This window comes from Miniopterus natalensis, chromosome 14 (genome assembly GCF_054644295.1).
Source record: "Miniopterus natalensis isolate mMinNat1 chromosome 14, mMinNat1.hap1, whole genome shotgun sequence".
NCBI lineage: Eukaryota > Metazoa > Chordata > Mammalia > Chiroptera > Miniopteridae > Miniopterus > Miniopterus natalensis.
In genome coordinates, this window is record NC_142094.1 from 58,667,471 (window position 1) to 58,804,970 (window position 137,500).

Below are 137,500 nucleotides of genomic sequence, written 5' to 3' on the forward strand. Positions count from 1 at the left end.
GACAGGCTTCTAGGCAGCCAATTCCTGCGGCCGGAGGTCTGGTTCCCATTTTTGAGGCAGAGCTCGCCCCCTAGCGGAAAGGGCTGGCCCTCCTGGGTTACAGTGGAAGGTTCACCCATGGGAGGGCGCCTCAGGAAGGCCATCTCCTATTCCAGGAAATTGGTCTCAAAAATAAAATCAGCCAAAGGGGTGAGAAAGATTCACAGATTTTTTGTTGGATTCCCCCCCCGGGTAAGGAAGACAATCCAGTCTGTGGGGTGCTGTGGGGAACCCCGCTATGGAAATGACATTTTCATACTGGAATCCTTTCTGGGTGCGATCACGGACCTCCTGCCTCAGATTCCTGGGGTATCCCAGACTGCAAACCAGCCTCGAGAAGACAGGGCCCCGGGGTCTGCTTTGCACCAGCTCCCCCGTGATCCCGATGGGCACAGTCCCAGAGCCTGGGGCAAGAGACAAGCCTGCTCTCAGCTGCTCGAACTTCACCTGTGTACCAGTTCCCACCAGCTGTCCACCTGCAAGGACACGGCCCATCCTCCATGGCCTGTGTATGTGCACACGCTCAGCGAGCCCACCCTCACCCCCTCCCAACAGATTCCAATGTGATTTCACCCGGGACAGCCCTGGCCTAGTATGACCCGGGCACCCCAGGTGCTCAGCGCACAGTTCTGTCAGGCGCGTGGTAGGTATTCAACACACTCGAATTAAGCACTTAAACAAGCACTTAAGCAATTAAACATTCCTTCTCTGTTCGGTGGGCCCAGCTCTGCCACTTTGAGGAGCCTTACTTTCTGGGGCTCAGGATACTGCACTTTCCTCCTGGGACATGTCAAGTGCCCAAGGGGTCAGAGGTGCTCAGTAAGCATCTTCGGACCAGAACCGCCACTTCACCTCGCTGGGCCTCAGTTTCCCCAACCCCCCTCTACAAGGAGGTGGAAACGATGTTAAAGGGCCCTTCTCCCGGACACCCCAAGTCCTCCTGCCCCATGTGCCTCCCACTGCTGGGCCCTCCCCAGACGTCATGCTGACTCAGCCGGGGCCTTGATCTTGGGCTTCCAGACTCCAGAACCGTAAATAACACATTTCTGTTGCTTATAAGCCACCCAGTTGCTTAGCCCCAAATCCACGAAAACAGGCAAAAGTTCTACTGAGGCCATTGCTCACGGGGAGAGTCAGCTTAACATTGGGTGTCATTTTATTTTCTTTCATGCAGAGTGGTGGAAGAGAAAGATTCCATAGATTCTTCTGGAAATTGTCAAGATGCTGGGAAGGTGAAGAGAAAACTTACATAGATGGGGTTGCCCACAGTTTGGATTTGCAAGACCTGAAAGACGAAACAGCAAAGCCAGTTGGGCTTTTATAGTGAACATGAGGGAGACAAGGCCGTTCGTTCTCAGCTCTCACCGCAAATTCTAATCACATAGATGAGGTCTTTAAAATACACTTAAAACATTTACGTGTAACTTAGATACAGTAAAGTGCACAGATCTTAAGGGGACCGCTTGACGAATCTTCGCAGGGAAGTGCTCCTGTGTGACTACCACGTGCTCATGACCAAGAGCATTTCAGGGCTCTCAGAGTCCCTTCCAGAAATCCCAGTGTCCCGGCCGTCCCTGTCCCCGCCTCCGCAAAAGAAACTGCCATTCTGATTTCTAACATCACAGAGAATAACTTGGGAAGCTTTAAAAGGTACTGATCCCTGGGCCCCACCACAAAGTACCTGGTCTCACCTGGACGGCACACAGGCCGGGGGCGGGGGGGGGGAGGCTCTGCAAAGGGCCAGGTGATTCTGATGAGCAGCCAGGACCGAGAATTACTCTCTGGGTGAAGGCCAAGTCCCGCTCCCCATAGGGCAGCGCAGGAGGCCCTGGCCTCCCAGGATTCATCCAGAGCTCCTCCAAGGACCACAGACAAAGTCTTGGGGCACTTCTGGGGTGCAGCCCTCAGGAGCCAGGCCAGGTACCGAATCCGCCTGGGCGCTGGGCTGGCCCGTGGAGGCAGGTGGGCTGGGCCGGGGAGCTCAGCAGCCATGACAGGTGAGGTCCAGCCAAGAGCGAAGAAGGTGGCGCAAACACACCCCACCTCCCCTCTCCTCCCCCCGGAAAGACCCTTTGACATGTACAAAGTGATCAGGCGTGTACAGTGTGATCTCAGCTACATTTTCCCACACCCCCAGCTTTCTGGGCCGGGAGGGTTCTCTTTAGCGTTGTCTGGAGCTGTGACAACCCCTAAGAAACTGAGCGAGCTTATCCCAGGAGATGGGAAGCCAGTGACCCCCCAAAAGGGGTGCAGGAAAGAAAGAGCAAAAAATAAATAAAGGAGAAGAGGAAAGAGAGCCACTCGCCTGGCTTTTGCAGGATGGCCTGATGAACCGAAACTTCTGCATGGTCGGCTTCGTCCCGAACTCCTCCCAGCTGCCGTCCACCAGCGTCTGGGCGCTGATCCTGTACTTGACCAGGCGCTCGGCCCTCAGGCTCACGAGGCCGTGCTCGCAGACGGAGGAGGGGAACCCCACGTCTCTGGGCCTCAGTCTCTGCAGAGAGGGTGACCCCCTGAAGTGGAGCTCACACGGGGAGACCCAGCGTGTCCCAGGATCCCGCTTCCTGAGCGCCGCAGCTGCCGAGTCGGCGGCGATTTGAGCCCTGACCACGCGCAAACCACCGGCCGGCGGACTGGGCTTGGCCGGTCATTAGGTCAAGCTCATTGAATTGGAAGGTCTTCATAGCGTTTTGCCAGAATTTAAAAACCAACGTAACCTGGCCAGTGGGGCTCAGTGATTGAGCATTGACCCAGGAACCAGGAGGTCACGGGTTTGATTCCCGGTGAGGGCACAGGCCCGGGTTTCGGGCTCGATCCCCAGTCGGGGGCCTGCAGGAGGCAGCCAATCGATGACTCTCATCATTGATGTTTCTATCTCTCCCTCTCCCTTCTTCTCTAAAATCAATAAAAACATATTTTAAAAGGACCAACATAGTATTCATCTGAGCATTTAGACTGGTGTCGATACATAACTCATCTCTTCCATCCAGTCACATCCCTTATGTAGGGAAATGCCCGAGTCCCTGAAGACCAAGGACTGATCCAAGGAACAGACGTGACTTGCTGAAGGGGACACAATGAGGGAGCGGCGAAGCCCGGACTAAAATTCAGGCCTCTTCACTCAGCATTTATTCATTTATCCATTCAGGATACGAACACGCCTACCCTCGGACCCAGGTGCTGTGATTGGTGGGGACGGTAAAAAGATTGATAAGATGCGGTTTCTTGAGGAGCCTGCGGCCTTAGGGACTTAAGAAGCAGACCCTAAGTGGAACACAGTGGCCTCCTCATAGCTGTCACTGTCACTGTAGGGTGCTCTATGGGTCAGGCCGTGTTCTAAGCCCTTTGCGCAAATTAACACAAGAATACTCCCGAGAGCCCAGTGAGCATGGTCCTGAACACGAGGAGGGGAGTTCACGGGCTTGACGAGGTCACACCAGGCGTTGGGCTCTCAGCTCCGGAGCGCAGCACCCTCCCGCCTGCCCCGAAAGCCCAGCAGGAGCCTCCAGGGGAAGCCTTCCCCCCTCCTAGTCTCTGGTGTCCTGTCCTCCCTCCCTGTCCTCCCTCCGGCTCTGCTGCTCTAAACAAGGCCACTCCCTCTCGCCTGCGGGCACTTCCCGTCGCCTCCATCGGCAACCACCACCCATCCTGTAGGAACTGAAGGTGAATTAGCCCCAAATGTGTGGAGTCAGAGCCTAGAATATAACCCCGGCTTTGCCAGACAGAGGCCAGGTGACCACAAAGGCACTCAGCCTTGAGACCTGTTAAACTGCAACAGTAGCAACCAACCTCCTGAAACTGTTGCAAAACTCAAAGGACATCACATCTACGAGTGTGGTTAGCACCAGGCTCCCAACACACTCCACGTTATTTATTCAATAACAATTAATCAGTTGTTATTATTGGGTATGGATCGACTCTGACCCTCAAAGGCCGCCTCAGAGGCTCGCCTTCCCTGCGCTCTGTGCCCCTTACCTGCATGTAAAAGCTGTAGGAGGTAGCACCGTTCTTGATTCCCTTTATCTCAAAGAAGAATCCATATATAGCAATTGTTTCTGAATAAGTTGTATATTCCTAAATTGGGAAAGAGACGACAAAGCGACAGGGAAAAAGGCGTCTGCATTCAAAGGCAAGCGGACAGAGCAACAAAGTCCAGCTACAACCAAAGTGACTAATCTGACAACTGATTTAAAACAAAAGAGCAATTTTAGTGTCGGAAACATAGGAAAAGGCAAATTGTGCTGACTTCGCAAACCCTACAGGATAGCACTTCGACCTTCGTAGTGGGGAGAAGGGTGACTTGGGCCTGATCTTAGATGACCGAGGGTCTGCAGACCTTTGAAACAAGCATTTTGCTTCAATGAGGGGCCTAAGGGACCCATGGTATTGCCAAGCGTCCTGGCCCCAGTGGTCTGCAGTCCAGCCAGGTGGGCAGGTCTCTGAACGCAAGGGGGCGAACCCCACCCACCCAGGCCTGACCCAGAGCAGAGTCCCTGACGATAGATTCAGGGCCCCGAGTGAGTCCGTGACGTGTGGGTTCTCTTCAGCTCACCCCCGGGGTGGCTTCAGAGGAGCTGGAGGGGAGGAGCCGCTTCTCGGTGAATTGGGCCCATCAGAGGGACCCCGGATGCAGCCTCTAGGCCTGTCGCTCCTCTGGTGACCGAGCACCCAGACGCCTTGCAGCCGAGCTCCCGACCCACTGTTACTTTGGGTCCATCAAAATAACTGCTCAGAACAGGCTCACCCTTGAAGCCGTAGACCCGGCTCGGAGTGGTTTCCCTCATGGAGCAGCGGCATCTATGTGTGAGGGACAAAGACGACCCCCACACGCCAGTCTGCCCAGGCCTTTCCTGGTTTGAGAATGAAAAGTCTTGCATCCCAGGGAAACTCCTGCATCCCTGAAAACCGCAAAAGTGGGTCACCCTCGGGGGGAAACCTCGGACACGCACATCAGGCTCCGGAATGGCCTGTCCCAGGCCCGTCGTGACAATTTTATTTCCCCAGGGCCTGTGAGTATGCAGAGGAGACACCTACAGCTCCCTCTTCTGCCCTTGCCTTCCTCCCAGAGGAAAGAAGCGACCCCACAAAGGTCCCTAACCAAGCACAGAGGGGTGGTTCTCCCCCAGCGCGGGCCCAGCGGTGGTACCTGGTGGAAGAGCAGCCCGAATCTCACCGCCTGGGAGGTGAAGTCCTTCACATGGGCCATGTCGCCCCCATTCTCCATCTGAAAGGAAACGGCTCAGGCAGCCTGGTCCCTGACGTCATAGTCGCGTCAGCTCCTTCCTCGCAGCCCCACTGCGCCCGAGAGCCCTGTCTCAGATCCTACGTGCAGCCATCCAGCCAGTCCTCAGGGTTCGCTGAAAACCCAGGTGCCGGCTGGCTGCTTTCAGAAAACACAGACAAGAGCAGGGATTCAATCCCGGTCAGGCACGTACAAGGACCTACCAATGGTGCATAAACAAGTGGAACAACAAGTAGATGTTTCTCTCCCCCTTCTCTCTAAAATCAATCCATCAATAGCTCTGTTAGAGCTCAGCTCCTTTTTTAAAATTACCCATATGTGGGGTTTTTTTTTAATGTTTTTATTGATTTTAGAGAGAGGAAGGGAGAGGGAGAGAGAGAAACACCAACCTGAGGGTAAAACATCGATCAGCTGCCACCTGCATGTTCCCTACTGGGGATCAAGCCTGCAACCCGGGCATGTGCCCTGACTGGGGATTGAACTGGTGACCTCGAGGTTCAACCACTGAGCCACACCGGCCGGGCAGAGCTCAGTTCCGAACTATGTCTCCGAGAAGCACGGCTCCACGGAGCCCTGGCCTACTGGGCAGAGGCCCTGAGCTCTGTGGTTTGCACATTACAATAGGTATTTGTTGAGCTGAATTGAATTTTAACTAGTGACTCATATGTCTTCAGAACTCAAACACTGCCCCACTTCATCCTAAGAATGCAAGACTGGGGACACACAGGAAGTACAACCTTTCACATCGACCATTCACAAGGGGGGAAACACCACGTGGAAAGATATTCACATTCACCAGCAAGAAAGGAAACGCATATTAAAAAATGAGATGCCATTGTTTGCTTCTCAATGAACAAACAGGGTCTGAAACGCACGTGCCCTATGTTGCTGGACATGCACAAAGGGAGGTGCATTCATTTATTACTGTGTATGTGGAGGGGTAATTTGGTCTCAAACTTGTTAATATGAAACAAAAACAAAGATGCACATTCCTTTGGGGGCCCATATTTTCCACCCTTGAGGACCTCCGATGAGAAAATAACTCCAGGGAGAGTAATGTACAACAGTTAACTAATAATTAGAAACGCTACAAATTTTCTGCGGTAAAGGAATTGGCAAAGCAGCATTGGCTGTAGAATATCCTCCTGGTGGAAGAGTTTGCAGCCATTAAAAATGGTGTTTGGCCCGGGCGGCGTGGCTCAGTGGTTGAGCGTCACCCAGGAACCAGGAGGTCAGTGGGTCCAAGGATATATATCTGCTATGTATTTCCTTTCTTTCAATTTCTCCGCATTCTGAGAACGTTCAGTAACAAGTGCAGTGACGTTGGTGTCTGTCAGGTGTGGCCAGTGCTCCTCCACCCCATCGGACTCTTTAGGTCAACAGGAGAGATGCCCTAAGCACCTGGGCTCCAAGCTCCTCCCTCCGCCCCTTCCGGGCTTGGCTCTCCCCACTTCCCCTGGCGCAGGACCCAGGTATCCCGACCTCAAAGGCCCAGAGATCTCAGATGCAGGACACAGCTCCAGAAAAAGCCAAGTTGGAAAGGCAGTGACTTTCGATCACTGTTCTCTGGCTGCTGGCGACTCACCGAGTAGTAGTGGTTGGCGGTGACCCGGACCAGCCAGGCCTCGGGGAGGAAGTTAATGTGCCTCAACACGTCCAGATCCTGGCCTGGAAGAAGCACAGAGGGAGCATTTTAATAGATTTTCTCACAAGGGAATCGCCAAAGTCTCGCTTACAGAGAGGAAAGGAGATAGTCAGGAGCCGGGGATCGGAGGTCCTCTCCAAGGGCCAGGAATAAGAGGGGTGCAGAACCCAAATGGGACCCTACAGAGCTCTCCCCTCAGCCCCCCCGCAACAAGGGAGGGTTGAGATCCCACAGTCAGTGTCTTCTGAGTGTCCAGGAGCAACATGGACTAAACTGCCTGGGCTCCATCACCTGGCCCTGGGTTTAGAGCTGCGCATTTTATCCAGATAACTGGAAATGGCTTTGAAAAGTTCTCAAACGTCCTTTCAGACACAAAGATCTCACTGGGTGGCCTGCTGGGCTGCCTCAAACACACTCCCCAGTATTTCCCTCCTGGGTCCAAGTCCTAGCTGCCTTCCCCTGGGCCTGGAGCCTGAGGTTGGGGGAGCTCAAGTCTGGAGCACAGCCCCAGAGTTTTCTCCCAAACCCTGAATCGGGCACCTAAAGGGGCTGCTGCTCCAGGAGGTGGGGCCCAGGGGAGATGGCAGCCACGTGGCCTTTGGCAGCTGGGTGCCTTCACCGTGGATCAGCCCCTTCTATCCATCGTCAGATTTCTTGGAAACTCTGCTTACAACCATTTCACAGACAAATAAACTGAGCCCAGGCAGTGACTTTCCCAAAGTCTCGCACAACTCGGAGGTGGCAGTGGCAGATCTCAGCCGGCACCTTAGGAAACACCTGGTGGGGCAGGTTCCTAGCAGCCGTCCACGGACACGCTCACGTGGGCTGGGCCGGGCCGGGCTTACCTTTGGTGATGCCGTGCAGACGCAGGCCGAGGAACAGAGGCATCAAGCTCTGCTCTGCATCTTGGTCCAGGAAGCAACACTTCTTGGAGAAGCTTGGCAGAGGCACAGAGAGGAACAAAAGGCCTTCAGAAAACTCCTCTCGCTCGGGCGAGCGAAAGCCACATCAAAGGGACCAGTGGCTTCACCATCCGGGCGTGGACGGTGCCCCGCTCCCCCGGGCGGGGGAGCCTACGGGGCAGGGAGTGGTGGAGAACGGGACTAGTAAGACCGGCCCCGAGCATCACGCCGATTAAATGAGGTTACAGAGGGATGTTCATCAGGATCACTGCACTTAGCAGCACAGTCCAGCCGAGCTCAGTATGATGCTGTAACTGTTACTTTTCGCTTAAATGCTGAGACATACAACCCGTAGAACAGATACATTTAGGGAGTAGAACGGATACATTTAGAGAGTAGAACGGATACATTTAGAGAGTGTAAGAAACTGATTAAGTCTATGAAAACCTTGAACATTCAAACGCTTTTTCACTTGTCCAGAACGTTCTGAATTTTATATGCTGCCTAGTGAAATGCCGACGGGAATGGCTCGGCCCGGTGTGGGCCCGCTGTGAGTGGGGCGTTTTGGGTCAGCGTAGTATGAATTCTCCCGAACAGAAGGAGTACCTTGCGCATCGCGTCTTTTATGGGGCCCAGAACAAGTTCTCGGAAGCACAAGGTTATCTCAATGTTCCAACACCTATGGGTCATTCACTTTCTCAAGGAATCCAGGGGGCCCAAGGGGCCCCATGATCTCAGGCCCCCTAGAGAGAGCTGCGTTCTACGCACTCAGAATGACGCTATGAAAGATGATATCACGGATGCTTCCCCCGATATTATGAGCAAAAAACCCCCGTGTGTGTACGTCATCAATCAGCACAAGTTAAATTACCTGCTAAAAAACGTCAGCACGGTCTCGTAGGTCGGAATCGTCTGGATTCTCAGGTTCAGTTGCAGGTAGACCCACAAAATGAGTGTTTTCAGAAGGTGAAACTCGCTAAAAGTGAACAACCTGGCCAAAGTAAGAGATGGAGAGGACATTTTAGGAACGGCCAAGACCCACAGTTTGCAAGAAAATGAAAGGTTATAAGTGAGCTCAGGGGTGAGGCGGCACCTCCGGAGTCTGCAGGTGGCCTCAGGCGAAGTGGGACCGTGCTCAGCGGGCGGCAGGGCCGTCCTGGCTCCAGGGCCCACACCTGGCCTGCAGCAGCCTGAGGCCTCGTCAGGAAACGAGTAACAGCCGGGCTGGTGCGGCTCAGCTGTTGAGCATCAACCTATGATCCAGGCAATCGAGGTTCAATTCCGGGTCAGGGCACATGCCTGGGGTGTGGGCTCCGTTCCTGGCAGGGGGCGTGCAGGACGCAGCTGCTACGCGATGTTTCTTTCTCATTGATGTTTCTATCTCTCTCCCTCTTCCTTCTACTCTCTCTAAAAATCAATAAAAACTACTTAAGAAAAAAAAAAAATATATATATATATATATATCACAGCCTTGCCCGCGGTTGGTTGGAGAGTCATCCGCACACACCGAGGTCGGGAGGTTGTGGGTCGGATGCCCCGGTCAGGGCACATGCAAGAATCAACCAACGTTGCATAAATACACGGAGCAACAAATCGATGCTTCTCTCTCTCTCCCCAAAATCAATAAATAAAAAGAAAAAAACATATTGCAACCGTCTCACCCACCACTAAAGAGGTCATGTGGGTGGAACCCAAGCTAACTTGCGAGTCCAAAAGGCAATGGAAACATCACCCGCCCACCTCTCACGCTATTTCTGGACACCGTGGAACTGTCTCTCTCCTCTTGTTTGTTTTTAGGCCACCTACAGATGCATGGGCTTCGACCCTGGCCAGACAGGACCAATGTGTCACCGTCTGGGCAATAGCGGTGAGGCAGGAGGGGAGACGTCATAGAGCCGCTCGGCGTGATGTCCCCACGGAGAGCTGTGCCAGGGCCCCACCGCCACCCGACCGGCAAGCGAGGGGACTCGAGCAGAATCCACATTTGAAACCCCCAAGCCCAGAGTTTCTTTGAGCCGCTATGGAAGGGACTCGCAGCAGCCCGGGGGGGGGGGGGGGGGGGATTGAGAGCTCTGTGAATCAGGACCCTGGTTTTATTTTTTTTTAAATGTTTTTATTGACTTTTTTAAGAAAGAGGAAGGGAGAGGGAGAAATAACAACGGTGATGAGAGAGAAACATTGTCCTTGGGCTGCCTCCTGCTCGCCCCCTGACTGGGAATCGAACCCGAGACCTCCTGGTTCATGGGTCGACGCCCAACCACCGAGCCGGCCGGGCGGCAGGATCCTGGTTTTGTTTTTATTAGGAAGGGTCATTGTTGAAACCAAGCCCCTGCCCTCTGCCTTTATGCTGAATGTCGGCGCCCTAAGGCCTGAGCTCCTGCAGGCAGCGACCATGCGGAGGACACCCAAACACGCTTCCACCCACCCAGGAGCTCTGATGGCCTAAATCAGGCCAGAACTCCCAGAGACCCCAGACGCCGGGACCACAGCCAGGGACCCGGGCCGAGGGCCGCTCCGTCCTGACCTGGGGCAGGGGTGGGATTTCCGCACAGCCAACCTGGGGCCGCTGGACTTCCCGGGACCCCCAGGCCTGGCTGAGCTGGGGGCTGGAAAGCCCGGCCTCTGTAACAGACGAGGCAATGGTACAGTGACCGGGGGGAGCCTGGACCTTGGAGCCTTGTCTGGAGCCCGGCCGTCCTTTATAGTCCCTGTTATCTGTGGACAATAATTTCACCCACGGCGAGGGGTTCTGGGGACTGAAGGGACAGTGCACAGCACACACCCAAGAGTTTGTTGTTAATCACGTGCAGTCCGTGGAGCCCAAGCCGAGGTAAATTCCTGACTCTCTCACTGGGCACTGGGTGTGGCCCGAGCCCCCTTCCTGCGCCCTCTGCGCCCTCCTTCCCCCCAACTTTGAAGCAGGTGGCCTTGGATATCAACTGGGCGAGGAGAGTTTACTTTGGAAGACGTGAGTCAGGGAGCTGCTGGCCCGGTCACTCCAGGCCCGCGGGCCCGTGTTGTGCCCGATCCACGCGGGCTCCTCCCTCCTGGTACCAGGAGTGCCCTGGGCAGTCTGGGCAGACAGTGCCTGGGGAGGGCTGCGGAGCAGGACCCAGTTTCGACATCGGTCATGTTTCCCCACACGTGTGAGTCTAGACACTGGACACACAATGTCTTGATGTTTTTTCCTGCCCAGCATGTGTTTTCTAGTCCCTGTGCCATTGCTGACATTCTGGCTGTGGTCAGACTCTTCTCCCCTTTCTCCCTTAAATGCTGCCGCGGGGGGGGGGGGGGGGGGCACAGCTCAGTCTTTCCGAGGGCGGGGCAGTTATGAGAAGTCCAAGGGTGCCCTGTTTATCTTCCCCTCGCCAGCTCCCCTGGAGGGCGGGCGAGGGCACTGTGGGGAAAGCAGGGGGGCAGGCAGAATGGCCCCGGGGAGCCCTCGGGTGCCCTGCAGCTGCTCCTGGGACCCCAGCTCCCAGCGTCTCCTTAGATACCAGGGTTTCCTTCAACACCAAAAGCTGCTCTACCCACCTCACTTCTCCATACGCTAAGTAAACATGAACCAACAGGGCAGTAAGTCTTCCCAGGTCTAATCCTGAAACTAGGATGCTTTCCACCACGTATGTAAACATTTTTTAAAAGATATTTTAAACCTGATCTTTAGAGAGAGGAAGGGAGAGAGAGAAGCGTCCATGTGAGAGGGAGACATCAATCGGTTGCCTCCCGCACGCACCTCGACTGGGGCCAGGGATCGAACCTGCCCCCAGGTACGTGCCCTTGACCAGGAATTGAGCCCAAGGCCCTTCGGTGTGCAGGACGATGCTCCTACCAACCGAGCCACACCGGCCAGCGCCGCAGAAGCAGACATTTATTTTCTCGTGCACCACGAACATTTTTAGTAGAACTTAGCTCTCACCTGTGAAACCCACCCAAAGGGAACACAGTCTTGGCGCCTGGCAGTGGTATCAAGACCCTTTTAAACAGACCCAATGAGGCGCGGCCAGAAAGGCAACGTGTGGGCCCAACGGCAGCTGCCAGAGGACCATGCCGTAAAGGACAGTACTGGTCGCGATGTTAAGGCATCGATTACGCCACTGTTAAATTTCCCGGAGTTGATAACTGCTTTGTGACTCTATTTTAAAACATTCTTTTTATTAGGAAATGAACACGGGCATCGAGGGTAAGGGAACACGGTGGAAGCTACCGGCCCTCAAAGGGCTCAGGGAAAAACGTGTGTGTGTGTGAACAGGGAGAGGTTAACAGGTGACAGGCACACAGGTGTTCTTTGTACTAGTCCTGTAATTTTTACTTGTTTGAAATTATTTTCAAATAAAATATATATTTTTTAATACCAATAAAAAGAAATAGAAATTCCTTTCAGCTGAGGAATTCCACTTCCAGGACTTTAATTGAATGTTGCCCAGGTGCTACGTATATTGCAAACCACTGGAAATCGCCTAAAAGGCTAAGCATTGGGCACCGAGCTGGGTTTTAGCCTTATCACAAGGGTGACCGTCTGGGCCCAGGGGAGTCAGGGCTGGGGATAGAAACTGATTTAGGGCCAGAGCGTTTAGTTTCCTTTTTCTGTTTTTCCCTGTCTTCCAAATTTTCCACAATGAATGTATATTAATGTTGGCGGGATTTTTTTTTTAATTACGTAGGCAATTAATTAATTACCAGGTGGGTAATGAGACAGTGGGCACGTGGCAGGTCCTGACCCCCGCCCCTGCCCTGCGCAGCCCCCAGGCCTCAGCCCCCTGGCTGTGCAGGAGGCGAGAGGCTTGGGATGGAGCAGGGGCTGCACACAGTGTGTCCAGTAGGGGTGGGGGTGCTGCCGGCTGGAGCCCCTCCCTCCCCCGCCCGGCCCTGCTCCCCACACACACTCGCACGCCCTGCAGCCGGTTCTGACCTGGGGGACTTCAGCACTTTGTGGAGCAGCTCCTTTGGGATTTTCCGGAGGTGGATCTGCTTCCCCATCTCGGGGACCAAGTTCATTTCCAGCCACTTCTCGCAGGCGGAGGTGAGCGGCTCTTCCCTGTACTGAGGCCAGAAAAGCCAGTGGGTGCAGGAAGCGCTGACCCCCGGCGCCCTCTGCTGGGCCGCGCCGAGGCGAACGCGTGCAGTCACGGGGTTGTGCCCAGACCAGCTCAGACCTTGTCTTCAAAACAGATAAACTGCGGGGGGTAACGTTTTCTGAGTGTTTGCCGAGCTCAGGCACTGCACGGGGTCGATGTAAATCTACAGCCCCGTGAGGTCAGTTCATTGTGATCCCTATTTTACCGACGGAGAAACCAAGGCTCCAAGATTCCCACTCTTGCCTGGGGTCACACCCCAGAGCCGGGTGCAAACCCCAGGGGTCCCACCACAGGGCTTACACGCTGAAATCTCCGGACTAAGTCAGTGACTGGTGACCGAGGTCCCGCGGGGTCCCCCCAGTGTGGAGTTCTAGGGCCAGTCGTGAGCACATGCCCTAAAGGGAAAGTGCAGGGACCGTGGCTAAGGTCTTGGGGACCAGGGACCCTGGCAGGCTCTTAGTGCACCTTGCACTTCCTCAGGGCCACGGTGCTGACAGAAATGCAGAGATGCCACCCCCCGAGGGACTTCTAATGACCGATGGAGTGAGGACAGCACCTTATCTTTGACAAAACAGGCGTTTAAAGCATCCTTAGGTGCTATGGTAACAGCTTGTGACATGCTGACTGTGCCTGAACTGAATGTCACTGTCAAATGTGCCTGTTTCAGTGAGAGTGGCCTCGTGGGGGGAGGCTGGAGTCGGACCGCCTGGGGCTCGAACCCAGCACGGCCACCGAGACACTTTGTCCAGGGTGCTCCCTCCTTGGGCCTCCGTTTTCTGGAGAGTTAAGGATAACTCCCTTTCTTGCTGATGCTGACGGGGCCCAGGTGGGACAAATTTCACTCCGCACCAGCAAGAATATCCTGGAAGGCTGTTTGAAGTTTTGGGGAGAAAGGCTGGGCTGTCCCCCCTCCCGCCCACCAAGATCAAAGTTTTTCTATCTTTTAGGTGTTAAAATATCCTTTTAAAAATAAAATGGTTTTTTGCCCAGCTGGGGATGGTTTAGCGGTTGAGCATCGACCTGGGATCCAGGAGGTTGCGGTTCGTTTCCCGGTCAGGGCACAGGCCCGGGTTGCAGGCTCGATCCCCAGCAGGGGGCGTGCAGGAGGCAGCCGATCAATGACTCTCTCATCGCTGATGTTTCTCTCTCTCTCTCTCCCCCTCCCATCCTCTCTCTGAATCAATAAAGATATATTTTTTTAAAAATTGTTCACTTGGCAAAATAAAATATTGGCACCCTTGAATCGCTGCCTTAGGGTGGATATGTTTTGGAGTGGGGCCCTGTGCAAGACCCAGAATCGGGTGCTTCTGCAGGTCCCCTGGGTGCTGCATGCCCTGCCCAGGTTGCTCTCACCTTGCAGCCGGCCAGGTAGAAGTTAGTGACATTCCTGGGCGCGAGTCCCTTCACCATCATGACCACGCACCTGCAGAGACAGAACTGCTGTTCCCGAAGCCCTTGGGCTGCCTTCAGACCCTAGGCAGCCCCGGAGGGTCTCACTCGGCTCCAGGACGGCGGCAGGGCCCTCCCCGAGGAAGGGGCCTCGTTTGAGGGGTATGGACATTTGGCCAGAAGACCCCTGGGTGGGCCAGTGGGATCTGAAAGCCCAGGAGAAAGGGTGTGTCCCAAATAGGCAGTTGGACTGAGGGGCAATTTGGACTCTGATCTTTGAATTTTTCTCTTCCCGAATGAGCACATGTAACACTTGCAAAAATAATATTGTTATTGACAAGAAAACACAAGGCTCTGTCGGAAATGAGTGGAAAAACGAGCCTGACAGTGATGCGGAAAGTCAGCTTGTCTTCAAATGACCAGTTTTTGTGCCTGTGACTAAATGGAGAGACTTTTTTTAGCCAAAGAGGAACACGGGTGAAACTGACAAGCGTGGCCGAGTGCTCCTGAGGGTCGATTTGCACACCCGAGAAATCCCTCCCAGGTGCATGTCATTCCCGTGAGACAACGCCGTTAATTAAAACGAGTGTGGCCCAGCCAGTGTGGCTCAGTGGTTGGCATCAGCCATGCACCAAAAGGTCACCGGTTCGATTCCCGGTCAGGGCTCAGGCGGATTGTGGGCTCGATCCCCAGCAGGGGCAGCCGGTCGATGTTTCTCTCTCTCCCTGCCCCTCCCTCTCTCTAAAATCAATAAAAACATATTTTTAAGAATGAGTATGTTCCTGGGAAGAGAAACTCTGGGTGCCGTAGCCCAGGGAAGAGGAATGGGCCATGAGCTGGGTCCTGAGGCCCCCTGCCGCCCCTCTCCACGCCCCCTTACTTCTGAAACAGGCTGCTGAACTGGAGAGCGTGGGCCGAGGCCAGCACCCCCAGCACCTCGTCCAAGCTCATGTCCACCTGGCTGGTGTAGAGGTTCTTCAGGGCCTTGGCGAAGGCTGGGGAGGCAGCGCCCAAGAGAGCCGTCAGCGTGGGGCTCTGCACCCCCGCCGCCCACCCACGGCGCCCTCTCTGCCGGCCGCTCCCGCGTCCACCCGCTGGGCGGCCAGAGCTGCTTTCAGAGAAGATGCAGCTGCGGGGACCTGGGCAGGGAACCGCGGGTCCCAGCCTCCCAGCAGAGACTGAAGATGAAGCTGAAGAAAACAGCCTCTGCTGAAAAATGCTCGGAGTCCGCAGAGCCTGGGCCCCGGCGGTCCGTGGCCCGTGGGGGGAGGCGATGCCCAAACGTGCAGAGCGCTGTGTGCGAGTGGGTGTGGCTCTTCTCTGGGGTGACAGGTAGCTTACAGCAGGTCTTCCCTGCAGTTTGGGGCCTCAGACAGGTGACGACGGACTCCCGGGAGGAGCCGGGATAATCAGGGAGTTTAGGAGCCGAGCTCCTGACTGGGGAGCAGGGCCAGGGCCTAAGGGATGGTCTCCTGACCTTGACTGTACAGGACACGTCACATGAACAGAAGTCTGTTTCTAGTGCTGGGGGTGGGATGGGGAGGGCTGAGCCAAGGGGAGGCCTGAGGGAGGCCTCTGCTGCTGGAAGCCGGCGGAGACGGGCCTTGGAGGGTCAGGGGTGGGCCTGCGAGCGGCGTGTGCACCTGAAGGGCACTTACATTTCCCCTGCGGCTGCTGAGGAGCCCGATCCTCCCTCCTCTCCTCCCCCCCGGCTGCCCCACCTTCCTCCCCCTGCCCCACTGCTGGGCTGCAAGGAGGAGGCCCTGAGGAGGCACCGGTGCTGACTCCTGGCTCGTTTGTTGTTTGTTTGTTTGTTAGGTTTTGAAGCCCGAGTGGGCAGTTTTTTCAACGGCACCTCGGGAAATGGAGACGGGGGTACATTACCGAGTTTGGTGACTAGGGGGTCGTTGACCTTCAGGCAAATGGTCATCCTCTTTATGGGAGGTGCTTCTTTCGTTTTCCCCAGTGAAGGCTCTGGAAAAGGAAGCGGAATGAAGATGCTCGGCTGTGAACCGCTCGAGATACTGTCTCGGGTCCACCCACCGCCCTTGGCACGGCCTTCACCTTGGCCTGCACTGCACTGTAGTTTGTTCATTTTTTGTTTGCTTGTTTGTTTCGTGGGTGCATTTTTTAAAGAAACTTTATCTTTATTGATTTCAGAGAGAGGAAGGGAGAGGGAGAGAGAGAAACATCAATGATGAGAGTCACCGATCGGCTGCCTCCTGCACGCCCCCTGCTGGGGATCGAGCCCACAACCTTGCATGGGCCCCAACCGGGAATCAAACCGTGATCTCCTGGATCATAGGTGGACGCTCAGCCGCTGAGACACACCAGCCGCACTCGTGGGTGCATTTTTGAAGTGATTACTTATTTGGAAATAGCTGAAGACTCACAAGAAGCTGCAAACACAGTGCAGAGCCCTGTGTGCTCCTCGGCCAGCTTCCCCAGGGAGCACCACCGGGAAATAAATGCTCGAGCTGCATTTTAAATATGTACTACTAGCCCCTCCCCCTTTTCTCTCCCCCTCCTCCCCGTATCTCTCCTTAGGCCGAGAGCGGCTGGAGGACAGGTGTGGGGCTGCCGAGTCCACCCAGGGGCTCCTGAAACTTCACCCCACAGGTCTCCAGACAGAGGACCCGTCACCAGAAGCTCCCAGGAGGGGAAAGGACAGTGCAATTCACTGCCAGCCGCCCCCTCCCCTCAGGTCATTCTAAAATTTGAGTGACAACAGATTGAGGTTAAATCCCCATCTGGTGAGATTGCCCCTGGGCCTCGCTCTTACTGCCAGAGTGACCACGGTCCTAAAACAGACACCCCAACACCACGCCGGGATCTCTCAGACCAGGTGGCGTCTGGGACTCTGCGCTGGTGCCAGTGAGAAAGTACCTGGCAGGAGCTTCTCCAGTTCCTTCTTGGGGCACGTGGTGTGTCTGTCCAGGGCCATGACGTACAGCCTGGTCAAGGTCTCGGACTGAAAGAGCTGGGGCAGGTGCAGCTCCCACGTGAAGCCCAGGCATTCGAGGATCACGACTGAGGAGAGAACACAACGCGGGCAAACGATTCACCGCCGGCCCACCGGGGAGGTGTCTGCTCCACCCACTCGCTCTTCCAGTCGACCATGGCCACCCAGTAGCCGAGCAGGCAGGTGGCCTTGCTAGGCCCCTCAGGAGCGAAGGTGCACAGATAGCGGACAGTCGGGGCCTCAGGGAGCTCACTGGCCCCCGGGGGATACGACAGGCAGGCCCACCGGGAAGGGACGAAGCCACAAGCGTGAAGGGGAGCGACTGACCCGCAGCTGAAGGACGCCGGAGGTTCACGGCTGCCCTCCAGCTGGGGAACTGGAAACGGCTTCGTGGGGCAGGGACGCCGGGTGGGCCCTTTGGGGGCCTCACCTTGCCATCCCCATGACAGCGCTTCTCAGCCTCATCTCACTCTCTGTGGTGGGCTGTCCTGGGCACTGCAGGATGCTCAGCTGTAACCCCGGACTCTACCCACCGGGTGCCCGCGGTGTGACAACCGAAAACATCTCCAGAAACTGCCTCATGTCCCAGGGCGAGCAGTGCCCAGTCCCTTTCGAAAACTACAGGGCTCTCGGTGCCTAATTATTACTCACCTGAAAGGCAGTAGCCAGTGCAGGACAGTAAAAGGCCATCGCCGGGCAGCAGGCCTCTCAGGGGCCCCACTTCCCTCGAGGGCACAGGGGCCACCAGAGAGGCAGCGCACGGTGTGAGATGAGGTCACGTGTGAAGAAAGGTCTTTGCAAACGGCAAAGGGCTCTATGGGGGGGACCTCGCCGTGGCCAATCAGAACGAGTAAGAGGGGAGAGGCTGTGGGGGGCAGACGGGGGGTCCAAGGACGCCAGGCCAGGTGAGGCTCAGAAGCTGCAGGTAACAGGGCTCTGCAGGTGGACCCCTGTTAGCACAGAGCTGGGGGGCGGTGCTCAGGTGGCCCCCGAAACCCCAAATCTCGGCGGCAGATAGGATCCTGACATCTACTAGTCCTATCGACATTTCTTGACCTTGCTGTGATTTAACCGCATGACCTCGGGTACCTGTTTTTTTTATTATTATTATTATTATTTTATTTTTTTCATTGATTTTTAGAGAGAGTGGAAGGAAGTCAGGAGGAGAGAGAGAGAGAGAGAAACTTCGATGTGAGAGACACACATCGATTCGTTGCCTCCTGCATGTGCCCAGACCGGGCCTGGGAATCAAACCGGCAGCCCAGGTGCATGCCCTTGACAGGGAATCAAACTCCAGACCCTTCGGCACGAGGGCCGACGCTCTAACCGCTGAGCCACGCTGGCCGGGCCTACGCGTATCCTTATTGTGACCCCTGGCTGTGGAAATGCGCTTGCCCAGCTTGGCTTCACTCACCACACATCTGACCAATACTTACGGGCCCCTGTTCTATGTCCTACCCTGCTCAGGGGCAGGAAGGGAAACGTTCAGACAGGTGACGCAGCCTCGGGCCCGGTTTCCTTCCACGGAGACCGCAGGCGCCCGAGGTCAGCAACACGCTGACCGAGTCCCTGGCAGCAAGAAACTCACCTGCATCCCCGCTTGGGACGACCTTGTTCTTCAAGTTCTCAGAGAAATATTTCTGAATTTTGGGAATGCATAACCTCAAGGGAAAAATAGAAAGAAAAACCCGGGAGTTAATACCGATAGTTTTCTCCAGCTGTTACCTGTATCACTGCAGGGCAAGCGCCCCTCAGGCACCCACTCGCCCACCCGACCATGTCCCGCCCTGGGGGAGAGTGTCCTCAGCTCTCCCCCTCTCTGCAGATTTGATAAACCGTGAGCTCGGCCTGATGGCTCCATCAAACATGAACTCCCGTCTTTAGTTTGTGGGGGGCCTCAGCGAGGAGGTAGTCGAAGCTACACGGGGCTGCCTGAGTGACGCCTCTTTTGATGAGAGTCTAAAACAGTGTCTAGCGCATAGTAGGTGCTCAATAAACCCCTATCAGCGTGAGGAAGAGAAGGTTCGGGGCATTTCTTGGAATTTCTCTCACGAGCACTTCAGTTTAGGGGCTAACACTCCCCTAATGTGTCCAAACCTGAACCCAGAATCCCCCCAAACCCAACCCCGCGCCCTCTCAGGGTCCCCTGCCAGCAGCCCCGTCGCCCAGGCCCGCAGGCTGGGAGCTGGCACCTCTGATCACTTGCCGAGTTGTGACAACAGGACCTTTTAATTCACTCGCCTCCCTTTGCCCTCATTGCTCTGACCCGAGTCGCGGTCATTTCCCTTCCATCAGGCAGGTGTCCAGCCTCCAGCCCCTTCCTCTGCGGCACATCCCGCGCCACAGGCCCCACACCGGCCTGCAGTGCAAACCTGGTCTTGCCCTTCGGTGTCCACCCCAGTGCCCTTCCGCACGGCCGGGAGCTCTTGCTGTCCCTGTGGCCTCCACCCTCCCCACCCCGCTCCAGCCCCTCTCAGCAGCCTGACCCCCCAGCCTGGCCGCTGTCTCAGCCCGACGCCCCCTCGCTTTGTTCCCCTGCACGCTCAGCTCTCTCACCGGCCTTCCCACACGACCCGCTCCCTCTGTTCCTCCCAGAGGAGCCCAGGTGCTGCTTCCTCTGGGCGGCCGGGCTAACGGCCTCCCCGCTGCCCCCCGGGCTCCCCCTCTCGAGCCCCTTCCATGTGCCTCGGGGCCCCCGTCTCACCCACACAGCCTCTGCGCCGGGCTCTGCCCCTGCAAGACAGATTCCCGGTTCATGTACGTGCTCAGAAAACCCTGTTCAATGGTCGGATGACTCGCAGATATAAGATGATTTTCCATAAACACTGTGTTCTGCCCACCGAGCAAGGGAATGAGACAAAGTCTGAGTCACATAGTCACAGAGTGAAGACAGTCAAGCCCGGAAAGCCAGCCAAGCGTCACTGATGACCACACGGGTTGGCGTCGCCTCCGCCATGCTGGTTTCAGTTTTCTTTTTTGTGGTTGTAAATCCTCACTGGAGGACGTGTGTGTGTATATAATATATATATATATGTTTTTCCATTGATTTTTAGAGAAGGGGTAGGGAGGGGGAAGGGGGTAGAGAAAGAGAGAGAAACATCGATGTGAGGGAGACACATCGACTGGTTGCTTCCCGCACATGCCCTGACCGGGCTCGGGGATCGAACCTGCAACCCGGGTACATGTCCTTGGCCAGAAATCGAACCCGTGACCCTTCAGACCCTGGGAGCCACGCTGGCCAGGGCTGCCATGCTGTCCTCAGTGACCCCAGGAACCTCACGGCCAGGGTGCCGCAGGAGGGCTTGGGAGCGGGAACCCGCGTCCGGGACACTGTCGGACACCTGCTGCCCTTTCCACGCGGAGAGGGTGGCGCCAGGTGACTCAGCCCCAGGGAGGCAGCGAGAGCCCGAGCTGTTTACCCAACAGGAGCCGTGGGTCGGGCCCACGCCGGCCTCAGTCCCCTCACAGGCTCGGGTCACACACATCCGTCCGGGAAGAGCTGGCCAAGGTCAGGAGTTCAGACCGTGATCTCGAAACGGAGCCACGGGCTTTGGAAACTCTGGGCGATGCCCATGAGCTCAGCCGCCCTCTCAGACATCACCATCCCGTCGTCGGCCACGGGGGAGATTCCAGACGGCAGAAGTAATGACATTGCCGGGCGTCGTGGCCGTGTGCCCAGGTACCATTCATCACACAGGCCTGCAGCTTCCAGGGTTCATCTTAGGACCGACGGGAAAGCGACGGAACAGGCCGTGTCTGCGACCTGTCCTCCTGGCCCTTCGAGACTAAGTGGTCGGGTGAGGTGGGCACGGGGGACGCTGGGGGTGTGCTGTGAGGCTGGGGCTCGGTCCCCTCTGGTCATGACCCACGGTGGAGAGATGAGAGGGGAAAGACGGACATTTCTCCCTGTTTTGTCTGGACACACGGACCTCCCGCAGCAAATCACCCGGAGGGCTGCTGGCTGGACACCTGCCAAGCTCCACTGGTTCCCTGACCTTGACTTGAGCGCGGCCATGGGACTTGCCTTGGCCAGTGGGATGTGAGGGATGCGATTTGGCTGGAGGTCTGAAGGGCACTTGTGTAAGCGGTCAGGCCCTCCTGCCCACTCATCCTCTGCTGTTGCCAGGACAAGCACACGCCAGGCTGGCCCCTGTCTCAGGAGGAGGGTGGGAGGCTCGTGGCGCGAGCTGAGCCCGGATCTGCTGACCGCCAGGTCTGTGACTGAGCAGCTTGCCCCGGGCACCTCTGGGCGCAGAGCCCCCGGCATCACGGAGCAGACAGGCGGATTCGCTCTGCTGCACGCAAGGTGCTTCGATCTGGGGATGCAGCTAAGAGGCAAAGTGGTATGTGGGGCTGCTGGCTGGCAGAGCCCAGGGCTGACACACCAGGACGAAATCACCAGGGCCAGTCACTAAAACTACTGCACAGGCCAGAAGGACGATAGGTCTATTTATTGAGCACCTGCTATTTGCCAGAAACAGTGCTAAGCGTTTTCAATGTGCTGTCTAATTTAATCCTCAAGATAACTCCTCAAGGGAGATGCTGTTATCACCACTTCACAGACGTGAAACTGAGGCTCAGAGAGGTTAAGCCACTGGCTAAAGGTCACAGAGCTAGTAAACGGAGCAGAAGGAATTCTAATCCTGTCCAACAGACTGCTTTCAATAGTTGTAAAGACCAAAAAAAAAAAAAAAAAGCCCCTCCCAGCGTGGCTCAGCGGTTGAGCACTGACCTAGGGTCCAGGCGATCAGGGTTCGATTCCCGGTCAGGGCACAGGCCCGGTTGCAGGCTCGATCCCAAGCAGGGGGCGTGCAGGAGGCAGCCGATCAATGACTCTCTCACCATTGACGTTTCTATCTCTCTCCCTCTCCCTTCCTCTCTCTGAAATCAATAAAGTCATATTTTTTTTAAAAATTAGTTGTAAAGACCAGCACAACCGCCATCGTCCTCAGGTTTCTGTGTCTGGCCCCCAGGCCACCCCTCCCCGGCTTAGCTCAGGGGCTCCGCAGGCTAAGTCCTGGCGGGGTGTTCCCCCCGCGGGCTCTGACCTCCCTACCTATCCGGGTCCTTCAGGGTGTCATCCAGGTCTATGCTCATGGCCTTGCACATCTGGGACAGCGCCAGCAGGTCCGGAGAGAAGGGCTCCCTGGGGAAGCGCCACCGGTTGGTTGAGCCAACTGTCTGGCGTTCCAGCCGAGCTCTGTGCTTCTTGGGAAACAAGAAAAGGGAAAAACATTTTTTTAGCCTCACGTAAATGCCTGACCTTCTGAATAGTACAGCGGAAAGAAAGCCAAGACACATTTTAAAGGCCTGTTGCCCGGCCGGGCGTGGCTCAGTGGTTGAGCATCGACCTAGGGTCCTAGAGGTCAGGGTTCAGTTCCCGGTCAGGGCCCATGCAGGGCTTGCGGGGCGATCCCCAGGCCGGGGGCGTGTGGGAGGCGGCTGATCAATGACTCTCATCATTGATGTTTCTCTCTCTCTCCCTTCCGCTCTCTGAAATCAATAAAGATATATATATATATTTATTTTTTATTTTTTTAAAAAAAAGCTGGTTGATTTTCCATCGTGGCCGACATTTCTCATGAGCCATAGTCCCAAGGCGCATCTATTCAGTGGGCAGACGGCTTCAGGAATTTAGGGTCTAGGATGGGAGGTGCCCGAGGCAAAATGCCAGGGGAGAGGGGGTTTCTTTTCCTGTGACTTGGAAGAACCGACGAGCAGGGCGAGGGTTTCGCTTCAGGAAACTGTCTTTTAAGTCCTTCCCCTCACGTGTGATTCAGGGAGATGCCAAACGAGGAGAGAAAAGACACAAAACAGAAAATTCCCCGTTTTACCCACTTTCTGGTGTAAATCCAGCAGCAGTTAGGACATTACAATGCTGGATGGCCATCGGCACTGCCCAGTTCGGAACAGTTTCTGTTTTTATTTTTTATATTTTCAATCCTCACCTGGGGATATTTCTTCCATTGCTTCCCAGAGTGGAAGGGAGAGAGGGAGAGAGAGACATCGATTGTTGCCTCCTGCACGGGCCCTACCCAGGGCCAGGGATCGAGCCTGTAACCCAGGTACGTGCCCTGGGCCGGAATCAAACCCGGGGCCCTTCAGTCCACGGGCCGACGCTCTAACCACTGAGCCAACCGGCCAGGGCTGTCCTGGACACTTCCTACGACATGTGGGCTTCTACGTCTGGCTTCCTTCACTCGGCAGAATGTTTTCAAGTTTGCCCGCGTCCCAGCAGGCGTCGCAACGTCGCTCCTCCCCGTGGCCGAACACTGTTCCACCATGTGGATGGGCCACGTTTTCTTCAGCTGTTCCTCAGAGGTGGACACGGCTCCCTCCACCTTCCGGCCACTGCGAGTGGCGTTGCCACCGGCCTTCATGTGCAGCCGGGTCCCTGGGCCTCGGCCTTTACACCCGGGAGGGGAGAACCACGCCCCAGGACGGAGCCTGGATGCCGCGGGTGGTCGGAAACGCGGACCCTGGATCCCGATGTGGCGTGAGGCCCACGTGGTGACCGCGGCTCAGACGCCGGCACCCTGACCCCCTCCCCCAGCAGAGTCAGCTGGCGAAGCTCGAGGTCCCGGGCACAGGGCCGTGCCTGGGGGAAACTCAGAGCTACGGCTGTAACCGGCGCCTGCTCCCCGCCTGCCTCAGGGACGCTGGGCACTCACCTGATTCAACATTTTCATGAATGACAGTGGGGATCCCGCGGAGAGGGGCCAGAGGGGGGAGGCACCTGGAAGACAACACAGGTGAAGTTCATACTTTCACAAAACTTCCAAAGGGCCCCTCCCCGTTGTCATGGAGGAAACTGGCCTAAAGGAGCTACGTTTTCCCGCAAAAGTAAAAAGAGTAAAGCTATTTATCAGATCAAGAGCACGTGCGATTTTTTAAAGTGCATCAGTAGACTGACAATTCTCTGCTGTGGAGCTGGGGAAGTGGACCCGATAGAGCAAAACGGGAGACAGCCCACGATTCTCGACCCTTTCCCAAGGGACTGGAGCCAGACGAGGGCTCTCAGGAGGCTGATGACGGGATCTGCAACTTGCTGTGGCCCCCAGGCTCCCCCCTCCTGCCTCCGGCCCGGAGCCCCGAGGCCCCGCCCTGCCAGGGCCAACAGCACCAGCCGCAGGGATGGAGGTTTTCCCAAGCCATGGAGCCGACCAGCCGGACTTACTGCCCTGAGGGCCCTGCCCGCCACGGGTGCGTTTACAGGAGCCGGTCAATCAGAGGCGCTCTCATTGCATCGGCGCCCGAATCACAGGACCACTGTGGGCTGTCCACCTCCTGAGGCTCAGACCCCAGAGCGCTCATGACATCTGGGGTCACCGTTTCTTCGTATGGGCCAAGGCGCCCTGGCCGGGGAGCTGCCCTCGGTCTCGGGTTGCGTGGGCACCGCGGCAACATCGAGGAGGGTTCCGAGCAGTTCCTGTTCCGGGCCTGGTCCCCACACAGCTGGGCTGCGGGACTGGTGGCATCTCAGAGACCAACCACCCGGCGCCACGCACTTGGGGGGCACGCACTTCCTCCACAGCCTCTCTATTCCTGTCTCCTGCAGCGCTCAGGCTTCTTACAGCACTGGGGGAACTCGGAAGATTCTGGAAAACGGCCGCAGTGAGCGTCAACCCCCTATTCCTCAGGCCTCATCTGTAAAGTGAGGAGCCTGGACTAGAAGGTTCTTGGATCCCTCCCAGCTCTGGCATCTGGGTTTTCTATTTCTACCTCTAGTGTCCAGACGTGGTTTGACTAAAATATTTACATAAAATTGGAGAGTTTTACATTATTGAAATCAATACCTGCTGATTTATTTTCTTTTTTAAAAAATTTATTTATTGATATCAGAGAGAGGAAGGGAGAGGGAGAGAGAGAGAAACATCAATGATGAGTCATTGATCGGCTGCCTCCTGCACAACCCCCTGGGGATCGAGCCCACAACCGGGGCATGTGCCCTGACTGGGAATCGAACCCTGACCTCCTGGTTCATAGGTTGACGCTCAACCACTGAGCCATGCCAACTGGGCTGATTTAGTTTCTTGGTAGGTGATTTTTAAGCTGCTGTCCCCAGGAACTAAGACCTGCCTCTAAGTCGGGGACAAGGCCTGGGGACCAATGTGGAATCCTGCAGGGTCCTCAGGGACTTGGTCTGCAAAGCCCACGCCCTGGAGTAGGGGGTGGGGAGGGGGCCGCATCTGTTACACCTGGGAACCTCTGTCCATCGGAAGTTCTGGGCCCCCACCCCAGGGCTCACTGCCATCCCAGCTACAGTAACAGGAGCCTGGGGTCAGGGCAGCTTCCTCCAGGGCCTTCCCGGGCGGCCTCGCATGTGAATGATGAAGTGAGACTGGGAAGCAGCTGCTCCGCCTGTGACTGTCCTCCGGAAATGCAAATACTCGAGAGAACTGGGAGGCACCTCTGAACATGCCTCCCCCTCAGATCTGGGGTTCAACTCTCCTGACACCCACACTCTGCAGAGGTGGTTACTAGGGGGTGTTGCACAGCAGCTCCCCCACCCCGAGTCCCCACAGGGCCCAGCCACTAACCACAGCCCCAAGGAATGCTCAACGGACGTCTCAGCCTGGAGAACTGGGTGTACCGACCTCCCCACCCTGTGCTCTGCTCTGGCACAAGGATGAGCACTGTGTGTGTGTGTGAGTGTGTGAGTGTGAGTGTGTGTGAGTGTGTGTGCGTGTGTGTGAGTGTGTGTGCGAGTGTGTGTGAGTGTGTGTGCGTGTGTGTGTGTGTGTGCGAGTGTGTGTGTGCATGTGAGTGTTGAGTGTGTGTGAGTGTGTGTGTGTGTGTGTGTGTGTATGCAGGCACATGCTCACACTTGCACCTGTGTGTCTGTTTCTGTGTGGGTCCCGGTCACATCTCAGCAGATGTCTTTGCACAAATGGACAGATTCACTCCCTCCCCTCCACCCCAACTTTCCCCAGCTACCTGCCCCTAGAACGTAGGCCCCCCCTGTGAGATTTTAATGAAAGGGTTTGAAACACACTGTCCTGGACCGTTAGGTCTGTGATGGGCCAGCTGGGATCCCTCACAGCCCAGAGCAGGCCCTTTGGGCGCCGTCTAGTGGCCACTTTTGGGAAGTGCCCAGGGTGCCACACTCCCTGCTGGCCTTGGCTGGGTCCACCCCTCCCTATAGGATCTGAGCAAAGGCCTCGGCGGCTCAGGCACCAAGCCTCACAGAGCATGGCTCCCAGCTGGAACCACCTTGAAAATCTCTGGGGCCACAGTCACAGGGGGTTCCAGTGGAACATCGGGCGGCTTCTTGGATGCTCCAGGGACGAGCTCACTGCCTTACCAGGCTGCCCCAGCCGGCCCATGCCAGCCTGTCACACAGAGAGGCGGTGGGCACAGTAAAGAAACACCCGGTCTCCACTCTGGTCTTGACTGTGTGACCCTGGACCAGATCTTATGCCCCAGAGGTGTGTGTGGGGGGTGGGTTATATTTTGGTACAACCTTAAAGGAAGACTATGGGCAATGAATTCCCCACACTTTAAAAATGGAACGACCTTCGAGGAGGAAGGCGGCCAGGAGCCTGGGAGCTCGCCTGGCTCCCCTCGGCCGCTTTCCTTTGAACACAAACGAGCCACAGAGCACTGCTGTCCACCAGCCAGCCTGCGACGGGTCAGAGAACGACGGCCCCGTAATCACGTCCAAAAGCGGGCAAGACACGAACATTACCCAGGTCCCAAAAGGCCCAAGTCTCCCTCGGTCCTCACAGGTGAGCGACTGCCGCCGCTTTACCTTTCCCTGTCGAGTTCTCTCCTCCTGGGTGAGAAGCCCTGCTTCCCAGAGGCGCCCCGGGAACGCCTCTCACCGAGCTGCCCACAGCTCCCCCTGGTGGTCGCCTCTCTCACTGCAGCAGGAGTGGGAGAAGGTCCCTCTCCGAGGCTTGAGGCTGGCAAGTTCGATTTGTTAACAGCACCCTGGGAAATAAAGGCACCTTTGCACCCCCACACCCACCCACCCTTCAACCTGGCGTCTCCAGCAGGGTCAGCAGCAACTAAGGAATCTAATGGCAAGCTTGTTTACTTAGTTTACTCTCCGGAGTGGCCGAAAATGACCTCCCACCAGAAACTGATCCCCTTTCCTCGCCCTTTAGAGGGGAAAGGACACTCGGGGTTGACCTGCACACACAGAGGGGACAGACAGAGTGACGGCCTGCTGCTCCCTCCAGCCGATAGAGGGAAATAGTTTTGCCCCCTAAAGCCAGACTTTGTAAAAAGAGAACCCAAGTTAATTCCATACATTCACTGAATTATTTAATAGCAAGTCAGTATTTCTCATTAGTCTCTACTTACCAACACAGCCACAAATGTTACTTAAACCGACAAAGAAATGAGCCCAGAGAGGAGTGAGAGGCCAAATCTGATAGCACTGAACAAAGGAAAGGAAAGGCTCAACCCTCCCCAGAAAAATAAATCACAACCACTCACTCATATTGCCAAGATCCAAAGGAAAAAAAATTTATTTACAATAGAGAATTTTATTTGAAACATGCATTGTTTTTTTTAAACAAATCAGCAAACGCAGATCAAGTGTACACTCCTTAAGGCAAGAGTCCCTGTGCAAGCTGTACATGTTCGTATTAAATCCAAAAGCCGCTCCCTGGGAACTCAGGGACAAGGGCAAGGCCAAGGTCAGCGATGTGTCTTTTATTAGAGAATGAGACAGTCTCCCTGATACAGGAACTCTGAGGTCAACTTGCTACGAATCAAACTAGGAAAAACACAAACCGATAGCAAGCAGTTCTGATAGTCTCCTTAGCACTGCATACAATCAGATCAACGTTACGTGTGAGGGGAACACAGTAGTGCATACGGAAGAGAGAACAGAGCCCGTCGGGCCTGGGCGGGTGGACAGCAGTGTGCCGACGCTCATATTGCACGCAACGGTCAAGGCCAGGCGTTTGGCTCCGAGTTAGCTTTTCCCCATTTTGGCAATCAGTTCGTCGCAAATCTTGGTGAGCTCTTCTATTTCTTTATTCTGCAAGTGAAGACGAAAAACACGGCTGCTGAAATCTCTCGGGGGTCTGAACGGCCAAGCAGAACGGCCACTGGCATTTTAGGGGCATGGGGTCCTTCAGGCCTCTTGGTCCCCCTGAGAAATGACGTGGTGCCAAATAATCTACTACATCCCAGCTCTCGCTGTGTGACCTTGGGCAACTTACATGACCTCTCTGAGCCTCGGTTTCCTTCTCTCTAAAATGTGAATAACATCCGTCTCCGAGAATTCAATGAGATCAGAAATGGAAAGGTCCCCAGCACCGGGACCCGAGGGGCCCGCCAGCCCTGCCTGCCTGAAGGCCGCCGCGCCTGGCCCGTTACCTTCTGCTCCAGCGTCCTCTCCAGGGCGTCCACCCGCAGCTGCTCCTTCCGCAGGCTGGCCTGGTAGGCGGCCTGCTCCTGCTGGGCCTTGCCCCGGACCTGGGCGATCTCAGCATTGGCCCTGTGGGGACGGGGGACGTGGCGCTCAGAAATGATCACCCTCCCCGTAGGCGTCTCCCAACTCTGGGCAGGGGGACCTGTCCGGCTCCAGCTCCCACCAGCGAAGGCCCAGCACAGGCCCCCACGAGCACCCCCATCCCGAACCCCACTCCCAGGATGCCGGGGGCTCTGAGTGGGCGTCCGGAACATCGCAGCACACACCCCTCACAGCGCTCGCTGAGGGCGATCGCGTCTCGAACCACACCGAGCCGTGCTGAAGGGACGCCCGCTGGCCGGCCCGCGTCAGGGACGCCACCGCAGCTGCCACCCAGCCCGGGGCAGCCCGGCCGTTACCTGTCCAGCTTCTCCTCCGCGTGCACCTTCAGGGCCTGGTACCTCTGCTCTTCCTTCTTCACGCGGGACAGGTACTCCTGTGCGCACTTCTTCAGCACGTCTTCATTCTGACACGACAGAGAACGGGGTCGAGCCCGCAGAGGAAATGCCGAGGGCTCTGGGAACCCCAGGGACCCCCCGATGAGGGTGGAGCCTCGGACGGCCAAGCCTGACGCCCCAGCCTGTGAGGACGGCCTTCTGCAAGCCCCCGGGCCCCGCCGCCTCCCCCGACCCCACCCCGCACGTCCCCGAGCGCAAACGCACCTTCCGGAAGCCCTCCAGCACCTCCTTCATTTTCTCGTATCTCCGGAAGAGGTCGGCCAGAGACTTCTCCACGGAGTTCAGGTCGGCCAGGGCCTGTTCCTTCTCCAGGACCAGCTGCTGGACCGTCTGGTGGGAGACGGACTTCTCCCTCTGCTCGTCCTCTGGCAGGAGAGACGGGCACAGAACCATGGAGCCCACGGAGCCTGGGCCTGGGCTCGGGCAGCGAGGCCGCAGCCTAACCTGTGGGCAGCTCCGACTCTGCAGAGACCGTCCCCCGAGCCCACCCAGGCCCTAAGGAACTAGCCGCAGGGCCCCTGCATCCCAGGCCGGGACGTCTGCAGTATCAGATGGGGTGGCCGTTAGCCACCGTTCTTTGACCTGACGGGAAAAGTCTACAGTGGAGACCCCAGGTTGTTGACGGCAAACAGACCCACAGGTGAAGAAGAAAACGCCGCTACTGGATTCTGCGTTGGGCAAGAGTAACGGCCCCGCAGCCTGGGCTGTGAGGGACAGGCCCTCCTGAGCATGGTCAGGACAGGGAGATGGTCGCCGGTGAGGAAAAGGGCGTCTTCACCCTTGAAACATCCCTCGGAGCTATTTCTTTCTGCATGAGTTTCTCAGTTAGGCACCAAAGAATGAAATTCTGGCCCAGTTTAGAGCGGCTGATGCTGGCGAGAGGACCGCTCCGTTCTCGGCCCAGCGTCTCTGGGCCGTCACAAACTAACATTCGCCTGAACACCTAGAAAACCACCTGCTTCCCACTTATGGGAATGGCTTCCTGACCACGGACATAACACAGCCCCTGGCGGCAGGGTGCCCTCCCTCCTGTGTGCTGACCCAGGACTGGTCCGGGTGGGGGAGGGACCATGCTGGGACCTGTCTACTTGGGTGACAGCAGAGAGCAGGGAAGAGAGAAGCCCCCCACTTAGAGCTCCTGGGGGAGGGAGCTGTGCAGACCTGTCCCCAAGCCCAGGTCACCTGGGAGGGGCTGCCTGCTGTCAGGGGCGCCTCCAAGGGCAGCTGCCATCGGGGGGCTGGCATCTGGAAATGGTGACAGCCACAGCACAGCCCCAAACCCAAGAGACTCAACAACAGAATGACGTCCCTGGAGATTTTCTGGCTTTTTCAGGCGGAACATTATTAAACTATGGGGGGGGGGGCGCAGCTAATACACAAAAGCAAAAGTCACACAAACAGCAAAGCAAACTAACAAACAAGGGTTGCAACAGGCAAGGTGTCAAGTTAGGTGAACAGCATTTACTTACCGGGCTTGCCTGTTTGTTTTGCAAGCAAAGGGCAAGAAGCAACGGAAAACGGAAGCAAAACAGATCATCAGGGCAGTTGTTAGGAAAGCAGAAAAAAAAAAGATTGCCACGACCCGCGATGCAGAAAGCAGGGGTCCCTCTGTTCTGAGGTCTGAAAGCTCCATCTCTGAACCTAGGGCACTCTCTTGGGAACATGTGATGAGAAGGGGCAACGCTGGCAGGGCAGGGATCACGCGACGTGCAGGATTGGATGGCCACACCGAGCCCCGGAGCCAGGCCGGAGCCAGGAAGGGAAGTGCAGGCGGTGGAAACTGGCCTTAGCTTCAAGAGGCTACGGACACCACTAGACAGGCTCTCGCTCTTTTGGTTTTCAGTAGGGACTGTCTTGAATTTAAATTGCCAGCCGCCCAGCCGGGCGTGGCTCAGCGGTTGAGCATCGGCCTAGGATCCCGGCGATCAGGGTTCGATTCCCGGTCAGGGCACAGGCCCGGGCTGCGGGCTGCAGCAGATCAATGACTCTCTCATCATTGATGTTTCTGTCTCTCTCTCTCCCTCTCCTTTCCTCTCTCTGAAATCAATAAAGATATATTAAAAAACAAAAAACAAAATAAATTGCCAGCCAAGCCCTGGCCGCAGGCTCCGTGGTTAGAGCGTCAGCCGGTGCAGTCAAGGGCACGTACCTGGGCTGCAGGCTCGGTCCCCGGTAGGGGGGTGCAGGAGGCAGCCAATTGACGTTTCTCTCTCATATCAATGTTTCTCTCCCTTTCCCTCTCTCTAAAATCGATAAAACATTCTTTAAAAAAAAAATCGCCAGCCGAGCAATAAAAGGTGGCTCTGGGCGGCCTGCTCCCAGCAGCCAAGGCTCCTGGCCTTTCACCCCCATCTCAACATTGGCCTCAACGTCACCACCAGGAGCGAAAATAAAAACGTACGACTCTGGGACACAGAAGGATGTTTCCAGATGAGCCAACGTCGGGCTGAGTGGCGTTTTCACATCCCGAGACTCCCAGAGGCCAGGAGGCTGTGCTCCGCTGGCCAACCGCTGGATATTGGAACATAAATCCTTCATCCTGGAGCTTTCAGCAGCAGTTTCAGTGCCAAGAGTCCTGTCTTTTATCCCATCCATACGTATCCATGACTCCTTCTACCAGTTTAATAAAGAGGCTTCATCTGATAGAAAGCAGACACCCGGGGGCTGATGTTCAGAACCACACAAACGGGCTGCCCCCGAGCTCTGGGAGGAACGGCCTTTATCATAATCAATCAAAAGTAAAGCCCCTTTGAAGGGAAAGCGCTCCACTGTCAGCCTCTTTGTCATCCCCAAGGCCACTCTCAGTTATCCCGGGACAGCGGGAGGTGTCACGTGACACGTACCCAAACGTTTGGGAGAGGGGCTCATCGCCAGCTCAGAGTCCCGCTCGGGCACAGAGGCTGTGGTCTGCGGAGAGCTGGGGCTTTTACCCCATATGTGCTTAGGAGGAAAAGATTTTTTAAATTGTTATTATTACTATTTTGTTAGTTCACACCTGAGGATATTGATATTTTTTCCATCGATTTTGAGAGAGTGTGGAAGGGAGAGAGGGAGGGGAGAGAGAGCGAAACGTCCATGTGAGAGAGACACATCGACTGGTTGCTTTCCACACACACCCCGACCAGGGCCAGGGAATGAACCTGCAACCCAGGTACGTGCCCTGGACGGTGAATCAAACCTGTGACCCTTTGGTGCGCGGGCCCGACCCTCTTAACCACTGAGCCACACTGGCCAGCGTAGGAGGAAAAGATTTTTTAAAAACTGGTATCATGGACCTAAGCAAACAAATAAATAGATAAACAAAAAACTACCCCCCTAGGGTCATAACATCATTTTTGAAAAGTGATCATTAGGGTAAAACCTTGGGCTTGGAACTTCGGCAAGAGGTTTATCCATTAGCTGAAAAAAGGCCTAGCTGTGGAAAATGGGTAACCCGAGGTCGTTTTCTCCCAGCCGCAGCGATCTGTCAGCACCGCCTGCGGGAGGCTGTGTTGAGATGGATTCTGGGGCAGGGCCCACGCCCCGTGAGAACGCGCTGTGATCGGATGACAGTGTCCTGCCACGTCACCAGGGAAGCGGGGCGGCCACAGCTCAGCCCTCCTGCCCTAGGCAGTGCGTGAAGGCTGAGTGGCCTATTTTGTCACTTGAGCCTAAACTACGACAGGGTTTAGGGATTTGAATCCCAGCCTCTCCCATGAGCAAAATGCCCCTAAGCATCCCAGGAGCCAACCCACATCTGTTTCCCCGGTAGGTGGGCAGTCCTGGCTGGGTCAAACAACGGCCACTGCAGTGACCGCCAAGGTTCCCTACAGGCATGCGTAGCAGTGAAGGACATTCTAGCAGGAGTTTCCAGGAGGCCCCCGGACTCTGCCCCGGGGCACAGCCAGGGACCCTGAGCCCTTCCTGGAGGACCTCGCGCTCTAGGGGTGTGAGAGGAGCACACCTGAGTCTCTGTCTTCAACCGCCCCCCCCCCAGTAATGTGGAAACCTCCGGGTGGGCCTGAGCCCCTCCTGGGCAGGACACCCACCTATCATCTGAGCGATGGTCTTCTCATACTCGGCCACTATTTTCCTGTAAGAGAAGTGAAAACTGTCAGAACCATGACAACAAACGGTTTGTAATTTCACCCGGGGCCACGTGCTGGACGTTGGCAGCCTGACCAGGGTACGGTGGACGCGTCTCGTTTGTCACCGCTGGCTCACATGCCCAGGGCGGCCTCCGCCCTCGGCCTTCTCCTCGCACACCCACACGGGCTCACTTTCCTCAGGCATGACGCTGGTCACACCTCTCCCTGTGCAAAACCGTCCAGGCCTCCCCACTCCCCACGAAGAAAAAACACACGGCCAAACCTTTAGCCCGACAATCACAGCCGTCTGCAGCCTGGGCCCGGTCTCCCTCGTCGCTCTCCCCTCCTCCCTCGCCACCCCATGAACACCGTGGCTCAACGAGAACGAATGGTTTCCTGTTTGCTCTGGGCTTTCCCGCCTCCATGCCCTTGCCTGTGCTGTTCACGTCCCCTCTCTCCTTCCACCTCTCCCTGTCTGTCTGTTCCTCAAGGCCCAATGCAAATGCTTCCTCTTCCAGAAAGCCTTCCCTGATTTCTCCTTGGAACTCCATGTCATTTTATCTGAATCTTCTTCCAGCATCTCACAGTGCACGACTGGAAGCTCCTGGAGGCCCACGGCCGCTTCTAACTCACGCGTGTGGGGGGGGGGGGGAAGCAGCACTTCTTGGAGCCACGATCAACAGAAGCTACAAAGACGCACTAAGAGCCGTGCTTGGAAGATGCCGCCCTGCTGCCCCCAGTCCCAGGAGGGCAGGAGCCCCGCCCCGCAAGTCAACCTTCAGAAGGAACCTCTGGAAAAAGACGGGGTTTTACCTACACTGTCCAAAGTAGCTGCAAAAACCACAGCCCAGGGGTAAGTTCTGGCCCCAGAGATGGTTTCTTAGTCTCTAAGAAGATGAGAAATGGAGAAAGGAAAGGGAAGGTGGACTGAAGTTCATGTTCTTCTAACTAGAAGCTCCGGGACCTGGGGAAAGTCACCTTGTCTCCCTTAGCCTCCTGCTGTCCAACAGAGCTGCCCACCCCTTCTGAGGGCCGGGGGGAGACACAGAGGCCGTGGGCCTCAGGCCAAAAGCACAGCCTTGGCAGGTGGCGGGCACTATGGACACGGTATTGACATGCGTGTTAACACGATAGCTACCACATGTCCATTACAAATGCAGCCACTGAAAATAAATCATTCAAGGGAAATTCGGGAGACAGCCTACATGTCTATCCACGGAGACTCGTGAAATTACATTATAACCATATGAGGACTATTAAGCCATAAACAATGAGGTGGAGACATAGAAAAATTATCCAATAAATGCTAAGCTACAAAATTGCACTGGACATTTCCACTCTCCCCTTCTGGAGAAAAAAGGAGCCTCTCTGGCTGACGTGAACATGTGCCATCAGAAACGGGAGATTCTCAGAAGGATTCACCAGAAAGGGTGCAGAGCAGACACCCGAGGGGCGTGGAATGGGGGCCGGGAGGGAAGGAGGGTTTTCACTGTCCACGTATTTATTGCATCCTTTAACTCACGCACGTGATATTTTAACCATAGTAAACTAGTAAAAACACTTTTGTGAAAATATGAACCTCAGGAAAGACACAGATCGCTTGTATGGAAGACCCCGTTTGTGGGCCACACCAGCTGCCAGCGGTACCGAGCCACAGGTGCCGGGAGCCCGAGCGCCACACTGACCTCATTTCCATCACCTCCCGCCGGCTCTCCTCGTATTTCTCCTTCCACTCGGAGACCTCTCTCTCCTTGGTTATGATCTAGAGCCAGAGAGAAGGGTTAGCCCCCAGTGAGAGAACTCAGATCCCAGCAGCTCACAGGCCGGGACAAGAAGGTACTGAATAAACGGAGAGTTAAAATTTCCTACGTCAGAGAATTTCCCCGAGCCTGAGACAGAAGGAAGCTGGTACCTCAGCTCGGGCAACCTGCAGGGCGGAGTCCAAGTCCGGCTGCTGGAACAGGAGGCCCGAGGGCTTCTCCACCTCGGCCGTCCCGATGCGGGAGTACAGGGCTGTTTTGGAGATGGAGACATCTGCTGGGTGAGCAGCTTCTCTCTGCGGATTGGTTTTTAATTAAAAAAAAAAAGTTAACATCGATCGTATGACAGAGGAAAGCATTCGTTCTCTCGTGAATGGGTTGTGTAGTTTTGAAACAGAGAACGTCCAGAGCTTGAGAAAACGCTAAGGCGGGTGAGTGGGGGATGGCGGACACAATCTATGGAAATCGATCACGTTGCAGGGTGCTGGCAGACAAAGGGGCGAGTGGCGGAGGCCTTCCCCACTCCCGGCCTGCGGCGTGGGGCTGTCACGGCCATTCATCAGACGCCAGGGCACCTGGGTGCAGCGTGTGCACATCGGTCCTTCTCCAGCCGGCCCCACATCCAAGAAATCCAGCAGGAACGGTGCTGAGTCCCAGCCTGGTCCAGGGTCAGGGTGGATCTGAGCATGTCTGTAAGACTGTCCCCACTTCAGTCTGCGGGGGGCTTTTTTTTTTTTTTTTTTTTTTTTTTAGCTCCGTTTGCAAGGACACAATTCACACCAAGCTTAAGGTCTACTGTGGTGCTATGGCTGTGAAACCACGTCACCGGCCACAAGCTAGTTGGAGGTAAGAGTCACGTTGGAGCTTGCTGCCATCAGTCCCTTGTGTCAACGAGAAAACTGAAAACAGGATCAGTGATAGTATCCGCATTAGCTGATAGACCCTCAGCAAGTGGTGTGGTTCCCAAACCGCCACACGGACCCCGGTTTGACTGTAGATGACGGTCGCTAGCCTCCTGCGACAGAGGGAGGAGCGGTCTGGGGTTCCCCTCCCCCCCTGTGCACAAGATGCTCAGCGATTTCCAACACACGTGAAATGCGGTGTTAGGAGCACATCCAACCAGCGCAGCCAGGGTGTCAGTCTAGCTCCACTGCCCGAGGAACCCCAACCCATTGCTCTCAGGCCTGTTCATCAACCTCCTGGCGCCGCCGCGGTCGCCAGGCCGACCTCCACCCCGGTTACCAGAGTCTCATTCCCTGCAGTCTGGCAGGCACGTGGGCTGCCTCCTCCTGAGGAAATTTATGAGAAGAAACTGAGCAGTGAACAGGCCACCACGGTGTGGCGGAAAGACAGAGATCTGGGAAAGGAATGACCAGGGCTCATCCGCAAATGGCAGCGGATGGGGTCAAGGGCCAGCAGTCACCGGGAAGGGGTGCCCTTGAAGGTCCCTGAGCAGAATTTCTCTCAGTCACCAGAATGAGCTTGCTTACCCTGCCACAGTCTCCTGGAAAATGAACTTGAGAGCCGGGAAAACTCGGGCGGAGTTTAACGGATAGGACTGGAGGTCCCCGAGTGAGGGCCTGTTAGTTGTACACATGCACGAGGAACCAAACGGTTCAGGCTGTCCCAGAAGCAAGCTTCTGCTGCTTGGGTCTCACTGCCCCTGCCCGGCCTTGAGCATCTGGGACGCAAATGACAACTGCTGGTCAGAGAGGGGAGCCCACGGCCCGTCCACCAGACCCTAGAGACGCGCTCCCGTCTCAGATGGGCGCCCTGAGCTTTGCAGCCTCCGGCCCTAGAGAAGCTGACATAGGATGTCTGGCCAGAATACAAGTTAACAGCCCCCAGGAGCAGGCTGACCTCTCGGGAAAGAGCCGCCGGACACGGACAGAGCTTCCCCCAGTGGGTTAATCTCTGCTGTTTGTTCTCAAGGTTCTACTTGTTATAAGAGAAACTTCTCAGGAACCAAATGGGAAATTATACCCAGACACAGTGTCTGTGTTTATAGACACAAAAAGTTCACAAGCACAAAATTCTGAAGAGGGTTAAAACGGTTTCTGCCTGGCTGGCGTGGCTCAGGTGGTTGGGCGTCATCGGGCGCACTGAAAGGTCACTGGTTCGACTCCGGTCAGGGCACATGCCGGGGCTGCAGCTCAGTCCCCAGTAGGGGGCGTGCAGGAGGCAGCCGATCGACGACGTTTCCTATCGATGTTTCTCTCTTTCCCTCTCCCTTCCTCTAAAATAAAAATTAAAAAAAAAAATTTTTTTTAACTGTTCCTATCACTTTTTAAGTGAAAGGATGTATTCTTTGAAAAAATAAAACAATGAAATTTCAAAATGGAAAGAACATTAGAGACCATGTAACTCATCCTGGTCCTTCTAGAGATGAAAGACATTGGGGAGCTGAGCCACTTGGCAAAGGTTTCCCAGACTGGGATTCAATTCTGACCCCAAATAAACCAGCTCTCTGTGGTGCAAGAGAAAATGAATTAAAACTCACTCTATCACACTGGGCGGAAACTGAGTAAGACCATCGCAGGAATTAATGATCTGGGAGCTGTCTAAAGTCCTTTGTGAAACAAAAGAGGGAATGAAAAATGCATAAAATGAGCTTTCTAAGTAAACGCACAAGGTTTCCACATCTACAGCGACTCAGTATCACTTTTCGTCTCGGCCGCCTGGTGTTTTCAATGAAGGACAGATGAGCTCAGAATCGCACTTGGGTTACCACCAGAGTGTCTGCAGGGTAATGAAATCCAAGGCACACCCCCCACTTTCCTCTTACAACCGAGAACTGTTTGAAATTAATAGGTTTGTCTCACTGATGTTTTAAGATCCCAGTTAGAGAAAACTTTGTTTCTCTTACATAACCCTCCACTTCCTGCTTCACAGGAGCCAAAAAGCTGCTAGAATCACAAATTAAAACGTGAAATGACCACGACTCCGAGGGCCTGAGCCTGTAGAGCCGATGTCCAAACCCCTCAGTCATGCTCTCAAGTCTCAGTCCCTGGGGCCCTGTCACCTGGTCAGACCTGCAGACCTCATGCCTGGGGCCCTTTGGGCCTTGCAGCTGGGAGTTGGGGGCTGGGGGCCTGTCACTCACTGGAACTTGAGGTCCTCCTGTGGCCAATTCCCGGGCACAAAGCCTCAGGGGAAGCTGCCACTCTGGGACCAGGGCAGAAGCTCTGTCCCCAGGAGCCGGGCTGGGTGGAGCACTGGGGTGGGGACCAGGAGTCCAGATCAGGTAGGGAGACCGCATGAGCTAGGCCAAGGGTGTGGAGTGTGGACACAGGCTGGGCACTGTCCTGGCCACATGGCACCAGACTGGGTGGGAGAGTGGCCTCACCCAGTGCTGCCCATCTGAATCTGATAATGGGCAGCTGTCGAACTCTAAATGGCAAACATGAGGAAGGCGCTCCCAGAAAAGACCCCACCCTGTTGCCTGTCGTCCCCTCAATAGGATCTTTTTCATTCCAAGTGGTTTCATCTTTATGGTAGCCACAGTCTAAGGCCATCCTGCCAAAAAGACGGGCGAGGCCACCTACAGCTGAAATACTCAGGCAGAGGAAAGAGCAAACTAGACCCACGGCCACCATTCTCTTCCCACGTCAGCAGCTCCCCGTGCAGAAGGGCCACGGAGCATCCACGAACAGCAACCCCCGGGAATGTACGTGCATGAAGACAAAGGGAGCACCAGTGGGTGGGTCAGCTATAGGGAGTGGCACCTGGGCAAGGTCCCTAGATAATACACATCCTACAAAAGCGGTACCAGTTACTACGGCAGAAAAAACGTTCCTTCCCCTCCAGACATCCCACCCGTGGCTGCGTCTCTCGGCGTGTGCCTCTGAAACAGGAGGCAGCTGGGCTGCCCCGCCCACCCACAAGCACGACATTCACATGATAACACAGTCTGAGAACAGGCTGTGACGGATGGAAGTCAGCTGCTGGCTAAGGTTTGTCGGCCGCCATCTCTGATGTGGTCTCAGAGGAAGGAGGGGGATACCAGGCACCCCGAACATTTGTCGCTCAATCTGAACTACTTATTAGAACATCCCAACTCTGCCTCAAACTTTGGGATAAGAATATACCATATTTGCAGTGGGCAGACTTGAAACATTCATCCTGCCTGTAAGCCGCTACCCGAGGATATCAGGAAATAAACCTAATGGGGAAAAAATCCTTATTGCTTTCTAAAGATTGCATTGTCATGGAAACCAACCAAATTTATGGGTTGCCAGTAAGAAAAAGAACATCAGCAATCTATATTTATATCCTTGCCTCTGCCCTACATCCCAATGTGCCCAGTCTGGGACCCCTCGTGTGACCACCTTCATTCACTGAGGCGTCTCTGTGCCCCCTTACCCTAGATCCAGGGAAACCACGTGTGGGGGCTCAGGGCAGGAGCAGCAGACGAACTCCTGATCCTGTGCCAAGGATGAGGGGTGGGAGAAACCCCTGGCCCACTGGCTCCTCTGCCAGGGGAGCTGTTACTGGAGCCGGATGTGCCAGGGCTCCACCTGGAGATTCAAGCTCTAGGTCCCACCAGGCCAATGAGCCAGTCAGGCCTTGGCTGGTTCCGTGGCCCCATCTCCCCATCTGTAACATGGGGCCTGGACCCGCCTACCGACGAGATGCTGTGGGCGTCTCACAAGGTAGCAGAAGCACAGTGAAGGTTAGCTAACAGCAACATTCATTTACTACACACCTACTGTGTGCAGGCACAGTGCTCTCTCCACACGTCCTCTGCAGTCCTCACAGCAATCTGCAAACTCACTGTTGTTAGCCTCATCTCACAGGTGGAGAAACTGAGGCTCAGAGAGGCTCACCCAGTTGTTCAGGGCCACTGAGCACTCTGGGGTCCAGCCCTGGTCTCACACACCAGGTCCACGGGGCTGCCCAGCTCAGGGTGGGCTGCACCTCACAGGGCCACACACCCTTTCACGTGTCATCAGCAACTCATTCGAAGTGTTAGAAAAAAATATGCCAAACTTAGAAGCCAGGCAAAGATTCCTGCATGTCCTGCCAGTAACATGCACCACTCCAGAGCAGGGCTTGGCAAACTGCAGAGTGCGGGCCAACGGCCGGCTGCCCTTCTTTGTACAAAGGGTTTTACTGGGACACGGCCACACCCATTCATCAATGTATTTATTGTCCGTGGCTGCTTCTGAGTGAAGGTGGCAGAACTGAGCGGCACTTACAGAGACCAGATGGCCCCTACAGCCTGAAATATTTATTGTCCGCCCTTTACAGAAAAGGGTTGCTTTTCTGTGATCCTGTGACCCTGGTCCAGGGGTTACCGGGCGTCTCAGGAATGTCTCAGTTTTGCTTATTATTTTTACCATTGATTAGGGTCCAGTCTCAGCACAGATACAAACTTGTAGAAAACAGAAAAGCTGCCAATTATTTTTGTTCAGCAGAGAAGCAAATTTTAGAAACAATAAAACACCTCCAAGGCGGTGACTGGTTAGCTAGTATCAAGCGCCTGACATCTGACGCCATCGCAGCCCAGCCCTCCTGATACATTGTTTCTCCCAACTTCCTCCTCTCAGCCGGCTCCGCCCTCGCTACCGAGTCAGGCCTCAGACAGTGCTCAGTGTGGATCCACACGAGTTACGCTCTAGCCTTCTGGAAAATTATACTTTGTGGAACATCAGCAATGCCCGCCTGGCCGATGGTTAGCAAAGAAGCGTCGGGACCACACACCACTCTCAAGAGGCAGCGGCAAACCAGTACCTTGGCGTCCTGGCGGCCGCGGGAAGCCAGGGCGATCTGCCTGGCCAGCTTCAGGGCTTCTATCCGCATGACGGCAAACTCTAGCTCCTCCTGCCAGAGGGGCGGGCGTGAGCCAGGGGAGCGCACCCCACGGGGTGTAAACGTGCGCGCAACGGAGGAAGGAAAGCGCCAGGGGACGTGTCACGACAGGCACTCGGGGAAACACGCTCAGATCTCTGTCACAGTTAACACCTCAGCAGATCATGAAATAAGTGTTTAATTTCCTTTTTTTTTTAAATCGCCCTTTGGGATGTCTATCAGGAATATTATGCATTAGAATATGAAAAAACAAAATAAAAAATTCTACCTCACTGTTTCCTTTGGTTTCTTTCCTTCTGTTCGTTTAATGTAAAGTCGGCTAACAATTCCCTCAGCTGGATTTGTATCTCCCAGACGACTGTTAACAGTCTCTCTAGGTTTGCTCTGAATGGCCGGGTTCGAGAGGATATCAAATTAAGTCGTCAAATTTAAAGCACAGACGAGGTCATTGTCTCGGCTCCAGATGCAAGACCGAGTCCAGATGTTATCTCGATGGGAGTCTAAGAGCCTCGTGCATATAAATAGCCGGGTTCCACGGTGATCTAATACCCGTGGTTCTGTGAATGAATCACAGGCGCTGCTCCGGGGGCTTTCAAAACGTCTGAAAAGCAACCGGGCCCGGTTTCTAAATTGCAGTACAAATGGTCTGCTCCCTACGCAATCGCACAATCTTGACCATTTGGGCGACTTGGGTAAAGGACGCCACATACATCAGTCCCTGAGGGGCAGATGTTTTGTTTGGAACATTCTCCACAACTCTTTATTAAACCTTTCCTCACTGCGTCTGGGGTTCAGAGGTTCATTCGCTACTGAGGTTTTGACAAACTCCCCAAAGGTCACACGTGGGCTACAAACCTGCAGTTTCTGAGCAAACACTGGGGGGTTCTTTTCTGCTAAGTCGGGTTCCAGGTAGTCAAGTGCGCCACAGAGGGAGGCCGGGTGAGCCAGCCTGCTGAGCAGGGCATCGGCAGAGGCGAAGGAGCCCTCGGGAGCTGTCTGCAGGCCGGCAGAGGGGGACAGAGGAAAAACAGAGCAGAGCAGAGTGACATCGATTCCAAGCAAGGACCGCACATCCATCTGGGGACATTTCTGCCTTAAGGCTAAAGAGAGTGTCAGCCGGGGGCTGACGCTGTCCCGTTCCTCTGGACTGAGTCCCATGTGCTGACAATCGGAGTCTCGAGAGTGGCAGGCCCAGTCCCCACCCCAAAAGCAGCCTTAGGCACCCTCCCCACCCCCAAGCCACCCTCATTCCCTAGCCAGTCGGTGGGAGGGAAATTATTTATTTGAATATCTCGGTGGGTGGGAGATAAGCCATTTGATGGGTTTTCCAAACATAACATAACTCATCAAGAAAATTCTTCCCAGGATAGATATCAAAGAAAATAAGGTTTTGGCAAAGGTCATAGAAAGATGATTTCAAAGGAGAAAGCGTCTCCTGATGGATCAGAAAGACTTCACAATCAGAAGCCAGCTTTGTAGAAGGCAAACCAGGCGTCAGGATATTTTTGCGAGATTGTCTGAATCACGTCCAGACTCTCTTTTTGTTTAATCTTATTTTCCCAGTAGCCAACCGCAAGACACATAGTAGGTGCTCAGTAAGTATTCAATGCATGCGATACATGGTTTACTATTATGGAACAAAAAATAAACTAAATCAATGGCCTTAAACCCCTCTGGGGGTTGCTAGGAGGGAGATAAAAGAAATAAAAATAAAATTCACCTAGAAGGATGGTCTATTTTAAGTGTACAGGGGTTGAGGCAGGGTGTGTGTGTATGTATGTGTGTGAGGCCTTCAGCCCAGGTCCATGTGCCCTGAGGAAAGAGCTATGTCCTGGTCTATAGACAGGAGGGACTTCCCACCACCAGGAAAGCCACTGTCCCACCAAGGAGAGTGTCCCCTGAGAAGCAGGTACCCACGGATGACAATCCCAAAGCAACTGCCCAGCCCGAAGGGGCTAAAGGTGGGAAGTAAGTAACCCTGAAGGCAAATAAAGCCTGTAGGTGATTCCACAACTTCCGGTGGGGTCTCCTCAGCGGGTTTCTGTGGTTGGGGCGATGGGTGGGGCCTACACCAGGTGCCAGGTGAGTGTTGCTCTGAAGGCCTGGCCCCCTTGGTGATGGGACCCAGCTGGCAGTGACCTCAGCCCCAGTGACCTCAGGCCCCTCTGACCCCACTTACAATTTCAATCGCATCTGAGGTGGCGCCCAAGGCCATGGCCTCCAGCTCTTTCTGGGTGGATTTCTCTGGCATCTGCAAGTGTGGCTCTTGGTTGGGGGCCAGCCCTCTTGCGACCGGATGGAGGATCTTCGCCCCGGCATTCACAAGGGCTTCGGTCTCCTCAAAACTTGACCTGAGGACGCAAAGGGCACCTTTAGTCTCATTGGAAATGCCACTGAAATTGGCCTGGACGCCCTCCTCAGTCAACATTCTGAGGGATCCTGGACCTGTAGGGCTGTGTTCCCAGAGGGCGGCCACGGGGCCTGCAGGCTGGGCAGCCTCAGGAAAGGGTGGTTCAGCCCCAAGCCAGGGCCTGCTGACGCGAGAGTTGGAAGCACAGATCCACTGGCTAAGAGGCATGCTGTGGAGGTGGGCTGACCGCCAGTCGCCTGGCTGTGTACCCCAGGGGAGGTGACTGGGTCCCGTGTCTCCTGTTCTGCAAGACAGAGACAGTGTATGTCTCTGTGAAGGTCCAGGGAGGGGCCTCCTGCAGGTAAAACACCTGACACAGAGCCTGTCACCTGGCACCATCATTGCGGGAATGACATCACCATTATTACCCTTCTTTTGCTCGCAGAAGGTTCCTGAGTTTTGAGGTCAAAGCTGAGCTTTCACGCCCGCCCACTGGAAGGGGCAGGCAGGAGATGACAGGAAGGTCCCAGTCTTAGGGTGAGGCCCCACCTGCCCAATACAGCAGCACCCAGCTCAGCACACAGCCCTGACGGATGCTGACATTCGCACCGACGGGCATAATAAACGCCGGCCGGGCACTCCACGCCTGCCGGCCCGTGACAGTGCTTCTTCGGGGCATCTGTTCACTCCTCCCGAAGGCTTGGAGGACAGCACCCCACCCCCATGGCACAGCTGGGGACGCCTCCAAGACCGAGAGCCCCGTTTTATCTCCCTCAAACCCCTACAGGGTCAGTGTCATTGTCACTCTCGCGTGACACACGAGGAAACGACAGCACCGGGGGTGAAGGGACCTGCACGAGGGAACACAGCCAGAGAGGTCGGGCGCGGGACAGGAGTCCTGAGCACGCTGCCTTCCCAGGGGGCAAATTACAAAGCTGTGTGAGCACTGGGGCGACGGGGGGGCTCCCGTGCAGCTGTTACGGGCTTTCGCCTCCGCCCTGAGGGCAGCCGGTGACGAACCCCCCGCACGCGTCCGCGTGGGCACCGAGAGACGGAAACGTCAGCCGCCTGAATAGTCACAAACGAAACGGAGCCGGGACGGGGGCGCCAACCCGCGCAGGGGCCCCGTAACCCTCTGGCCTGCTCTCGTGGCGGAACTCGTACCCGGAACACGGCGTCGGGGACTCCGACATCCGGACGGGGGGAGACTTGACCGGGCTCTCCTGAGACGTGTCGAACATCAGGTACAGGGCCTGCTTCTTCGGGGCGGCGTCGTCCGGCTGTGGGAGCAAAGCCGCACGTCAGCCCGGCCGCAGACACAAGCGCACCGTCACCCGGAGGAGCCCTCCCTGTTCTCAGGCCACCAGCAGAGGAGCGGACGGGTGCCGTCAGGACAGAGGGGGGCGGGGGGGCCCAGCTGCATCGTCGGCCCGAGCGCCGGTGGGCAGCGGTGCCGGCCACTGGGGATACGCGGGGGCAGAGAGGAGCCCACTCGGGGTGCTGCCCGCAGCCAAACGGGGGGACGCGCATGAGGACCCAGCACACTGCGCAGCCCTGTCGAGACCGGCTGGCTTAAAGCCGCAGCGGAGAAGCAGCAACGCAGAGAAAGGCGGCGATGGGACTGCCCGGCGCCGGCCACTGGGCTCAGGGCCCCGCTGGACGCCAGCGCGGGGCAGAGGCCGCGCCCGGGGCCAGGTGCTCCGAGGCCACAGATGGGCAGCCACGGAGTCAGCTGCCCGTCGTAACCCCTCAACGCGTGGGGGCGACACTCTTCAGTGACGGGGCAGCTGGTCTAAAGACGACAGAAAACAGTGCCCCCGAGAAACAACAAAACCGCTCCCCCACTTTTTAAAGGAAACCTGACTAGCTCCCCCTCAGCCCGGGGAAGTCACTGGCTGGTCTGGCTCCAGGCGAGAGCATCAGCCCGTAGACTGAAGGGTCCCGGGTTCGGTTCCCGTCAAGGGCACGTACCTCGGCTGCAGGTTCGATCCCCAGGCCCAGTCGGGGCGCGTGTGGGAGGCGACCAATGGATGGGTCTCTCTCGCATCGATGTTTCTCTCTCTCTCCCCCTTCCACTCTCGCTAAAAAAGCAATGGAAAGACTATCCTCGGGCAAGAATTAAAAAAAATAAAGGCCACCTGAAGTGGATGGAATATAGGCCTCAGACCCGAGCCCGGCTCACCCTTCCCGGGCACCCAGGGCACTGTGGACACCCAGGGCCTTGATTTGAGATCCGAGTTCCCCGGATGCTTTGCTGTGTTGTCCCGACAAAGGACAGGCTGGGAAAGCAAGTGCCCTGACCGGCTGGGGGAGGGAGGAAGACTTACAGGTAAGGAGCAGCCAATTTTCTCCATATATTCAATTTCATAGGAGTGTCTGTAATCCAGCTCTGCAGAGCAAACAAAAGGAGAGGTGTCAGTGCCAGAGGAAAACACGGGAGGGGCTGGGCTGGGCTGGGTGGGAGCAAGAGTCTAAGCTTTCTGAGGTCCTCAGGCCAGAGACGCCCAAAGTAGCTGGAGACTCGGCTCGGCTGATTTCAGACAACTGGTCAACCTCTGGCTACAGGGCCCCTGCCACGTAGGAGCCTGAGAGCATCCTGGGGAATTAAACGTCACGACCACACAGGTTTGATGGGGACGGATCCGAGCACTGAGCACCCAGTTTTCCATCAGAGGGTGCACACCCTTTGGGTGCTGGTTTTCTCCGAAAGTCTCATATGCAACACGTGGGCTGTTCCCACATCCCAGTGACACTCTGGACCTGGACCCCCTGGTCGTCCCTCCCTGAGAAGTCAGCTCCAGCCAGGCCCTGGAGCAAGGGGGGGAGACAGATACTGTCCCTTCGGTGCTGCTTGTGAGAGAAGCTCTGCAAGTCACCTAGACCATCTCCCCAAGTCCTGCCGGTGCCTGCAGGGCTGGTCCAGATCAAGTGTTCAGGTCCAGAGACTTTTACAGTCCAATTTGGTAGAGAGATGACCTATTTCAAGTTGACGAGACTTCAGGCTGCAAAAACGATCAGACGGGGCACCTGCCTTCGGGAGACAGGCGGTCCGGTCAGGAGGCAGGGGAGGCGCCCGCAGCAGCATCATGGTGTTAAGTGACCCCAGGGGGCTCATGCCACACTCAGGCAGGCAGAGCAGAGGAGGTGTCCAGGGAGAAGCTGGGAGGGGGCCGGACAAGCATGGGACACAGGGAAGGGGGCCAACGGCACAGGCCACAGGCAGCTGACAGGGGTGTCCCTGGGGAAAGTATTGGGGCTCATGGCTCAGGTGTGTGTGCAGAGGAAAACCAGGACTGAAGAGAGGTGGAGTCAGCTGCCCTGCGCCCCAGTCTCTGGGGTCAGGTCGGAGCGACGTGGTCACTGTTAAGCCTCCCAAGCCCTAAGCCAGAGGGCCAATCAGGTCGCCAACCAAAAGGCCCCAGTCTGCAGGAAACACAGGGCCAAACAAGGCGAGGACACCTAACTGGATCATCCTTTCATCTGTAGAAAGGCAGTGCAGGGAGAAGACAGGCATCTCCCTGGTACCATCTGGAGACCTCACAGGCACAAAACCAACCACCGAGAGGCCTGAGCGCGGGACAGTCTCGAGGAGGCGTCCGCGTTACAGTTAAATATCACCTGCACCCCCCCGGCTCCTGGTTAGCAGCTAAGAAGCAGAGGTAAGGTTTTCGTGTTTGGTTCATCCTCCTATAGACGTCTACTCAGTTTTTTAAACTTGTTAGAATCAACGTCTAGGAAAGGGAAACCCGGAGCTACCACGACAGCTCAGGGCTGGAAGGAGGGCCCAGGACCGGCTCGCAGGCTCACACAGTAGGGGGCGGAGGACTGGGACCAGGACACCACCAAATCGGGAGACGATTAACCCCCAGGTGAAAGGCTCTAGTTGATCCCCCATCCGCTTTCCTAACAAGAAAGAAAGCGTGTCCCTTTGGTTAGAGCATCGGCTTGCAGACTGAAGCGTCTCGGGTTCTGTTTCTGGTGCAGGGCATGTACCTTGGTTGCAGGTTCGATCCCGGGTCCCAGCTGGGACATGTGGGGGAGGCAGCCAATCGATGTGTTTCTCTCATGTCACTGTCTCTCTCTCTCCATCCCTCCCTTACACTCTCTAAAAAAAAAAAAAAAAAATGGAAAAAACTTTCCTTGGGTGAGCATCATAAAAAAAGAAAGGAACTGTGGGAGCCAATATACTTTTTCAGGAAAATCAGTGTTAGTGGAAAAAGTAATTTTAAAAAAAAAAGGTTCACCCAGTCACTTTGCACTGACTTAAGATCTATGAATTTTCAAGCCAAAGAATCAGGCAGGAGGCTGAACGTGAACTCACACGGAAGCGAGAGGGAAATGAGTCAGGCGCGCAGGCGCCCGGGCCGGCTCGGAGGACCCTCCTCGGCTGGCCAGCCCGGGGGGACCTCTGGTTTGGGGTGTGGGTAGAAGGCGTGGCCACGTGGGGGGCATCCCCTGTGGCCGATGCACAGTTCCGGCACCAAGAGGGCTCGGGAAAGCTGACCTACACTGACCCTTTGCCTCGAGTGATGCTCCGCCAGGCGACATGTGACACAGCCGAGGAGGAACAAAGCCTGGGCGCGCTCAGGGTGGGGAGTTAGAGGGGAGCGTGCGGGCCCTGAGGGGGTCCTGGGTCACACACGGCCGGTTTCGGGCCTCGGGCTAGTTGAAACGCAGCCTCAGCCCGGCGTGCACTGGTCGCTGCAGCCACGGCACAGTTACCCGGCTTAGAAGGTCCTTTCCCGGCCTTCTGCTCCCTGGGGGCAGTGGTCTCCAAGGCGGGGTGGGGGTCCGGCCGGCCGCCGAGCTGCTTACCCTCTGTGGGTGAACTGAACTTGGTCTCGTTGACGAAGGTGGACAGGTCCGAGGGCTGCGGGTAGTCCTGTTTGTCTGCCTCCAGGTCCACGGTCATGCACGTCCACTTCTGGTTGGTGACCGCCAGCTTCTCCTCGTCGGTCGCGTGGACCACCGCGGAGATCACCGGCGGCGCTTCGGGGGTCGCCGCCGGAGTGGGCTCCTGCGAGGAAAAGGGGAGCAGTCTCTCCTCTGGTCCCGCCTCTGTGTCCGAAACCCCCCACCCAGGCGTCCAGGGCCCGCGCACTAGGACAGGTCCCTGTCGAAACGCCCCGTGTCCCTGGGCTCTGCTCAAAGTGGTCCCGAGGACATCAGTTCTATACTCTACGAATTTCCTTTTCTGGTGGCTCATTTCAGGGGGTGACCACGGGTTTAAAAAGAACTGGGATTTGGGGTCTTGTTTACTTAAGATGTTCTGGCTTTTTCATGTCGAGAAAGACCAGGAAGTTTTTACTTCCGGCGATTTTATCACTGCGGCCATGGTGCTGTGCCCACATGTCACTCGCTCACTAGCACCTGACAGCCTCACCCGTCATTGGGGACAGAGAAAGGGGGCTCGTCTCCATCCCCACAGGGGGCGGGCAGGGCAGGGCGGGGGCCCAGGGATGTCAGAACAGAGCTGGGATGGGACTGGGACCTGAGACCCCTGTGCTGGGACCGAGGGCCTCTCCCCGCAGCTCCCGCCCTGCCCGGGGTTGGCTGCTGGGGCTTCGCTGGCTTGGACTGGGAGTGGGAGCATGTTTGGACCTCGAGTGGCCTGGACACTCGCCACAGGATAACCTTCCTGGTCTGTGAACCCGGAGAAGACATGGTTCACATCTGGCAGGGGCTGGGACTCGCATGAGGAGAGACGGGCTCCTTTATCTCCCCACTCTGGTTACAAAGTCCGGTGCTCTTCTTACGTTCATTTTTTTCTCACTTTATATTCACTTATCTCAACAGACTTCCCCAACCTCATATTTATTCATATACATTTTCAGCAAATTAACTGGTCCGAGTGGACCGGCACGATTCCTACAGGTTCCTCTAGAAAGTCCCACCGACATTCTCCTGAACATCTTTCTACTCCCGGGACACACCCTGACCTCCCCTCAAAGTGAAGGGACCAGAACGGTGTCTCGGGAACACCGAGAAACGCTCCACGTAGGAGGCAAGGAGAGGGCGCTGGGAACATGGCCGGGTGAGCAGAAGCTCTGCTGACCGGCGGGGAATAAAAATCACCCGCCTTAACCCCCAGCGAGCAGTAGAGTCGTAAACACCAAGGCAACATCGTACCTGAGAGGGTGGATCAGAGAGGGGAGACCGTTTTGGCGACTTTTTCACCCTAAACGTGTCACTGGAAACAAAATGGGAAACGTGAGCACAAACAGGCACAGAACATTCCAGAGCACACAGAGCAGACCGAAGCCACCGCCTCTGCTGCGCATCTGCCCAGGCCACCCTGCCGGCCGCGCCCACCCGCCGGCCCCTTCTGAGCCTGTAACAGGTGTCACTGCTGCCCCGAGGAAAGATTCGTAGAGCTGGGAATCTTTACAGAGATGCCATGTTGGAGGGCTGACCCGGAACATCAAGCCAAGTTTAACCAGATGTGCTCATTTCCCTTATTTTACAAAGCAAATTTCGGCCTGGCCAGTGTGGCTCAGCGTCGGCCCAGGAACCAAGAGGTCCCAGGTTCGATTCCCGGTCAGGGCACAGGCCCGGGTTGCAGGCTCGATCCCCAGTAGGGGCCTGCAGGAGGCAGCTGCTTGATGGATGTTTATCTCTCATGGATGTTTCTCTCTCTCCCTCTCCCTTCCACTCTCTAAAATCAATAATATGTATATTTTAAAAAGCAAATCTTGAGTGAGAAGATTAATAACGTATCCTGGGATTCATCTAGGAATGTCTGAACCCACGACTGTGGAGGGAGGGATACAGGTTCCTGACACCAACGGACAGGATCAGATTCACAGCTGAGAGGTCGACACGTCACTTAATGGACGACACTGGGGCTGAAGAGACGGGGAGAAGGTCCGGGTGCTCGGGGAGACCCGGCAGACTCCTGCCTACTCCCAGGAAGTGCCCTGGGGGGGGGGGTCTGACTACAGGCAGGGCTGGAGGTGGGATCATTCTTTTAAACTTTGGTAAAAAACACACAGAACATAACATTTACCATCTTAAGTATTTTTAACTGTACAGTTCAGTAGCGTTAAGCACATTCACACTGTTGACCATCAATCCCTGGAACTCTTTTTAGGGATAAATGATTTTTTTTTAAATGACTTTTCCTAACCACAGTGAACAGACAAGATTCTGGACTTTTTTTCCTTTCTTTCTCCTTCATAAAAATAACTGGAGGCAGCGAGGGTGTGAGGCCAAGGAAACATCAGACAAAGACTCCCGAAGGGGCCAGAGGAAGGGACTTGCAGCCTAGACGGTTCCACTAAGTCCACTGGGAGGTCAGGGGCCATTTCCGTGGTCAGGATGGAGGCTTCTCCAGCTGCAGACTGGCCCCCACCCCCTGGTCTCATGGTCGCGTCCTGCTCCCAGCGAAACAAGGGTCTGGGGCGGGGGAGCCCCTTATCCTCAGTTCCCACCCCCTCCCCTGCTCCACACGTCAACTGGTGGTCGGGCAACTTGGTGACCAAGTTCCTTCCTGTGTTCTCTCAAATAAACGCTCCAGCCATGGCACTCACTCACGAAAAATACTACAAACGGTTATTTACAGCACTTGCGGCATCTGCCATACGAACAGTGCGATCGTCGAAGCATATATTTATCCATGCATATAAATATATCGGCTGTGTGTTTTTTAAGTAGCTTAATGGCTCTCAAATACTAAACTCCCTTGGGCAGAAGAGAACCTGAGAGACTCAACCCTCTGCCGGGGCTGTGGGACGCCTGGGACCAGGCCAGCTTCCCCTGGAGAACAGGGAGGCAGAGAGGGTGCTTGTCCTTGGGCCCCTGGGAGCTGCCCACAGACCCCTCCTGGCCGGGAGGCAAAGCAGCAGAGACACAGGGGTGGTCTGCTCTGTTTCCCCGATGCCCAGCAGGACCACACCCCACAGGTGGCACGCCGATGCCCAGCCTGGTCCTGGGTGACTGAGGACGCAGGCCCCGAGCTGTTGGGCGATGGCTCTCACAGCTGTGAGCCCCGCTCAGAGCCAACCCCGATTTCAGGGGCTTCCACGGGTCTCAATTTGGAAACAGCCTGAGCGTTTCTGCTTCACGTGTCAGCGAGAACAAGCCACAGCTGTCACTTGCCACCCGTGGCCGGGCAGGATGGCCATGCTCCCATGAAGCCAAGGTACTTTGAAAGCGATCGCCCGCCTAGATCAGGGGTGGGGAACGTCCGGCCCTCAGGCCGTATAAGGCCTGTGAAATGATTCTGTCTGGCCCATTTGATGAGTTAATTAAATGTTTGACCACATAGAGCAGGCTAATTTTTAAGCCGGTCATTTTGTATCGCCCTCGAAGGATGTTACAAGTATCCAAATAGCCCTGGGCAGAAAAGAGGTTCCCACCCCTGGCCTAGATCGACTTAAAATGAAAGAAATGAGAGTTTAAAAAAAAAGCATGGGTTTCAGATGAATATGTCTTATCCGATGTGCAAGGGGGAAAGTTCCATTCCCAACAAGCAGGCAGACGCTGGATGATCATGTTTTCACAGCCAAGCAGCTTCACCGACACGAATCACTATGAGACAGAAAATGACCCTGCCCCCGGGAAGCCCGCGCCCGCCATCCCCAGCCCGCCACAGGGATATGCAGGGAGCAGCCGCGGCGTGGAATGGAAAAGGGCTTGGTGGCGAAGACAAGGCAGGACAAAGCACATTCAGCGAAGGAGGCGGGTTCCGTTAAATTTACTTACAACAGAGAACACACAGACATCACATCTTCAACCATCCTGAGACAAGAAGACAAAGAGAGAGAGACAGACAGAAGGAACTGACAAAAAGATAGATCTGCAGCTGGCTGGTTATTAACCGGTCAGGACACAGCAGCCGCCCGCTACGGTCCGCTGGGGAGCGTGGACACTTTCTGGAGAGGGCCTCCTGGGAGATGCCTCCTGTGATGGTTCCAGGGATCCCATAAAGCCCCGGTGCCTACGAGCCTCGTCCCCAGCGCTGGCCGGTGTGGCTCAGTGGTTAGAGCGTCGGCCCGAGCACTGAAGGGTCTCGGGTTCAATTCCCGATCAAGGGCACGTACCTCAGGTGCGGGCTCCATCCCCGGCCGGGGCATGTGTGGGAGGCAACCTGTCAATGTTTCTCTCTTACACGGACGTTCCTCTCTCTCTGTGTCTCTCCCCTTCCCTTCCACTCTCTCTAAAAAAAAAATCCAATGGAAAAAATATCCTCGGGTTACGATTAATGAAAAAAATTAAATTCAATTCAAAAGAGCCTTGTCCCAGCGTAGGATCCCAAGCCATCTGCCCTACTAGAGGTGAGACTGCAAGGTGGGCTGGCTTCCCAGACCTCTGGCGGCTCTGAGGCTAGAACAGGGTAGCCAGGCCAGCTATGGGGGGGCGTGGGGTGCCTGAGGAGCCCAAGCAGAAGGCGGTGCCCACAAGCTGGCGCTAGTTCAAGATGAGAGAACATGACTTTGCAGTCTGAGCATTTCCAACTTCTCTCGCTTGAGGCTTAAAATAAAGCTTCTAACACAGATCTATGGAGCCTCTCACAGAAGGCTGTTTGGGTAACTGATCTAAGAAAAGTCCACATTTTTGGCCAGGAGTGCCTCCCACCTCCCACCAGACAGCTGCAGGGTCACCCAAGGCCAAAGCCCGCTTAGGGAACCTCTGTTCAGGAAGCCCCGGGCTCTTCTCAAATGTGAGATGCTCGCTCGAGAGAGCCCAGGATGGAGGTAAACAGGGCACCCGCCTCGATCGGTTAGCGCCAGGCAGGCTCAGCGGGATTCACAGGGCCAGCAGCTGTGGGCTGTTCTGCTGGTCTCTGCAGCCTTGTTAAATTATTGACAATGCTTCACACGAGAGCAAGGAGAAAGGCCCCGCTACCAAGCCACACCACGCTTGGACCAAAGTCCTGAGAATGGACCTGCAGCCACCCGAGTTAGGGCTGGGGCCCGGGACGAGTTCTGGAGGCAGGGACGTAAGGTAATCTACCTGGGGAGTGTTTGTGAACAATGGCCCAGTTATTAACGGCCTCCGGGACTGAGGGGATGGCTTTTCCCTTTCAGGCCCCACTGACCTCTTCTGGGTCTATAGGGCCTGTGGACTCATCTGCAAAAGATGCTACAGAGAGGAATGGAGACCAGCGGGTATTTCTCACGGGCTGGCTGGGGGACAGGGAGACGCCCAGGCTGCTCGGAGCCAACTGCATTTGCCTCCTGGACTCATCTCATTAATGGGCAGAAATAAATACTATACATTTAAACAACATTTTAAACAGCCTATCTCCCAAGCTGCTAGGAGGAGCTCCAAAAAAATACAATTCACAGGCTAAATGGGAAAGACCACAGGGAGGCTGAGCAGGTCTCTGCTGGACTGTTCCCTTTCTGCGGGCTCCCCAGCACTCCCCTGGGGTCGGAGGTCAGGGCTCAGTAGACCACAGACTCACTAAGGCAAAAGGTCAAGGACTCGAGACCCAAAGGGACACGTGGGTCGGGAAATGCCACGGTGGTGTCCCGCCCCAAACGTGGCGCCACCATGGCAGACGTGGGGGGGTGCGGGCGGCTCCAGTTTACCCAGGCAGGTGACCAAGCATCCAGCCGCCGCCCGGCCCCACCGGGCCCCCTGGACTTACGTCTTCAGCGGAGTCTTCTTTTTCTTGGCGGGTTTGCTCAGCCCGTCTCCGTCTACTCCGTTGGCCTCCGTGGCACTGGCCGGGATCTCGAAGGAGGCTGGGGATTTAGAGGGTGAGCTGGGGGTCTTAGAGGAGGCCTTACAGGGGCCGACGGACTCGCCACAGGCGCCCGGGTCAGAGCCATACGACGGCTGGGGCAGGGTGGGAGACTCCTGCATTTTTGAGGTGGAAGAAAAGGGGTCAAAATTGGGGTCATCCCACTTGTCAATATCAAAGGTGTAGGTACCTTTGGCAATCGGGATGTCACTGGGGTCCGCGGGGGACCTGGTGGGCGAGGCAGGAGTGCTGTCCAGTTTCTCGGGGGCTTTTTTCATCTTTGGCCTCCTTAGGGGCATTTTGGCAACTGGCTTTTTGCCTGTCTTTTTGGTAGGAGGGGGGTTTTCCTGCTGGCTGTCCCAACTACCCTTGTCCTCGGAATAGTCAAACTCCAGCCTCACCGGGAGCCCTTTGGCGGGGGAGCCCTCCTGCCCCAGGCCGTCCGCCGGGGTCACCTCCTCTGCCTCCGGGGCCGAGGCAGGAGGCACCGTTTTCCTTCCGACGGGGGGCGAGCTCTGCACTCTGCCGCCTCCGGGAGCTGGGGGGACAGCCCCTTCTGCGCCCTCCGAGTCCAGAGGGCAGGCGGCCTTGGGCACAGCAGCAGGTTCCAGGGGTGCCTCCTCGGTGAGGGCGGGTCCAGAACCTTCCGGCGGGGCCGGTTCTGTCTTTGTCTCGGGTGCGTGACTCTCCTCACTGGGGACGGGACTCTCCTCAGCTGGCTCTTGCTGGGTCTCTCTCACTGGGGGTGTCTCCGAGGGTTTCTTCGCGGCCGGTTTCTTCTTTAAGGAAGGAGGCCTCGGTTTCTTAGTTCTCTTAAGGGTGCTGGAATCGCTGCCCGGGCCTGTGCTGTTGGCCTCCGGGGCCGGGGCCTCGGTGTTGCCTGAGCAGGAAGCACCGTCAAAGTCGCTGGCCTGCAGGCTGAGAGAGCGGGACAGCGTGGACTTGGAGGGGGGGACGGAGTCCGTGGACTTCCTCCGCGTGCTTGCTTTGCATTCCTGATTCTTAGAGTCTGGGGGGCGGGGCTCCGAGGTCTGGAAATGATCCACCAGCTCGATGTTGTCAAAGTCCAGGTTGTAGGTCCCACTGCTGGCTATCGGCTTGTCTTCGTCGAAGACGGTGGAGAAGGGGTGGGCGGGGGGCCGGAAAGGACTGCCTTCCGCCGACGTGCAGCGCGGGCCATCGGGGACCGGGACCGTCTCAGCGCCGCATCCTGAGGACACCAGACAAGGCAGTCACGTAAGGACACAGGACACTCGGGAGCATTTCTCATCTCGTGCCAGACTATCACCCTCTCAGCAGAGCCCCCGGCCAACCCGGCCCATCCCGCGGGCATCAGTCCCGCCCTCACCTGTATCAGCTCCCGGCCGGGACAGGCTTACCCGCAGGCCCCTCCTCTGTAAGCAGGAGCGACAGGGCCGTTTACAGAACAGCCCAGATCATTCCGTCGTCAGAAACATTTACCAAGCGCCTGACTGGGACCAGGCACCGTTCTGGGTGCCGGGGATCCAACAATGAACAAAACCAACAAAATCCTTGTGCTCTGGGGAGCCATGTTCTTCAGGGAGAAGACAGTCAAGGAACAAATAAGCCAGGAAAACACATGGACCCTCAGACACGCGCCGTGGAGACAACGAAGCCGGGGAGGGGCCCCGCAATGTCAAAATAAGGTCGCTGGGCAGAGCCCTCCAAGGGGGAGACGTTTAAACAAAGATGGGAAACCAGGTAAAGGCATGAACCAGGGGGCACCGGGGGCATGTATCAAAGGTAACTGGTCTCCTACGCAGGGCGCACAGCGTTCACCCAAGTGCGTGAACAGTAACTACTGTAATTCGGGATGTTTATCCCTTTATCCGAGCGGGAGATGCAGCAGGAGAGACCTAGGACAGACCCAGCATGCGGCGGGTGCTAAATGGGAGCTATTATTTAATTGTGGGACATTTAATTACATCCCTCGGTGCCCAGGCTGGGCTCTAACTACACAGGGGCTGTGCAGCAGCGAAGTGCTCCATCCCCAGGACCATGGACGTCCGAGGGGGAGGACCTCAGGGGACTCGCCGGTTGCCCTCTTCATTTCACAGATAAGAAAACGGCTGGGATGAGCTGCACCCTGGCCCGGCCCCGACCAGGGCGGAGAGATGCAAGGTGAGCCCAGCGACTCCCGTCCTTGTCTGGTGAGGCACAAACGTGCCAGCAAGACCCAAGATAAGGTGATTGGTTCTGTGAAATGTAAGTTTCCAGGAGGAAAAATCGGGTCTTTATTCAGCGCCAAAGGTCTCGCCTATTGTTTCACGTGGTGTTTTCGGTCCCTTTGGCAACGTCCTGGGCACTCTGCGGAGGAGACCGAACAGCAGCCTCTCCTCCCTGGCCCTTTCTTCCCCAGGTTCTCAGAAGGACGCTGCCTCCTCCAGCCCCTGGCGAGCAGACGCCGCTCCTCACGCCCGGGCAACGCCCCACGCTGCCCGCAGAAGGACCAGCGGGCTTTTCTGCACATCACACGGGTCTTCGTACAGCCCGAGCCGGGGGCTTTAAGCAGACACAGTCCCGGCCGAAGCGTTCTCGCCAAATAACCTGCAGACATCTCGCCTCGCTGCAGTTTCCCAAGGAGAAGCGTCAGGTCCGCGGTCAGACTCCAACCGGTGTAATTAAAGTTCCAGTAAAAAGTTCCGAGCGATTAAGGGCTCCCACCCCTTCCGGGGGGCCTCTCTCGGGCCTCGGTAACGCTTACTCTTTCGGAAACTGCCATCCAAGAAAGAGGCGGGTGTCCTGCGAGTGTTTCTTTCTAAGAATGGGCATTGTTCTGCTTTGTCGAAAAGGAAGCGAGGCAGAGGGAGCGAGGACGGGCCGGAGGACGGAGCAGAGGGGCCGAGCATCCCGGGAGGCGGCCAGGGTGCGCGGCTGGAGACCCCAGCGCCCACTCGCGCTCACGGCAGTGGCCTCCCTCTGCAGGTGCCCCGGCGCTTGGGGATGGACCACACGCCACAACACACCGCCGTTTCCCTTCTTCTTCTAATTCTAATTCTTTTCTAAAGCACCCCTGCACTGCGACACCCGCCAAAGAGGACAGTTTATTCTCAATCACACATTTAACCTGGCGGTTACCATCTGTCATTCTCTGTCCACTACACTTAAGGGTGAGTTTTTAAATAATATCATAGAAAATGAATGTGCCCGGCCGGGCGTGGCTCAGTGGTTAAGCGTCAACCTAGGATCCAGGCGATCAGGGTTCGATTCCCGGTCAGGGCACATGCCCGGGTTGCAGGCTGCAGCCGATCAGTGACTCTCTCATCATTGACATTTCTCTCTCTCTCTCCCCCTCTCCTTTCCTCTCTCTGAAATTAATAAAGATATATTTAAAAAGAAAATGAATGTTTTATACACTTTAGTACATAAATGCTCTGGGAAATGTAAGCCGCCCTCCTGGTTTCTTTCCCAGAAGAATCAAATAATTCCAATAACTGCGCCCTCCGAGCTCAGCCGCGACTGGCCGTGCAGGGTCAGACGCCCTGCTAACGGGCTGTCTAAAGGGGGAGATGGGACAACTGCGCTCATCGGACGCCAGCACAGACACCTGCTCTCCCTGACAACGGTCCTCGCCCTCCTTCCCCAGCAACAAGCCCAGGCTTCTCCACCCTTTCTGCAACAACAGCCTGCTTGGACCCAGGGCAGGAAGAAAGAATTGTACCCATTTCTTTCCAGAACCAACATTAAAGTCAAAATGTTATTTTATTTTACAGAACCCCCCTGGCTCCCCAACAGGGCGGGATCACAAGCGCAGGCCCCGCCCTCAGCCCGTTCCTTCTCCCGCCCAAGCTCCATCCCTCACCTGGGGCGGCCTCGAGCACAGGTGTGTGGAGGCCGCAGGGCCCAGCCCCACCCTTGGTTATTCCTTGGCTGAGCGGTGCAAACATGGGCACAGTCAGCCCTGGGGGGATGGGCCAGGAGAAGGGAGCTGGGTGGGCCCAGGACGGGGCCGCTCCTGGGTATCACAGCATGTCCGGAAGGGGTGCAGCCCCAGACTCCTCCCACAGCGGGGGCTGTGTCCTGAGGAAGGGGGGCCCTCTACAGTGCGGGGCCCAGGCTGGCCGGGTCTAAGGATGGTACCGCCCGGGCCCTGACCCGCCTGCGGGGCCATTTCTCACAGTCCCATCTCCTTCCAGGCCAGAGGCGGGCCCGTCCCTGCTGGGCACCTGCAGGGCAAGGGCAGAGAGCACCAGCCAGGCGGGCAGGTGGCAGCCGGGAAATGAGATCCGTCCCATCCCCTCGAGACCACCCATCTCAAAGCTACTTTAGAAACGCCTGTACTTTAAGCCACACGAGGGGAGAAAGAATGTGGGAAAGGGGTAGGAAACCAGGTAACTCGAGGCTAATGAGAAATAAACGGGCCATCCCTGCGTGGATGTGGCGACCTATCCCTTTCTCTTCTCGCCTGTTTACTAAACATCTTCCTTCCCCACGTCCATGGGGCCGTGTCCTCTAATAAAACTGTAGATTCTATGGGCCGCCCAGATCAGTGTTCTCACGGGAGCAAAGGGCCAGAGAGTGGACCCCAAGGTGGCGCCAAAAATGCCCAAGGCCCACCTGCCCCACTCAGACCCAATCTGGGTGCAGGTGGAGGCATCCAGGGCTAAAGGAGCGGTCTTCCCAGAAGCCTCCCCCAAACGCCTGCAAAGTAAACACAGACCCACCTGCTGTACCAGCCCTCCCTCAGCTTCACTCCCAAAAAAACAGCTGAGAGAGGCCCCAGCGACAGCCCCGGGGGTGGGTGCCCTCCTCCAGCCCCGCCCCAGGAGCAGCAGTCGCTTTGTCTCCCCAGAGGGCACTGGCCCTTGGTTACCTGTTTTTTCCGGGGAAGGTGGCACTGGCACGCTGACCTCAGGCTCTGGAGTGACCTCCGGGGGTGGCGGGGGTGGGGCCGGTGGGGCTTTGACAGGGGTCGTCGACTCTGGGGTCTCAAATGCTTCTTCAGAGTCAGAACTCCTGATGGAGAGAGGGGGAGACACAGGTTAGGCAGAGCCAGGGCTGCGCTTGCTCCCGGGGGCCAGGGGCCACAGCTGCTGAGCTGCACTTGGCCTCCTGACCCCCAGGGGGAACCAGGCTCACTGCCCAACTACACTGTTCGAGGACAGGCCTGAGGAACGTCATTGCACAGCATGAGTCCCAAGGGCGCAAATCTCACTATCATTTGCTTTGTGCCCAAGTGAAACGTTCTCTGAATTCAGCTCTACTCGAAATACACATTTCTGGCCTTTGTGGCAAATCCAAACGCAGTGGCATCTTTCGATCCCTGTTGGCATGTGTTGCCTGGGGTCGGTCCACACTGATAAGGAGGGGTCCCAGGAACACATTCGATGCTGTGGCTCCAGAACACCCCAGGACCCCGACTCCCTGCCACTCAGCCCCCCCCCCCCCCCCCCAGTGCTTCTCAGCCTCGTTTCCTACGGACTTATTCTCTCTCATTGCATTTATGATCTTTCTTCTCCACTGAGCTGAAAGGTCAGGAGGGCAGCTGGGAATCGCAGCGTCGCCAAGACTGAACCAGGAGGCAGAGAATAAACGTGTGAGCGAGCGAGTGAACAAATGGAGCCCGCAGCCAGTCAGCTGGAGGACGAGCCCCACCGAGACCCGAGGCAGTGACCCCACCATGTGGAACGGCCCTCGCTGCTCTGCAGGAAAGTCTGCTCTCCAAGAAAATCCTTCACTTAGAAAAATGGACCAAAATTCCACCCAGAGGACGCCCCGCCTGGTGACATGGGGAGGCCATGAATCCAAACTAAAGCCTTGTCCTGGACTCAAGAAAACCTAGAGCAGGCCGCCCTTCTCCATCACCCTCCCTCTGCCGGGGACTCAATTTTAAGCCAGATGAATGCCTCCCCAATCGCCGTGCCAGGCGAGTGTCCTCCGGCTAAAGGCAGCTCCTCACTCGCCGAAGAGCCCCAGCATCCATGGTCCTGGCCCCACCTCGCTCTGAGGACGCCAGAGCATGAGAAGCACCACCTGGCTGATTCCCACCTCTCAGGATACTTTAAATAAACCAAAATGCCATTTACTCATTGGCAGCAAGGGACACAATTATCAAGAGGGCGGGCACTTAGGACTGCTGCTGGCACAGGTGGCCCGGAGGGCAATCCTGGTGAAGATGGGTAATCAGGGTGACACGTCAGGTGAGTCTGGGCATGAACTGCTCAGGCTGCCCAGCTCCTAGCAGGGTCAAAGGGCCAATGACCTGGGCCGAGGTCAGCATCTTCTAAAGACCACCTGCCAGCTGCACAGAGACTAGGAACCAGCCCAGCCATCTCCGCATCAGCCGGGCCTGAAAAAAGGGGCCATCTGGTGAGGTCGCCTTCAGAAACTCTACATCAGTGTTGTTTTTACACTTTATCGATGCCAAAGGCCCCCCCACCCCTCCCCTCCAAGGACCCTGGCTCCTCCAACTAGCCACAAACCCCTCCAGGGACCCCAAAAGATGAAGAGAAACATCACAGCTGCTTCTGATGGGATCCCAAGAGCCAAAGCCTGCGAACTATCCAATTTCACAAGCAAAGACCTGATTCATGTAAACCCCACAGGGGCCACATTGGCTTCTTACAGACGGACATGAACATGAAAGGGCTCAGCTTCCGTCTCAGGCAGAATTTAAATCCACACTCGACAACCACAGATCCAGGTGCCCAAGGTTTGCAGAGTCCACTTACAGGTATGAAAACCATGAGAAAGTTACAGAACCGAGCATCTAAGAGATCAAGCGTCCGAACCTGCCTGGAGGGCCCTGGGTGTCGCCCTGGCCCCTGGGGAGCACTGCAATCATCAGGGGAAACGCTGACAAAGTGCACAGAGTAACTTGCCTCCTTCCAGGGCTTTCTTGAAGGACCAGCAGCCGGGAGTCCCCACTGCTGGTCACCGCCATCCACACACACCGGGCCCACTCCACGGGGGGCCACAGCCTCCAGAAGGACACAGCCATCTCTGCTCCCCAAACTGCCCTCTGAATTCCCCAGCTGGGATCTCCAGGATCTAAACCTCCTCAAGATGTCACGAGAAGTCAGCTGTGAGGGTGCCGTGAGCTTCTCCGGCGTCCAGCAGAGATCCGAGGGAGACTCCCGTGCCCCTGCATCCCCGGGCCCTGGCGACGTGTGGCTTTCGAACACAAAGGGGCCCTGCTCTTTCCCAGCAGCAGACCAAGCGGCAGGGAGGGCCGGATGCTCTTGGGTTCAAGCTGCTGAATTCCAATGAGGTCCCCGGCTGCAGCCGCCCGGCCCGCGCACCTGCTTGAAGGGACCACCATTCGCCCCGCCCTGCGTGGGAGGCAGAGTGGAGGGGGGGGCGGGCACACCAGCGCCCCTGTGGCTCGTTGCCTCTTTGCTATGAACTATTTATTCTGCATCCAAACACGAGGGGCCACCGTGGACCCCTAGGGCGGCATTCGCCTCCGACACTGCCCGCGTTTTCGTATTTCCACACCCTCTCCCAGGAGCGGAGGGCAAGTTAATGAGAGGAGGCGGGTGGCAGCTTTTTTAATTAGCTCCGTTTTCCCTCCCCAGTTTCCCAGGGGGCTCAGAAACATTTCCAGGAGCAGGGATTTCTGCAGTCCACCCACAAAGAGCCGGTACATAAAAATAAAGCAGCATTTCACAGTCCCGAAGTATAAGGGCAGTTTCCAGCAGCTGCCCGATTTTTTTTCTACGACAGAAAACTAAGGTACAAGAAATTATTCTGTTACGGCTTCACACACTTTCAAAATGAAAGGAAATTAATTTGCCATGAAGATGCATCAGACAGAGAAACGTGCCACTGCAGCCTAATAAAATGTTTCTGAATTATAAGAAAATATATTTACCACCATATGCGTACACTACGTTCTCTGTGTAAGTAAATATACAAATACAATGAGATAGATGTGTAAATATATATAGGGTGTCCCAAAAAATGTATACACACACTTTGGATAACTATAAAGGCAGTGTTTATTAAAATACATTTCATTTTCAAAATTGAGCTCTCAGCTGTGAAAGTGTGCATACTTTTTTGGGGGATACCTGTATATAAATACAGTGTAAAGAGACTGCTCTTAATGGCCAGACACGAATTGAATGACTTCAATTCCCAGCTGACAAGCATTATAGTAGCTATTATGTGCTGACACTGGGTTAGGCCTATTTGTCCACTTCTCTATGAGCTTCAAACATATCCTGCCCGCCTGGCCGGCGTGGCTCAGTGGTTGAGCGGTGTCCCCTGCACCAGGAGGTCACGGTTCGATTCCCGGTCAGGGTACATGCCCAGGTTATAGGTTCGATCCCCAGTAGGGGGTGTGCAGGAGGCAGCCGATCAACGTTTCTCATCAATGTTTCTCTCTCTCTCCCTCCCTCTCCCTTCCTATCTCTCTAAAATAAAAACACACCTATTTTTAAAAAGGGTGGGGATATTTTCACGTGCGTATCTATTTCTACATCCACTCCTCAGAACTGCAGTTGGCAGCTCCCAGCGCGAGAGTGGTCTGGGGATGGAGGGTCTCGAGACCACCCACCAAGAGGGAAGACACAGCGCAGACCCTCTTGGGGGGGGGGTTCCCATGACATGAGCCCCACCCTCTGAGCTCCTCGAGGAGGAGGGTACCGCCCGAGCGAGAAGAGCAAGCGAGCTGCCGATCAGAATGGAGGCCTCCTTCCGCCTCCCTCCCCCAGGATGCAGCCAAGGGAAAGGTGAGGGTGCTGACCCAGAGCCCTGCGTCAGGCCCAAGACCACCCGCTGTCCCTGGAGAGAGAAGGAGACTGTCCAGAAAGGGAGCTGAGCTCTCAGAGAGTCACACTGTCGCGTGTGTCCCTCCAGCTCACGTGAGAAAGGGTTCGATGGGTTTGCGAGTGAGCAGATATTTTTGAAACTTGCTGTGCACTGAATTCTATTCATCAAAACAGTGCACCTCAGACAGCCCCGTCAAACAAACCTGTCCTTGCTGCCCCCGCCCCCACACACAGACATACACATACACACACACAGACATGCACATACACATGCACACACATGCACATACACATGCACAGACATGCACACACACATGCACAGACATGCACACACACATGCACATGCATGCAGACACACACGCAGACACGCACACACACAGACACATGCACACACGCACAGACATGCATGCACATGCAGACACACAGAGACACGCAGACATGCACACGCACAGACACGCACACACACAGGCACGCACACGCACAGACATGCACGCACACACAGACACGCACACACAGACACACACCTCCTGCCTAAATCAAAAACTGACCAGACAGGTAAATTTTCCGGGCTCACTGCAAAGGGTCTCGCTTTCTCTTGCCTGTCCTGCACAAAGACAAGGACTTTCCTCTGCAATATTTTTCCTCAGTATTGAGGCGAAGAGAAAGCGTGAACTCAACACCACCAAAGGCCGAGCGCCTCCCTGGACCGTCAGGCGACTGCGAAGCCCTGGGTCAGGCGCCGTCTTCCATAAACATCACGCTAGCCCTGGCAGGCTGGGCTGCTAGAATTTTCCAGGCCGACACCCTAGGGACAATCCAAGCAGATGATGTCACACTGTCACAAGGTTGCTCGCATCTGTCAGGTTTACCAGGCAGGTCCCACTTTCAGATTCAGAAGCTGTCACCTGGTGGCTACGGGGAAACGTCAGCAGGGCGCAGAGGGACCATGGCCACGGGGCCACTGGCCGCCGCTAGGTCAGGCTGCGCCCCAGTGAGAGAGGCAGGGAGGTGAAGGTGAAAGACACACCGATCGAGGTGCTAAGGACCAGGTGACAGCCAGGTGCACACTGTGACTGCAAGAAACAGGAAGGGACCCTGGGTAACTAAGCAAAAGTGGGGCTGACTGCCTCTGAAGTCCCAGAGAGCTCCAGGTCTGACCCCAGGGAAGCCGGAGCCTGCAGGGAGAGCTGCAGACTGCACGGTCCCCTGGGGCGGGCGGCCACAACAGGTTGGGTGCCTCCCCCCGCCTCTGACTCAGGGGAGGCCTGGACCGAGGACCCACTGCAGGTCACTTTTATCTTCAAATGGACTGTCCATTACGTCTCCTCAGGAGAGAGAGAATCTGCAGTCTAAGCTATTTCTTGATTTTTAGCTTACCTAATGGCACAGTCCGTCTAAAAATAAACTTTTTAGCAAATTGGAAGTTCAAGCAAGATAAAACAACGACCTGACTCACTCTGAGTAAGGACCCGAGGGAAAGGCTGAGTGCTTGTGGGATGTAAGGAAACAACACCCTCTGCGATGCCTGAGGCCCCGGCGGGTCCAGCTGTGAGATTCAGGCTCCGGCACTCACAAGGTGTTTAGGCCGCCCGATGCCCATTCAAAGCGCGGACAAGCGGCCAGTGCGGCCAAGAGCAGGCAAGGGGCGGGTGGGGCCCTAGGGGATGGATTTTACACTCGCAGCAGCGGAAGCAGATACGGGGAAGGAGCATGATTTTGGAAAGAAGGGAGGCGAGGGAAAAGGAGGAGACTTGACGACCAGGTTTCTGATCGGAGCAGCTGGCTGGATGAGGCGCCGTGTGCTGAGGTGGGAACTGACTTGATTTGTACGTATGTGGTTTTGTTTTTGAGAGGAGGGAGGCCGCTGGTTCTATTCTGGACGCGTGAAGCCCGAGCTCCCATTAGAAACCCAAGGAGAGGAAGTGAGCAGCTGAGTTAAGCGCACCGCTCGGGCGAAAGGGATGGGTCTGGCGGGGATGCTGTACACGGTGCACAACAGCGTAAAGTCCACGAGCACAGGTGAGAGGTCTCAGAGGAACAGGACAGACAGACAAAGAAGGTGGCCCAGGGCAAAGACTGAGGACCTGTGTACAGACAAACAGCCATGAGGTCATGAGGGAAGGGACACGGGTCCACACCAGCCAGCTGTAGGACCAGGGCTCAGCAGACGACAGCCCACCTCCCGTTTCTGTGAATAAAGTTTTCCGGGAACGTCGGTTTACTAACGTCTGTGGCTGCTTTCGCCCTCTGACAGCAGTTGAGTTGTTGTGACCAAGACCACACGGCCTCCAGAGTCTAAAATATTTCCTACCTAGCCCTTTACAGAAAAGTCTGATGACCTCTTGATTTAAGCCACCCAGAGGCCTCAGCTTCCATCTATAAAATGGGCGCATAAGTGCCTGCTTCACAGGGTGGATGGGGACGGTGTCTGTAATGGAAAACACCTGAGCCGACTCAGCAAGGCTGAGAGGCAGAGCTCTGCGCTCAGCAGCATCCGGCTGCTGCCAGGTTTGGGGATGCAAATCACACGCCGCTCTCCAGAAACAGCTGCCAACGTGAACGTGTAAATATAAACAGGACCAGTGTCATCCAGCTACTGCTTCCAACACGGGTGGATGTGTCTGAGCAGTTCTGGCTGACTGGGTTCTTTGTGGCCCTGCCGTCGTCCCCAGACTCCATCCGGCCCAAAACAGGAGCACCAGTCCACGAACAATCGGTTTTCCCGGAACAACTGTTTACAGTGCCCAAGTCCTCATTGTTAATCTGAGGGGGACAGGACGGAATTGTTCCACGGTTTTTGCTTACCCCGCCCGGTACACTGCCCCAGCTCAGGCAATCCGTCTGTCAAGAACAGCCCATCATATTTCAAGTTAAAGTGGTTCCTAGGCAACCAGAACGATAGCCACAGAAATAGGCCCTAGACAAAGAAACATGGGGATGGGGGCAGAAGGGTCCATGGGGGGAGACTGGCCCAGAATCCAATGACCCGGATGTCCCACTTGTCCAGTCACTCAATCAGCACCCTGTCCTAGGTGCCTGCCCCACAATCAGCAGGTGCCCCATCTCAGCGCCCAGCAGAGAGCGATGGCGGGATTCCTTGGGCCAATGACAGCCGCCTGGAGGGCCTCGGAATGTTCTCGCCATCAGATTTTATAGAAAACCTGCAGGTAAGTCCCACAGAGAAGGGGGTGCAGGGCTGGGAACCCCCACCCACGGGCACCTGGCCACGGGGGTCGTGCTGACATATCTAGGAATGAAAGCCAAGGAAAAGCACCTGCTACGAACTCAATGCTTGTGTCCCCTGAAATCTGTCTGTTGAAACTCTAACCCCCGAGTAATTAGACCATGAGGGTGGAGCCCCTATGATGGGATTAGTGCCCTAACAAGAAGAGACCCCGGAGAGTTTGCTCTCCCTCCCCTCCCCCTTCTCTGACTTGTGCAGATGCAAGAAAAGGGTCATCCGTAAGCCAGGAGGTGGCCCTCCCCAGACACTAACCGCTGACACACTGATCTAGGGTCTCCCGGCCTCCAGAACTACGAGAAATAAATGCCTGCCGTTTAAGCCACATTGAAGCTCCGGACTTTGTGTTACAGCAACTTGAACTAATACGGTCCCTGGAGGGTCCTCTGGGTCTCAGCCCCCTCCCGGTCCACAGACAGCTGTGCAGCGTATTCAGCTTTAGGGGGAAAATCCCACTAATGTTGTCCAATGATAATGTCCGGAGTGGACTCTGCCTCAGGCACAGGGCCGCTGTCCACAGACCACACTGGGACTGCTGCCATTCAAGCCAAATGACTCAGCCAGGGGTCACCTCCAGAAAGAAGCTTCGAAAGAGATCCAATGAGGCACAAAGACAGATCCTGCCAGGAGCCCCGGCGGCCACTTCTGGCCTCTCAGTGACTTAAATGCTGGCAGTTTTCCGGCCCAGAGTGTCCCCACTTTCGCTGCTGTCTGGAACTTAGGTCTTCTCAGTCTTCACAGATGTGCCACCCCACCTCTGAGAAGCCCCAGGAGGCGAGTGGAACAAGATCAGTCGCTGGAGCCTCTCTGTAGCTCCCAGGCTGAGCGATGGGGTCAGGAGCCACAGCAGGATAACAGGGACCAAATCTCTACTTTCTCGTAGGTGACCACAGATGAGTGGAGCTCCAACCTAGTGAGGTGGGACCCAAGATCTCTCCCTGGTCCTGGCTGGTCTCAGCGCCAATCCTGACTCACCTGCTTCTTGGATCCCAGCCCAAACTCATCAACTTCCCCCAGACGTGCTCCAATCCAGCTTTCTCGTCTTGGCAAACGCCACATCCTGGTCTTAGTCATCTGAGGGTAAAACCACTGTCTTTAACCTTCCTCACGTCCCTCCCTCCATCCTGGCCCTTCCATCTCGATCCTCACAGCCATGGGTTTCCTATCTGCGATGGGTTTTGCAGAGACCAGGACATAAGTGGTATCACAGTCGAAGCAGGCTGAGCTTGTCAAAAGAACAGGGGTCCAGCCAGTGTGGCTCAGTGGTTGAGCATCCTCCCATGCACCAGGAGGTCGATGGTTTGATTCCTGACCAGGGCACATGCCCGGGTTGCAGGCTCGATCCCCAGTAGGGGGCGTGCAAGAGGCAACCAACTGATGTTTCTCTCTCATCAATGTTTCTATCTCTCACTCCCTCTCCCTTTCTCTCTCTCTAAGATCAATAAAAACATATTAAAAACAAAAACAACCCCTGGTACTCTGAGGACAAGGTGTGAGAATTTGCAGAAAGCTGAGGGAGCCCCTGGAACGAGGGTCTCCAGCTCCACAAAGGACAAAGTACCCAACGCTGCTTCTCTCAGCAGAAGCTGAGCCACAAGGGGCCTCGGCGGAAGGAAGGCTCGAGCAGCGGGTATGATCGATAGGCTCGGACCACGTTCACTTGAGTACTTACTGTCCCTTTCCTGTGTCTCCTACCCGCCCAGGCCAAGCAGTGTTTCTGCAGCAGATTCTCCTCGCCCGCTGCCCCCCTTCTATGTGGAAATAAGGGGGAATGTGGCTACCAGAACGTCCCTCCCAGGCAGGAAAGAGCAGCTAGAGAAGTGGCCACAGGTTTCTCATGGACCAAGACAGAGACTTACCTAGCTCAGGGCTTCTCAAACTTTCTTGCCTATGAGTCACGTGGGCATCTTTACATATCAGCTTGTCTGGGTTGGGGCCTGAGATTCTGCATTTCTAACCAGCACCCAGGGAAAGCCGAGGACCACCCTGGGAGTTGCAAGGACTGACCAAAATGCTTGAACCTCCAAGCCCCTGCCCAACTCCCATCCCACAGCCTTCCTGCTGCTCCTCCCCAAAGGGGAGACATGGACTCCCAACTGCCCACTCTCCTTATCCTACTACGCAGGATGCGAAGCTGCCTGCCCCAAAGGTACCCCAAACCTGAAAGCCATAGAACAGAAACCCTAGAACAACAACCAAGTCCTGTAGGCATTGCCAAATCGCTGACATCTTCCTTTGGTTTCTCTCTAAGGCATGATCTGTAAGCCAATCACTTACAGGGAGCCAGCCACCCCCAAAAAAGAGAAACATTCACTCTAGATTCCACTTGTGCCTCACAGCAGGTGTGCACCCCAAGTTCGTCTCCATCCCTGCTACCCTGACAGCATCATCTTATAGTGGGAGCTTCTTCCCGGCCGCAGACCACGTGCTACGCTGCCTGGTGTATTATTCACGCGCATGGAAACACACACCATGACGGAAGGCTTGAGCCTGTGCAGAAAGGGGTCCTCTCTCAATACGTTTTAAACCTCTAGCCTGGAAATGAGCAAGTCTGTAGTAGAATAGCAAGCCCCGGTCATTCAGAGAGCAGGGGACAAAAATTTAGAGAAGAATGGTTGCTAGGAAGGGTGCCAGCCCCAAACATTTCCTTTCTCTCCATTTAAAAAACAAAAACGTTAGGGGAGAGAAGGTGGACTTTGTCAATGAGTAAATGTACTAAGTAGAGACCTGTGTTTAGAGACAAAGTAGCAGCTCTGGGGAGAGAAGCCTCAGCCTGGTGCATAAGGACCAACTCAGCCAGGCAACATTGTAACATTTGCTTAGCACCTTCTATTACAATGTAGCCAACCAACCTGCAGTTTTATTTAAACAATCAACCTGCGGTTTTATTTAAATAACACTATCCCCACGAGGCAGAACCTTAGGGGGCTTTATCCAAAAAGGCAGTGTATCTAACAGAATCTCCCCAAATTCAGACCCCACCCAACAGAATATTGGTTAGTTATTAACTCAACTGGGAAAGAGGGCAGGAAGGTTGGGGTCCGGTGAGATGAATTTCTAATGGTTGAGAAGCCTATTTTCTCAAACCAATAATCAGTTTTTCCCAAGTCTCTTATGCTCTTTGGTCTGAGCCCTGATAGCTAACTAGTGCCTAATTAACTGATTTCCAGTTTAGAGACTTTAAAAAATAGGTTGAAATTGTCCTTTTCTGCACAGGCTCAAATCCTCCATGGTAGTCCGTATTTCCATGCATCTAACAATACTACACGTGGACAAAACCAGGGCAAGGATAGGCTCACAGCACTAAAAAAAGAAAAAAGAAAAATCCTCCAACACGATCTGCCTCCATTGTAAGATGATGCTCTCTCGAGATACAGGGATGAAGACAAACGACCAGCGCACACCTGCTCCGAAGTGCGGCTCGCTGAGATCCATGAGGCCCAGCTCAGTGTGACATCACTGCGCTGAGCCAGCTCCCCACGGCAGCCCAAGCGTGGGGACCAGTGAGACAGCCCCACATGGCAGCCTGTCACTCCTACAGCCCACGGCCCCATCCCGCTATCGTTTCATCCACACAAGAGCTCTCGAGAAACAATCACTTTACCTCCCCACCCTGAACCCCCAGGAAATTCTCTTCTCTTAAGCTCATTCTTCTCTTTGGGAAGGGAGAGCCGGTAGGGCTGGAAAGCTGAGGCTCGCTGTGCACACAGGTCTGAACTGCTGAAATACGCCCGGGAAGCCAGATCGATCCATTCAAGCAGCCCCAACCTCCATGCAAGCCCGGGTAGGTAATGGAGACGACCGTATAGCAACGGCAATTCCCATAAACACCCATTCCGGATAAAGGCCACTTCACAGCACATTTGCTCTGTGGTTTGGAGAAAAGATCGGATTCCTGGACGGATCCAGTCAAACCCTGCCTCAACCTGTGGACCAATGACAAGATTGTTCGCTGGCTTTCCTAAGAATAGCAAGAGGCCTTGTCCTCGACAGTGTCCACCACAGAGAGCATGTGGACACTCAGGCTACCTGACCATATGTCCACGGAGGTGCCCCCGCCATCTGCCTGGCCATGCGGGTGGATGCCCCTAAACTGGTTTGACTTGTGGGCACCGATCGGCCACACAAGCTCCTGCTGATCCCGGCTGCTCCCCTGCAGGAAATACCACTGTGCTGGGGGTGCAGAGCTAAGATGCCGATGGCAGGAGGAGCCCCCACCGTGCGGCTGAATAACAAAAACTGAATTCCAAGGGTCACTTCTGCACCCGGGGACAGTATCCTGGAGCTGCCCAATGCTCATTCCAGAGCAGGCACCAAAACGCTAGGAGCAGCCACCGGGTAAAGCCATGCAGGGCCGCCCAGAACGGAGGGCCAGCCCCAGCTCCGGCTGCGGGGCATCCGGAGAGGCGGAGAGGCCACGGTAACAAAGCCAGGCAGCCGCTCCCGGGGGCGGGGGCTCCGGGCGGCCGGGGGAAGCACTTACATCGCCTCGGAAGCCTCCAGGTTCAGGTCGCAGGCTGGGACTGGCTGCAGGGACTGCGACCCTCCCATCCTCGCTGCGCCCGGGCGAGCAGGCTAGCGGCGAGCAGGGCCAGCGTCCTGGCGCGCGTCCTGCAGCCGGGAGCCCGGGGCGGGCCGGCCGGGGCCGGGGCTGCTGCACTGCAGAGGGGCGCGGCCGCGGGCATCCGGAGGCGGCGGGAGCGGGGCTCGGCCGGGCCGGAGCCTGGGGCGACCCCGCGGAGGGCGCGCGGGGCGGGCGCGCCGGGGTGCGCGGGGCCGGGCGCGCGGCTCTGCCCCGCGGAGCGGGTCCGGGTCCGGGGCCGGCGCGAGCGCGTGCGGTGCGGGCGGCTCTGCTCTACAGCCCCCGGCGGCCGGGCTCCCGCGTGTGACACGGTGATGTCATCAGCCCCCAGCCGCCCCGACTCCAGCATCTTCACAAAGCTCCATCGCGGGCTCCTCCGGAAACGGGGCCAGCGGAGGGCGGGGCGAAGACCCTCCCCCGGCACCTACCCCCCCACCCGGCGCCCCCATTGTGTGGCTTTGAAATGCAAACGCCGCGCAGGCCCGAGCCCGGCCCGGGCGGGGGCGTGGTGGTCAGCAGCGCTGACCACGGCGCGGCGCGGGGTGTCCGCCGACTGGCTCGTCCCTCCAGGAGCGAGGAAATGGACTCTCCCGCCGGCTGGAGGGCGGCTGGCGGGCAGGTAAACAGGCGGCCGCTGCCCCTTCCCTGCTGGGCCAGGCCGGCCGCTGAGGCCTGAACCAGACCCAGGCCAGCGCCGGGCGCCCCTCCCCGCGGGCCTCCAGGGACACCTGGGCCCACACAGTGGGGGGCGGGGGGCTGGCAAGGGGGAGAAAGGGGCACCGGGCGCCATTCAGGGTCTGCAGCCCTGCCCTGGGCACCAGGTGAGTTCACGCAGAGGGGGGGGCCCAGCGCCCAGGTCAGGACCCAGAGCCCAGGTCAGGCCCCAGAGCCCAGGTCAGTACCCAGTGCCCAGGTCAGGCCCCAGAGCCCAGGTCAGACTCCAGTGCCCAGGTCAGGCCCCAGTGCCCAGGTCAGGACCCAGAGCCCAGGTCAGACTCCAGTGCCCAGGTCAGGCCCCAGTGCCCAGGTCAGGACCCAGAGCCCAGGTCAGACTCCAGTGCCCAGGTCAGGACCCAGTGCCCAGGTCAGGACCCAGAGCCCAGGTCAGACTCCAGTGCCCAGGTCAGGACCCAGTGCCCAGGTCAGGACCCAGAGCCCAGGTCAGACTCCAGTGCCCAGGTCAGGCCCCAGTGCCCAGGTCAGGACCCAGAGCCCAGGTCAGACTCCAGTGCCCAGGTCAGGCCCCAGTGCCCAGGTCAGGACCCAGAGCCCAGGTCAGACTCCAGTGCCCAGGTCAGGCCCCAGTGCCCAGGTCAGGACCCAGAGCCCAGGTCAGACTCCAGTGCCCAGGTCAGGACCCAGTGCCCAGGTCAGGACCCAGAGCCCAGGTCAGGCCCCAGTGCCCAGGTCAGGCCCCAGTGCCCAGGTCAGGCCCCAGAGCCCAGGTCAGACTCCAGTGCCCAGGTCAGGCCCCAGTGCTAGGAGGAGAGCGCAGGGGACAGGCGGCTCCGGGACGTGCCACAGAGGGGCTGTTCGGGCCACAAGGGTCAAATGTGAAGCGATAAATATGCAACCCTGAGAATCTGGCAGAAAAAGGCAGCCGGAATTCTTTGCTCCTTCGAAACATTAACATATGGTTATCGTTAAAGTCTACGTTTCATTAAATAGAAAGCAACTCCTCTTCATAATTTTTATTTTAGAAAATATTTTTTATTGATTTCATAGAGAGAAAGGGGGGGAGAGAGAGAGAAACATCAATGATGAGAGTCACTGAGCGGCTGCCTCCCGCACGCCCCCTGCTGGGGATCGAGCGCACAACCCCAGCATGTGCCCTGACCGGGGATCCAACCGCGATCTTCTGGATCCTAGGTCGATGCTCAACCACTGAGCCACACCGGCCTGGCAATTTTCTTTCTTTTTTTTTTTTTTTTTTTAAGGTAAAGTTCCAGTTAAACATTTCCCCCACTATGGCCACAAAATTTTGATCCATTAAGTGGATTCATTTTAAATGGCCTTTCTCATGTGTAACAAATTTCTTTAGATAAGCCAGACCCTCTCCTGTAACTACCCTTATAAACTGGGTTTAAGATCATAGGTAAAAACAAACAGGGGGCCCAAGGTAGGCATGTGGCCAAATGAAACTCTGACCTCTAAAGCTGAAGCTCGTACCTAGGAATAAAGACAAGTTTCCCTCAAAACCGGGAGGAGGGAACCGACTGGCCTGCCTGGGCCAGGTGACCGCTTCTGTTTGGGCTCAAACACATACCCAATGTTATTCAGCTTTCTTCCTGGAAAACAATTTCCAAGAAGAAGAGAAAATCCCAGACACCATAAAAATGCTGCCGTCTCTGTGAAAAGCACGTAAGTATTGTATGTGGTCTGAATGGTGATGTGTTAATCTGTCGAGTTCCTCTGGAGCTAAGGCTGACTGGTTTTGGAGGCTACTTTGCAGGAGGAGTAAGAGGCCTCTCAAGGAAAACACTCAGCTGTAAACAGAGATGAGGTCTCCCAGCTGCCAAAACTGACTGGGAAGCTGGTTTCTAGAGAAACAGGTTGGGAATGTAGGACCCGCCCACCTGGAGTGGAAGAGGGTTCCCCTCGGCCCAGAGGCTGTTCAGGGTGGAACTGCGTCCAAGAAGAAAACGCTAACAAGCTCCCTCAGAAGCTCCAAACCCCTAGGTCGTTCCTGCATCGTAGGCAGAGAGAGGGGGTGCCCGGGAGCAGCAGCCTGTTCCAGGCAGGCCGGTTGTCAGCTGTCTGGAGTGAATTACTTCCCATGCTTAATTAGCAGGGACATGGAGCCTGACACCTGGCTGCCCTACTTGCGAGCAGGGCAGTGAGAACCAGGAGCAGTGAGAACTGGGAGCTGAGGACCAGACTGCTGACTCAAGGCTCCGGGACCGAACGGAAATCCGGAATGGCTGGGTCAGAAACAGCGTCCCTGAGCATCTACTGAGGGTGTAATTAGCATAAGGGGAGGGCAGAGGGAGTGAATGAGTGTGCATGTCTATGTGTAGGCATGTGTGCGTGTGTAGGCGTGTGTGTGCACCAAGCCCTAAAAATATTGCCTTTTCATGACCATCCCCAGGGCCAGTCTCTGGATTCCCTCTGCTCCTTGCCTTCTCATACTGGGTGCACTGAGCTCATAACTGTGTCTGAGGAAAAGGGACTTTTAGGAATTGATTTGTCCCATGAAGACAATCTTTCATGACAACAGACTGACTCAGTTCCTGCCTCATCCCTTTCACCCTGAGCCCGAGGTCCTGGGTGACTTGTCCCAGGAGCCCCTGCCCAGACTCATAGCCCCGCACAGAAGCAGTGAATGAGTGTGTGTGTGTGCGTGTGTATGTGTAGGCATGTGTGTGTGCATGTGTAGGTGTGTGCGGATGCACATGCATGTGTAAAATCCCCTCAGAAGAGCGTGGCCCACATCTTTGGGGGTCATCACTGTACCCCCAGAACATTTCAAGACTGCCCCAAGCCCAAGCTCAACAAACGTCATGAGCGAATGAATGCCAGCCAGAAAGACAAACTCGGATCTGTTCCATCCCCACAGCCTCTGCCCTAGTTCAGGCCGCCACCGCCTTCCACCTGGACCACAGCAACAACCTCCAATGGCCCCTGACCCTCGGCCTCCCTCTCCATCTACCCTCCCCTTGGCCACCAGAGATATTCTCCAAAACTCAGCTGAGTCCTGACTCTCCCTGCTGAAAAGGAGAGCTTGCTTTCACTGTGTGGGTGCCAGCAACTCCACAGTCTGGCTTCAGGCCCCTCCCAACCTGACCACCACCTGCCACTCTGGCTGCCAACACCACCGCTCAGCCCAAGAGTGCCCGGGTCCTCCCGCCTGGCCTCTCTCGCCTGCTATCTGCACCTGCTGGGCCCCTGCAGCCCCTCCCGGAAGTGCCTTTGCCTTCTTCAGCCTCAGCAAACACCTGCTCATGCTGGGAAACTCAGTGGAAACACTACGTCCCCCAGGCAGCCCCCCAACTTGTCTAGGCAGACTTACACGCTCTCTCCTCCTGGGTCTTCTGCTCTCAGCCCCTCTGGGAAGTCTGTGATGTCCTATTACGCTGTTTCCATTCCCCCTGCACCCCTGGGGCTGCTGGCCATTAGGGGGAGCCAGTATCAACTAAATGCTCTGCTGATCAAGTGCCTGAGCTACGTTCATCTACTTAACCCACACCTCAGTTTCCTTCAGTCACCTACCAGCCTCATTTTAAAGATGGTCAGTGAACCAGATGGCTCAGAGTGGTCAAGCAACCTGTCCAAAGTCACACAGCTTGTGAATGGGCCAGGGCATGTCTCTCCAGCTTTATGTTCCTTCCCCTGCACCACATCACACATGGGATGTGGTACAGAACTGACCCAGGACGTGTCTGCCGAGCAAACAGACAGATGGCTGAATGGATGGACGGACTGATTACACAAGCAGAAGACCTCACTGCACGACCCACTCACCTCCTGCTGCTGACAGCGTTGGGCCTGTGATTTCACCCCATGAGCTCAACAAACATCACAGAAACTGACTCACAACAACGGCATCGACCCTGGGCAGGGAGGGGCCTGAGCCAGCACTTTCTGACCTAAGGCCCCTCCCCCCACCTCCTGGGCTGCCCACAGCAGGAGGGGCTGGGACACTCACCAGAACCCCTGGGGAGCCAAGGCCACCTGCCTCCACCCCCAGGGTGCAGTTCAGGGCACATTTCGAGGGGTGAGGGGGGCTGTCCCCGGCCTCCTGCATCAGCACCATGGAACCAGCATTCTCCCGGCAGAAACTCGGCTGCATCTTCTCCGTCTCACTTTTTCCCATCTGTCCAGGCAGCCCTTGGCCCAGTTTCCAGGTTACCAGTTCCTCAGGGACACCGTCCTCAACAGGCAGAGTGGGAGGTGGGCTCCGAACAGGGACATGTCAGCTCAGGTCCACACCCTACCTGGCCCTCAGGCCACCACACCAGGCTCTTTGCCACAACGCACACCCCCCGCCCCCTTCCGCCCACCATCCAAACCCCGTGGTCAGCTATGGCTGCCTTGGCCTGAGCGAGGGCTTTGGGCTTGAGTTCCTGGAAATTCTTTCTCATCAGATCCCTTGCCTGCTTCAGCATCTGAGCCCAGTTAATCCCTGCACGATGCTTCGGCTCCGGCAGGCCAGGGAGGAGCTGGGGGCCGCAGGGATGGAGGCCTGTGGGAAGCTTGGCCGCTGTGGTGGACAGTGTCCCTCCTGGGAGAAGCTCTCTGCTCTGGGCAGGGTTGGGAAGCAGGGAAAGGAAGCTCTCCCTGCTCCCCATGGCCTCCCCCAGCCACATCTGTTCTCCCCATGGCTGATGCCTACCGATGGGCCTGGGGGAGGGGTGGGCGGGAAATCTCCAGGAGAAAAGCAATTTGCCTGGGAAACGGGGACTGTGTCGCAGTGGCCACTAGAGCAGGAGGCGGCAGGAAGTCGGCCAGCTTGTTGCAAGAGCAGAACATCTGTCCACCCTAACGGGACGCTGCCCTGGCTTCTCTATCAGGACACCCCATCCCTCTGCCCTGCTGCTTCCCTCCCAGGACAGAGGGGATGACAAGGCCCCCGATACGGGGGACTAAGCCGCATGTGCATGGCGGGCACACACGGAAGGGGCGCCAGCTCCAACGACGGACACGTGGCTGCAGGTGGGGACGGACGGAGGATGTGTCTCCAAATCCCGAGGCCAGCAGGGACCTCAGGTGCGGCCCAGGCCTGGTGACAGGAATTCCACCTCAGCAAAACGAAAGTGTCATCTGTGCCTGTTTGAAACTTGCTCTGAAAACCTCCAGGGAGACACCAGAGGGGAAAAGACAAGGCTTATTTGGATCCCTGGATCCAGGCCATGAAGAGAGTGGAGTTGGCAACACTGGGAGGTGCGGGGGGGGGTGTACTTGAGACGATGGAACCACAGCTGTCCCTGTCCCTGTCTCATCCCTGTCCTGTCCCCTGCCACCAGGCCAGGCCACAGAGCTTCAGGGCAGCCCTGGTTAGGGCTGAAACCACTCCTGCCTGCCACCGTCACGTGGAAAGCTCGCTATCAAGGGAAACTTCAGATCAGCTACAGCCCACACAGTCACAGACACGGACGGATCATGGGTCCCAACTGACCACACCTTGTGGGCGCCACCCCCAGTTCAGCTCACCCCAGGCCTGGGGGAGGCCACCACGGGCAGGGGCTGTGCCGGGAGAGCGCTCTGTACCATACCTGCTCACGCCCTGGGCCACGCCCTGGCAGGAGGCAGTGGAAGCTTCTGCTCCATCACAGGCCGAGGCGGAAGGCAGAGGCGAGGGCTCTGAGGCCGGGGGAGGGAGATCCACAGGGGCGGCAGCTGGGGGGGTGCTAGGCACACAAAGGGAGAATTATTCCCAATGAAACTCGGCTCCTTAATGGCACATTCATCAGGCTCCACACCCCACCCTCCCCACCCACGGGGATGGGCTATTTACAGACCCAAGGGCACACCCTGCAGTGCAGCAGCCCCCAGGCCCGGGGTGAATTCCTCTCTCCTGAGGCCCCGGCAGAGCCTGGGGCTTCTTGGACAGAGGCAGCTCCGTGGCTGCTCAGGACATGCTCTGTGAGTTGTCTTGTTTGATTTTTTGTTAGGGGAGGGGGCTTTTATATGATCATTTCTAATATTTCTTTTATATGTAATGAAACTTTGCATTGGGAACTAAAATACAACTGGGTAAACTCCCGGAGACTTGTCCCCAAATCCAAGGGTAAGAAAAGCAGAGGCCAAAAGGCTGATGGAACCTCCTCTCTGGTGCACCATTTCTATAGCAGAGCCCGTCCCTCGTTCAGTGGGTGAGTGCCCCCTGCTGGGCCGCCAGGGAACCGCCCCCAGTGCAGGGAGACACCCTGGGGACAGAAGGTGGAAGGACAGCCACCTGCAAACACACCCTCAGAAGCCCAAAGGCACAAGACTGAGAGCTCACAACAGGTTGATTTTCCGCTTTGGCAAAAAGCAAGGCCGGCAATACCAGCCACAGACTAACTCCTAGGAGCAATTTTCGGGGGGGGGGGGGGGGGGGGAGGGTTGGCCTCCAGCTTCTCTCCCATAGTCCAGTGTCACAGAGGAGCTGCAAGGCTGCAGTGGCCAAGCTGGAATTACATGACTCAGCACTGAGGCCTGAAGCCCAGCCTGAGGTCAGAGCCAGAGCTGGAGGCTTCACAGCCCTGGTGGTAGAGGCTCATTCCTTCCCTCCGGGCGTGAGCACCTGCAGGAGGCCCCCAACTTGCAGAACTGTAAGACCTGGGTTTCTGGGCCAACCATGTCCTGCTAATTTCCATCTCCACCTACTCGGTTGGCTGGCTTCCTGGCCTGGAGGACAGCTGCCAAGGGCACCCCACACCCAGCACACTAAAAGAATTCCCAGTCTTGCCCCAAGCCCCTGACACAGCCTAGCTTTGCAGGGCCCAGGTTCCACCGCCCCTTCCCTCCCCTGCTCTGCCCCAACTGGCTGGGCCTCCTTCAGCTTCCACACCTCAGCTTGGGCATCACTAGTCAACAGCTACAAAAACAGCAGCTCATCCTCACTGGGGGCACTGCCCTGGGTGCCCAGTCCTGTATGCCCTGTCCTGGGAGCCTTGTCCTGTATGCTGGGTGCCCAGTCCCGCACTAAGTGCTTCACAGAGGTGACCTCAGGTAACCCTCAAGACAATGCTCGGAGACAGCTGTCATCTCCTTAACAGAGGGAGCTGAGGCTCTGAGAGGTGAGGTCATGTAGCCAAGGTCATGCAGCTGGCAGGTGGTGGAGTCCAGAAATGAATCCAGGCACCAATCCTTCACCTCCAAGTCCACTTTCTAACAGGCTCCTTTGATGTACATCTGGAGGCCCCCACTCCTCCTGGTGACTCAGATCACCGAGGACTTGAAGACCACTAGGGGGGCCGGGACCGTGAGCTCCATGAGGACAGGGTTGCATCTGTTCCGTTCATCCCAGCACCCCAACATCTAGCAAATGCCCTGGGGCTCCCCTGAGCTCTGCAGCCCCTTCCAGCCTGGAGATCCTGGAGCCTGCCCCCTTCCCCTCCCTCTGCTGGCCGGACCACCAGGGCCACACCCTTCCCACTCCCATCAGCCAAAGGCACCAAACAAATGACTCAACCGCTCTTGTAAGAATGGCATCTTCCCTCCCCCCCTGGCCTCCAGCCGGCTGCTGGCCCAGGAGGTCAGGCACCAACAGGGAAACACTCAGTGACTCACCCCAAAGCTCTGACACACAGGTCCTTCCCCCCTCCCCCCGACACCTTCTAGTCCCACTGGACTCCTTCTCTGCCCTCCTGACCCTCCTCCTGCCTGGGACTCCCCAGCGTAGTTAGGGGCACCACCTGCCAGCCAGACCCTGGCACCCGAAGGCAGGATTGTCCTGACTCCGCCGGTTCTCTCGCCCTTGCGCCCCATCCTCAGCTCCTCTTCCTGCTGAGTCACCTCCCTTCCCTGGAACACTCTCTGTTCCAGCCACCTCTGCCGGTCCAGGCCTGAACCCCTCAGAGCAGGACTCCCACACACCCTGCCTCCCCTTATGTCCCCACACATCCCCCCCAGACACCAGAATGACCCAACTCGAGTTCTGATCAGGCCCTTTCCTTGCCTCCCCCCCCCCCCACGAACCTCCCAGCCTTCAGAATGCAGGTGAAACTCCCCAGCCTCCGGGCCCCACAACCCACCTCTGTCCCCTCCTGGGTTTGTCCTCTCCCTCCTCTCTGTGTTCTAACCCACCGAGCCAGCCCCCCAGTGCTCCTGGCAGTTTCTTGCCTGTATCTTTGCTCAAGCAGACCTTTCCCTGAACGGCCATCTACCTCTCTCAGACCCCCTCCTAGCCCACCCCATAATCGTCCTGAGGTGTCACCCAAACAAGGAGGCCCCCACCCAGTGCAGGTAACCATGCCCACCCTCCACGGCCAGGTGGGGCTTGGGCAGGACCTGAGCATCCCATTTTCCGCTAACGTGTCCTTTCTCCTATTGAAGCCTCCGCCATCGTGGTCCCTCCAGCCCCCAGCACAGAGCCCAGCACAGGGAAAGTGCTCAGCCCATGGCAGCCCCTCCCGCCCACCCCTGGCTTCCCAAACATGCCACCAACAGGCCGCTGACAGTGGGACAGCTGTCCTGTCCTTTTGGAATCCCAGAGTCCAACCCTCTGAGGCAGGGCCAACAACGTAACCGGGAGGCAAATCAACGCTAGTGCATTTGAGTGAAAACGCAGAGCTCCCCGCTCCGAAAGGGTTCAGGCTCAAAACAGCCACATCAGGGCACTGGACTGAGCTCAGGGTCCCGGGGTCCCACACCCAGGAAGCCAGCCCAGCCCTGGTTCGGACCCCGAGGAGGAGCTGACGCAGGTCCCTCTGAAGCCCCTGAACTGCCAGAGGGCAGTGCTGCTGGAGCAGAGATGAGACTCGGGGAGGGACAGTTCAGCTTCTCTTTGCAACACCCGTCTCCACCCAAGCCTCCCGTGAGCAGCAGGGATTCGTCTTAAAGACGTTATTTTCAGGGAGGGAGTCGGGCCCTTTCCAACACCCGGTACCACTCCCAGCCCCCCGCCCCCAGCTCCTGGCAGCTGCCAACCCCCCCAGAGGCAGGAGCAGCTCCGAGACGGGGCCTGTGCAGCCTCCCACCCTTGTGACCCCTTCAAGGCACTTCTGTTCCCTCCCTGGACCTCAGGGAAGTGGGCCAGGGTAGGGCTCCCAGAGCCCGTCTGTGCTCAGCGTGACTTTCCAGTTGTAAAAGTCCAGATCCCCTTCCCATTTAAGGAGTTAATCAGTGTTTCCCACATCTTATTGGAACAACAAAAAGCTGAATTCAAATTCACGTAGGGTACCCGTATTTTCTGGAAGATGAAGGAGATGATTTGATTTAAACCTGTTATTTTTTTACGAGTTGACGAAGAAGGCACATGAGCCACCGCACTGCGCAGACACACAGGATTCTGGATCAGGCGTTCTTTCCGGCTGGGCCCAGCTGGATGAGACCCCAGAATCCTTCTCAACACAGATCCCTGGGGGACCACTTCTAACGGGTCGTCATTGCCATCCCAATGCAGGACCTCGCCAGGTCCTCGCAAACAGCTGGTCCCGCCAACCGTTCGGGTGCAGTGTCCACCCACACAGGACCTGGGGACCTCAGGGACTGTCCCCTCGGCCAGCAGTCAGCCCGACAGCCACGTCCAGCTGCTGCTGTCAGCAACCGCTGTCTCCCGATTCCGTTCAGAGCTTCAAGTCCTTCTTGGCAGATCCCCCACTGAACTGACGGCGAATTTCATCTCAGAGATCGGCTAGAGCTGCCAAATGAAGCCCCTGTCCGAGGACAAGCACCGAAGTGACCCCGGCTGTCAGGGAAGGGTGATAATGGCCCCCGAGATGGAGGCCGAGCAGATCAGTCCTGTCGGCCAGATGGGCGACAGTCTTATCTCCCATTTCACATCACCATCTGGAAGATATTAGCGCAACGGCCTCCCCCGCAGGCCTCTTGATTTTTTCGTCTTGAATTTCCCAAGTGCACACGATCACGTAATGGGGCGAGAGCTGAGGCCAGAGACAGCTCGGGTGGAGAGTGAGATGCGGGCTACAGAAAGGAAAGGGCTTTGACATTGTTGGTTAGCGGAGCCTGGTGGATCGGAGCCCTGGACAGCCAGCCCAGCCGAGGCCCGGGGTTGGATAAAGCCGGTCTAGTGATGGCAGATAGAGCCCAAGCCGCCCGGACAGGGCCGCCGACCAGCAACAAAGCCAAAACCAGAAGGTGCCCAGAGAGGCCTGCAAATTGGCTGGAAACTCCAAGGCGGACTCATCGGGCTATTTCGAGTCGTCAGTGACATAAACCAGCCGACCTGAGAACGTGACCAGCCCCCAAACACCGCTGACCCTCAGACGGCCAGCCGGGGGCGGCCCCGCACGGTTAACCCTGCACTGGCCTGGCGGTTCCTTCCCACGCCTCTTGTCCTCTTGCCCCTCCCAGAGCCCGTCTGTGCTCAGGAGACAGGAAATACTTCGAGGCTTGGCTCCAGGGAAACGTAATCAGGAAGGAAAACAGGGACTAAAGGAAAAGTCACGAACGCCATTCCACACTGTCCGAGGTTCCGATCCGGGTCGGGCGATCCAGGTCGCTCACTCCCACCACCGGCAGCATCCCGGGTCCTCCTTCCAGGGGCAAGACTCCTTGTGCGTCCCGACGTGCCCCGATTACAGGAAATGTGGAGACGGGGAGACAGGTGAGCAAGGACACTGGTCTCAGACAGACAAGATTGAACTACAGGGTGTTCCAAAAAATGTGTACGCACTTCAGCGACCGATGACTCATTTAATCTTCACTCCTTTTCAGGTTTAAGTGATTTGAAATAATGGGTGAAGCCAGACTAAGCTCTGAACAGAGAAAATTTACCCTAAAGCGCCACTAGACTTCTTTTATGGGGACACATAAAAGATAAAGTTTAGGGTAGAAAACTTGGCAACAGCTGACGCATCAAGGGCGCACAGACGCCACACAAAATGATCCTTGATGTTGGAGGTTCCATTGCTTCGCGGCACCAGCAGCGCCTGGACCAGAACTGTCATCAGTTTGAAAACTGGCGTTGACAAAAAATTTACTCATTTCTGTAGATGGTTTTAAGTTTTGAAAATGAACTGTATGTTCATAAACACTGACTTTATAACCATTCAAAGTGTGTATATATATTTTTTGGACACCCTGTATTAACTCAGACAGTCAAAATCTACCTTCACAGATAAAGTAGTTCAAGAACCATGAAAAACAACAACGAAGTCCCGTGTCCCTGTGAACCACGTGACGTTGTCGCTGCTGGACAACTGCCAACACGGTGAGCCTTGCTCCTCAAGCCGACAGCAGGCAGCCGGGCACCGGACACGCAGGGGCTCTGAGCAAACTCGTAGGGGCTCCCGACTTGCTCAGCGCACTGGGTGCCGGGTACATAAATCCGTCTTTTAAAAGGCTCGAAGGAATTCTGTTCTTTGGAGGGGAGTTGGGGGTGACCACTTTCTAAGTTAAGGAAATAATACATCCACATTATGATGCATCTTTAACAGGCACTTGCTCAAATAAAGGCCCGGCTGACCTCTGTGAGGCAGCTGGATGTACCACAAGTACCCACAGCTGAGAGACAGAAAAATCCTCGGTGAACACACAGGAAGCCAGAAGAAACCACATGATCTGGACGACGGGGGACAGAAGCTGTGCTTTCGGCTCTGGAGCTTCCTGAAACTCTCTGGCGAGACGGTGACGCTGAGCAGGAGCCACCCGTCGGCTGGCAGAGATCAGTAACTCGGCCCCGGCTGCCGGCACAGTGTCCCCGGTCCCGAGGAGCTGTATCGGCCGGGCCGGGCCGGGCCGGCGAGGAGAAAAGCGTCGACGACTGCCTCGCCCAGCGGTTCTGACGGGGCCCCAGGCGGCGGCAGCCGTGCCACCAGGGAACTAGTTAGAGATGCAGTCTCGGTCCCTCCCCAGCAGTCCCGGAGCAGACACTGGGGACGGGGCAGCCATCTGAGCCGTAACCTGGTTATTCTGACGTTTGTTCCAGTCTGACCCCCACAGACAGGAGTCAGGCGAGTCCATGGAAGTCCCCCAGCTCTAAAGACACCCCTCGTTTGGATCCCCAACTGTGGGAGAGCCGAGGCAGCTCAGGATGTAGCCAGTGTGCCCTGTTTGGGTTTAATAAACGGCGATATAGCTGGAAGGCTTCACTTGGAAAACAATTCTGAGGCTTTAAAAAAAAAACTGAAAATATTGAACAGATGTGAGTACAAGTGCCCATGGGCGATGTGTCGTCTGTGGAATGTTCTAGAGGGTCTGGCCTGGCTTTCTGCGCCATCTGCGGATGACAAAAGCAAAACAGCAGCTCAACCACCTAACGTGAGTTCGGGTTCAGGACTCTCCGCTGAGGAGGGCAACAGCGGGAAGACCCCCGAGCAACACGGAAGGACACACGCCAAGGTGTCCAGGGAGCGAAATGACAAGTGTTTTTTCTTCTTTGTTGAATTTACCTCTATTTTCTAGTTCTATGCTGAACACATACTGTTTTATGAGCAAAATAAATAAGAAAACATATTTAAGGAAAATCTGAGTGTCAGGGACAACTTCCGTTCATAACTGAGTGAACTTTAAGAGAGGACAGCCAAGAGAAATGCCGTCTGCCCCCCACGTCTGTGTTTCGACTTTCTGCTGTGGGGACCTAGGCTCGTCGGCCTCAGAGACGTAGCCCCCCTCATTCACCAGGCACCACCGGGGACCGTGATGGTCCCAGGGAGAATTTTCTGGTGACAGCTTTCTGCCCGGATATTCCACAGGACGGCGTTTTTATTTTAACTCTTTGGGATGGAGTTATTTTTCTAAGCATATTAGACATTGCCTTGATTTTCTGAAAAGAGAATCTTTGAACATAATTAAAATGTCCTCAGTGGCATGTGGCCAGCATCCTGAGTGACTGTGACATAAGTCCCCTGTGGCCCTAAACATCAATCACATGTAAAGTCAAAAGGCCGGGGCTCCGGCGTGGGATCTGGCCGGTGACTTCCCCAGCGCTAGCTCTGCCATCTGTACAAGTGGGGGCACTGGGCTTGTGATCGTCGAGGACTCTCCAGAATCAGGCTCGTCCCTCCACGTGGGCGGCCAGCCAGCGCTTCTGCTCACCAGCCCGTCTGTCTGTGACCATGTTTCCAGTTCTCTGCTGCTAATGTGCTGCAGACTAGCAGGGCCGAGGGTGTCAGAACACGTGTAAGTCGAGAATTAATGAGCTCTGATAAAGTTTATAAACCTCCCATACAGCACAGCTACATTCACTTTGAAGTAAACACAGTATGTGTGTGTATACACAGATACATTGTATCAAACCGCATGAAATTGCTAAGAAAACAGTGTGAAATGCACACTGCACTGTCAGAGCGGGGCCTTTCCCTCTTACTTCCCAGAGATCTGGTTTTGCTCCTGGGTGAAGACGAGAGGGAGCCGACTTCTGTGACGTGGAGGGATTCACGAAACTGCTCTCCTCGGACCAACTGAAAGAGGCCGTAAATGGCTTCTAAATGCTACCAGTGGTGGTGCTGGGACAAGAGGGGCTGAAATGCTTTTCAGAGGGGAAAAAAAATCTGCCAGAGATTTTAGCCACCAGCTGCTGCCGCCAGCTGCTGGGCCGGCCCACTATAAATTTCGGCAGGCCAGCGAAGGATTGATTTTCCACTGGAATGTCAAGGTGGGAAGCTTGTATCAACAAGTGCTTCCCCAAAGGCCATGAGTCACCCCTGAGGGAGGGAGGCAGAGAGGGTTCTGTCTCTAAGAGGAAGTCATTCACACTCTAGTCTAAAAAGCCAACACCTCCAGTTCTACATAAGGGACCTGGACCATAGGAAGAGCTCCTGGCCAGCACCAGGATGAATCAAATGGGATCGAAAGTAATAACAACAACAACAATAATAATAATAATAAATGAGCAGGAGGAAACTTCGGGAGGTGATGGATGTATTACGGCCTTGATGGTGGTAATAGTTTCACAGGTATACACTTACCCTGTCATTAAGTTATAAAAATTAAATATGTACAACTTTTTATATGTCAATCATACCTCAATGAGATTTAAAAAAAAAAAGGATCTCACATTCCAGAGCTGACTGAAAGCAAGGCAACTTCAAAGTCTAAAGCGAGGAGACTGTGAAGGGTGGTAATAGAAGAACCGAAGGAAAGCGGCTTCTTTAAGGCTGGGGGGAGCTGGGAAGGCCCCAGGGGGACGGGAGCAAGCCAAGTGCTGCAGTGGACAGATGTGTGCCAGGGCCTTCCAGAAAGAAAAGCAGCCTCTCCCTCCCTCTGTCCCCAGTGGTTCGGGTGGGAAGCCTAGTAGGCTGCCTCCTCCTTCCCTCCCACATGGCAGGAAGGAGCACAGGAGAAGGGACAGGGACGCAGTGGCACCGAAGAGGCGGTGTCTTACGGAAATCATTACCTACAGGGAGATCAGCAGGAAAACCACACAGCGTGTGGAGGGGTTGCATGCAGGCTTTATTAGTGATGGTACAAGAGCAGATAACACCGCTGGGTGCTCGCCTGTGCCAGGCACCGTGGAGAGCTTTGCGTACCCTAGAGAGGGGGGAAGGGTGGTGGAATTTTAATTTAGATCCAAGAGCACGGGCTCCAGACAATCCCATGGTGTGTGTGCCCCGGGCCTGGCTCGAGCTAAGCGTGGGAAGACGGCTCCCTCAGGACCAGGGAAAGCAGCTTGTCTGAGAGATCCGCGTTGGAGAACAGAGAGATTTTCCACTCCTAGATTAAAAAGCCCACAGCTTAAAGATTTAGTCTTCAGTTAAAAAAAAAAAAAGTAGTGAGAAATATATAACTACTTATATTTGTACAATATCTTAGAGCTTTGCCAAATGCTGCCTTTTAAGGTTCTCCGTCACCCCACGTAGACAGCAGACAACCGATTCTATGAAACAGGAGACTGAGACTCGAGGAATTAAGAAACTTGGCAAAGAAACACAGCGGCAAGAACCAGACCTCAGCCACAGACCTCGTCTTCATTACAGGAGCCCACACTCCCCCTCAACCCCCTGGAACCTTTCTTTCAGCTGAAATATCCCCGGGTCAGCCCTGAGGGGCATGGAGGTAGAAGAGGCCCTGGGGTGGGGGGCAGGAAGAGACACAGGGCCAGCGGGGAACTGTGACCCCCACAAGGAGAACCCTCCACCTGTTCCCTGATACAGTCCCAGCCTGGAGTCAGCGAGGCAAACACTCACAGGGACGGATGGCCTGGAGGGGGTAAAGCCACAGGGAAGCAAGCTGCAGGCGTCAGCGAGGTGGCCAAGTTCCAACAAGGAGGTTGGCATGTCATGTTTCATAGACACTTAAAATGGAAAGTTTGTCTCTTTCAGTTATGAGCTATGCTGTTCATATTTGCAGGTGAAATTCTTTTTTAAAAAATGTTTTTTAAAATTGATTTTTAGAGAGCGAGAGGGAAAGAAATATCGATGAGAGAGAAACATGACTGGCTGCTTCCTGCACGCCTCCTACTGGGGATTGAGCCTGCAGCTCAGGCACATGCCCTGACCGGGAATCGAACCGGTGACTTCTTGGTGCGTGGGTCGGTGTCCAACCACTCAGCCACACCAGCCTGTCTGGAGCCACATTCTTTAGACCTCACACAAGGAGCAAAGGCTCCAACCCAGTTCCAGAGGGAGCCACTGTAGACGGTCAGTTACTGACCCTGGAAAGGGCAGCTGGAAACGTGTCTGGCCAGGCCTGGCACTGGGCATGAGGACGCAGGGAGAAAGGATACAGAGTCTCGTCGGCCCCCAAGGATAGGGCCTGGCACGTGGCCGACCACAGATGACCCCGGAGCTGTCGGATGCAGGTTCCAGGCCGGGTGCCTCACAGATGAACGGGCTTCGGTCAAGGTGTGTAAGAGAACACGGGACCCTTCCCTGTTTGGTGTGGACCAGGCAGCCATGGGCAGCCCCAGAGTTGGAGGTCATGCTGGACTCAACATGACCCAGCTTCTTCCGCTCCCGTAACTGTGAAACCAACACTGTGCCCTCGGGGGCTCAACCGAGGACGCTGGTCAGGAGCCGTATACTCTAGAAGTGCCCTGGCCCCAGGCAGCCCCCGGGCCTCGGGGGACCCACACGGACACAGCCCCGCAGGGAGCGGGATGAGAGGGGCTGTGAGCACCGAGGTTGTACAGGAGCCGGCCCAGAAACGCTCTCTCGTCCCCTTTTGCCCCAGATCTGTTCTCGGTGAGCCGAACTGCCACAAGTGTCCCATTTTTCAGTGTTTACTTGTTTTCTGGGGAAAGTGTAAATGACCAATGAAAAGGGAGGCGATAAAACAAGAAGGGATGGCCATAAAGTGAGCCCAAGTGGCCACTTCTAAATAAGAGAGAAGTAAGTTGACCAGCACACCTCATTTCCAGTTAAAAATAACAAAATTAGGAATAAGCTCTAGGGGGTGTTAGGAAATCTACCTCCAGTAAATACATCCCTTTAATCATAACGCGGAGACAAAATTGACACGATTTCCCATTCGCACAGTTTGCCAAGTGTTTCCATCACGTGATCACCCCCCCGAGGCTTGGCGAGCCAGGCGGCAGGGCTAGGTGTCCCCACCTTGAACGCGCGGTAAGTCCTGACTCAGAGATGGTTCGTGACTTGCTCCGGGTTACACAGTGGGAAGGGCGGGGCAGGGATGCTAACACAGGATCTCCGTCTCTAAATTCAGAGCTTCTATACTGCTTCTCCCTGAGGAACCGAGCTTGCTCTTAATTGGCAACATTTGCTAAAGGACAGGCTGGAACCACGGACCAGAGTGGACCAGAGGGAAGGGGGGGTGCAGCCGATGCTCGGGTATCTGAGATGAAAGCTCCATTACAGATAAGTGCTGGGCCGTCCTTGGGGAACTCCTCTGCCCTCTATTGCAGGCACTTCCCTACGAAATCGTGTTTCCAGGGTCTTCTTTCCCACCATGCCTTGCGTTTCCCCCCCATGATTTCATAATCCCTGAGCTGTTCTGCCATCACAGGGAGTTGCTGTGGAAATGCTGAGGTTATAAACAAAGGACTGTGACTTCAGTGAGGGAGAGGCAGACAAAACCCAGGCACCAGGACGGATTCCACACGTCTCGGTCACAGGTCACGGCAGGAGACAGCAGGGCACCGGGCCTCTCCTTCCTAGGTTTGCTCCCCTCATCGGGACTCACGGAGACTCCATCACCAGCTTCCTAAACGTCCTCCTGATTGACTGTGCAAAAGGTGCCAGGGTCTGCCAAACCCAAGCCACAGTTAACCGAGACTGTTTGCCATTGGCTACACAACTGAGTCCCAGCAGAACAAACACACGCACACACATACAGGTACACACGCACTGGCTTTTGACCCAGCTCCGTCTTCCCCAGCCTCACCTACACCCGCTGCAGCCTGGAACCAGCAAGCCCATAGACCCCGTCTCTCATCTTCCAGTTAGAACTGGTCAAACCCTCGCAGTGTCCTCTATAGGGATCGATACTGTATTTGGGGTGAGGCAATTCTTGGTTGTGCAGGACTGTCCCTTACTCAGCACTCCTGGGTCTCTCCAGCTAGATGTCAGTGGTGCTCTTTCCAGTCCCTGGGATAACCAAACACCCTCGAACATTCCAGATGTCCCCTCTGGGGGCGTTGTCCTCACCATGAAGACTGCCCAAGGTGTGCATGCCCAGTTGTATCACACTCACACACACATTCACAGTCACACACACGTACGGACACAGTCACACGCACACACATACACAGTCACACACACCCTCACATACACACTCTCACATTCACACTCACATATACACATGTGCACACATACATACACACGCTCACACACACACATACACACACTCTTACACACTCACCCACACATACACTCACACACATATACATACACACACTCACCCCCCCCTTGAAAGCAGGAGCTGTGTCTTATTTACTTCAATCACCAGCCCCCAGGTCACTCCTGTGAGTAGTACTGAAAACCAGACAAGTCCTCCAGTGTCTGTCTCCATAGAAACGACAAACATAAATACTCATACAAAGCAGGATGGAACCAAAGAGGCCCCCTAGTCTCAGGACTTAGCTGAGAGCACACGGGCCAGGTGTCTGGGTCCTGGGCTGGAGTCCCACCTTCATGTGTGACCCTGGCCAAGCCCTGGACTCCTGAGTCTCAAAGCCCTGATCTTCAAGTTTCCTTTCGACGAAAACATTCCAAGCACTCCAGCCTAGGGGACGAAGGGATGGAGGGAACAGAGGCCCAGAGGCTAACTCTGATGGGGTTTTCAGAGGGGGCACATTTGCTCCATGGATTACAGGCAGCAAGGCCCTGGTGTGTGTGGGCCCCACGGTGCCTGGCCTACCTGCAGCTCGCATGCAGGTAACTCTGAGGAGTGACTAGCGACAATGAAGGGGCAGAGGCCCTGAGGAGCCGAGAGGTGGCTGTGGTGTCCGCACTGGAGGCCCGCCCCTGACCTATTTCGAGCTCCCAGGCACAGCCTGTGAGAAGGAGCCCCGTGGGACTCCCTTCCACTCACCTGCCCAGCACAACTGGCCCCATTCTCTGCAGGAGCAGCCAGCCTGACCTGGGAGTGGGAAAGCCAAGAGCTCTGGGAGGCAACTCATTCCATGATGCCCACAAGTCCTTCCTCCAAGTTCCTCAACTGTCAGAACGGCCCCTCTGAAATACACAGAGGACCTGATTGGATGTAACCGGCTGACAAAACCCGCCCTCAGGACATGGGCCCAGACACTTCCAAAGTCATTTCCAAGTACAATGAAAACAGCTTTCAAAATGTGGCCTCGACAGGGAATCCCAGGGAAACTGGAACAGAGCTCCCCTTCCTCTGGCATTGAACAGACAGGGTACTGCACCGGGACCCCCCATTTCCCAGGCGCTCCGACCCCGGGGGAGCTTGAGCAGGCCTGGGTACACCTGCCCGCTGGATGTAGGGGTGCACGCACTAGCTGGGCCCTGGCTGCCCTTCCCAGTCGCCCCGGGGCCTGGAAGACAGTTTCCCTTTTCGGCCGCATTTAACCTGCTGCGCATTTTTCTGTCCTAACACTGGACAGAGGCGGCGGACGGCAGAAGCGTGAGGGCGATGCCCTCTGAGGGACGCAGTCGCCCAGGAGCGGCCTCTGCAGCCGGCTCGGGCCGCGCGCGCCCCATTTCCAGGAGGTCCCAAGGCAGAGGGAGCCCGGAGCCCGGGGAGCTCGGCCGCCGGTCACGTGCTGCGCCCTGAAGTGCGCCCGGCCCATGACGTAACTACTCGAGAATTTAAAAGTCCCAAACTCGGAGGAAATCCAGCGCAGTTTTACGGCCAACCCACGCGCCGCCGTGGCCCACCCGGGGTGTCGGGTGGGACCACACGGACTCGGAAGGAGCCCAGCGGGGCGAGTCCACGGACACGTACCCCAATCACGGGCGGGGACCCCGGCCACCGCACGCACCCCCACCACGGGCGGGGACCTCAGCCGCGGGCGGGCGCCAAGACCAAGGGCGCGGACCCTGACCACAGACAGCGCGCGACAGAAGGAGCGTCCCGCGCAGAAGGCGGGCCGCCGGCTCCCCGCAGGCTCCCCGCAGACTCCCGCTTCCGCCAGCAGGAGACACCGCTGCGCGTCCAGCCACTTTCCTCCCCTCAACTAGCCCCAGTTGGGGAAAAGGCGAGACGAGCTCTGGCTTCCACCTCTAGCACGCCTCTGGCGGCCAAGGTCCCGGGGCGCTGGTTCCCCCGCCCCCCCAGCCCTGGGTGCCCGGCCCCCTCCCGCGCGCGGCCGCAACGCACTCACCGGCCCGGGGCGACCGGGCATGGCCGGCACCGAGCCGCCTGCCTGCAGGACGCGGCTGCCGACGAGTCCGGAGAGACCGAGTTTTCCGAGCGGGGCCGCGGCGCACGCCGTCCCCACGGCGGCAGAAGCGGGCGGCAAACTTTCCCGGGGCGAAGGCGCGGCGCGGGGCGGCGGCCGGGGGAGCGGCGCCCCGACGGGCGCGGGCAAAGTCGCAGCACAAAGGCCGGCGAGTGGGAGCGCGGCCGCCAGGCTCCTCCCCCCGCCGGTCCTCGCCCGCAGCCAGCTGCTCCCGCGGGCGCCGCGCTCCTCCCGGCCCAGGAATGCGCGCTCGGCCGGGCTCCGGGCGCACCCAGGGGCCCGCGCGGCGTGGAGCGAGCGGGGCGCGGGCGGGCGGGCGGACGGGCCGCGGACTCCTTCCAGGAGCCTCTGAGTCACGACCACTTGTCACCGTCCCTACTTTTTCCACGGCGCTTCCCACTACGCATGGCAGCGCGGGGAAGGTGCAGGCGTGGGAAATCCCCAGGAGGCCGGGCGCCCCAACTCTGCGGACCACGGGAGGGGGTCGGGGGGGGGCTGGCTCCCGTAAAGAAGGTGGGGATGAAACTGATGCCTCGCATGTTCCTGGAACCAAACTGTTCACCTGCGGAGACCTAATGCTGCTTAACAGCAGATGCTTGGAGCGCACTGTGCGCTGGTCCCCCAACCTGTTGACGCACCTTCCCGGCTGCCGCACCCTCCGAAGTGGGCGGAGCTGAAGGCAAACCACCTGGGCCGCGTGTTTCTGCTGTGAGTTGTGGATTTTGCTTTTTCCCTCACGCGGCCCCAGACCGACTCCTCTGCTGACAGACAGACCGCACTCCCAGAGCCACGCCGCCCTCCCCGCACCCTGCGACTGCACCTTCCTCCGCCTCTGTGCGGGCGGCTCAGCCCCTGGGAGGGGCCGGGGCTCCTGGGCCGCTTCCTACTTCTACTGTGTCTAGAAAACTTTGCTACATTTTATACACTTGGGGGCCAAAGGGCGGGAGGCGCAGGATGACTCAGCGCTTCCTTTCCGCCCTTAAAGAAACAGATGGCCGAGCCCCACGCGAAGGAATTCCCTGCGGAATAAAGAAGTAGGCCCTTACTGCCTTCCAGCAAAGTGTTATTTTTTAAAAACACCATGCTTCTGCCTGGGGGTGTGGCTCAGTGGTTGAGCATCGACCTATGTACCAGGAGGTCGTGGTTGATTCCCCGCCAGGGCACATCCACCCCCAGCTGGGGCGTGCAGGAGGCAGCCCATCAGTGACTCTCTCGTCGTTGATGTTTCTCTCTCTCCCTCTCCCTTCCTCTCTGAGATCAATACGGGCATATTCTTTAAAAGAAGATAGACCAAGTCCAGACCTCTCAAATCTCACAATAGGACAGAGATGCATCCACCCTGGAAACTCCTAGGCAACCCACACGGCCCTGGTCCCAGCCACAGCCAGAAGTGCTGCCCAGACAGTAACCCTGAAGCTCCCGTAAACTCTCTCCAGCTCCAGGTCCAGGTAACGACAGAATGCTGGCAGAGAGGAAGACATCAGATGCACACGCGTGCACTCCCTCTGGGGATACCTAGAACCCACCGAGAAAATGATTGAATCACAGGCAGGAAGGATGCACCTCGGCAGCTGCATCCGTGGCTGCATCGTGACGTGTTAAGGATTTCTCGGGTCTGAGTACAAGGAAGGCCAGGGTCTCTGCAGAAATGGAGTCTGGGTGAGTGTTTTCAGCAACGCCCCAGGGCAGTAGCTGTTAAACTGTCTTCTCCAGGGTCCTAGGGTTTCCAAAGTCCTCTTCGAGGCTGCCGTGGAGGCACACACAGCACCTGCGGGCACTATTCCAGGTGCCCGTGGGGGTATGAAAATGTGTAGGACAGGACCCTGCCTGGAAAGACGGACCCATGCTTGGAGAGGCGAGAGGCAGGAAGACAGAACCAAGGACACAGCAGACGCCAGGCGCGGTCGGCGTTTGCAGCAAAAACAAGCGGAGAGTAGGGCATGTGTGTTAGAAGTTATCTCAGGAGACTGAAAGGAAGCCCCGTTCTATCCAATTCTATCCATTCTGCCTATTTGACCTTCTCCGCCCTGGTGGACCGAGGGCCCGTCCCTGGACGGCCAACGCCACAATGTGATACATGGAGAAATCCGGGGAACAAGGCCAGGCACCGGGAACACGCAAGGCTGTGTTGATGCGGAAGGACAGAGGGTGTTCAGGGGGCAGCTGAACCATGCTTTTATCTCTGTCCCTCTCTCTTCCCCTCCCTCTCTCTCAAAGTCAATAAGAACATATTTTTAAAAAAAGAAAAACATTTTTAAATGACGGCTCTGACAGTGAACACCTGTGAGCACTCACCACCCAGCGGGCACGCTGCTGAGCGGCTCCCGCCTCCTCTCTCACCTGATCACCACCTGAGCCTGTGTGCTGGGCACAGCATTGTCCTCAGCTGACAGAGAAGGGAACCGACTTGGAAGACGGTGTCTTTTACCCGGGGTCACACTATGGGGAGCCGGGTTCACACACAGGCCGCGTCTGGGAGCCACACTCCTGACCAGTCCGCGTGGCCAGGGGCTGAACTTCGGGGCGTTTTTATTTACTGTGAACATGTCGGTGAAAAAGGCACCACAGGGAGCCCAGGATGGGCGCCCGCCCCCGCCGGTGAGTTCAGCCCTCACACTAACAACACAAGACACACCTCACGAGTGAAGTCTGAGAGAGTTGTTGTTTTTTTCTAGAAGGAATCCGCTTTGGGCTTCCGAGTCACATTCCATGGAGGGTTGTCCATGCTTCGAGGTGCATTCCTGAGCTACAACTCAGTTGTAAGGGCAGAGAGAAATGTGTAGGCGGGATTCAGGACTCCAAAAAATCCAGCCATCACCTCCGCCCTTGCTCAAATCAAATGTCAGCTTGAACCCAAAATACACGCAGGAAATGTGTGGGGGCAGCTTTCACACGACTGCGCAGCCTCACCCAGGATTCCCCGATGTGGCCTTGGATCGTCCCTGAGTGCACGCAGGCCCACTTCACCCAAGGCCCGCATCCCTCGAACCTGGGCTCTGCTGGGCTGCATTTGAACTTGGCCCAGTCCTATGATCGGTCACCTCCTGCACACACCCCAACCAGGGCTGGGGATCGAGCCTACAACTGAGGTGCGTGCCCTTGGCCATAACTGACCTTCAGTCCCTGGGGCTGACGGGCCAGGGCCTGAATCCTACTTCTGAGGAAGTCTCTGGCTCTATCGGAAGCAAAGTTCTGCCTGCCACACTGTCTTCCCCTGTAGCAAAGTTTGAGAACCACTGGTCTAAGGGACGCAGAAGCAGATAAACAAAAACTCAACCTTTGGATGCTACACCCTCAGCGCGAGGGAGGGAGTGGACGAATGATTCGTAACCAGAATGGTTTTGTTGTGTGTGGAACTAACCTGCACAACAGACTCTTATTTCTCTTTTGAGGCATATACCAAACAGACACACCCTATATCCACAGGACAAGACACAATCATTCCGCAGACACTTGTTGAGGCCCTACTATGTGCAGCCCATTGTGCTGCCCACAGAGGGCTCCCTGTCCAACGGTGACAGGCAGGCTTTGAGCACTTGCCCTGCCAGCCCTGGGCAGGCACATCCCCCACACGATCGCACTGAATCCTCACCAGGTAGGCACTAATTTTATACCCATTTTACAGATGAGGAAACTGAGGCCCCAAGCAATTAAGTAACTTGACGGAGGACCCAGAGCAAATGTGAACAGACGTGAACCCAGATTTATCCAGCTCAAAACACCCAAACTCTTCAGCGGAAGATGAAGCCGCCCTGCATGACAAACAGTAACACACCAGCCTCTGTCTTAACGTGGTGGACAGTTTACTGAAGGGACACTGGCTGCTTGGGGGGGGCGGGGCTGAGAGGGCTTCACAGGCGCACATTTGCCTGAGGCTGTTCGGTCTCTTGAACTAGAATGTGGTCCCTGAGGGGCCCACAAATGTGAGGAGGGGACGGTGGAGGTTCAGCCAGGGAGCAGAGCGTGGGAGTGGCGGCATCTCGGTCACACCGAAGCTTCTGCCTCTGATGCCTTCAGAGCCTGGCCCTGGCTCTGCTCTCACACTGTTTCCACCTTTTACATCAAAGGGAGGGACTTGGAGGTGAAGCCGCAGAATGACCTTTATTAGACACAGAGAGTCCCTGGATTCTCAGGAGAACGGGAAGGAGCCGGGAAGCGTAACCACCCGCCTGCTCCGGCCAGTCATGGTCCCCAAACGCAAGTGCAAGTGGAGCTTCTGAAAAGAAAAGACCTCCCGTGCCAGTGTGGGGCCATTTCTACAGAAAAATTACTCTCCACGGAAGATAAAATATGAACCAAAAGCATCCATTCAACAGGGGGCCTGTGGTTTCTAACAGATGAACTTCCCATATTCAAGGAAAAAAAAACCCAAAACACCAAAACTAAGCCCTGCGATGATCATTAAGGGCATTTTATCTCCCTTATTCGTGGCCCAGCTGTTGGAAGAGAAACTCAACGCGGGCTGTTGTCTCCTCTGAGAGTTTCCCCGATAAATCGCTCACAGACTCCCTCAGCCAGATGCTGAAACTCAAGTTTCAGGAACTTTCTCTGGCCTTGACTCTCATCTGAGACTGCCCTCCCCCGTCAGCACCCCCACCCTCCGCCATCAGCATCCACATACTCCCCAAATCGTGGGGAATCTGAGCCACAAGCAGAGGAGAGCGGGGCCTGCAAGCCCAGAGGCTGCAGCTTCCTCAGACACGACCCGAGGACCAGGTCACTTAAACCACGGCCAGCACCCCCGAAAACGATCTGCAGCATCGGTTTCCGCCAGGCTTACCTGGGTGCTCGCTGGGCACAGCCAAGGTGAGGCTCGTTCACTCACGGGGGTGCCGGCAGGTTTGCTGGAAAGGACACCGGCCTCCAGGCCGTAAGAAATGCATTCAGTGTGACTCAGACCAGTGTCCCCCCACGAGCCGTGTGGCCTTAAGGAAGCTGAACATCCTCTTTGGTCTCAGGTTTCTCGTCTGTAAAATGGGAATGCTGGCGATCCTCGTGGTCCTTCTTATTCTGATATTTCATGAGCCAGGGAGGAGGTGGGGCACCTCCTCGAAGGGTAGGCACCCCTGTTACCAGGCCTCGGGAGCCAGAGGGGCCGCTGCCCCAGACGTCCCTCATAGGTGGCCCAGAAAGGCGGTCTGGCCTACGCTGAGCCGTCCAGCCCAGGCCCGGCGCTCTCCTCTCCCCAAGATTCTGCTCTCCTTCGGCCAGCTCTGGCCAGGCACGATTAGATACCAGCTGCCCAGTCACTTGCCAGGAAGGGTCTCCTCCTCCGGCTGCTGTGCTGTGGTGTCTGGCCGCCGGCCGGGGACAGATGACTTCCAACACGGCCCCTCCCTCTAGGGTCGAGTTTCGGGATGGCCTCGCAGCTCAGAACGTCATGCCAAGACACTCGGGGCGATTTGTCCCACAAGATGCGCTCAGAGCCTGCCTTCCACTGGTGCGGCCGGGCTGGGCTCACCCACACTGGCTGGGCTCACCCACAGGGTCGCTCCTTCTCCCACAAATGCTTGGTTTCAGCCTCTTTGTGGCCACTCTCGGCAAGAGGTTAACCCCAAAGCCCTGGTTTCTCCCCGAGCGCTGGGCCTCGAATCAGATACAATGTTGCAACACTGAGCCACCCGGGGCTGGTGGCCAGGGCGGGAGGCAGCCTGGAGGGCAGTGACTCAGGCCAGAGCCGGCCGGGCAGACGCAAGGGAACCGCAGCGGCCTCAGCAGGCCCTGCCGAGCACAGTGTGTACCGGTGACCGGCCGAGCACCCTTCCGGCGATGATGAAAACAGCAATAGTAAAACAGTGACTCCTGGCATTTAAGTGCTCACCGCGTGCCAGGTAGACAGGAAACTGAGCTTCTACAGGTATTTTATTATCATTTTTAATCCTTGCCTGAGGATATTTTTTCCATTGATTTTTTAGAGAGAGTAGAAGGGAAGGGGGAGAGAGAGGGGGAGAAAGAGGGAGAGAGAGAGACCAAGAGAGAGAAACATGGATGTGAGAGAGGTCCATTGATTGGTGGCCTCCCGCACGAGCCCCAACCAGGGCCGGGGATCGAACCTGCAACGGAGGCACGTGCCCTTGACCTGAAATTGAACCCACGACCCCTCGGTGCATGGGCCGATGCTCTAAGCACTGAGCCCACCAGCCAGGGTCACGGGTATTATTTTTCTGTACTCTCCATAATAACTCCACGTGGTGGACCCTAGCATTACACAGGCAAGGAAACTGAGGCTGGAGCTCTCCTCTCGAGAGTCATGGCAGAACCAGAAATTAGACCAGGCCACCTGCTTCAAAGTCCTGTCTGACCTGGTTTTCCAGGACAGGAAGCCTCCCGTTCACCTGAGAGCGAGGTGGGCTGAATTATTCAGCGAGCGAGTATGGAGGGCCCACTGGGCGCCACGCGGGGTATCGGGTGCCCTGTCTGCAAGCCTAACGCTCCCGAAGGAAGAGGATCGTGGAGTTCTCTTGGCCAGAGGCCCAGCGAGACCCACCCTCTGTTGAAATGACCACCAACACATGTCTGAGCAAACGTTTCTAAACAGAGAATTAGAATCATGACACCCAACTCCTGGTCCTGAGCTTAAGGACGCTGTGGTCCAGGGAGGGAGGGAAGTCCAACCCTTGGAGAAGACACATACAGGGTGCCCCCCCAAATGTATACACATTTTAACAGCTGATAACTCACTTAATTTTGAAAATGAACTGTATGTTAATAACCACTGACTTTATAATCATTCAAAGTGTGTATGCACTTTTGGGGGATACCCTGTAGTGTGTGGACAAAAGCAGTGAGCCACCTGGTCCCTCAGGAGTGTGTGAGCACTGGGCTGGGGGTCAATTAACCACCTGCCTTACTCCTGCAGGGTGTCAACCCACCTGCCTACCCACCTACCAATTTACCCTGCCCTCCTTCCAGTGGAAAAGTCTGTGCTCAGAGTGCCCCGAATGCCCATCTCGGCCCCTCCCTAAAGGGAGACACCTTGGCTTCCCTCCTTAGCACCCAGCCTGGTGGACATTTGCTGGGTGACTGCTCGAGAACCTGTCCCTAGGCTAAGAGCTGACAGGCCTGGCTCTGTAATGGTCACAGCTCCGGCTACTAGATGCGGGCTTTCCATGGAGGACGCTGTGTGTCGCCTCCTCTCATCTCCCTTTAAAGCCCAGGAGACACTAGTGGCCCCATTTATCTGCAAAGAAGCTGCAGCTGGGAGCAGCTGGATGCCCACCTGCCCTGCCCCGGGAGCCGGGTCGGAATTAGAACTCCTAACAAGCCTCTCCCTCCAGCTGGATTCCAGCCTCTCCTCCTGCCCCTCCTCTTCCTGCTCCTCTCTCACCTGGGCAGCTGAGAATTCAGCGCTGACCCCTGTCGCCTCTCACTGCTGCACTGCCCACCCTGCTGGCTCCCCTGAGAGTCTCTCTGGGCGCCTTGCAGAAGGAGAGGGCGTTACAGGTATCAGTAACCAGACCTGTCCCAGCGCCTTCCCTGGAAACAGACACTCTCACAGTCTAGCCTGAATCAAAAGGCTGCTAAAATATTTACTGCCCAAGGACTTACCAGGCCCTGAGAAGAAGGGAGACCGAGGTGCAGTGAGCTGGGGCCCACTGACACCGCACACCCCACGGGACTCCCCTTCCCACAGTGCTTGTTTCTCAGGAAACTGTCCTCCAGTTGGGCTGTCCCATGCAGTAGCCACTAGCCCCACGTGGCCATTTCAATTGCAATTAATCAAAGTTAAGTAAAATTCACAGTTCAGCTCCTCAATGGCCCTGAAACTGACCGTGGCTTTTCAGGTGCCTCATTCCAGGTGCTCAGTAGCCACCTGTGGCTCGTGGGTGCAGGGAAACAGGCTCGTTCCATCACTGTAGAAAGTTCTGGTGAGCAGTGTTGTCTTAGTGAGTAACCTCCCACTAATCAGTTAATTATCAGGGATCTAAACAAGGAGCTGATGTCTGGAAAACGTTGCGGACGGTTCTAGTGCCAGCACTCACTCTTGTTAGTGCTCTGACCTTGAGGGAGACACATCTCCTGTCCGAGCCCCTGTCTCCCTCCCTGCAAACAGCACCTCCTAAGAGATGAGAAGGACCTGAGACACTGGGCCCAGAAGGAGCAAGTAGATGGGGGCGAAGGACGAGTCCCTATTCTGTGTCCGGCGCTCAAAAGAAAGTGCTCCTTCAATCCCAGGTACCATTTACAAGCAAATCAGCAGGTTCAGAAGGTCACGGAGCTGGAACTTGAGGTCTGTCAACTGTGAGGCCCGTGCTTGCCCCTCAGTAGAACTCAGAAGTCTATGGTCTTCTCTCAAAGGCCTAGAGGAGGGTTTGGGGTGGCTGACGTTGCTGGAAGAACAGCCCCCTACCCGTTGACGGGGTCCTCAGTGCAGTCAGCAGGGGCCTGTCAGTTCCCCCGTCTCTCCTGTTCCGAGCCTCAACAAGAACGCCCTGTTTCCTTCAGCTCAGGTCGGAAATCTCCATTTCTCAAACGTTGCCCCCGAAACCAACCTGGAGCCAGGTCTCCCACGGCGGCTCCCGCAGTGGCAGTAATGAGAGGGTCCAGGGAGAGAGGCCTGGTCAGTTCGGACACACTCATTTGGAAAATCACCACCTTGCCCCGGAGCTGACCCTTGGGTCCAGATGCAACAGGACAGAGGCCATGGGCAGAGCGCTCAGAAGCCCAGAAGAGCTGGAGCCAAGGCCATTTCCTCCCGTCGCGGGCGCAGGGTGCAGAGGATCAGCCCTGCCTCCCTCGGGGGGCACTGCCCTGTCGGTGTGGGTGCCACCTTGGCTGCTCTCTGATGCGGCCGGGCACTTTCCCAAGGCCCAGGTTCACCTCTGGGAAACTGGTTTCATGATGGAGCACAAAGCTTCTAAGCATAAAAGCTTCGTTTACAAAGCTCCTCTGACCTTTATGGTTCATCGTGCCTGGAGCTGTTGATAATAAGGCACACCTGAGTCATGTGCAGAGTCTTAGTTCCGAGGCACCTTAGAGTCACGTCACAAGCTCCTCGGGAGCCCAGGGGTGTTAGGGAAACCCCAGCGACGGACAAACCCGCACAGAGAGGCCAAGCCCTGGAAATGGCTCTGAGCCAGGCTCGAGTCTCCCTGTTCCCACAGGGTCTGTGACCGCTTTCTTTGGGGCCTTGGCATCTCCTCCTTTGCTTAATTGCCAGGGTGATTTTGATTCAATACACTTATTTATTTTTAAATCCTCACTGAGGATATTTTTTCCCCCATTGCTTTTCAGAGAGAGTGGAAGGAAGAGAGGGAGGTGGGGGGGGGGGGGAGAGGGAGAGAAACATCAATGTGAGAAACACATTGACATTGACTGGTTGCTTCCCACACATGACCGGACTGGGGCAAGGGATTGAGCGTGTCCTTGGCTGGGATCCAATCCCAGACCCTTCAGTCTGCCGGCCGATGCTCTAACCACTGAGCCAAACCGGCCAGGGTGATTCAATGCATTTAAAATAATAGTAGTTGCTGTTTTTATTATGCACGTACCATACACCAGGGATTAGACTAGATGCTTCGGAAACTTTCCGATTTTATTCTGACTCCAGCCCTAGTTGTTTTCCCATTTTATAGGCATGGAAACTGAGGACTGGAAGGTAAACTGGCTCGCCCAGGGTAGCACAGCCAGCAAGAAGCCTCTGGGATATGGACGGGCCTGTCCCGGCTCCACTGCCTCCCGTGTGGGGAGAAACCGCTCCAGGTAAAAAGGGCGTCAGAGCCGCTGCCCTGTGACAGCCCGAGATTTCTCAAAAGGAAGTTTAAAATAATAGAAGCTACGTAACATAAAATCAAACCCCGAGGGCCCTCGGGGAGGCGGGGCATCTGCTGTCCGGGCTTTACCTGCTGCTTTTTATTTTCTTTAATCTATGCAGCTGCAGCCATCCTCAAAACCTTGTCCCTAAACCTGAAAACGTGGCGTCACAGCCGGTAATTTTAGGAGGAGGAGGAATGACAAGCGGGACGGAGGAAGGGCGAGAGCAGGCGGGTGGCCTCAGGTCCCGCTCGGCCCCCTCCGCGGGGCGCCAGCGGCCGCTCCCCTCTCCCCCTCCCTCCCCTCCGTCAACTTTTCAACCCACTGCCCCACACGAGCCAGCCCAGGTCCACACAAAGACCCTACGCATCTGGGAATCATTCCGTCTTCTCAAAAATGCACTGATAATAGAAAAGGATACTTTTCCAACCATTTTCCCAAGTGGGAAAGAAAAACCCCTTTTAAAATATTCAGCAAAAAACAGCTTGGCGATGCCCAAGGTGGATCGAGAACTACACATCTGACCATCAGTGGGGTGGGAACAAAATGCCAAATCCTCAACTTTCCATCTACATGGAAGAGTCATGCGGACCTAAGTCAAAAACCATCCAAGCACCTTCTGTAGAAGAGTCTTAAAAACCAAGCGAGGCTGTCGGTGGGCCCCAGGCTTCCACCGTGTGCAGAAATCCACAGCTGCGCCACCCGGCCAATCCTGCTTCTCAGAGCTGGTGCCCACGTGCCCCTCACGTGTGGGGTGGCGGCTTGAGGTGAGCAAAGCCACGGAACACCCATGGCCCATCCCCCAGCTGGGCCAATTTCACGTCCGACGTTGGGAAATAAACAGTAAACATGTCTGTGCTCCCTGCACCCACACGTGTGTGAGACCAAGTTACCAAACGACCCCATCACTGAGACAGAAAACACATGGGCTAGATTCTGAGTCTGCTCTATGGTGTCAGTTCTGGTCGAGTCTGCAGAAACTTCAGAATCCCAGAGCCAACAGGAGCATGTCCCCCGATAACCCGCAAGAGGGAAAATCTGCTTTTGACTTGCTCTGCTCCCCGCGTGGCAACTCAAGTATTATTTTTCTGTTGAAATTCCGTGCACTACGACACACAATAAAAGACATACGTAAGGTTTCACCATAAAACACAATCTCTAAACCTTTGAACTTGAAGTAGGTCCCTGTGGGCTACACAGGACGAAAGAATTCACTCCCCTCGGCCAGTCAGCTATTTCAGCAGATGCAGAACTCTGTGCTGGACAAGAAAGGTGGCCAGGCCCTGGCTGGGTTGCTCGGTGGTTAGAGTGGTCTCCAGGAAGGTGACAGGCACCCAGGGACATGGAAGAAGGACCTGATGTGTCGTTTTGGGGAGGGGGGCTCTCCTGGTTAGATGGTTTCCTGCACCTTAACTAGGAATGTCAAGAGCCAGCCAGCAAGGGCTGCGGGACGACAGGCCACGGCAGCCGCAGAGTCGAGTGTGCGACGCAGATCCGACCTGCATCTGTCTCGGCCCAGAGCTGTGACAAGAGCTGCCGGTGGCAGCGAAGGCAGCTGGTGTCGGTGAGGTGCTCAGATGTGAGAAGCCGGCGACCGTGCGCTCTCCAGGCATGTGCGAAACCTGAGCCGAACCACTTGTGAAGCGCCCGCAGCTGCTTCGGAGGACAGGCTGGCAGCCGCAGGTACTATCAAAGTCCAACCCCGCCCTGCCTGAGCACACACCACGTGCGTGGACACGCATGCACACACATGTTCGCACACAGGCACACATGTGCGCGCATGCACACACACAGACATGCACACAGACACCCACACACGCCACATGCACGCACGTACGCACATGTGCTCACACATGCTCGAGTGCACACATGCACAGACACGCACACATGTGCGCACGCACACACACACGGCGCCAGAGTTCTAAGGACACCGTAAAGCCTGTTCACAGTGTCTGTCCACAGTGTCTCCATTTCCCTCTAAGGATGAAACGTCGAGGGGCAGCATTTGCCGGCACAGAGGCGGCGATTCGCTCTGCGCGGAAAGAAGCGGCAGGCGCCCTGCAAGCGGGAGGTCTGGGGCTCTGTTACGCCTGTCATTTGTGACCCTCACTCTCCAGGCCTCTGTGGAGTGTGACAGCTATGGGTGATCAGAGATTCCTGCTTCAGAGACTAGATCACTGTTGAGCCCATTTGCCTCAAGGTAATAGACTAGGTTAGTATTGTCCAGGGCTCAGGGGCGGAGAGTTGGGGTGTGGTGTGTAAGGGGTACAGGGTCGTGTGTGAGCAGAACCCTCCCTTACAAGACACGCAGCACCTGGGCGTCCCCGGCTCCCCCGAGGCTGGTACCTCTCACCCACCTTTGCTCTCCTCCTGCAGGTCTGGCCTCACAGGAAATGACCCCGCCCGTGACCTCTGCAGCGTCCTTCTCAGGAACCGAAGGTGAGGGTGCCAGGCCAGGCCCCGGGCTCTTGCTGGGACAATGTTAAGAAAGTGACAGACGGTGAGACGGGCACCTCTCTTCAGGCCCTAGCGAAAAGCCCGCATCCCACATAAAGCTTTCAGTGACTGCGACGCAAAAATTCCTGGGGGGGGGAATAGCCTCAGGCCGTCAATGGTCTGAGAGGCGTTGGGATCACTGAGGCCTCTCTGCAAGAACAAATCTAGGTTCCAAAGCAGAGGTACCTGGGCTCCAGAAAAGCATGATTGACCATAACCTCTGACCCCAGTGTGCGCCACCAGCCGCCGGCTGCCAGCAGCTCATGCTTGTGAAACAGGTTAAGTCGGATGAGTGCAAGTTCAAGCAAAGGCCCAGGCACGTGGACCGGCGCCCGGGCCTCCGCCCAGTGCCCACGTTTCCCAGCCTCAGCACATCCTGAGATTGGAGCAGGTAAACGTAAGCAACTGGACACGGAAAGCTTAGCTTCTTAATACCCCCCATCTATTCGATCACAGGAAGCGGGAGAGGACCACTCTGGGAGCTGACCCTGCCTCCCCAGCAACTCGTTCGGTTACGTACCTCTCCGCGTGGGCTGCCTCTGGGGCCAGCTTAGGGTCCCCAGCTTCTTCAGGTTCTGGAGGTGAAGATGCACCTGCCTTCCCATCTCCCACAGGAGTGGGAACCTCGGGCAGGGACTGCTGGTGCCCAGCTGGGCTGTCCCCACACAGGGTGGCTGGAGTCTCAGTCCCCCGGGCCCCCTCAGAGCAGCCGGGGTCCCCAAAGCCCCCTGGTGGTTCGGAGGCAGGAGCCACTCCTGAGAACATCCTCGCAGCTCCTGTTCCCAGCAGGTCACCAGGCCCACGTGCCTGGGTCTCAGCTGTGCTCAGACTGATGTCACCCTCATCTTCCCCAGCAACTCCTGCCACCAAGCCCGGCTCCGGGGGAGTGTCTGCCACTGCTGCTGGCTCATGGGCGCTCGGGTGGCCCAGGGCACTTTGTTTCTCTGAGATCCCCGCAGCACCTCCAGGCCTCCTCTCACCCGCTGTGCCGGGGGTCCAGGGCTCAGGGACGGCCTCGGCCACGGTAGGCGCATCCCCGCGGAGAGAAGGTGCCTCCAGGGCAGAGGTGGATGCTCCTGGGTGGGCAGAGCCCCGGGCACCTTCGGGCTGACTGTCAGCGGTGGGCGCTTCCCCATGCGGCTCTCCGGGAGGAAGTCTCTCATCTTGAGCGGAGTCCCCTTCCCTGTGGCTCTGGGTGGCCACCTGCCCGTCAGCAGCTTTGCCCACAGGAGACGCGGCCTGTGAGGAAGGAGGGGAAGCTGACTCCTGCAGGCCGCTTCCCCGCCCTGAGGGGGCCTGGCTGCCAAGCCCCTGCCCGGCCTCTCTGGCCCCCGCTGGCTTCTCGCTTTCCTTCGGCGCCTGTAGGTCACCAGCCACTTCCTTCCCCTCACTGGCACTTGGTGGGTCCTGCTCCACCCTCGGCCCTGCTGGCCCCAGCAGCGTCTCCGGTCCTGGATCCCGGGGAGCCGGGTGGGATGTCTCAGCCTCAACAGCCACCACCTGCTCCTTCTCTGAATCCACCCGGAGTCCAGCAGGAGGGGCGGGGACAGGGGCTACTCCCACTGCTTGAGTCCCATCTGGAAGCTTCTCTGGGCTCAGTGGCGCCTCGGGGTCCTTGCCCCCCCCACTCCCGCCGGCTCCTGCCTTTTCCCCAGGTGCTCGCTGGGGCCGGTCGGCGGCCAGGGCTCCGAGCGCCGACTTCTCGAAGATCTTGGTGATGTGCTCCCTGAAGTCGGGGAACCCGGCGACGATGCTTGACTGCCTGGGGCCCGTGTCCACGCCGCCCGACGCGCCCTTCCGCGGGTCCTGGGGAGGCTCCCGCGTCCTCTCCCCAGTGCTCCTCTCCCCTGTGCCCCTCGCACCAGAAGGGGGTTCAGGACTCTCGAGGGGCTGGGGGCCGGCTCCAGGAGCCTTGGCTGCTCTCTTCTCCCCTGTAGTCTGCTTGCCGCTGGCGGGAAGCGGCGTCCTGTCCAGGTAGGGCACAGAGTCCACAGGCCCTTCAGAGGTCCTGGCTTTGGGGCTTCCGCTGCTGGTTGGCACCACAGAGGTGCCCCCCGCCACGGCTCCTGGTTGCAAGAAGGAGGCGAGGGGGCCAGCAGCCAGCTTCCCAGAGGCAACATTTTCCAAGGAGAGTGGGGGCTCCCCTATGGGACCAGAGTTTTCACCGAGGCCCCTGGGGCCCTCTTCTGCCCCTCTCCTGGCAGCACTATCAATGTGCAGGTAAGGAGTGTCAGGAGCAGCCTCTCCCGGTGGCCCAGGTGGCGGGAGCCTCTCTGGGCCAGGGAGAGTCAGGGCTGCAGGAATGCCCACCGCGCTCCTGGGGATCCCACCCGGATCTCCCGCTGACAGCGAGGCATCCTGGCAGCCGGCCGAGGGCTGCTCAGCGTGGCCGGCCTCACCTGGGGCAGGGGCGGAAGCCTGCTTCCCAAGGGCGGGGCACTGCTCTGTCTGAAGGAAGCTACCACTCAGGGTACCCCCTGCCGGCTCCTCTGGAGCCCGATGCACCCCCAGGTCTCCTCTGTCAATGTCCCCACGGGTCTCAGCAGCCCCACCTTCCACACCTGGCTCCTGGGTGGATGGGAGACTTCCAAGGAGCTCCTGGGCCTCTGCGTCCGAGGCAGCCGGGTGCTCCATCTCCTGCAGGGCCGGCACTGGCTGCTGCTCGCCTTCCTGGGTGTCATCACAGGCCTCCCTCTCCTGGGCACCCTGAGTACCCTGAGTGAGGGTGAGGCTGGGGCTGGCAGGCGCTGGGGCGGGCAGGCCGTGAGCTGCATCCCGGAGAGCGCCTGAGTCAGATGGACAGGGCGGGGCCCCTGCTGTGTTCCCACCTGCCATCTCTGTCCTGCCCACGCCCGGGACCGGGGGCCAGGCGCCAGCTGCTTCAGACACACCTGTGTTCCCGAGACTTGCTGCTTCCCACTGGCTGCTGGCTGTCAGTGCACCAACCAGCTCCTGCTGGGACTCGCTCGGCCTCTGCCCAGCACAGCTGTCCTTTGTGCTCAGGCTGCCTGGGAGGGGAGAGTCTCCTGAGGTGTCTGCTGCAGGCAGCAGGACCCCAGAGGGCTGGCGCTCACTTGGTACTGGCTCTCGCCCACTCTCCCCAAGTGCGGGCGGCTCCGGCCGTGCGGTCACAGGGCTCTCCGCGATGGTGGCACCAGGAGCTGAACTTGGAGCATGGGGCAGGCTGCCTCTGGGAAGCTCACCTTGAAGTTCTGGTCTGGAAGTCTGCTCCCCGCCTCCGCGAGGGGACAAGCTCACCTCCTCCCGAGGCTCCCCGGGTACAAGGATTTGGGGAGACTCCACAACTGGGTTCCGAGGGCCTGGATCACCTGGCGAAGTCTTGCGCTCACTGTCACACGGCTGAGACTTCTCCACAAGCACATCAGAGACCGAAGCTTCTGGGTCCGGCTGGGATGGCTGGAGATGGTCCTCAGGAGACCCCGAGGGTCTCTCAGGGGCAGCTGCTTGTATTTGGTGCCCCGGACAGGACGGGTTTCCCTGCTGATCTGGCTCCTGAATGAGCGTCGTGAGCCCACAGTCCCCTGCCCAGCCCTTCCCATTGGGGGGATGTGGCCCCTCGGCTTGGACTTCCTGTCCAGCTGCATCATGCCCCAGCCCAGGGGGTTGGAAGGACGTCAGCGAGCCCTCCCCATCCTGGCTGCCAGGCTCCGGCGCCGACGGGGGGCTCCTGGTCTTTATTGCAGATGAGCTCTCCACCTCCGGGGCCTCCGGGACAACCTCGGCAGCAGAAGTCGACAGGAAGCCTGATTTCTCAGATTCTAAAGCAGGAAGAGAGTCCATTCTCCCCCGGCCCCCCATGTCCTGCAGGAGGTCAGGATGGTCGGGCTGCAACCCTGGCCCCTCCCGGGCAGCTCCTGGGGGAGCAGCATGCTCACTGGCTCCGTCCGGCTCGGGGGGCCTGGTGGGATCCTGGCGGGACCCGAGGTCTGAGGCCTGCTTCTCCTGTCCCGCCAACCCTGCACCTGCCAGCTGTTCGGCAGGAGCTGTAAGAAGGGGCATCTTGGGACTGGACACCAACTCCCTGGGCCCCCGGCTGGGTTCTTCTGTGGTCTGAGCAGCAAGGTTTGAAGCCAGATGTGGGTCCTGGGTACCCACAAGCTGAGCCCCCTTGGGCTGGTCACCTGTTGCCATGCAGACAGCCTTCCTGGGCTCAGCTCCTTGCACCTGAGTCTTCAGGGGGTGTTGAGCATTACTGGCATCCAGAGTCTCTGTCTGAGAACCCCCGGCCCCCAGGGCCTGGGCAGGACACGGCAGATCCTGGCAGCTTTCCTGGGGAGCAGCAATCACCTTAGCTTCTGGGGCAGCCCCAGGATTGCTCCCAGAGGGATGACAGACGCCCGAGTCGGCGACCAAATCCTGAAGTGGCATTTCCGCTTGGCAGTTCCCTCTGTCTGAGGCTTGGGGGGCTGGCTCCTGTGGGCCCAGGGGCTCGGGCATCGGGGGGCTCTCCTGCAGGCCAGCCAAGCTCTTGCCTGATGGGGCTGCAGGGGGGCTCGTGGGGACCACCTGCACAGGAGCCTCGCCCTGCTTGGACCCTGGTGGAGGGAGGCCACCTGAAGCCTCTTTCCCCTGGGACTCGGAGCCACCGGGCCGGCCATCCTCTTCGCCCTGCTGTTCCTCTGTCAACTCTCTGGGAGGCACTGGTGAGACTCCTGGCAGCTGGTCCATGGATCTGAAGGAAGCTGACTCCCTCCCTCCTTCCTTTAGGCCTTTCTCTTTCCCAGCCCTGGGGACAGTGGCAGCCACACTGTGCTGAGCAGGTCTGTCCCCTGGAGGGGCCAACGCTGCCCTGGGGTCTTCCTGAGCATTCAGAGAAGGGTCCCTCCTGGGGCGCTGAGCGAGGGGCTGAATGAGGGGCCAGTCTTCAGGTGCCGCTGCTGGGCTTGTGGAGTAAGCTTCAGGGGGGCCCTCAGCAAAGGGCAGGGAGCCCAAGGGGCTCTCCGGCTCCCAGGACGCTGGCGGGCTGGGCAGTGCAGAACCTTTCGGGCCCCCGGCTTTACGTGTCTGCTTCCTCGGCTTGGTCACTTCTGGGGACGCCATGCATGGGTCCAGGCCGGTAGCACCCTCAGACGTGGTGCCAGAGCCTCCGGGCGCGACGCTGTCAACAAGGAAAACATTTCATGTTTCATCAGATCCCACGGATGCCAAGGGCAGACAGGTCACAGGCAGAGTCACCCCACTAAACCCCATGCAGCTCATTCCTCCCACCAAGAGACCCCCCCCATCCCTCCCATGACCATTACACATGGCACCACTTTCCCCGAAAATCAACACGGGGAATCGCAAAGAGTCTGGTCCGTGCCGAGCCGGGGAGCGTGGAAACTAACTCACGATAGCTCAAAATGAGGGAAGCTCAGTAAGTTTTAAAATAAGTTTGATATAATGGTAGAGGGTTCGAAGCAGTTCTGCCTGGTTTGCTAACACTGTAGGTTCCAAACGCTCCTGGGACCCTGAGATGTTTGGGAAAAGGCACAAGTGGGCCCAGCTGTGCTTCGGAATAAAGGTACGTTAACTTCATTCCTCTCATTCAGCAGGTGTTGCTGTGAGAGGCACCGTCCAAGGTCGATTCTGTTACAATAAATGGGCATTATCTCGGAGAGGAAGACTACTCCCTCTTCTTCAACGCTGTTGAAACCGGAGGAGCGGAGAGCGGACTCGCACCCAGTTCAGCCCCTGACCTGCTTTTCTGCCCCTGTCCGGAGTCCTCGCCTCCCTCCCCTGGTGTTTACTTCCTGCCAGGGGAACAGTGAGTCAGAAGCCGGCCGGAGGCGGGAGCGGGACCCGGCTCCGCCGGACACACCGGCCTGGGCAGAGCCTGTGAATAGAAACTTCCCAGAGGTCTCTCTGGAAGGAACCGATGCTGCGGCTTAGGCCACGCATGGCTCGGTCACTCGGAGCTGGGCCACTGCTGCTCATGAAACACATCACATCTTTTCGATTTTTCTTTTTTCTGGGCCTGAGAACTGACCTTGTTTAGAGGGAAATTAAATGTTAAGGACAGACTGGGGTTGGCTTTCTCATGATGAGACCACAACACAAGTATTTTCAGATACCTGAGCAGCAGGATGGCCACAGCCTGGGCTTTGAGTGGCCTCCACCCAAGCTGATTCTAGGCTGTGTGACCTGCGGCAGGTTCCTCAACCTCCCTGATCCTGAGTTTCCTCATATAGCCCCTCCGGTCATCTACGTTCATCGACACCAGCTGCTGGGTGAGGTGACGGGCTTCAGCCCTGGGTCGGTACCCAGCATTGGGCAGATTTCGTCCACAGATGACTGGGGGGGGGGGGGGGGGGAGGCAGCCCACTTTTTATTTTTTTCAAACCATCTTTCTTCCTTCCCCAATCTGCTGCTACACTGTGGATTTTTTGTCCTGAATTCATATCTTTAAAAAGACCAAGAGGTTGCCCTGGCCGGGTGGTTCGGTTGGCTGGAGTGTCGTCCCTACACCAGGAGGCTTCGGGTTCGATTCCCAGTCAGGGCACATACCCAGGTTATAAGTTCAGTCCCCGGTCCGGATGGGTACAGGAGGCAACCAATCAAGGTTTTTCTCTCTTTTTCCCTCCCTTCCTCTGTCTCTAAAATCAATAAACATATCCTCGGCTGAGGGTTTAAAAAAAAAGCCAACAGGTTGAGCTTAATAAATACGCTACATCACCTGTTTCCCAAATATAAAGCTCTGAGGTGTCCTGCTCGAGAGGCCAGGACATCTAGCCCTTCCTGCTCTGTTTCCTGCAGACGGGTAACGATCAGAGCTGCCGCCCCTGCCGGGAACTGTCTCTTTCCCCCGCAGGCCCTGACTCCGCTCAGTTCCGAACTTTCCTCCCTCGGCAGAGCCAGCCCCTCTCCGGCCCCCGAGCCCCCACGGACGGCCCATAGCATCCCGCTTATTCCAGGATTATTGGTTTATACGCCTCTCTCCACAACCGGACCACACGTCCTGCTCATCTTCGCGCCTCTGGCCTCGGGCCCAGACCTCGGCCGGTGCTGGGCTGTGGGTCCGTGTTTGTTACATGGACTAAGAAACCTGCCCCCCACCGAGAGGATGAGGCCTGGTCGGGTGCTGAGGGTGCTGGGTGTGGGCAGGAACTGAGCTGTCCCTGAAGCACTGAGGGTTCTACCTGGGGACTGTCTGCGGGTTCTGTGGGTACCTGGGGATGTCTCCCAGCCACCATCCTCACCGCCCTCCCAGCCTCCCCTTCAGGGCCCCAACTGCAGGCCCTAAATCCATCTTCTGAATGCTCCCCTGGCATGCTGGACCCCTCGTTTAAGCACAAACCAGCCACCCCAAAGCACTGCCCCGCTTCCCGTTGCCGGCAGGATGCACCTCCGCCTCCCGGCTGCCCGCCAGGTGCTCCTCCGCCTGGCTCGCTTCTCCCACTGTGTGTGAGGTAAGTAAACACCCAGCACTGTGGTCGGCTGGCCTCCCGCCCACACAGAGCTCCAGTCCAGGAATCCTGCCCCTGCCTGCGCTGGCCCCTGGGGCCGCCCCCTTCTGTTCAGGCTCCCCCACACCCGCCACGCGACTCTCCTGGTCCAGCCCAGCCCTCGCAGAAGGCTCCTTCTGCTGACCACCGATGTCCCTGTGTCCCTCACGCAGCCGAAGGACACAGTGCAGCTGTTCTCGAGCCTGGTCCCTGGGTCAGGGGCACCTGTGTCCCTGAGACCTTGTTAGAAATTCTGGTTCTCAGGCCTCGCCCAGACCCACAGAAGCAGAATCTCTGGAGGAGGGGCCCGCAGTCTGTGCTTTAACCAGCCTGGCAGGTGACCCTGGTGCTGGCTCACTCTTGAGAACCGGGGACGACAGCGAAGACTCTAGGCTGCTGAGGCTCCACTCCTCCTCCCCTGACAAGGGTGCCAGGAATTCAGAGTCCACCGTCTCGGAGACAACACCTGGGGCTTTCCTCGGACGAATGAGCGGGCACAGTGTTGAAGGGCAGGAATGGCTACGAGCTCACAACTCTTTACCTAATTTCCTCCGGGGCCGCCTAACGGCTCTGTTATCCGGGGAAAGGCTTCAGGGTGAGACCCGCTGTGTTTTGAGGGGTTAAGAGGAAAGGGCTGCCCATCCCTGGTTGGTGGTAACCTTGGAGGGAAAGGGAGTCTCCATGGGACGGTGGGCGGTGGACCCGGAGCCAGCCTGGACGCAGGTACCCAGGGCTGCTATGCTCAGGGGTGGACGCTGCTGAGCACCAAGAGGTGCAACCTGGGGTTAAGCCTCGTCCTGGGAGGGTGGGGTCATCCTTGGAAGGATGGGCATCCGGGAGGCGCCGCCCAGCCCCTGCTGGGGCTTGGCCAATGCAGGGCTGAGTCACAACAGCGACACCACGTGGCAACCAGGAGGCAAGACAGTTGACCGGGTGGGACTCCCTCTAATCAGATGGAGAATTTGCCCCGTTGGGGGTGCATAAGGCTCCTGCGTAGTTCAGAGGGACACGGAGCCTCCGGGGGAAACTGGACTGTCTGCCGCAGGCACAGGTAACAGGGCCCCAGGCCTCAGTGCTCCATCCGCAGAGAGGAGATCACACCTGGGCAGAGGGACCTTCCTTGGCAATATCGACATGCGCCTTTCTCCCTATGTTCTTTCCTCGGCTCCAGCCCAGCAGGAGCCACCGCAGGCCTTTCTGCGTTTTCTCTCTGAAGTTTTTACAAGTAGGAAACAGAAACAGTTTGAGTTCAATGGCTCCTCCCGTCTTTCGTTAAAACCGATAATACAGGGTGTCCCTCCCAAAAATGAATGCACACTCAACAGCCGATAGCTCAGTTGATGTTTCTTTCATTTCAGATTTAACCCTTTGGAATGAATAATTATTCAAAGTGTGTGTGCACTTTTTTGGGACACCCTGTATATCCTTTGGAGAGAAAACGCTGGTTGTCTGATGAGGTAAAAGGATGAGCGAACCCATCCGAGCACAGTGAGGAGAGAGCAGGGAAAAGGTCTCAGAAGTGGGCAACGTCTGGCTGAGTCCACAGGCTCACAGGGGTGAGCAGTGGATGAGCACCGAGGGCCTGAGGAATCGCCACGGGCGGGAGTGGCCATGGGGCTCCCAGCCTCGCCAGAGTCCCACGTGCCAAATGCCGCACAAAAGCAGCACAGCCGTGGGCCCAACAGATAGTGTGGCCTGGACCAGTGGGCATCTCAGGGATGGTGGGGTGCGGAGGAGACAAGTGATGGCCCCAGTTCACCAGGGCAGGAGAGGGGGTCTCAGGGCAGCTAGCAGGGCATTCCCACCCGCCTGGCTGAGTCAGGACTCATCAGAGAGGAATTGATTCAATGAAAAGAGGTTTTTATTTTTTGCATATAGACCATTTGGCATCATATCTGGTGCCCATCTAGGAAATGAAAGTCAGGTGCTATTTTGATCATTTCTGTGGGTGCTGGGTGGCCAGCCCACTTAAACAGCACCCAGGGGTGCTGGTCATTCTCTCTTTCTATAAACATCCTGACTCCCAGCAAACCTAGAACCTGGGGACCCGGAGCCGGTCACCTCTTCATAGTCTCTGAGCGAGTGAGCCCAGGGCCTGCGCGACAGACATTCTCCCATTTACGGAGGAGCATTGTGTTTTTAATTGTGAACAGGAGGCTGCTTCTTCGGGTTTGCTCTTAGAAGGCACCTCTTTTATGCTCAACTTGGACACCAGTGGGAGGCAATTCTTCAAGGAAAAACAATTGACTAAAGCCGAGTAACAGGAAACAAAGGACCCTGAGCTGCCCGTAGTCTCAGTCCAGCTGCGACACAGGCCCAAACGGTTTCCACGCCTCTGAAGAGGCCCCGGAGCCTCACAGAGACGGCCAGTGGCGACTCCTCTCATGCAGAATTCCAGAAAAGATGAACCCGCCCATTAGTTTCATGATCACCAGAGACCATTTGGACCAGCCGTCTGGTCTTCTTAGAACCAAATATTAAAACATCTGTCCAGTTACCATGATAAAAAGTTCGTGAACATGAAACAGGTGCTGTTTGAGGCATATTCCATGATTCGGCCCCACCTGACCGCCAGTCCCCTAAAGAAATCAAACACTCTCACCAACAGGCTCCAAGAGCCTGCTCTGGAAACACCACCCAGAAAATGCGAGCCGGGCCCCAAGATCCTGCCACCAGGGGTCACTCTCACCCGCGACCGTCACGTTTAAAGCCCAAGCAGCAAGCGGCGCTCAGTCTTACGGTAAAAAGCTACGCACGGTTCTCAGGCCCCAAGTTTCACTGTCTGATATTTATAACGAGGGCGGGAACCTGTCAGTTGGTTTTTCACTTTTGTTCCTTGGGGGGGGTCCCGTTCAGTTGTTCCTTCGAGGCCTGTAATTGTAGCCTCCGGAAGCTGGGTTCAGTTGTTCAGGAGGGTTTTTCTAATCAGATCATGTGCTCAGCCCACTGGTAGTTATTAATTGCCTCCAGTGTCCCTGTCCCTGTCCCTTCTGGGGACTGAGTGTTCCTGTCTGCTGGCCCTGTCTGAAGGCCCCGAAGCTGTGGGTGCTGGACACGGCATGGGCGCCGTCCATTGGACTTTTTCCCAACAGCCCTGGGCAGGGAAACCAGAACCCGACTGTGGGTCTGTGAAGAGCCGCTGACCGATGGGCCACCCCTTCACTGGCCACGTCCCACTGCAACTGGGCGGCCGTGGTGATTTCTGGAATTCTCCAGCCTCCCTGGGATGAGGGCTCCAGTCACCTCAGCGAACCCTCTGTGAACCCCGTGTCACCCGCTGGTGCCTACAGCGAGGGGCTCAGAGCAGCCTCCCCAAGACGAGCCACTCGGCATCCGGATTTTTTGAGCTAAAGGCAATCAAGACCCTGCAGGCTCCAGAGAAACTTCTGCCCCCTCACCCGGCATAACAACCTAGAAGAATTTAAATTAAGGGCTTTACCCATGATAAGAGTTATTGCCAGAGATGACATTTGTAGCCTTTCTTCATGGACGGTAAATGTAATTACTGAGCTCCTGCTCTTCCATCCTGCAAAGGGCCTTCCTCCCCGAAGCCCCAGGGCTCTCACCGCTTCCTCAGCTCAGGGCGCGAACCTCTCACGTATGGGGGGGGTCTCTGACTCTCTCGTGTGGGGGGCATTCCCATAGGTATGTGTGTAATTAAATTCGGTTACTTTCTCTGTGAGTCTGTCTCATGTTGACTTAGATGTGAGACCAGCCGGGAGAACCTAGGAGGGTGGAGGAAAGTTTCCTCCTCCACACAGACCCCGGCTTAGCCCCAGACCAGATGCCCCCGATCAGTTCCTCGGTGGCCTCCCTCTTTTTAATTTTAAGTCCGACAATGAATGTAGCACCCTAGAGCGTTGCTGGAATGGAGCCTGTAATGACTCATTTCATCTCTGGGCAGAAAAGTACTAATTTTCCAATGACGCAGGTCTGGGCTGTCACAAAAGGCCTGTGAACCCCTGTGTCGAACGTCTTACCACAAGGGACATGCCCTGGGTTTTAGGGTAAATTTTCAAAGCAAACACTGAGCAGGCAGCAAGCTGGCCTTGCGCGGGCCGAGTCAGTCCCCTGAGCCTGGCTCCTACCTGGGCGAATCTCCGAGGCCGGCGCTTCTCGGCTTCTCCTCCGGCTTCTTCTTTACGTTCTGACTGTTCCCTGGTGGTTGTAGGGATCCCGGACTCGGAGCTGACGAAGTCCTCTGAGCCAGGAGAGAGAGAGATTGGAGAGGAAATCAAACAGGAATCTCTGAAAACACAAAAACATTTCTCAACGGGCCACTGACCACAACGTTCAAGGGCCATTCTGTTGGTTCGACCGGCCGCCTCCTGCACGCAGCAGGATCGAACCTGAAACCCAGGCACACGCTCCCAACCGGGAATCGAACTTGCGACACTTCGGTGGTCGGGCCAGTGCCCCAACCAGTGAGCCACACTGGCCAGGGTGAGACGGCACACGCTTTAAATCACCATGAATTCAAACTCCCGGGTGTTCCCGACTCTTTTGCTGAAGGCTCTTCATCTATAAAATCTACTCCTTGGATGCATGATTGGAAATGTTCACTATCGTAACCCAAGAACCACAGCTCAGAGTGAGCAGCATTTTCGCATCAGGGCCCTGGGTTTTTAGAATCGTAGCCCCGTTCCTACGTGGCAAACTTCATGCAGGCCTCGGCTCCGAACACTCCTGCAGCCAGGCCTCCCTTCCCATCACATTACCTGCAGTGGATTATTCTGCAAATAATTTAACAGATAAATCTCCTGCCCTCTATTCCATGATCGAGGTGACTTTAAAGTAATTCCGAAAAGACACTGACATGTCTCACAGCCCAGACAGATGCCAATAACAGAGAAAGATCTTTTTGCTCTAAAGGGGGGGAAGGAACCACACACCAAATTTCCTTGTCAAAGGAGGTACATGGGCTCAGATTTGTCTTTGAAGAAGAAAAAGGGTGGGCCTCTCTCCCTTTTCAGCCCCACCCGCCTCCCAATAGAAAGCTGATCTGCAAAAACAGCAGCTCCCCCAGCACAAGCCTATCTGGGTGCATTAGAAGAGAGCAATAGGCCGCTGGTGCGAACCAGCGTTTGAGCACCGACCTATGAACCAGGAGGTCAGGGTTCGATTCCCGGTCAGGGCACAGGCCCGGGTTTCAGGCTCGATCCCCAGTGGGGGGCGTGCAGGAGGCAGCCGATCAATGACTCTCCCGTCATTGATGTTTCTATCTCTCTCCCTCTCCCTTCCTCTCTCTGAACTCAATGAAGACATTTTTTTAAAAAAGAAAGAAAGCAATAGTATTATCCAAGGGAATGGCACATGGCACTTTTCAAAGTTTAGAACAAAATCGCTGTGGGCTAAACTGGCGTAAAATCATGTTTTCCATTTTCCAAATGAGAAACAAAGTTGTAAAGTTGCTTGGCCAGGTCTTCTGCCCTGAAGCCAGTGCTCTCTCCACAGTAATAGTTACACCCAACACCGCATAGCACTGTTTCCGCTGTAACAATAATGGCAAACTTGTAACTATAAACAATTTCTTTGTGCCAAGTACTCTTCTTTACAGTGCGTTCCGCGTTTAAACTCAATCTTACAACAACCCTATTTCACAGGCAAGGTCACTTAGCACAGAGAGGTTAAGCCACTTGTCCAGGGTCACACAGCTTGGAAGTGGCAGAGCCAGGACTTGAACCCAGATGGTTTGGGTCCGGAGCCTGTGCTCTGACCCCTCCCTTATGCGGCCTCACCAGACAGTGGAAGCAGCTGCCCGTGGCCCCTGCCACCTTCCTGCCACACACCAAGGAGCTAAAACAACCGGACGTTTATGAGTAATGTGGTCCCGGGGCCCAGAGTCGATGCCCAGAATAGCACCTGGCACAGAGAGGCGCTTCATAAATATTTGTCAAATGTATGAAAAGTAGATTATTCCCTTTCCGTCCGGTGGACACTTCTGCAGGTCGGGAGAAGCACGCGGCCCTCGGAGCCCTGGCTTCTGCCACACCGGCCGGCGTCCTTGCGTCCCCCCGTCCACTTTCCCATCCCTAGCAACAGCACCAGCCCTGTTGCTAAGAGGATTCCAAGGGATCTGTTGTGTCAACAGGCGGCTCTGCAAAACCACGTGCGTTCCTGACGTCTCCCCTTACACTTCCCAGCAGCAGGCCGGGAAATCTTGGCAACGGCCCCTGTGAGCAGGGACCGGCCAGGCTGGGTCTGCAGCTCTCCCCTTCGCTGCCCTCGCTCAGTAAACGCGGCCTCCCTCTGGCTCTGGAGCACTCCCAGCCCTGCGTCTACGTCCCGGCAGCCCTCCGGCAGCCACGGCGACTTTCCAGGCCTGAAAAACACCTTCCCAAGAGCCGAGGTGGTTCCTGACCTTGCCCCTTGAGTGCGGCCATCTCCCTAGACCCTGCTCACGGTGGTCCCAGCAGAGGGCTCGTGGACGCGGTTGATCAGGGCCGTGTCTCGCCCGCCGGCCGCCCTCCGCTGAGCTTCTCGCGGCTTCAGGTGAACGCTGGGAAGTGGGGCAAAGGGCATCCCCGTGGCGCGGGAATCGGGTTTCAGGCGCAGCTGCGGCCACCCGGCGGGAGCAGGGAGCAGGGAGCAGGGACACCGCTCTGTGGGGGCCCCTCGTCCGTCGGAAGGCAAACGTTCAGACCGTCCCGCTGGGTCGGCCCAACATGTCCTCACCTCCGAGGTGGAGAGAGATCCCGCAGCTCACCCGCCGCGGCGGGGGCCACCCGGCCTCGAGTGTCCCGCCCAGACGGAGGAGGCCCCCAGGGCGGAATTTTAGGCTTCCCCAAGCGGAATATTTTCTCACGGGATGTGGTGGAAAGATGAACGCGCTTTGGAGCCAGAGAGAGCGGGTTCGAGTCCCCACGGCTCCCTTCAGGGTGGAGACGCTAACAGAGCCGCGTTTCAGTGAGATTCGTTCATCCTGCCACCCTGGGAAGGGCTGGTTCCAGGTTCTAGGCAGACGATGGAGATTTTAAAAGACCTGGTGGAGGGAGCCCGGGTTAGAGTAAGTGGGAGCTTTCTGTGCGACCTCAGCGGCTTTTCTGTAAATCCGAAAATATTCCCAAGCAAAATCATGATCACGTGGCGCCCGAGCCTCAGCCTGCAGAGATGTGCTCAGTCACGCTTCTGGGTGATCGGGTCCCAGGACGGCTCACGAGCCTGTGCCCCTGTCCTCCTGGCCCTCTGGTCCTTGGATGTCCGTGAATCCCATGACCCGAGGCCGCTGTGCCGAGGGCGCCTTCAGGACTGAACCTCGGGCCCAGGCTGCCTCGGGGACATGGAGCCAGGGTCAGGGAGATCTGCCCCGTGAGGCCTGGGTGGGGGGTGCACAGCCTCCTGTTCTCCACCCCCCCACCCCCACCCCGGTCCCATTTCTCACTCATCCTTCCGCTCGGAGCTCAAACAGAAACTCCTGGGGAGCCCAGGGCCGGTCAGGTGTCTCGGCACCTGTCTTGTTGCTTTAGAGCATTGGCCACGGTTTTTTTTAGCTGAGAATTGTTGGTTTTTTGTTTTCTTTTGTTTTCTGGACTCTATCTACAAATATCTTGACAATGGAATTGCTTTTAAAAAATTATTTTTAAGATCATATATATAACTTAAACTTGAATTACCATGCGATCCAGCAATTCCATCTCTAGGAATATGCCCCAAAGAATTAAAAGCAGAGACGTGAAGAGGTGCGTATGCACCATGGTTCGTAGCAGCATCATTCACGATTCCCCACAACGGGCAAATGCTCCACTGTGCGTCCACTTACGTGAGGCACCCACAGCAGCCAAACTCGCAGGGTCAGGAAGCGGAACGGTGATCGCCAGGGGCTGGGGAGATGGGACGATGGGGACCTGTTTTTGGCGGGTACTGGGTCTCAGGCTGGGTGATGAAATGTCCCGGAGGGGAGGGTGGTGCTGATTCTACAATGTGAATGTGCTTAATGCCACCATGCACTTAGAAATGGTCAAGATAAGGAGATTTTATATTGTGTTTATTTTATTACAATAAAAGAAAAAATCGTCCCAGTTACTGCTGGAGATGGCAGCCTGCGAGTATTTGTCCCCAGCTCACTGTCCGCTCCTCCAAATGGGAGGGAAGCCGCCTCGAGCAGATTGTGGCTGAATTATCGGCCGCTGGGCCTCACAAGTGCCAGGATAGGGCTGGTACCCAGAGAGCGTTTCCAACCCAGTGAACGCCTGTAGCGCACTGATGGCCAGCTGCTCACTCCTTCGCTTTCCGACTCCCCCGGGGTGTGAGGCCCACACGGCAGGGCCCTGGGCTGTTGGTCCTGTTCTGGGCCCACAGCACCCAAGCCAGTGCCTGACGCCCCTGAGGGCTCCAAGGGAGTGACAAACCGCACCCCCCTCCGGACACGCAAGTCTGTCACTGAGACCCTGAGTTCTGTGGCTAAGTGCTGTGGGAGCCCCCAGCCGGACAAAAACCCGGCCCGGCCAACCCTGAGACGCCCTTAGGTCTCAGGGTCTCCTGCTCCCTCCTCCACTTGCCCAGACGACAGGGTGACTTGCTTTCTGAGCCTGAGTCTCCTCTAGAAAACAGGAGCCATGCCCCTGGGCCTGCCCACCTCCCGGGAGCGTGACCAGAATCAGGTGAGATCACACGTGCAAACGGTTTCGCCAGGCTCTGCACGACAGTCATCTCACCACCTCCCATGTGTCTGCTCCATGGGACACGCAGAGACACAGCACCTGGCAGGCCCGCCTGGCAGCCACCCTGGGGTGAAGCGGCACTTTTCTTAAAGAGAGGAACATGTCACCCGGGGGACTAATGCTCTGGCCCCTGAGTGTGACAGGATTTCAGGGCAGGAGGCTGCACCTGACCACCCACAGGTGCACCCTGACCTCGACACCCTCTCCTGGGCGAAATGGACGCATGGCTCCCAGGGTCACCTCCTCCCCCGTCAACAGCAAACACCTGCGGCAGCTGAACTACGGGCTCAACCAGCCTATGATTGCAGGACACAGACACTGATCAGGACCTCAGTCTTTTTGACGACACACCCACCTGCCCACAGCAACGATGGGGCCACCGCCCCACCCCCAGCCTCACCCCTGGACGGAGGAATCCAAGTAGAAGGGTTGGAAGGGTTAGTGTTGGCTCCCAGCGTCTGCGTTATGGTGAGAACATGGGCCTCACTCAGCATCCACAGCAAATCCACTGAGCCAGCTCTTGGGTAGATACTTATAGTGTTATCTTTAAAAACCTAAATGAGTACTGCAGGTCTGACTGTATTTAAGGTGGGCGGGCGGAGGAAAGGAGAGGAGGAAACCTGAAAACACGGTCTAGCCCGGCTGGCGTGGCTCAGAGGCTGAGCGTCATCTGTGCACCAGGAGGTCAGGGCACATGCCCGGGTTTCGGGCTCAAACCCCAGGAGGGGGCCTGCAGGAGGCAGCAGACCAATGACTCTCTCATCCATGTTTCTCTCTCTCCCTCTCCTTTCCTCTCTCTCTAAAAAAAAAAATCAATAAAAGCTTAGTTTTAAAAAACGCAAAGCGCCATCTAGCTGTTAGGAGGGCTGAGCAGCAGTCCATGCAGAGCACACGTCCCAGTACCTGCGGAGGCCCAGGGTTTGGAGGCCACAGGACAGCGTGGTGCAGGCTGGGGTCCTCTCTCTGAAAGCAAAGGGGTCTCGCCGTTAGGATGGGCACATGAACAGCATCCCCGCAGGACCCGAGTGACAGCCTTGCCGGTTTCTGTTCCCAGGTCTCACCTGCTGGGTGAGCTCCCACCCTGCCCACGGCGACTGGGGACACCAGACAACCGCAGGAGAGGAGCCTGCAGCCTGAGGGGCATGAGGAGGCCAGAGCCAGGACTGGGCAGGCCTGTTCTCATCTTTTGCCCTGGTGACGGGGCTGGTCCTCAGTGCCTGGGCCTTAGTCTGTGAACAGAAGGTTCCTCCAGACCCCATCCCTCCTCCCAGGAGTTCCCGTGGGAGCAGCGTGCAGGGAGCCCCAGGGCGTCGTCACAGAGAGCGCCTCAGAGAGAGGGCTGGGGCATGGTCGGGACGGGGCGGGGTGGGAGGAGAGGTGTGGAGGCAGAGAAACTGGTTTGGAGTGTTCGCAGTGACCCAGGTGTGAGGTGACAGGGTTGTGTGAGGATGGAGAGGGGAAGACACTGCTAGGAAACAGTGTAATGAAATGGCCACAGTTTTGTCTTTCGAGAGTCTGTTGTAGGCGATATCGAGGGGCCATCATCAACCTGGGCCCCCCTCTCCCGGCCGGGTGGGCCCTGACTCGGCCTGGTTCACTCTGTGGCCCATGTTCAAGGGCACAGTGAGGGAGCCCAGAGGAGGCACATGGCAGTCCCAGCCACTCGGGTTCCTTAGAGGGCTGGTCGGGAGGCTGGGCCACCTGCTGGAGGAAGCATGAGACCGGGAGCGGCCGGGGGCTGAGGGCTCCTCTCCGAGCACTAAGCAGGACAAGACCCAGGGGGAGACAGGTCCAGCGTCACCCTCTGAACCTCGGAGTCGGCGGCTATGGCAGCCCAGCCCCTCTCTGGACTTCAGAGGGGTGAGAGTTCTCAAACCGCCCAGCGTCTTTCTAATCCCCAAAGGCTAAGATATCCATCGTTTGCACAGAGATAGTGAGGGGGCCCTCGCGCCCCGATGAGAGAGGCATAAATCAGCGTGGCCTTCCCGAAAAGCATTCGGCTGCCGACGTGGACCGAGATGTAGAAACAGAGACAGAGACACAGGTGGAGACGGAGAGCGAGACATACTATCCTTCACATGACGCAGCAGTTCCATTCCTACGAGTCCACCCCAAACAAACCGGCCTTCGGTCCTGGACGGCGAGATTTTGTACAGATAACAGGGAGCAAAACGGGAGCTGGTTTGAGCCTTGTCTGCTTTCAGGCAGAAGTTCAGCTTCGGTTAGAGGGTCTGCCCCCTGCCCCTGGGAAGTCTCCTAAAACAGGTAGGACAAGCGCCCTCTAGTCTAGGGTTTCTTGACCTCAGCACCTTTGACGTTTTTTTAATTCTCACTCGAGGATATTTTTTCCATTGCTTTTCAGAGGGAGTGGAAGGGAGAGAGGGAGAGAGAGGGAGAGCGACATTGATTGGTTGTCTCCTGCACATGCTCGGACCAGGGCCGGGAATCGAACCTGCAAGTGAGCTGCGTGCCCTTGGCCAGCATTGAACCTGGGACCCTCCCGTCCACAGCTGGTGCTCTAAACACTGAGCCAACCGGACAGGGCACCGTTGACATTTTGGGGTGGGTCATTCTTTGTTGCAGGGGCTGCCTGTGGCGTGGGAACATTCAGCAGCATCCCTGGTCTCTACCTGCTAGGTACCAGTAGCATCTCCACCCTGGAGCCGAGACACCAGAGATGTCTGCAGACAACGTCCCCTGGGAGGGAGAATCCCCCCGTGAGACTCTCTGCTCCATCCTGGGTGCCGCCCACGGGTTTGGGTGGGGCCTGCAGAGGGTTTGGGGCCCAAGCAGATCTAGACGACCTTATGGAGTGTTGACCTTGAGCGGCTTGGTTGGTTAGTGGGCAGGACTGAAGCCAGAATATAGGTCTAGTGCCCTGGACTGTGTCTGCACACGGACAGCATTCAGCCCACGGGAATGCCATCTCCGCCCTAAAACACAGGGCGGGACCTTCTTTAAGTAGAGATGACAAAGACCAGGACGTGAACCTAATCCAGCCAGAGGAACATTATCCCCCCCCCCCCCCCCAACACACAGAGGGCTTAACAGAAGAAGGGAAGCATTTCCCAACTCATTGCATGAGACAAGTACCCCCCGGATACTAAACCAGGCAATAAAAGAAAACTACAGAGCAATGTTCCTCGTGAATTTAAATGCGAAAATTCTCAACAAAATGTTACCAAGTCACATCAAACAATGTTTAAAAATAATTATACACCACGACCAAGTGGGTTTCTTCCAGGCGTGCAAGGCTGGTTCGACACTCAGGAATTAACCAGTGAGTCTAACACGCCAACAGGCCAGAAGAAAAAGCAGATGGTGACGTCAACCGATCGAGAAAAGGAAATACCCGACACCCAGGCACAATAAAAATCCTCAGCAAACTAGGGCTGGAAGGGAATTTCCTTAACTCGATAAAGAGAATTTACAAGAAACCCACAGCCAATATCTCATTAACAGTGAAAGGCTGAACCCTTACCCCCGAGACCGGGAACAGGGCAGCGATATCCACTCCGACTCTTCTTAATTAACACAGTTTTAGAATTCCTAGCCATTGTCATTAGGCAAGAAAAAAAAAGGTACACAGAATTGAAAAGAAGAAATACCACTCTCCCTATTTGCAAATACCGTATTTGTCTACAAAGAGAATCCCAAGGAATCTATAAAAAAACTTTTTAGTCCTAACGAGCGAGTTTGGCAAAGTCACAGGATACAAGATCAACACACAACAATCAGCATCCTGACGATGACCATGTGGGAACCAACATTGAAAACACACGATACCATTTACAGTCACTGCAGAGAAAATAAAATACTCAGGCACAAACTTAAAACATATGCAGGATCTCTATGCTGACAATTATGCAGTGGTGATGAAATAAATCAAAGACGACCCAAATAAATACAGAGATACTATGTGTCCGTGGGCCAGAAGACTGAACACAGTGAAGATGTCAGTTCTCCCCAGACTGATGTACAGGTTTAATGTCATTCCTATCAGGATCCCAGCAAAGAATTTCATAGACATAGACAAGCTTATCCTAAAATTTATATGAACAGCCATAGGTCTTAGGATGGCTGAAGAAATTCCGAAAAATAATTAAGTGGAGGGAACCACTCGTCCTGATTTTAAGACCATATAGCAGCAGAATGAAGGCTACAAGAAGGGGAGGCACCAGGTCAATGAAATAAAAGAGAGAACACAGAAACAGACCCACACAAATATATCAACTAATTTTTTTAAAATTATGGTTTTTTTTATTTCAGAGAGAGGAAGGGAGAGGGAAAGAGAGAGATAGAAACATTGATGATGAGAGTCATTGATCCACAGCCTCCTGCACATGCCCCACTGGGGATGGAGCCCACAGCCCGGGCATGTGCCCTGACCGGTAACGAAACCAAGATCTCCAGGTTCATAGGTGGACGCTCAACCGCTGAACCACGCCATCCGGGTGAACCAACTAATTTTTTGATGAAAGTTCAATGGAGAAAAAAGAGTATTTTCAACAGAGAAAGGAGAGTATTTTCAACACATGGTACTTGAGAGATGGACATTCATAAGCAAAACAAAACAGAAACACAAAAAATGAACCTCAACCTAAATCTCACATCTTACACAAATTAGCTCAAAATGCATCATGGGTTTAAATATAACATGTAAAACTATAAAAATTTTAGAATAAAACATAAAAGAGAATTTTCGGGATGGGGAGCTCGACAATGAATTCTTAGGTTTGAAACCAAAAGCACTGTCCACAGAAGGAAAAACTGGTCAACTGCACCTCAGAAAAGCTGCCGTTCTGTAAAAGACCAGGTCAAAAGGGTGAAAAGACAAGCAAGAGTGGGAGAAAATATTTGCGAACCACAGTCTGACGGAGGGTGGTATCTAGACTATAGAAAGAACTCTCAGCAGTAAAAAGAAAAATGTTCAGCTAGAAAATGGGCAAAAACACGAACAGACATTTCACCACAGAGAACATACAGATGGCAACGAGCACCTTAAAGACGTTCGACATCATCGCCTCCCAGGGAAATGCAAATTAAAACCGCACAGGACGAGCTATCCCAACACGCACTTGTCAGAATGGCAACGCCAAATAGTAACATCCCCGAGGGACGCGGAGAAACTGTATCGACTGCATGGCTCGGCCCTGCTGGCGGGAATGCAACATTGTGGCAGCTGCTCCGGCGCTAAGCACGTGACCACCTTAAGGCCCAGCGACTGCGCCCTTGGGCATTCATCTCCGAGAAATGAAAACATATGTTCACAAAATACCCTGTGCACAAATTTTCATGGCAGCTTTATTTGCAACAGCCCCAAACCGGAGACAACCCGGATGTCCTCCGGTGAGTGGGCTGCCCTCCCTCTGTGCCCTGAACACCACGCGGCAGTAAACCGCGACGGGCAACCTGCCGGACTCGAGGAGGTGACGCGGAGGGAACACAGCCGGTTCCCCAAGGTCCCATACGATCCCGTCCACTTGCACAGCGTTATTCTCAGAACGTTAAAATGGAAGAGACGGTGGACAAACGAGAAGTGGCCGGGGGTTAGAAATGGGGCACAAGAGGAAGTGGGGGTGGGTCTCAGGGCAACAGGAGGAACCCTCGGCTGACGGGAATGCTCTGTAGCTGGACTTTATCGATGCCAGTGTCTGGGTTGTGATCCTGCAGTTTTACAAGATGTTACCCTCCGATGTTTCGAGGTGAAGCGGGTTTAAAAGGAAAGTCGGTAGAGGGCCCATGAAATTTCTCAGCGTCATTTCTTACAACAGCACATACCTCTACTATTACCTCAAAATAAAAAGTTTAATTGTAAAAATTTAAAGATTTCACAGAGAAAAATGTGGGTTCCTGACTTCCCTTGAAGAGCTGGGAAGGTCTTGGCACAGGGGCCCCCATTCCCACAGCTGAGAGGGTGGCGGCCGTCTCCTGTAGACAACAGGGCAGGAACCCCCTGTTAGCCATGGTCCCCACCTCTCCCTATTGTCTCGCACCCGGTCATTTAACACGGTTACTGTTCCTGTCCTGCCCCTAACGCCTGGCGACTGTCCTTCTTCTCTGAAAGGCCCTTGTTTTCCCGATTAAGAAGATTATGTGGAAGAGGGAAAACATTCTCTTGTGCTGGCTCTTAGACCCAGTTTTCTAATTCAAAGAGCTCAGTCCCATTAATCCAGAGTTTCCACTGTGTGAGAGACACACGGGAAGTGTCTCCTTGATTTTGTTCACCGGGGCATTGAATTAAAAATGTAAAACTTAACATGGATAACTATGAAATCCGAATATATTTTAATACCCCGGCCGTATGCACACTTAAGCAGTTAGAGTCCACTCGGCTATCACGAACACCTTGCCTAACCTGCAAACAATAGCTCACGTTTAATCTGCTCGCCATTGGCAGGTTTTAAATCACTGTTTTAGGGCCATAACTTAGTTTGGGGGAGGAGTGTGCTGTGCAGAAAGTTTTATTTTAAACTCCTCTGCCCCACCCATGTAGGTTGATGGGCGTGGGGCACAACCCAGGAAAAAAATGTGCCAAACTCTCACAATAAAAGTGCAAAATAAAAAAGAAAGAAAAGAAACGCTAGTTTTTATGGCTTATAAATTAGGGTAGCCTCAAAACGGGAATTCTGAAAGTGAAATGAGAACAACGCCTCCGCGGATCCGTACGTGCCCGAATCCGCACACAGCCCGGGCTTTAGCTCGCTCCTTCCTGGCAGAGAGAAGATGCTGGAGAGGAAAGCCCGGGGCAGCGGAGAGGCGCAGGCCGGGGAGAGGCTCCCGCCACCCACCTGGTTCTCCGAGGTGCTGTGCTCGTTGCCCATGGCCAGTCGGGTGCCCAGCGTCCCTCAGGACTTAATCAGAGGCTCCTGGAAAAGACAGAAGGACATTCGCGTCCGTAAAACCGAACACGACGGGAGGCGTTTCCTGTCTGCTTGTCTCCCAGACTCCGAAGCCCGACGCTGGGAATGTTTATCTCTGCAGCCCCAGCGCGGAAACGTGCTTTCAGAAGGGCTTTCTTCAGCGACGTGCCACCCAGGCTCTTTCCCAGGACGGGCTGGTGTTTTGACTCCCCACCCCGGGGTTGGCAGACACTTCTGAAAAACGGGTTTGCGGCCGCGTCTCTGAGTTACCGCCAGTGCGCACACACATCTGTCTATGTGCAAACGTTGTGACAGGGGCCTGTTGCCAGGGGGGGAGCCCGAGGAGAGGGCTGCCGGGCGTGTTTCTGATCGCGGGCGTTTGGGACCGGAGCGCGGCTTCCCCGGCCGGTGACAGCGAGCTTGGGTGGAGCGCCCGGGGGCGTGAAACCCTCGGCTCCCCAACAGCGCACGGCTCTTGCATTTTTCTCTCTAAACACTTGTGTCATCGAATCGGTGTCACTTCTGCACGTTTTTGTGAGGGCAGAGTGGTTTCCTTGCTGAGGAAAATGGGTCTCCCGGGGCCAGGCGACGAAGATGCCACGGGGGGGGGGGGTGCTTCGGGGGCAGTGAGGGGTCGCTCGGTGACGCTGTTTATTAATCAGCGTCGCGACGAGGGTGCTCCCTGCCCAGCCCACGAGACGCACGGGACCTCTGCGGACACGGGTCCCCCGACTTTCAGGAGACCCCACCACACAAGTTACGGAGAACTTCGCGAACCACAGGCTCTCAGACCTTCGGGGCTCACAGCCTTGTCGGGGGAAGTGGGCTGCAGAAGGCAGGGGCCGGCCCGGTCCCGGTTTTGGGGAGACCAAGCTGAACTAGAGCTCAGTCTCCTTCCTTCGGTTCAAGGTCTCCTCCTGGGCAGTACAGCTGACCCCACAGCCTCCCTCAGGGGGCTCGGGACGGGCTCGCTTACAGTCTGTCCATGGGTTTGCTTATCCACTGGGCGCTGACCGGGCAGCTACCGGGCGCTCTCTCCCCTATGTGAACAGTCCCGGGAAAATACAACTTAAGTATTTTGAGCAATTAAAATGCTCCAAACTGAGAAAATCGTGAGTGACATCACTGTAGCGATCGATTCTCTCGCTCCTACTACCCCTTGAATTAAACGGGCACAATTCCCTAACCCCTTCCTGCCATTTGCTGCTTATAAAATGAACCCCCCCAAAATCATATGCTCGCCTATAGAATGTAAAAATGTTCCTTTATTTAAAATTGATCACGTCAGGTTATTTTTTTACGCTCAGTTGGAAAGTGATGCCTCGCTAGAAAATAAGGTCGTGTTGCGGTCGTCACAATCATCACGCCCCTGCCAGTTACTGCGCCTTTCTTGTACCAACCAGCTGGAGCCACGTGCGGCTGGAATTCCACGCGGTCCAAGGTAGCACTGATTTCTGAAACTCCTCCTTCACCAAATTAATTCCAACCCTTGTACTAAAAATCAGAACATCCGAACGAGCTTTTCGAAATGCGTCCGTAGGCTAAAGAAAATGGCAAAACGTCAGCTCTGTGTAGATTCCGGAGCTGCCACCGGGGGGCCCCGCTGTGTGGGTCCCTCCAGGGCCGCCACCCTCAGGCTGTCGGAGAGCAGAGCGCGGCCCTGCCAGCTACTTACCTTCGGGAAGGTCTGCGCTTTGGGAAGTCCGCGCTTCAGCAACCGGACTTTCTCTTCACCAGAGGCGAGCGAGGTCTAAGCAGACCCACCCCTGCCAGCTGGGCAAACAGCCCGCCTCCACCTCCACACGGACACCGCCCAGCTGTGCCTCATACCTGGGCGGCCGCCACGTGGGCCACTGAGATTGCGCAAACCTGCCGCGGGCACTGCGCCGGGGCCTCTCACACAGAGGACACCATTGCTGAGGGGGCTCCTCTCAGACCCAAACTAAAGCTGGCCCCGTGATCAACTGGCTGCACCTAAGGGAGCAGGACTGTCCCCCACTGGACACGGGGCACAGTGGAGCGGGGGACAAATCTTTCTTTCTAGAAAGGAGGAAATGCTCACTGGGCGCCTGTGTGCATCTGGGAAAATTCCATAAATAGTGTGGAAAGACAAAGAAACCTGTGGAAAGGGTGGTGCCTGCAGCCTGGCACCTGCTCAGGTGTGGGGTGTGCAGAATGTACTTACCAGGCGTGGCCAGAGTTTAACGAGTGAAGTCACGAAAGCAGCAGGCTTGCCCGGATGGCTGCTCGTCAGACCTGCCACCCTGGTGGGAGGAGGCCCCGGCACCCTCGGGCAGGACCCAAGGGCAGCCACCCAAAGACCCTTTGCCCGGCAGCCTCCCACCTCCCAGGATTGCTCCACTCGTTACCAACCAGGCACTCTTGCGTGAATGCAGCTGGCCTAGGTTTGTTTCTGTAGAGGTAGAGCATTTCCTTCGAACGGGAGCTTCTGCAGAAGCCCGCCCTTGCCACAGGTACGACCCCCCCCCCCCCCAGGGAATAAACCAGCATTTCATCAACGGCTCCGAGTGTCAGGAGCTCCTCGAAGGAGAAGCCTGGATGTGGAGGGGAGCTCAGCGCCCACTTCTGGGTCAAGCAGAGCAGAAGTGTGTATGTGTCTACAGATGAATGGTTAAGCAGATTGTGGTCTCACCGCACAATGGAATATTATGCATCCCTAAAAAGGAATGAAGTGCTGACACAGGCTACAGCTCCAAAGAACCTCAAGAACGTTGTGCTAAGTGAAGGAAACCATACACAGAGGTCACATATCATGTGATTTCGCTGATGTGAAATGTCAGGACAGGCAGGTCCAGGGAGACAGAAGCCAGAGCGACGGTCACCAAGGGCTGGGAAATGGGGAGCAAACTTCTGGATGGGCTTGGGCTTTTACTCTGGCATGAGGAAGGTTTTGGAACCAGACAGAAGTGGCGGCTGCACCACACTGTGAATTTTTAAAATGTCACTGAATTGCTCATGTTAAAATAATTAATTTTATGTTATATGAATTCTGTCTCAATTTTTATGTGTGTGATTTTCACAACTTGGGTTCTGCATAAGATGTTTGAAATTGCTGAAGAACCAAGCTTTAGGAATAAGGACTATATCCCAGGACTAAGGAGTATGCCCTAGAAATAGAGCTCAGTCAAAACAGACCTACCTCAACAAGGCCTGAAACTAAGCTTCCACAGTTGCCAGTCACTTAACTACCTGGTAGAAGAAAACACAATAGTATTCAGAGGTCGAGAACAGAACCCACATCTACAATGTATCACTGCAATAGCCAAGATACTGTAACCACAGCAGACGAAGAAGCAGGAAAACATGACCCATAATCAAGAGCGAGAACCATCAACATAAGCAGACGCCCAGATAGCCCAGAAGTTTGAATCAGCAAACAAGGACTTAAAAGTTACTCTTATAACCATGACAAAAGAATTCACAGGAAAAGATGGCTATGATGGCGGAAGATGTAGGGAACTCCTGGAGGATGTATGTGATGGAGATGACAGGGGAGATGTGGAAACTTGAGGGAGGGTGGTGGGCAAGGCCTTTTGTGGTTCTTGCTTGGATCCCGATTGAAATAAACCAACTGTAAAAGCAACACAAAACAAATGAGACAATCAGGGATCTATTTGAACACTAAGAATTTTTACTATTAAGGGATTATTGTGGTTTTTAAAGGTGTGATCGTAATACTATGATTATACACATACAGAAAAAGAGCCCTCATGTTTTAGAGATACATATACTTCGATATTACCGATTGAATGATGGGATGATTTGCTTTAAAACAATATGGAAGGTGGGGGAAGGGACAGACATTAATGGAAAGTGGAGTAATAGATGAAATTAGATTGGCTGTATGTAAATAATGGTTGAAACCAGTGATGGGTATATGAGGATTCTTATAATAGTCTCCCTACCTCTGTGAATGCTTGAAAAGCCCATAATAAAAAATTAAGAAAGAAAAAGAGGTTGGGTGGGAAGGAGAGAAAGAAATGCTTCCTTTTTCGTTTCTGACTCGGGTCCACTCCAGCTCCTGAGCCAATCCTGGCTGAGCCACTCTCTGCCCGTCAAGGGTGAGTTTTGAAATTAGCTCATCCCTTCCCAAGCAAGTGGCCTGCCAGTATTTCAGCCACTTTTGACCTGCATTTGCCAAACCAAACTTCGTTCTTGAACTTCAGGTGGGGAAACCAGTGCCTCCAGTAGACCTCTAAGGGCAAGGGTTGCTTCCCAAGTCCCTGTTCAGTCTTCTCTCCCACCCATGTCGGTTTTCATTCCTAATACTGAGTGTCTGGCTCCTACTACCTGGCTTCCAGAAAATGGGCCTGAGGACTTGTCTCACCAGGTATGAAGACATCTCCCGAAGGATAACCTCGTGAGCTCCCTACTTCTAGGATCCGCCCAGACGAGCAGCTCTGGTACTAATGACCGGTTGCCCGTGGGCATTGTTCCTTCTCTGCCTCATTGCTTCTCCAAGGTTGGAGTCTATAGCTGGATTGCTTCCCTCTGCCCCTGTTGACCAACATGCCAACCTGAATCTTTTTCTTTATGCTAAACGAAGAGGAGCAGTCATTGGCAAAAAAATATCAACAGTCCTGGGGCAGGAGAGCAGGCTGGTGTTGGCCGAGAGGGACGCACACCCAACCAAGGCCGGAAGTGAGATGCCCACCAGGCAAAGCAAACGGCATCGCCAAACGCTCCTGAGAGACCTGGATCAGCAGTGGATGGTCTTGTGACTGACCTGGATTCAAGGGCTGGTTGTCTCATCTGTTTGCTATGAAACGTGAGACACAAAATAGCTTTGACAGATCCTGACTTGAACCTTTATCTGTTCTCGCAGAAGGATATTCACAGGAATTGGACTCTGCATGACCAGGAGGAAATACAGAACCACGTGCCGTTTTTGCTTTTGTTTTTGTTTTAATTCTCACTAGAGGATATATTTTTTTTAATTTTAGAGCTGGGGTGGGGGGAGGAGAGGTTGCCTCTCATACGTGCTCGGGATCAAACCCACAACGTAGGCATGTGCCCTGACCGGGAACCCAACCCATGACCTTTAGGTGCACGGGATAGTGCTCCAACCACCAGCCAGGGCGATGCGGGACCATGATTTTAATCTCACAGAGTTGCCTACAAAATTAAGTCCTCTCTAAATGAAAAACTTGGCCCCACTTAGCAATGGTCCCTCCAGCGTCACCCACACCCACTCCCTTCGGGGTCCTCTCACAATGAGCAGAGCCAGAAAGAAAGGCTCTGTCCTGAGCTACGTCCTGCAGCTCAGGGCTTGCCAGCCATCACGGGCAGCTGCTGCTCTGAGGAGGGCCCGTCTTTGGTAGGACGTGGACACCCCCTGGAGCCCCGAACGCTGGGACACAACCGGGTCTCGCCACCCCCGAGCTCGCTGGGACGTAGGCGTGTGGCCTCACAGCCAGCCGGCTCTCTCTGCTGGAACAGCATCGGCCCTGTCGCTGGGTCTAATCTCTTTATAATTCTTTGGCACCGACTCTGACACGGGCTCTGCTGAGGCCGCTCCCCGACTGCATGTGGAGCAAAAGTTCCCCTTTTTAGGTCACAGACTCGGAGCGCTCACTCCTCACAGCGACTCTCGCCATGTAATTTTAAACGCCCCCACTAACAACGTTCACGAAACCTTGGCAAGGTGGCCGCTCTCTTCCGCGGCCCCTGCCCTGCACGGAGCGCCCCCAGACTGAAACGCGCCAGCCTGCCGCAGCAGGCCAGGGCTACGAAACTCCCAAACGCTCCTCTTCCGGCGCAGCCGAAGGAAGAGCCCTGGGCCAGGGGCTGGGGGTGATCCAGTGACTGTCAAAGGCTACAGACAGTCCAGCAAATGCCGGTCCCCCCTGCTGGCCTGTTGGGATGTGCAGGGCTGCTCCCAGCTGCCCTCCCCAGAGAGTGGGAATCCGACCGACACCGTCTTTTCCCAGCACCTGGGGCTGGGCTGGGACCTCCTGCGGTGAGACGGACAAATCTCACCCGGGCTTGTGGTCTCCTTGAAAACCAGGGCATTGCCCAGCCGGTGTGGCTCAAGGTTGGGCACTGCCTGGCGCACCAAGAGGTCTCAGGTTCGATTCCCGGTCAGGGCACATCCCCGGGTTTTGGGCTCGATCCCCAGTAGGGGGCGTGCAGGAGGCAGCCGATCGCTGTTGATCCATTGATGTTTTTATCTCTCCCTCTCCCCTCCTCACTCTCTAAAATCAATAAAAACATGTTAAAAAGGAAATCAGAGCATTGGCCAGGTCGGCATCACGGTTTCCTGCTGGCCAGGCCACAGTCCGGTCCCTTGCGCTCGTCCTGGCTCCCCCTTCCCGGTGAGCCACCCGGTGTGTCCCCCACCCCCCAGGACGCCAGTGGCTCATTAAACACACACCCTGCAGGCGGCTGGTAGCACCTGTGATTGCCACCAGCTTTCGCTTCCCGATCCCGTGAAACCACACCCTCGAGCAGGTAGCTTTCGGGACCAGCCTTTGTCCTTTGCTGTGAAAACCGCTCACTTTACTCCCCCCCCTCAGGAGCCGTCCCGGCTCAGCGCACCAGCCCACCTCCTGGACACGGCGAAGTGGACGAGGGGTTGATTCTGGCTTAAGCCGGGCCCATCAGATAATCTCTCTGGACATCTGATAGGGGCCCCAGGAGTCACTCCAAGGCCACAAGTCACAAGGCGAAGGGGAACGAGGGCCGGGGCCTGTGCGCCCACCCCAGGGAGGACCAGCACCCGGAGCCCAGCAGGGGGGACGGGAGGGCCCACCCTCAGACCAGATCGGGGCAGGAGGCGGCGCAGGACCAGGCGTGGGGAGTGGCCGCAGCCGGAGCTGTGTCTCCTCCACTGACTCCCCGTCTTGAGTGGGTTTCCGTCTCCTGGAAGCAAACGCCTCCTGATTGGAGACACCCTCCAGAGTTGCCCTGGGCTCTGGCCTTTCCTCAGTCCCCTGGTCCTGCCAGCCTCTCTCCCTTCACAAGGCGCTAAGCCAGACCCCGCTGTCCTCCTGCGGCCGCTCCTCCCGCCCCCTCCCTGCAGCCGCGTCATGAGACCGGGTTCGGTCTTCAGCCTGGTCCTGTCCCCGGAAGATTCCATCGGTGCCCAGAGTGTCCCCTACGGAGTCGGGCACGAGGCTCCAGGTCGGGACGCCAGCCCTGACCTCTCCCCACCTGCACGTTACGCCCGATGCTTATCTCCACTCGGGTGACTCACAGTCACGCACCCTCTAGACTGGAATCTGCTCTTTTTCCCTCCGGCCAGCCCTTCTCCGGACTTGCCCGGTTCCACCGAGGAGCGTGTTGGTTCAGCCGCACCCCCGGGCCCCTCGTGGTAACTCTGCTCCCCACGGCCACTGCCCGCTCAGCATCTGCCTCCCCACTGGCCCAGAAGCTCCCCGAGGGCCTGGATTGGTGAGTGTGGTGAACTGTGACCTCGCCCCCAGGGTCTGGTACACGGACACTCAAAGTCTGCTGCAGCGAACGAAGGACTGACGGACGGGCCACCTTACATTTCTCTCTGTCCCACTCCTCTTGTCCGTCCAACACACTCGGACCCTGATCACCACCCACGGGAGCTGCGGCACATCAAGCCGGTTTCCCGACGGAAATTAAAAACCCGACACGCGGACTTCTGGGAAACGACAGCAGAGCTCTCTCATCCGCCCAAATCCCCTCCTATAAACAGGAACAACAAAATTAAAAAAACAGCACCACAAAAGCCCAAGCCCATTTACAGCAAAATAAATGTCCTATGATAAGGTTTCCCTGAACCTCAACCACCGACAGCCACGAAATCCACCTGGTGCAGGAGGAAGCAGAGGGAAGCAGCCAGGCCCTGCCCGGCGGCCCGAGGGCAGGAAAACCCCAAGTAGCCGCCAGATGTCCGCAGGAAGGACGCGGGGCCGCTGGGAGGCAGCCGCGAAAACTGGGTGGAGCCGTGCCCCTTGCACACACGTATGCAGATGTCACGCTGGGCGGTGAGGGCTGCGCGTGGGATCAGGAATCCCAGCCTGCATTTCTGTTTCGTGGAGCCCGCTGCAAAACGGCCTGCACACACACCCACACACTCACATGCACACACTCACACTGACACACCCACACTGACACTCACACACTGAAACATTCACACACACTCACACACACACTCACACACTCACACTGACACACTCACACACTCACACTGACACATGCACACTGACACACTCACACTCACACACACTCACACGCACACACTCACACTGACACACTCACACACACACACTCACACACTCACACTGACACACACACACACTGACACTCACATGCACACACTCACACTGACACACTCACACACTCACACTGACACATCCACACTGACACTCACATGCACACACTCACACTGACACACTCACACACACACTCACACGCACACACACTCACATGGACACACTCACACTGACACACACACACTGACACTCACATGCACACACTCACACTGACACACTCACACACTCACACTCACACACACTCACACACTCACACGCACGCACACTCACATGGACACACTCACACTGACACACACACACTCACACGGACACACTCACACACTGAAACATTCACACACACTCACACACTCACTCTCACACTCACACACTGACACACTCACACTGACACACACACACATACACTCACACACACACTCTCACACTCTCACACACACACACACTGACAGTCACACACTGACACTCACACTCACACACACACTCACACTCTCACACACACACACACACACACTCACACTCACTCACTCTGCACTCCCCTGTGTTGAACTGCACCGGCCTCAGGATTCTCCGAGGCTCAGGGCCCGGCCCTGCCTCACTGTGAGCCCGTGACTCAGTCATAACTGACACCAGGGCAGGCTCAGAAACAGTTTCTGCTGCGATCACACGGGAGCTCCGGTCGGCAGCCCCGGCGTCAGCATCGGGTCGGGAGAGGTCCTTGTGTGAATCTGAAGAGACACTGTGCAAACTGCCAAAGTCGACACCCTCAGGATCTAAAAATAACTGTTTGCCACAAAGTCCTGGTGTATCAGGGCCTTAGGGGCTCCCTTAACTCATCAGTCCATAGTCACGGTGCCTGAAAATTGTATTTGCAGTGGGCAGATCCCTAACAGAGGCCAGAGAAACCGCTCAACCCTATTTTACAAATGCAGAGACTGAGGTCTAGATCAGTGGGGTCATTTCCTACCTTATTGGAGAGAAAAAAATACAGTTTATGTGTTTAGAAGACAATCAGAAGGTGGGGGGAGCTTAAGAAGCTCAGAGGTGCCTTTAATTCCCCTTCATACGGAGAAAGAAAGACAGACAGACAGAAAGGCATTTATCCCTCTAATGTCAGTAGCCAAACCAGGTTAAAGCCACACGCTGCTCGAAGGGAAAAAGCCGTCCCTCTGAGCCTGACTTACCCAGTATCCTCTCAGCATGAGGAGCAGAGAGGGGGAGAGGCCCCTTTCCTGACGCCCGGACCTCCCGGCACTGCCCTCCGCCGGCCTTCTTCCCCAGGATCACATGGACGTGCGCTATAAATGTGCGTTGGCTTAAGGTCGGGAACGCTGGCCTGGGAGGCAGCCGCGTGTGAGCAACCTGACCCCGGCCTGGCGGCTGCTTTCCAGAAGACTCTGCACCCGCAGGGAGGGTTCCAGGGGGCAGGGAGCTCGCAGGTACAGGAGAGCCTGCGGCCCTGTTTCTAAGTTTATTTGGGAACCGAAGCCAGTTTCAACTGCCTTCAGTTGCAATTTAATTTGCTCGGGGCAGTTCTGAATTTTGGCTAGGGCTGGCCACTTTTCAAAACAAAGCAGCCTTATAAAAAAAAAAAAAAAAGACTATAAAATTAGAAGTACTTCTGGTAAACAGGGACAGATCATTGTCGGCGTCTCCCAACCTCACGAAATCAAGTCGTCCGTTTTGAAAATGTCAATATGCTCCCTTGAGAGGGGGAGAGCGAGCAATGACTGCGAGGCCGATTCTGAACGGCAGCGCTGCCTAGAATTCCACCGGCGTTCAGTGAGTTACGTGGGCAGCCACAGGATGGAAATCTCCCAGCTGTTGGGAAGGATGGGGAGGTCTCTATGCAGCAACACCGAAAACTCTCCCAGATGCATCATTAAGTGAAAAAAACTAAGGTGCAGAACAGTATATAACATGCTACATATGTGTGTAGTACATTGTGTGTAATAGGTAAATCCTATGCTCTAAAAAGCCCTGCGAGGTGAGCCCTGGCCGGTAGCTCGGTTGGTTAGAGAGTCCTCCTGATACGCCAAGGCTGTGGGTTCGATCCCCAGGCAGGGCGCATACGAGAATCAACTGATGAATGCGTAAGTGGAACGACATATTGATGTTTCTCTCTCAAATCAGTCAATAAAGTTTTTAAAAAAATTAAAATCATACTATATTATAATATGTAAATTACTCTTTCTGGAAATTCGCACAATAAATGAGTGACGGTGGCCACCTCCACAGAGGGGTGGTGAGTGGGGGTCGGGAAACAGGAAGATTGTCTCCTCACATATTTCCTTTTCTGTCCTAGGAGTTTTATCTCATGTGAATAGTAATTTTTCAAAAAAATTTTAAAGGTAATCTAATTTTCACTAGAAATGTTTAATTTTCAAAATTCCTATTGAGAGCACTGAATTCAATTGATCATAACTCATCTTTTCATGCAGTTAAAATTTGTGATTGGGTTGGGAGAAGGTTCCTTAAGAAGACAGAGTTTTAAAATAGGGGACATCTGTAACACTATTAACAACAAAAAACAGACTTAAAAAACAAAAAATAAAATTAAATTTTCTTTGAAAAGGACAGAAGTCTGCAATAACTAAGACCCAGCGAGTTTCGAAGGAGCGAGCCTGGGTTTTACGTCGTGATTCGTCTCCTCTCTAGAAGCGACTCTATCGGGTCACGGCCTCGATTTCATCAGGTGTAAAGTGGCCCCAGCCGCACCTTCTCCACAGGCCCAGCCGGGCCGGGACAAGGCGATGTACATAAAAACCCTTTAAAAACAGAAAGCCCTTATGCAAGTATAGAATTGTGCAAGGCGATCACATGTTATGATGTTTTCCTGAAGGTCCTGTGTCATTCGACACTGGGACAATGCAAGCCCAGTTGCCCCGCAGGAACAGGCATCGAGGGGGTGCTTTCAGGGGCCCGGATCTACAGTCATTGTGGCTTATTTCTGCCCTAGTGCTGCTTTCTGTTTTCTCAGCATCCCCTCGCATATTATGCAGAGCGTCTACTTCTAAATAACCACCGGGCACATCACGGCGGGCTCGCCTGGCCTCCCTCATGGTTTCCTGTCACATCCGACGCCTGTTCCCAGTTTATTAACCCAGAAGCATATTTTTAGTGCCACTAAAATATTAGTTCCAACGCATAAGGCTTGGGTGCAATTGCCTTGAGATATAAAAATCTTTCTTTTCACACTAAAATCACAGGTCAGAGTCTCGGTGCTTCTGAGCAGCATGGTCCCCACAGTCCGGCATCTGCTGACCAGCTGA

At 56.0% G+C, this 137,500-nt stretch overlaps 3 protein-coding genes across 5 annotated transcripts; all 3 read right to left on the reverse strand.

The window, feature by feature from the left end:
- Nucleotides 1-1,255: 1,255 nt before the first annotated feature.
- On the reverse strand, nucleotides 1,256-23,946 carry BTBD16 (BTB domain containing 16). Its single transcript, XM_087824217.1, has 15 exons — nucleotides 23,929-23,946; nucleotides 22,314-22,462; nucleotides 18,846-18,919; nucleotides 17,182-17,325; nucleotides 16,180-16,269; nucleotides 15,176-15,290; nucleotides 14,260-14,329; nucleotides 12,741-12,871; nucleotides 8,700-8,819; nucleotides 7,772-7,863; nucleotides 6,867-6,949; nucleotides 5,186-5,263; nucleotides 4,015-4,113; nucleotides 2,345-2,533; nucleotides 1,256-1,324 (listed from the first exon to the last, which is right to left on the reverse strand). The coding sequence occupies exons 1-15, from the start codon at nucleotides 23,944-23,946 to the stop codon at nucleotides 1,256-1,258; spliced, it is 1,521 nt and encodes a 506-aa protein (XP_087680343.1).
- Nucleotides 23,947-27,703: 3,757 nt separating this feature from the next.
- On the reverse strand, nucleotides 27,704-70,461 carry LOC107532681 (transforming acidic coiled-coil-containing protein 2). 3 transcript variants are annotated; one of them, XM_016207143.2, is made up of 17 exons: nucleotides 70,281-70,461; nucleotides 58,656-58,798; nucleotides 53,726-55,031; nucleotides 49,261-49,321; nucleotides 47,947-48,148; nucleotides 45,459-45,520; nucleotides 44,296-44,411; nucleotides 42,961-43,132; nucleotides 41,637-41,777; nucleotides 40,704-40,793; nucleotides 35,123-35,266; nucleotides 34,896-34,972; nucleotides 33,172-33,215; nucleotides 29,348-29,508; nucleotides 29,045-29,151; nucleotides 28,592-28,712; nucleotides 27,704-28,250 (listed from the first exon to the last, which is right to left on the reverse strand). In XM_016207143.2, the coding sequence occupies exons 1-17, from the start codon at nucleotides 70,346-70,348 to the stop codon at nucleotides 28,185-28,187; spliced, it is 3,081 nt and encodes a 1,026-aa protein (XP_016062629.2). In that variant the 5' UTR covers nucleotides 70,349-70,461; the 3' UTR covers nucleotides 27,704-28,184. The 3 variants fall into 3 exon arrangements, with proteins under 3 accessions (XP_016062629.2, XP_016062627.2, XP_016062628.2); XM_016207141.2 differs by lacking the exon at nucleotides 40,704-40,793 and adding an exon at nucleotides 51,835-51,870; XM_016207142.2 differs by lacking the exon at nucleotides 40,704-40,793 and having other exon boundaries at nucleotides 70,281-70,460.
- Nucleotides 70,462-75,605: 5,144 nt separating this feature from the next.
- On the reverse strand, nucleotides 75,606-108,060 carry LOC148091587 (transforming acidic coiled-coil-containing protein 2-like). The gene is made up of 4 exons (XM_087824096.1): nucleotides 103,520-108,060; nucleotides 102,861-102,974; nucleotides 76,592-76,726; nucleotides 75,606-76,169 (listed from the first exon to the last, which is right to left on the reverse strand). The coding sequence occupies exons 1-4, from the start codon at nucleotides 108,058-108,060 to the stop codon at nucleotides 76,136-76,138; spliced, it is 4,824 nt and encodes a 1,607-aa protein (XP_087680222.1). The 3' UTR covers nucleotides 75,606-76,135.
- Nucleotides 108,061-137,500: the final 29,440 nt, after the last annotated feature.

What these genes read in the sequence shown, in the direction of transcription:
- BTBD16 (XM_087824217.1), bottom strand. An exon ending in CCCCCTAGTCACCAAACTCG is followed by an intron (nt 15,291 to 16,179) that starts GTAATGTACCCC and finishes CTGCCTCCCCAG; the next exon opens with CCTTCGCCAAGGCCCTGAAG. An exon ending in GGCCATCCTGCAAAAGCCAG is followed by an intron (nt 1,325 to 2,344) that starts GCGAGTGGCTCT and finishes TTCGTCTTTCAG; the next exon opens with GTCTTGCAAATCCAAACTGT.
- LOC107532681 (XM_016207143.2), bottom strand. Translation starts at nt 70,348, where the DNA reads ATGGGAGGGTCGCAGTCCCTGCAGCCAGTCCCAGCCTGCGACCTGAAC. An exon ending in GCGGCCGCCAGGACGCCAAG is followed by an intron (nt 35,267 to 40,703) that starts GTACTGGTTTGC and finishes ACCAATCCGCAG; the next exon opens with AGAGAAGCTGCTCACCCAGC. An exon ending in GCGGAGGAGAAGCTGGACAG is followed by an intron (nt 28,713 to 29,044) that starts GTAACGGCCGGG and finishes CCGTCCCCACAG; the next exon opens with GGCCAATGCTGAGATCGCCC.
- LOC148091587 (XM_087824096.1), bottom strand. Translation starts at nt 108,060, where the DNA reads ATGGCGTCCCCAGAAGTGACCAAGCCGAGGAAGCAGACACGTAAAGCC. An exon ending in GAGGCAGCCCACGCGGAGAG is followed by an intron (nt 102,975 to 103,519) that starts GTACGTAACCGA and finishes ACATTGTCCCAG; the next exon opens with CAAGAGCCCGGGGCCTGGCC. An exon ending in GTGGCCCAGGGCGTGAGCAG is followed by an intron (nt 76,170 to 76,591) that starts GTATGGTACAGA and finishes GTCTCCCTGGAG; the next exon opens with GTTTTCAGAGCAAGTTTCAA.